The following is a 144,179-nucleotide window of genomic DNA, read 5'->3' on the forward strand; positions in this document are numbered from 1 at the left end:
GTGAGGCCCCAGTGATTCTACAGGCCCTAGGCCTTGTCCCCTTGCAAGTCGACATTCCTCAGCCTCTTTTTTAGTATATGGTCTGGTACGCCCCTAGGGCCCCAGCCATATTTGTGCTTAACTTATTGTGAAACGTTGATATTTGCATATGTTCCTGACTTCTAGAGATTAGTAGAGTGTGTCTAATAATAAATACATATATATTTGATAGATATACCTGTGTGGTGTCCTTTCATTTGGTAATTCAAGAGATTATAAGGTAAAACAAGCTGCTTTACATTCCTCTGAGACTTAGCCTGAAGGCTGCTCTCCACAGCTACCACTAGGATAGCTTTCTTTAAGAGGTTGTCCTAAACCCATCTACCATAAGAGTCGAATTGGACTGGTGCAAGGTGGCTACTATAACTAGTGACTAGCATAAGCCAGGCCAACTTCTCACACTGACCAAAATTGCCATTTTTACAGATTTTTTCCTCCTATTCAGAAGCTTCTATTTCGACCAATTCCTGGCAGGAAAATGACTCTAAACACACTTATTTAAGATCCAATCGTGCTAATTCACATGCAATAGTCATTTACAGTCAAAAGATTTAACATTAAAAAACTTACCATTTATGACCATCTTGAGAAAGTTCGAAAGGACCGGGGTCATCATTTTTCATCAGAAAATTGATTTTTGGACTGTCGAAAAAATTATTAAAAAGTGGTTATTCAACAATGAGGCACAATCCAATTGACATTTTCAAAGCTTTACAATGATCAAAATTGCCATTTTTACAGACTTTTCCTCCTACACAGAAGCTTCTATTTCAACCAATTTCAGGCATTAAAATGCCTCTAAACACACTTATTTTAGTTCAAAAAATGATAATTCACATGCAATAGTCATTTACTGTCAAAAAATTAAACATTAAAAAATTACCATTTCTGACCATCTGGAGAAAGTTCGACAGGTCATCGATTTTCATCAGAAAATAGATTTTTTGGACTGTAGAACAAATGATTGAAAATGTCAATTGGATTGTGCCTCATTGTTCAATAAACACTTTTTAAAGCCTCACAGTGACCAAAATCGGCATTTTAACACAATTTTCCTCCTACTCAGAAGCTTCTATTTTGAGCAATTTCAGGTATTAAAATGACTCTAAACACACTTATTTTAGTTCCAAAAGTGATAATTCACATACAATAGTCATCTACAGTCAAAAGATTAAACATTAAAAAATGACCATTTCTAACCATCTGGAGAAAGTTCGATAGGTCCGGGGTCATCGTTTATCATCAGAAAATTGATTTTTGCACTAGTGGTGATGTACAATCAAATTTACATTTTCAAACATTTTTTCTGCAGTCCAGAAAATTAATTTTCTGATGAAAAACGATGACCCCGGACCTGTCGAACATTCTCCAGATGGTCAAAAATGGTCATTTTTTAATATTTAATCTTTTGACTGTAAATAACTATTGCATGGGAATTATCACTTTTGGAACTAAAATAAGTGTGTTTAGAGTCATTCTAATGCCAGAAATTGGTCGAAATAGAAGCTTCTGAGTAGGAGAAAAAGTCTGTAAAAATGGCAATTTTGGTCACATTGAGGCTTTACAAAGTAGTTATTCAACATGAGGCACAATCCAAATGACAATTTGAATCAATTTATCTACAGTCCAAAAAATCAATTTTCTGATGAAAAACGATGACTCCTGACCTGTGGAACTTTCTCCAGATGGTCAGAAATGGTAAGTTTTTTTATGTTTAATTTTTTGACTGTAAATGACTATTGCATGTGAATTATCACTTTTGGAACTAAAATAAGTGTGTTTAGAGTCATTCTAATGCTTGAAATTGGTCGAAATAGAAGTTTCTGAGTAGGAGAAAAAGCCTGTAAAAATGGCAATTTTGGTCACATTGAGGCTTTACAATGTAGTTATTGAACATGAGGCACAATCCAAATGATATTTTGAATCAATTTTTCTACAGTCCAAAAAATCAAAACAAAAATTGTTGTTTTTTTTTTACATTGTTTTTCCTTTGAAGGAATCAGCCGAGAAACTTTAATACGTCCAAAGTTACATTTTCTGTAGAAAAACAAAAATTAAATTAAAAAACATATCATACCTTGGTGGTACAAGGAATCTGTGAACCATGAGTAGATAAGCTACTGAGGTAGTGGATTGAGTTGTGTTGTAGTAGAGGAAAGCAGAAGCGGATGAGGTGGAAGAAGTTGAGAGCAAAAGAAAACATGAATTACAAAAGGATTGTTGAATGCCCTGAAATCACAAATCACAGACTGAATAGAGCATGTGATGTGAGAAATACACTGAAGCAATCATCTCTCTAGTTAATGGGGAGATGAAGAAAGGAGTGGGCAGAGATGTTAGCAGCACTCTGGACAGCCAGTTGGACAAAGCAAGTATGGAGCTCAAACCCTAGCCATGAGTCCCATTTACCAGCCATGGAGATTACAGATTAATCAGCTTCGGGTTTGTGGGCCCTGAAACCTAGGCATATATTTGCTTTCTGAGAAAGGAGATTCTCTGGAAACAGATTGGGCAATCTAAAATTGGAGGAGGGCAGAAGAAATATTACACGATTAGGTCATACATACATCCAGTTTCTAAATAATAAAGCAGAGGTTTTCTACAGCCCGCTCACCAGCCCCCAGCAGTTAAACAGTCTCCACAGATGCAAACATCTCTCCTGTGTTGAAACAATGAGAGCGAGATGATCTTCCCTCCATGGAGTTCAAGTTTGGTCCCAAAAGCTTCAATCCAGAATCGCTGCTCATCCGCACCACTTCTAGCAACTCATGCAGATCTGCTGGTGGGTCTAATTTCTGCAGGTTCATGCAAAGAAGAGCAAGTAGACTTCCACTTTTATCTGCCAGAGGAAGGAAAGAGATGTGAAGATAGCATTCAGAAGCATCCATGGCGCGGTTCTTCGAGAAAGAGATAGTCTGCGTATCCGATTGTTGGGGCGGTGCAGGTCCTGGGGACGAGGTCCCCCTCCTCCCTTAGGAGAGGAGCGAGGCTCAGAACGCCCCCTCCTATGAACAGCATGGCCGTACAGCTGGCGACGAAGATTACTGGATATGGGCTTCAGGTGCACGAAATTACAAAACCCTCCATGGGTGCACTCCCCCATTTCATACTGCCGGCAACAGGATTCCCTGAAGTCCGTGACAGGCGATAGCTCTGCATGGATGCCCTGGCCGTTAAACCAGCGGTTGTAAAAGTCAGCCAGTGCTCGGTCTGCATCCTCCTATCGCCGGAACTTGACATAAACATTCTTGATGAGGGGGTCTACCAGGTTATCACAGATGTTCATTTCTTCTATTTCACCATACTTTGCATGAACCTCAGTAAAAACTTCCTTAAAGAAGCTATCATAGTGCTCCTGCACCTTCATGTCACTCACATGACCTAAGTGGGAACCATCAGCTGTTTGGGCTGTATTCTGAGGGTTACGATACATGTTCAGCAGTACAATCGTCTGACTGACTGTTGGTTTGTTGTGAAGCCGATAACATCTGTCCCCGTGGTGGCAGGCACCGATCTTAAAGTAGAGGTAACAGTTAACCTTGTCCTTCTCGGTACCGAAGATTGATGCAAGATACTCCGCCATGTTCTGTTGCTGCTCCGCACCGCCGTCGCCCCCTCCAAAAATGCAACAACTCAATCGAAATCAATTTTCTGATGAAAAACAATGACCCGTGACCTGTCAAACTTTCCCCAGATGGTCAGAAATGGTAATTTTTTAATGTTGAATTTTTTTACTGTAAATGACTATTGCATGTGAATTAGAACTCTTGGAACTAAAATAAGTGTGTTTAGAGTCATTCTAATGCCTGAAATTAGTCGAAATAGAAGCTTTTGAATAGGAGAAAAAATCTATAAAAATGGCAATTTTGGTCACATTGAGGCTTTAACCCCTTGCGTGCGGGTTTATTTCTCCCCCTGTGCGGGAGAATTAAACGGCGTTCGGGAACACGACGTCTCCCGGCCATCGTGCGCCCACGCCCACCGTAATGCACGACGGCCGGGAGACGTCGTGCGCACGCAAGGGGTTAAAAAGTAGTTATTCAACATGAGGCACAATCCAAATGACATTTTGAATCAATTTTTCTACAGTCCAAAAAATGAAATTTCTGATGAAAAACCATGATCCGTGACCTTTCGAACTTTTTCCAGATGGTCAGAAATGGTAATTTTTTAATGTTTAATTTTTTTAATGTAAATGACTATTGCATGTGAATTATCACTTTTGGAACTAAAATAAGTGTATTTAGAGTCATTTTAATGCCTGAAATTGGTCGAAATAGAAGTTATTAAGTAGGAGAAAAAGTCTGTAAAAATGGCAAATTGGGTAACATTAAGGCTTTAAAAAGTAGTTTTTCAACAAGAGGCACAATCCTGTCGAACTTTCTCCAGATGGTCAGAAATAGTAATTTTTTAATGTTTAATTTTTTGACTGTAAATGGCTATTGCATGTGAATTATCACTTTTGGAACTAAAATAAGTGTGTTTAGAATCATTTTAATGTGACATGTGACATGGATGAGGAAGATGACTTGCTTATTGCATTCTTGCTTGAAGGTGACGAGTCAAATGGTATGTCAATTATCACTTTTGGAACTAAAATAAGTGTATTTAGAGTCATTCTAATGCCTGAAATTGGTCAAAATAGAAGCTACTGAGTAGGAGAAAAAGTACGTAAAGATGGTAATTTCGGTCACATTGAGGCTTTACAAAGTAGTTATTCAACATGAGGCACAATCCAAATGACATTTTGAATCAATTTTTCTACAGTCCAAAAAATCAATTTTCTGATGAAAAGCAATTACCCGTGACCTGTCGAACTCTCTCTAGATGGTCAGAAATGGAATTTTTTTAATGTTTAATTTTTTGACTGTCAATCAATATTACATGTGAATTATCACTTTTGGAACTAAAATAAGTGTGTTTAGAGTCATTCTAATGCCTGAAATTGGTTGAAATAGAAGCTTGTAAGTAGGAGAAAAAGTCTGTAAAAATTGCAATTTTGGTCACATTGAGGCTTTAAAAAGTAGTTTTTGTTGGTTTTTTTTACATTGTTTTTCCTTTGAAGGAATCAGCAGAGAAACTTTAATACGTCTAAAGTTACATTTTCTGTAGAAAAACAAAAATAAAATTAAAAAACATATCAAACCTTGGTGGTACAAGGAAGCTGTGAACAATGAGTAGATACGCTACTGAGGAAGTGGATTGAGTTGTCTTGTTGTAGAGGAAATCAGAAGAGGATGAGGTGGAAGAAGTTGAGAGCAAAAGAAAACATGAATTACAAAAGGATTGTTGGATGCCCTGTAATCACAAATCACAGACTGAATAGGGCATGTGATGTGAGAAATACACTGAAGCAATCATCTCTCTAGTTAATGGGGAGATGAAGAAAGGAGTGGGCAGAGATGTTAGCAGCACTCTGGACAGCCAGTTGGACAAAGCAAGTATGGAGCTCAAACCCTAGCCATGAGTCCCATTTACCAGCCATGGAGATTACAGCTTAATCAGCTTCGAGTTTGTGGGCCCTGAAACCTAGGCATATATTTGCTTTCTGAGAAAGGAGATTCTCTGGAAACAGATTGGGCAATCTAAAATTGGAGGAGGGCAGAAGAAATATTACACGATTAGGTCATACATACATCCAGTTTCTAAATAATAAAGCAGAGGTTTTCTACAGCCCGCTCACCAGCCCCCAGCAGTTAAACAGTCTCCACAGATGCAAACATCTCTCCTGTGTTGAAACAATGAGAGCGAGATGATCTTCCCTCCATGGAGTTCAAGTTTGGTCCCAAAAGCTTCAATCCAGAATCGCTGCTCATCCGCACCACTTCTAGCAACTCATGCAGATCTGCTGGTGGGTCTAATTTCTGCAGGTTCATGGAAAGAAGAGCAAGTAGACTTCCACTTCTATCTGCCAGAGGAAGGAAAGATGTGTGAAGATTGCATTCAGAAGCGTCCATGGTGCGGTCCTGGAGAACGAGATAGTCTGCGGATCCTATCATTGGGGTGGTGCCAGTCCTGGGGACGAGGTCCCCCTCCTCCCTAAGGCTCAAATCGCCCCCTCCTACGACGATGAGCACGAAGATTACTGGATATGGGCTTCAGGTGCATGAAATTACAAAACCCTCCACGGGTGCACTCCCCCATTTCATACTGCCGGCAACAGGATTCCCTGAAGTCCGTGACAGGCGATAGCTCTGCATGGATGGCCTGGCCATTAAACCAGCGGTTGTTAAGGTCAGCCAGTGCTCGGTTTGCATCCTCCTATCGCCGGAACTTGACATAAACATTCCTGACGAGGTGGTCTCCCAGGTTATCACAGATGTTCATTTCTTCTATTTCACCATACTTTGCATGAACCTCAGTAAAAACTTCCTTAAAGAAGCTATCATAGTGCTCCTGCACCTCCATGTCACTCACATGACCTAAGTGGGAACCATCAGCTGTTTGGGCTGTATTCTGAGGGTTACGATACAGGTTCAGCAATACAATCGTCTGACTGACTGTTGGTTTGTTGTGAAGTCGATAACATCTGTCCCCGTGGTGGCAGGCACCGATCTTAAAGTAGAAGGAACAGTTAACCTTGTCCTTCTCATTACTGAAGATTGATGCAAGATACTCCGCCATGTTCTGTTGCTGCTCCGCACCGCCGCCGCCCCCGCCGAAAATGCAACGACTCAATCTACATCAATTTTCGGATGAAAAACAATGACCCGTGACCTGTCGAACTTTCTCCAGGTGGTCAGAAATGGTGATTCTTTAATGTTTAATTTTTTGACTGTAAATGACTATTGCATGTGAATTATTTATTTATTTATTATTATTTATTTATTATATAAGTTTATAAAGCGCGACAGCTACCCAAAAAGGGTTTCCCGGCGCTAAAGATATGGACCACTTGAGGGAACTAGAAACTTAGAGGAGAGGTTGGAGCAGATTACTGGCAAAAGAGCCAGGTTTTGATGGCTTTGCGAAAGCGCGTATAGTTGGTTTCCAAACGTAAGTGCTGAGGAAGGGAATTCCAAAGCTTAGGACCCAATAGGGAAAAAGATCTGCCCCCCATCCTTGCTAAGCGGACTTTAGGTACACAGAAAAGACCTTGGTTTGATGATCTCAGACAGCGAGCCGGAATGTAGGTTCGCACAAGGTTTTGCAGATAACTAGGGGCATTGCCCCATTTGATTCTGTGCAGAAGGCTGAGTGTTTTAAATTTGACCCTTTTTCCGATCGGTAGCCAGTGGAGTGCCTTAAGATGTCCGGACATATGTTCCCTTCTGTTGCATTTGCAGAGCAACCTTGCCGCAGCATTCTGCGCCAATTGTAGGCGGCGCATGGTTCCCTGTGAGGACCCCAGGTAGAGAACATTTCCGTAGTCTAAACGGGAGGTGATTAGTGCATTGGCCACAGACTTTTGGGTGTCGTCCGGTAGCATCCAGATGATTTTCCTGAGCCACCTCAGGATGGTAAAACAGGTGGATGTTAGGTTAATAACCTGGGGCTCCATGGTTAGGCCGTTGTCAATGATAATGCCTAGATTGCGAATTTTTTGTGAAGGAATGGGTAGGGAACCCATTTCGGATGGCCAGTGTCTTGGGTTCCAAAGGGTTTGATTTGGGCCCACGATTACAACCTCCGTTTTGCTACCGTTGAGTTTGAGCATATTTTTGCTCATCCAGGTGGAGATGTTCCTAAGACCAGACTTCAAAAGGGAGGGGGAGTCATGGTCACCATTGGAGAGTGAGAAAATAATCTGTGAATCATCGGCATAGGTAAACATGTTTAGACCTGCTGCTTCAGCGATCTGAGCAAGCGGAGTGACAAATAGGTTGAAGAGCAGAGGGCTTAATACCGAACCTTGGGGGACACCGTGAGGGGATAGGTGGACATTCGAGGTCGCATTACTGGAGGTGATTTGAAAAGTCCTAAGAGTTAGGAAAGATGATATCCAGTCCAATGCTGTGCCCCTGATACCTATAGTGGAAAGTGAGTTTAACAGAGTGTCATGGGAGATAGTATCGAACGCTGCACTGAGGTCGAGTAGGATCAGTGAGGCGGTCTCACCTCTGTCAACTAGGAGGCGAAGATTTTCCGTCACACCCAGCAGTGTGGTCTCTGTTGAAAAACCAGGGCGAAAGCCCGATTGGGAGGGATGAAGTATGTTATTTGCCTCTGAGAAACTAGCGAGATGTCCATGAACATGTTTCTCCATAACTTTGGAGAAAGCAGGTAAGAGAGATATTGGGCGGAAATTTGCCAGGATTTTTGGATCTGCCGATGGTTTCTTAAGAAGAGGTGAGACCATGGCATGTTTCCACATGGCTGGAACCTTAGCTGTGGTGAGAGATAAATTTAAGGCTTGGCAGATGATAGAAAGATGTGGGATGTCGAGAAGTCTAAGTACAGAGATTGGGAGGGGGTCATTGGGAGAGCCAGATTTAACTTTCCCTAAAATGTCTTGGAGACCCTGAAGATTTATCTCGGGCCATACTGTAAGTGGCTCGTAGGACAGATATGATGCAGGGGAGAAGGTGATCATCTTCGGGACGAGGTCCCGATCTGTCGCTGTTTGTGTCTGGTGTTGCTTTACTATGTCCTGGTGAATTATGTCGATCTTATCTGTGAAGAAGCGCGCCAGTTCTTCGCATTGAACATAATTCAGTGGAAGAGGTTTGGCTGCAGTGTTTGAGCCTGCTAAATCTTTTACAAGATTAAACAAAATTTTGGATTTATTTGTGGCATCTGAAATTGATTTCGCCACGTAATTAGCTCTGGCCATGGAACATGCTTTGTGATAGAGCTTAAGTTCTTTTCGGTAAGTCAGGCAGGCTGCAGGGGAGTAGTCCGTCCTCCAAAGACGTTCCAAGCGTTTACACTTGGATTTGGCTGCCTTCAATTCCTCGTTGTACCAGGGCGCAGGAGCATTGTGGGATGCAAATTTATTACGTGCCAACGGGAGACAGATGTTTAGAGCTCCTAATAGCCAATTGTTTATATTAGAGGCAACAATCTCAATATCTTCGGTGTTAAAGAATTCATCTAGAGGGGCAGAGTTTAATACAGACATGAAGTAAGTTATGTCCAGTCTCTTCCAGTTTCTTTTGCCGGACTGCCCTGTCAAGCCGGAGGATCTGAAAGTCAGATGGTCACACACACTAAAGTAAATGAGAAAGTGGTCTGACCACTGTAAGGGCGTGGCTGGATGGCTAAGTGACAGGGGAAAACTGGAAAAAATTGGATCCAGTAAATGGCCGCCTTTGTGCGTAGCTCCCGAATTCCACAAAGTAAGATTCATGGCAGCCAGATCATGAATTAGATTTGTGCCAAGTTTGTTCTTATGGTCATCTAAGTGTATGTTCAGGTCACCAATAATAGATAGGTTGCTATAATTTAACTTGACCGAGGCAATCCAGTCCACCAGTTGCGTGACCCAAGAATTCAACGGGCCAGGTGGTCGGTAAATCAAGAGACCCATGAAAGAGAATTTCGGATGGAGTAAAAGTTTAAAGAGGGCTATCTCACAGGCATTTAAAGAGACATGTTCCAAGGTACAATGCAGTGATTTTTTGAAAATGACTGCTATGCCGCCCCCTACTCCAGTGGTACGATCTTGTCTGACAATCGCATAGTTTGGCGGAAGAGCTTCAGCTATATCTGGGCCTGAGCTGGCGTGAAGCCACGTCTCAGTGAGGAATAAGGCATCCAGTAAATTGTCGGATAGTAGATCGTATATATTTCTTTTATGTTTACCAAGGGATCTACAGTTTAGGCTTCCAAGGCGCCAAGAATGTGTCGGCTTGTGACCTTGGGAGGTGGGCCTACAAAGCTTGGGGACATCGAGTTGGAAATTGCAGTTAGAACATGAGATGGTGTCATACCTGTCATTTGGTAGGGTCTTGCAGTGTTGCTTAACAGGCGGTCGCATGGACATTAGTAGATGAGACGAGTACACCCTTTGTCCACAAACGTGGGCTCCTGGGGAGGAGGGCCCTAGGCCCGAACTGGCGCGGACGGGCGCAGACGGGCTTCCCTTTGGCGCGCCTTCGGCGCGCATACGCCGCGCCCGCTGCGCACGTCCGCTGCGCCTCCGGGGAAGGCACATTGATGTAGGGGGAGGAGAGGCGTGGCCTCAGGAAGTGGGCGTGGCCCCGAGGTTTGGCGCGCGATGGCGTCGATGTTGTCACCTTCCCGTCACAGCGCTAGGATCCGCTGTGCAGGGGCGATTCAGCAGCTTTCAAGGGGTGAAGTGCTCACAGGTAAGAGTACAGTGCAAATTAAAAGCAGTAACAATTGCAAGGCTAAAACAAGACGAAATGTGCAACAAACTCTCCCGGCTTCCGCCTCAGGAGTGGTAATACTATCTTTAGCGCGCTCGCGGTTCTGCGCGATTAAGAAGGATTTGAAATTGGAGTGGGCGTGGCCTCAGGAAGTGGGCGTGGCCCCGAGGTTTGGCACGCGATGGCGTCGATGTTGTCACCTTCCCGTCACAGCGCTAGGATCCGCTGTGCAGGGGCGATTCAGCAGCTTTCAAGGGGTGAAGTGCTCACAGGTAAGAGTACAGTGCAAATTAAAAGCAGTAACAATTGCAAGGCTAAAAACAAGACGAAATGTGCAACAAACTCTCCCGGCTTCCGCCTCAGGAGTGGTAATACTATCTTTAGCGCGCTCGCGGTTCTGCGCGATTAAGAAGGATTTGAAATTGGAGTGGGCGTGGCCTCGGGAAGTGGGCGTGGCCCCGAGGTTTGGCGCGCGATGGCGTCGATGTTGTCACCTTCCCGTCACAGCGCTAGGATCCGCTGTGCAGGGGCGATTCAGCAGCTTTCAAGGGGTGAAGTGCTCACAGGTAAGAGTACAGTGCAAATTAAAAGCAGTAACAATTGCAAGGCTAAAACAAGACGAAATGTGCAACAATCTCTCCCGGCTTCCGCCTCAGGAGTGGTAATACTATCTTTATATCACTTTTGGAACTAAAATAAGTGTGTTTAGAGTCATCATAATGCCTGAAATTGGTCGAAATAGAAACTTCTGAGTAGGAGAAAAAGTCTGTAAAAATGGCAATTTTGGTCACATTGATGCGTTAAAAAGTAGTTATTCAACATGAGGCAGAATCCAAATTACATTTTGAATCAATTTTTCTACAGTCCAAAAAATCCTTTTTCTGATGAAAAACCATGACCCCGAACCTGTCGAACTTTCTCCAGATGGTCAGAAATGGTCATTTTTTTATGTTTAAGTTTTTTGACTGTAAATGACTTTTGCATGTGAATTAGAACTCTTGGAGCTAAAATAAGTGTGTTTTCAGAGTCATTTTAATGCCTGAAATTAGTCGAAATAGAACCTTCTGAGTAGGAGAAAAAGTCTGTAAAAATGGCAATTTTGGTCACATTGAGGCTTTAAAAAGTAGTTATTCAACATGAGGCACTATCCAAATGACATTTTGAATAAATTTTTCTACAGTCCAAAAAATCAATTTTCTGATGAAAAACGAATACCCGTGACCTGTCGAACTTTCTCCAGATGGTCAGAAATGGTAATTTTTTAATATTTAATTTTTTGACTGTAAATGACTATTGCATGTGAATTATCACTTTTGGAACTAAAATAAGTGTGTTTAGAATCATTTTAATGTGACATGTGACATGGATGAGTAAGATTACTTGCTTATTGCATTCTTGCTTGAAGGTGACGAGTCAAATGGTACCATTTCAAAGTCAGAATGGTTAGAGGCGATTAAGAAAGACACTTTGTTTGATGGCATTAAAAAAATGTGGTTAAAGGTTGGTCACATGAAAGGGTATTAGACGAGGCACTCAGACCATACTGGAAAATTAAGGAAGACATCAGTGTTGTCGAAGATATCAGTCTGCGGGGTGAAACTTTGATAGCACCAATGTCCATGAGGAGTAGGTTGTTAGCATAATCCCATGAAAGACATGTAGGGATGGGAGGCACCAAACAGAGGTTGAGGGAGAGATGCTGGTGGCCCTCTATGGATCGTGAAATTGATGTATTTGTCACTCATTGTTCAGTTTGCACTAAGTCAGACAAAACAATGACGACGCACCATTGCCCCATGACCTCTGTGGAACTACCCGAGGGTCCATGGATCAAAGTCGGCATCGACTTCGTTGTACCAATGAATGCATTGAGCTTAAAGATGCGCTATGCCATAGTAACAATTGATTACTTCAGCAAATGGGTGGAAGTAAAATTTGTGTCACAACCCACCATGCGTGAGGTAGTGAACTTTTTGAAAAGAATTGTTTTGCAGAGAGAGTTTCCCACGTCAGCTCATCACTGACAATGGTGTGCAGTTTGTATCCTCCGAGCTGGTCCTTGTAATGGCATAGAACATGTGAGCTACTCTTTATACCACCCACAAAGCAATGGCCAGGTAGAACAGGCCAATCATTTGATAAAAAAACATTCCAAATGGCTTTAAAATCCCACATTTCTATTGAGGCAGCACTATGTACCAGGTTGTGGTCATACCGCACCACCCCACACAACACTGGTAGAACCCCCTGTGAACTAATCAGGGGTAGAGCAGAAGTCACACAATTGCAGCCACATTGGTCCTTGGCTTTGAAAAAATGCGAGAACGAGAACTACAAAGAGAAGGAGAGCAGGATGAGAAGTCTAGTGGACAAACGCCAGAAGTGCATGCACATTAAGTACAATTACATTAATCACAATGCAAGGAATGTGGTGAAAGAGATGTCTGTGAAAGCAGGTGATGTTGTGAGAGAGAAGTATCCTAGGAAAAGAACAAACATGAGCAAGTACAGTGAGCCTCGGCATGTGGTCAAAACCAAGGGCACGGCTGTACTCCTCGATAATGGTCAGTGGTGGAATGGTTCAAATATTGCTAGTAGCAGGATCCCCGAGCCTGTGAGTAGGCATTATAAGTTGCAGAATGATGCATTAGCATCCTCAGCGAAGGCAAGTGAAGGAGAAGTGTGCGATGCTAGCAACGATTCTGCAACTGTTGGTGAACTCCCCAAGGTGTCTTCCCCAGGGCTTACTACTAATCCTGTTGATACTGTTCAGGACAAGAGAAAAATTGCTCCCCCTTAAGAATTAAAGACCATGTAATGTACTAGTCCACTTTTAAGAAAAACTGTAAGAGAAGTTTTTTCCTCTGCCTAATTTAAAAACTGTGTAACTTATCAGTTTGCCTTAAAAAATGGTAGAAGATGTAATATGCTGTCTTACATTTGTCTGCACACTCTCTGCTTCGGTCCCGTCCCTGCTCCCGTACCACCTATTGTTTCTGTGCGCATGGGTCCCGGCGCACGGTTTGAATGTTCATGTGGGAGTAGGAGGGAGCCATTGGTTAACAGCATTCGGAGGTTGACTTAAAAAAGTTGGTCGCACTTACTGCCTGTCTCCTCGTCTCTACACACTGTAAGAGTGGGAGCATCCCCCACACACATTGTACAGCTTGAACTGTAGCACAACTGAGGGCAAGTAATCATGGGGCTTAGCCAGCATATGAAGACAGATACCGAGGTGTTGCTGAAGACATTTTAACCAAGGATTGAAAAACAAAAATGAGCGAAATTGCTCCTGATTTTCCTGGGCTCAACTGTCTGGTAGTTGTGGCACATAGCAGACAGGTTTAACTTAGACGCAATCCATAAAGTACTCAAACAGTTATACTGTCAAAACTCAACAGAAGAAAAATTCCCATACCAATGTATACAATTATTACATTTTAACATATAAAATAACACCAAAATGACAAAAATCTGATAAGTAGTACTAGATTTATACATTTTTTAAATGAATGCTTCAAAATAGGGCCAAAACGTGTTAAGCACCAACTGTGGTACTCTGATTGTGCTTGCCCGGGCCAAGGTTAAGGTTTAAGGTTGACCGAGATGAAGCATAGGTAGGATACAGGAAACATGTTCATCCCAGTCAAAGAGTTACATTCGCACTTAGAAACCTTTCTGGAGCTAAAAGTCTGTGGAGGGGCAGGGCAGCAGGCTGTGGCCGAATTTGGGTTTTTCGACGATGGGGAGCTAAAGTGCGAGGTCTCAGTGAAGCCATTAGCAAAGCCAAAGGCTGTAAAGCTCCGAGCTGAAAAAGTGTAGGTTTAGAGTTCAAACAGCCCTCAACATCAATTGCGTACAGGCAGCAGCTTGGTATAGTAAAGCTGTCTACATTCAGACTTAAAAACTTTCTGAAGTTTGGATTTTCTCAAAGGGGCAAGGTTGCAGACTGTGACTGAAGAGGGCTCGATTTAGTTGGATACAGGATGACGGTGTCCCGCTGCACCAGATTTGCTACCCTGGAGAAGAACATAACAGGAGCTGCCGCAAACTCAATTCCAGTGGCTATGTAACCTCTGTGGATTGGCTTTGCAGCTTGGTCTCAGTCCCATGTTGGCTCTCAAAGGAAAAAGTTGTCAAATAGATTAGAAGCTACAGCTTTCATGGAACTTTAGGAGTTTGTACACTTTCATACCAGCCAAGGGTCCAGGACTTTGTGGGCAACACTTGAGGTCAAGACTCATTCCAGCAGAGGCCAGCAGTAGGGACCAGAGCTGGTCCAGTTAGAATTGGTCTACTGGAAATGTAGGAAAAGGCCTATTAAGGCTTTCCCTATAGCCAAAACAGGAGGTCAGTCATAAGAGTTTTAGAGTCCACTTCTTTGTACCAGATAGAAGAGGGAGAGCAGGTCAGTTCTTCAGGGATTTTCTAAGCTCACAGAGAGCAGGTCCAATCCTCTTCTGTTCATCCACAGGCCCCTAATTGATCTGAGGAGGGAATTGTGGGTGCCACATTTATGACCGGTGCCAGCTTGTGGGTGGGGAATACTATTGACCATGCCCTAATCAATGTGGTAAACTTTCCCCGGCGTGACCCTGTACCTACTTTTGGAGCATGTCTTGTGTGTTTTACTTCAAACAATCTCACAGGGCCCCTCTTTTCAAAATAAAAATGGCAAAACCTTTCTTCCCATGTGCAAAGTGCTTGTGTTCACCCTTATAATCGCAATATTCAATTTAATATTGTATCCTATTGCTTTCCTATGAAACAGCCCACCCTAGTACACTGAAAATTACAATTTGGGATTTTTCAATGCAAGGACATGCTTAACATTAAGCTTTTGCATACCCTACTTTTAAATACCATTCGACCTATCTTAATAGGCAGTGAGACCTACTTTGGGAGACTTATTAATATTTAAAATGATGGTTTAGACCTGTGAAAACCGGTTGATTTTGACAAAATCAAATTGAAGTTGAAACTGTCACCCCTGTGCTACAAAGGGCATGGTCTGCAGTCATGTTTTCCCTGTCAATGCAGTGGGTCCAACAAGGAGTACTGCACCCCCCTGTATGTACCATATGCTGGGAACTTACAGGTAAGTTAAATATGTCAGTTAGAGGTATGTCAATTTCATCATGTCGACAGGAACTTTACGGCTGGTAAGCAGGGGTAAAGTGCACAGAGTTTAACAACCAGCAAAACAATCAAGGCAAAATGATAGGGGGGGTTCACTTTACAAAAGATGGTAATTTCTAACAACTATGGTTGAAATAAAGTATCTTATGCCCATAGCGTTTGTGTTGGAAGCTAGTAATGTGTCTGCCCTCAAGTTTATTGGTGCTTACAGAACTGTGGTTGAGAAGAAGCACCTGGAGGCCGAATAGATTATACTTTCTGTAAATGACACAGGTTTGGTAACCTGTGGGAATGATAAAGAGTACTTGTGTGCCCGAGTTGTTGTAGAAATGAATGGCAAGTTGGCGAGAGAGAGGCAAGGTCCCAGATGTCTCTTTGAATGCCCCTGGTTTAATATCATGACCAGAAGCCTACATGGCATGCACCAGCTGTGATGACCAGAACACAAGCTGCAAGCCAGTCACAAGAAGAGCCACACTGGGACCATCCTGAAATTACAAGGACCAGTGGAACAGAGGAGACTCTGAGAAGACACAGGCCAGGGCATCTGCTGTCCCAGTTGCAGAGGGAGAAGATGAGACACCCAAAGTGCTTGGTCACTGCTAGAGCTGCAGATGCTTTCAGCTACTGTAGGGCTTACCTAGAAGGAATTCAACCTGACACAAAATCAGTACCTTACATTTGTGGGACTGCAGATTGAGGCCTAACAACACGTCTGCATCAGACATTATATTGGCTTTGAGGATGGACTGCCTTACAGTGAGCCCTCGAATCCAGAGCCAAGATGTAGCAAGGGACTAGTTGTTTTCTTAATACACAGGTATGGCCTGCTGTCTCTGGCAATTAAAGTTCCCTTAGCAGGATGCTTAGGAACAAAAAAGACTCAGAATTGCTATTGGTGTATGCTTTGCTGAACTGGCTAGGGATGCATAGAGACATAGAGAGGTTCTGTACAATGTGTCTTATTTGCCAATTGAGCAGCTAGTCAACAGGTAAGATTAAGGCAATATTATTACCATTGAACTAGCACCTGTGCAGCAAAGAGAATGTAGAGATGTGCTGGCATGATCGTCTCATATATTTTTGCTGACTCAAATTTGACACTATCTGTGTGCATGATGAAAATACAAGAGAAAGCTTGCATGTGAAGAACAAGGTATACAGAATGTCTGGTCAAGTCCACGAGTCCATCAAAACAGAGGTTGCCAAGCTGTTGGACTGGAAGATGATTGAGCTGTATTCAAGACAAATGCACAATAGATTATCAGACCTGATGAAATAGTGGACCCACTGGGTGCTGCTTACTACTCGAGTACCTTTCATCTAGCCAGTATCTGTTATTAAAACACACTAGACTCCATTCTCTACACCAGAAGGGTTATGACCCTTCTGGCTCAAAAAAGCTACTGCCACTTTTCAGCACCCAGTGAACAATGTTTTCTCAGGGTTGAAAGAGTTCTGCATGGTCTTCCTTGATAATATACCCATCTTTAGCAATTTGTGAGAGAACTATCTGAGAATTGTAGCAAATGTGTTGGTCAGTATGCAGAGAGTAAAATTGATCACTGAGGCAAGCAACAAACAGGTGAAGCAGTCCACGATAGACTACCTTGAGCACCAGGTAGCCAACTGGAAGATATGCTAATTGAATGACAAAATCCAGTCTTTGCTGGATTAGCAAGTTCCCACCACCCAGTGGCCGCTACAGTAACTTTGTGGTCAGTTATGAGACAATAGGTGCACCCTTGACAGCTCTGCCATCCAAGAAGCAGCCTAAGAAAGTGCTTTGGACTATGGAGTGCCAGGAGACCTTTGCTGCCTTATTTTGCACAAATGATGTGTCTGGAGAGCAGTCTGGAAATGCCAATTGAAAGAGAACCACCCCAAAGTGATTCTGAAGCCTGAGGCTGTGGATCCATGTACCCTGAAAATGGGTAAAAAGTGGGATCCAAATACCCCACTTTGATGGAATATCAAGTTCGTATTGACCTAAAAAGGAACTGCTCAGCTGAGTAGCTGATGTGCTGCTGTGTAACCTGGACTGGTGTCTGCCTGGCAGTTTCCTAAAGGTGGGGGGACATCACCTGAAGTCTGAAATTGGTGCTAGAAGACCTGTGTATCTACCTAAAGAGCCCAGAAGGCTGTCTGCCTGCTGAGAGAGGGACGTAGTGTGCTGGTTCTGCAAGAGAAGATTGTTTCTAGGAGGAGAGGCCAACATAGTCACAATGTCTGTGTCATCCAGACACATAACAATAATAAACAAAGAGAGTGAACCAGGTGTGACATGTGCTACAAAGGGCATGCCCCTGGCCTCTTTGCACAATTCCAGAGTGAGCTGTATCATGATTACACAAACGTGAATATTCTTGTCTTGCCCTACACCCCGACACAGGTTTGAAATAATGGTACTGCTGTTTCTAGCAGAGAAAACAAAAGCCACATCACTGCTGTAATAAGAAGCAAGGATTTGCCTAGAGGCAGCAACTAACACAGATATATTATTGTGAATAAACTCAATCAGGAGGCAGCATCTGCTACATCTGATTAATGGTCTGCTGCCAGACATGACGGCCACCAATATTGAAGATTGGTGTGACCAGACAGACCTGCCTACCGAGTCCAATTTGTGACCTAAGACCCCAAAGAAAACTGCTGTTGAAGGAAGATCCAGTGCCATAATGGTGGGAGTGTTTCCGAACCCCTGTACAAACCTGAACTGCTACACAACCAAGAGAGTGTATATGCATGGCTTAGCATACTTAGGATAACAGACATTGATGTGCATTGGCAAAACTACCACACCACTGCTTAAATCTTTTTAACCAGGAGTTGAAAAAGACAGTGAATCAAGTTGGTCTGCCAGTGAGGGAGAATGCTTTGAATTATCTGCATCTCTAAACCTGCTCCATATGACATTTGGAACTGTAAAGAAAGAAACTCAACTGTAGTGAGAAGGAGAGGGTCACGGGAGATAACGGGGTTGTAGTTCTTCACTGCCAGATGCCACTCCTTAGAAACTTGTATTTCACCCTCATAGTCTTATGTAATATTTAGTATTGTTGTGTGATTAAAGTACTTTATTTACCATAAAAACTAAGCACTGGGGTTGACATTACGTATCCTGTCTGTTGGTTGGCTGTTGTTCTGAGCTTTTAGCCCAAAACACTAACTCCCTGTGAAACCTGTCACTGCTGGTTACCCTGAGAGCCAGGTGTAGAAAGCATTGTACCTCTCCCAACTTGCACACCAATGGTAAGACAGATCCCAGGGCACCAATGGCAAATTGCCATAACCACCACAGTTTGGACCCAGTAGCCTCTATTTGTGATGTGCAACCCCCCTCAGTGTAATAGAGCCTGAACAACCCATTTCAAGGTGTCCAGTGATGCGCCATATACATGCGTATGCTCCAGGACTCATGATGACCATTTTTAATGTACGATTCTAACATATTGGATGCCATGATATCAGGACAAATTAAATGTTTAAAAAACACATGAAGCACAACAAAGGAGTCTAGCAGCGCTCTGCAGCTGTTACCCTTCACCCATCCATGCAAAAAATATATATATTCACTGAAAAAAACAAAGGCTAAAGGGACATTATAGTTAGGCAGACATTTCACTCGTACAAAACCAGTGAAGTTCAGCAGTTATAGTTAGATGAGCTAACTATAACTTGCACCCCTGCAATGTACTGCTTATGACCTCATATACTACATCACTCATGACATGGTCAGTGACATCATTCATGACATCTCAAATGACATGACTGATGACATCATCCAGTGACTGCAAGTGTTTTTAAAATGTTTATGAGAGTTAAATATATAAACCAAGGTATATTGGTGAATTAGTGGGTGTATGAGTGCCTGTATGGGTGAATGAGTGGGTGTATAAGTTAGTGATTAGGTGTCTCAGTGAATGTATGGGTGAGTGACTGTTTGTGTGAATGTCTGTATCAGTCTGTCAGTTGGTGTCTAAGTGGCTGCATGGGTGTGTGAGTGAGTACATGACTGGCTGTATGGGTGAGTGATTGGTTGTCTAATTACCTGTATGGTTGTCTGAGTGTCTGTATGGGTGGGTGAGGGTATGCATGACTGCCTGTATGGGTGAGTGAGTGCTTGTGTCAGTAACTGTAGAGGTAAGTGAGTATATGTTAGTATCTGTACGAGTAAGTGAGTGAGTGTGTATGTGTATCTGTATGGGTGAGTAAGTGGCTCCGTGATTGACTGTATGGGTGAATGACTAGGTATGTGGGTGACTGTATTAGTGAGTGGGTGTATGAGTGGCTGTATGAGTCAGTGAGTAGATGTGTGTTTAGATCTATGAATCACTGAGTGGTTGTGTAAGTACTGGTATAAGTTTGTGAAAGGTTTTTGGGGGTGTAGGGTGGTGCGTCAGTGATTGTGTTGATGATATCATCAGTGATGTCAGCAGTGATGTCTTATGAGATGTCATGAGTGATGTCATGAGTGATGATACTGACCATGCCATTAGTGCTTTAATATGCAAGGTTATAAACAGTGCATTGCGGGGCGTGAAATATAGTTAGCTCAGCTAACTATAACCACTGAATTTCACTGGTTTTGTGACACTTGAGCCTAACTATAACGTCCCTGTAACCTTTGTTTTTTTCAGTAAATGTCAGCATTTTTTTAAATTCCATTTCGTTACTATAACTTCCCTGTAACCTTTGGTTTATTCAGTGAATTTTTATGTTTTTTTTAACTGGTAGTTGCACGTGCAGAGTGGTGGAGAAAGCGGCGGGCTCCTACCAGCTCTTAGGAATCCCGCTGTCTGGGACTTACTGGAGGTAACAGAAGAGGTTCCTGGCTTACAAGGACCCTTAGCATCCAAGGAGACTTCATCCCCCAACCAGTAGTGCACAAGGAGGTGCGCTTGCAGAGTGGTGGAGAAAGGGGGCATAGCCTCCTACAACCTTTCAGAAATCCCACTCTGTGGGACTTACTGGATATAACAGTAGGGGTAGTTTGCCCACAAGTACCCTCAGCAGCCAAGGTGACTTCATTCCCCAACCAGCAGTGTGCTCGGAGGTGCATTTGCAGAGTGGTGGAGAAAGGGTGTGTGGCCTCAAAAGTCCTCTCACCACTCCCACTGTTTGGGAATTACTAGAGGTGACAGGAGGAGTTTCTGGCTCCCAAGGACCCACAGGAGGCAAGGGGACTTCATCCCCCAACAAGTAGTGAACCAGGAGGCATGTTTGCAGAGTGGTGGAGGAAGGGGAAGTGCCTCCAAAGACCTCTCAGCAATCCCACTGTGTGGGACTTACTGGAGGTAACGAGAGGTCTTGTTGGACCACAAGGACCCTCAGCTGCCATGGAGACTTCATCCCCCAACCAGCAGTGGGCCAGGACGTTCATTTGGACAGTAGTGAAGAATGCGGGTGGCGGCCTCCAGTGACTTGCTAGTCTTTCATTCTTTTTAACATTTTATGTACTTGGGAGGGGGGCTGCATTCCCCCTGTCCCTGGGCCACTTTTGGCCCTGGGGACCCCATGCCCTGGGGCCAAGCCTATTTTGAATAGGGAAGGGGGTCCTGTGGCCCCCATCACAGGCCGATTTGACCCCGGGGTATCCCATCCCATGGAGCCTGGCCTCTTTTTTCTTAATAATTAAATGAAAAATGTGAGGGGGTCGCACAGACCCCTCCCGGGCCAATTTCAGCCCTGAATACCCCATCCCCCAGGGCCCGGCTTCTCTGTTGTGTATGTTCTGGCCCCACCCAGGGCATCCACTTTCTAATGTTGGGGACTGCGGGAGGAGCTTCAAGGCACCTGCTGTCCCTGCCGGCTCCCTGCCTCCTGTGAGAGCTGGCTTTGCTTTGACACAGAGGGAGCTGCTAACATGCAGCTCCCTCTGTGTCAAAGCAATTATGCTCCGATTTGAGTAATGCTTTAACTTGCTAAAAGCGGAGCACAGTTTGCTATGGCTTGGCAGGAGTGGTAAAGCTCCAACCAAGCCATGGCAAACAGCTATGTCCCCTGAGTTAACACCCTGGGACCTAGCAGGAGCTGGCCCTGGGGTAGGCAGTCCCCAGAGCCATTTAGAGCTCCAGGAGGGAGGCCGCATGGTCACCCTCTATTGCAGTATACCCTCATTTTTTCACTGTAGCTCCGGGGAGGTGATGGTTCCCAGGCCTGCAGGGGGGGGGTGCCTGCTCCTGCATTCATTTCATATTTAGCCCCGGGAGGTGGTGGTTCCTTGGGCTGCTGGGGGACAGGGGCCCCACCCCAGCATCAATTTTACATTTAGACCAGACAGACCTGCCTACCGAGTCCAATTTGTGACCTAAGACCCCAAGGAAAACTGCTGTTGAAGGAAGATCCAGTACCATAATGGTGGGAGTGTTTCCGAACCCCTGAACAAACCTGAACTGCTACACAACCAAGAGAGTGTATATGCATGGCTTAGCATACTTCGGATAACAGACATTGATGTGCATTGGCAAAACTACCACACCACTGCTTAAATCTTTTTAACCAGGAGTTGAAAAAGACAGTGGATCAAGTTGGTCTGCCAGTGAGGGAGAATGCTTTGAATTATCTGCATCTCTAAACCTGCTCCATATGACATTTGGAACTGTAAAGAAAGAAACTCAACTGTAGTGAGAAGAAGAGGGTCACGGGAGATAACGGGGTTGTAGTTCTTCACTGCCAGATGCCACTCCTTAGAAACTTGTATTTCACCCTCATAGTCTTATGTAATATTTAGTATTGTTGTGTGATTAAAGTACTTTATTTACCATAAAAACTAAGCACTGGGGTTGACATTACGTATTGTGTCTGTTGGTTGGCTGTTGTTCTGAGCTCTTAGCCCAAAACACTAACTCCCTGTGAAACCTGTCACTGCTGGTTACCCTGAGAGCCAGGTGTAGAAAGCATTGTACCTCTCCCAACTTGCACACCAATGGTAAGACAGATCCCAGGGCACCAATGGCAAATTGCCATAACCACCACAGTTTGGACCCAGTAGCCTCTATTTGTGATGTGCAACCCCCCTCAGTGTAATAGAGCCTGAACAACCCATTTCAAGGTGTCCAGTGATGCGCCATATACATGCGTATGCTCCAGGACTCATGATGACCATTTTTAATGTACGATTCTAACATATTGGATGCCATGATATCAGGACAAATTAAAATGTTTAAAAAACACATGAAGCACAACAAAGGAGTCTAGCAGCGCTCTGCAGCTGTTACCCTTCACCCATCCATGCAAAAAATATATATATTCACTGAAAAAAACAAAGGCTAAAGGGACATTATAGTTAGGCTGACATTTCACTCGTACAAAACCAGTGAAATTCAGCAGTTATAGTTAGATGAGCTAACTATAACTTGCACCCCTGCAATGTACTGCTTATGACCTCATTTACTACATCACTCATGACATGATCAGTGACATCATTCATGACATCTCAAATGACATGACTGATGACATCATCCAGTGACTGCAAGTGTTTTTAAAATGTTTATGAGAGTTAAATATATAAACCAAGGTATATTGGTGAATTAGTGGGTGTATGAGTGCCTGTATGGGTGAATGAGTGGGTGTATAAGTTAGTGATTAGGTGTCTCAGTGAATGTATGGGTGAGTGACTGTTTGTGTGAATGTCTGTATCAGTCTGTCAGTTGGTGTCTAAGTGGCTGCATGGGTGTGTGAGTGAGTACATGACTGGCTGTATGGGTGAGTGATTGGTTGTCTAATTACCTGTATGGTTGTCTGAGTGTCTGTATGGGTGGGTGAGGGTATGCATGACTGCCTGTATGGGTGAGTGAGTGCTTGTGTCAGTAACTGTAGAGGTAAGTGAGTACATGTTAGTATCTGTACGAGTAAGTGAGTGAGTGTGTATGTGTATCTGTATGGGTGAGTAAGTGGCTCCGTGATTGACTGTATGGGTGAATGACTAGGTATGTGGGTGACTGTATTAGTGAGTGGGTGTATGAGTGGCTGTATGAGTCAGTGAGTAGATGTGTGTTTAGATCTATGAATCACTGAGTGGTTGTGTAAGTACTGGTATAAGTTTGTGAAAGGTTTTTGGGGGTGTAGGGTGGTGCGTCAGTGATTGTGTTGATGATATCATCAGTGATGTCAGCAGTGATGTCTTATGAGATGTCATGAGTGATGTCATGAGTGATGATACTGACCATGCCATTAGTGCTTTAATATGCAAGGTTATAAACAGTGCATTGCGGGGCGTGAAATATAGTTAGCTCAGCTAACTATAACCACTGAATTTCACTGGTTTTGTGACACTTGAGCCTAACTATAACGTCCCTGTAACCTTTGTTTTTTTCAGTAAATGTCAGCATTTTTTTAAATTCCATTTCGTTACTATAACTTCCCTGTAACCTTTGGTTTATTCAGTGAATTTTTATGTTTTTTTTAACTGGTAGTTGCACGTGCAGAGTGGTGGAGAAAGCGGCGGGCTCCTACCAGCTCTTAGGAATCCCGCTGTCTGGGACTTACTGGAGGTAACAGAAGAGGTTCCTGGCTTACAAGGACCCTTAGCATCCAAGGAGACTTCATCCCCCAACCAGTAGTGCACAAGGAGGTGCGCTTGCAGAGTGGTGGAGAAAGGGGGCATAGCCTCCTACAACCTTTCAGAAATCCCACTCTGTGGGACTTACTGGATATAACAGTAGGGGTAGTTTGCCCACAAGTACCCTCAGCAGCCAAGGTGACTTCATTCCCCAACCAGCAGTGTGCTCGGAGGTGCATTTGCAGAGTGGTGGAGAAAGGGTGTGTGGCCTCAAAAGTCCTCTCACCACTCCCACTGTTTGGGAATTACTAGAGGTGACAGGAGGAGTTTCTGGCTCCCAAGGACCCACAGGAGGCAAGGGGACTTCATCCCCCAACAAGTAGTGAACCAGGAGGCATGTTTGCAGAGTGGTGGAGGAAGGGGAAGTGCCTCCAAAGACCTCTCAGCAATCCCACTGTGTGGGACTTACTGGAGGTAACGAGAGGTCTTGTTGGACCACAAGGACCCTCAGCTGCCAAGGAGACTTCATCCCCCGACCAGCAGTGGGCCAGGACGTTCATTTGGACAGTAGTGAAGAATGGGGGTGGCGGCCTCCAGTGACTTGCTAGTCTTTCATTCTTTTTAACATTTTATGTACTTGGGAGGGGGGCTGCATTTCCCCTGTCCCTGGGCCACTTTTGGCCCTGGGGACCCCATGCCCTGGGGCCAAGCCTATTTTGAATAGGGAAGGGGGTCCTGTGGCCCCCATCACAGGCCGATTTGACCCCGGGGTATCCCATCCCATGGAGCCTGGCCTCTTTTTTCTTAATAATTAAATGAAAAATGTGAGGGGGTCGCACAGCCCCCTCCCGGGCCAATTTCAGCCCTGAATACCCCATCCCCCAGGGCCCGGCTTCTCTGTTGTGTATGTTCTGGCCCCACCCAGGGCATCCACTTTCTAATGTTGGGGACTGCGCGAGGAGATTCAAGGCACCTGCTGTCCCTGCCGGCTCCCTGCCTCCTGTGAGAGCTTGCTTTGCTTTGACACAGAGGGAGCTGCTAACATGCAGCTCCCTCTGTGTCAAAGCAATTATGCTCCGATTTGAGTAATGCTTTCACTTGCTAAAAGCGGAGCACAGTTTGCTATGGCTTGGCAGGAGTGTTAAAGCTCCAACCAAGCCATGGCAAACAGCTATGTCCCCTGGGTTAACACCCTGGGACCTAGCAGGAGCTGGCCCTGGGGTAGGCAGTCCCCAGAGCCATTTAGAGCTCCAGGAGGGAGGCCGCATGGTCACCCTCTATTGCAGTATACCCTCATTTTTTCACTGTAGCTCCGGGGAGGTGATGGTTCCCAGGCCTGCAGGGGGGGGGTGCCTGCTCCTGCATTCATTTCATATTTAGCCCCGGGAGGTGGTGGTTCCTTGGGCTGCTGGGGGAGAGGGGCCCCACCCCAGCATCAATTTTACATTTAGACCAGACAGACCTGCCTACCGAGTCCAATTTGTGACCTAAGACCCCAAGGAAAACTGCTGTTGAAGGAAGATCCAGTACCATAATGGTGGGAGTGTTTCCGAACCCCTGAACAAACCTGAACTGCTACACAACCAAGAGAGTGTATATGCATGGCTTAGCATACTTCGGATAACAGACATTGATGTGCATTGGCAAAACTACCACACCACTGCTTAAATCTTTTTAACCAGGAGTTGAAAAAGACAGTGGATCAAGTTGGTCTGCCAGTGAGGGAGAATGCTTTGAATTATCTGCATCTCTAAACCTGCTCCATATGACATTTGGAACTGTAAAGAAAGAAACTCAACTGTAGTGAGAAGAAGAGGGTCACGGGAGATAACGGGGTTGTAGTTCTTCACTGCCAGATGCCACTCCTTAGAAACTTGTATTTCACCCTCATAGTCTTATGTAATATTTAGTATTGTTGTGTGATTAAAGTACTTTATTTACCATAAAAACTAAGCACTGGGGTTGACATTACGTATTGTGTCTGTTGGTTGGCTGTTGTTCTGAGCTCTTAGCCCAAAACACTAACTCCCTGTGAAACCTGTCACTGCTGGTTACCCTGAGAGCCAGGTGTAGAAAGCATTGTACCTCTCCCAACTTGCACACCAATGGTAAGACAGATCCCAGGGCACCAATGGCAAATTGCCATAACCACCACAGTTTGGACCCAGTAGCCTCTATTTGTGATGTGCAACCCCCCTCAGTGTAATAGAGCCTGAACAACCCATTTCAAGGTGTCCAGTGATGCGCCATATACATGCGTATGCTCCAGGACTCATGATGACCATTTTTAATGTACGATTCTAACATATTGGATGCCATGATATCAGGACAAATTAAAATGTTTAAAAAACACATGAAGCACAACAAAGGAGTCTAGCAGCGCTCTGCAGCTGTTACCCTTCACCCATCCATGCAAAAAATATATATATTCACTGAAAAAAACAAAGGCTAAAGGGACATTATAGTTAGGCTGACATTTCACTCGTACAAAACCAGTGAAATTCAGCAGTTATAGTTAGATGAGCTAACTATAACTTGCACCCCTGCAATGTACTGCTTATGACCTCATTTACTACATCACTCATGACATGATCAGTGACATCATTCATGACATCTCAAATGACATGACTGATGACATCATCCAGTGACTGCAAGTGTTTTTAAAATGTTTATGAGAGTTAAATATATAAACCAAGGTATATTGGTGAATTAGTGGGTGTATGAGTGCCTGTATGGGTGAATGAGTGGGTGTATAAGTTAGTGATTAGGTGTCTCAGTGAATGTATGGGTGAGTGACTGTTTGTGTGAATGTCTGTATCAGTCTGTCAGTTGGTGTCTAAGTGGCTGCATGGGTGTGTGAGTGAGTACATGACTGGCTGTATGGGTGAGTGATTGGTTGTCTAATTACCTGTATGGTTGTCTGAGTGTCTGTATGGGTGGGTGAGGGTATGCATGACTGCCTGTATGGGTGAGTGAGTGCTTGTGTCAGTAACTGTAGAGGTAAGTGAGTACATGTTAGTATCTGTACGAGTAAGTGAGTGAGTGTGTATGTGTATCTGTATGGGTGAGTAAGTGGCTCCGTGATTGACTGTATGGGTGAATGACTAGGTATGTGGGTGACTGTATTAGTGAGTGGGTGTATGAGTGGCTGTATGAGTCAGTGAGTAGATGTGTGTTTAGATCTATGAATCACTGAGTGGTTGTGTAAGTACTGGTATAAGTTTGTGAAAGGTTTTTGGGGGTGTAGGGTGGTGCGTCAGTGATTGTGTTGATGATATCATCAGTGATGTCAGCAGTGATGTCTTATGAGATGTCATGAGTGATGTCATGAGTGATGATACTGACCATGCCATTAGTGCTTTAATATGCAAGGTTATAAACAGTGCATTGCGGGGCGTGAAATATAGTTAGCTCAGCTAACTATAACCACTGAATTTCACTGGTTTTGTGACACTTGAGCCTAACTATAACGTCCCTGTAACCTTTGTTTTTTTCAGTAAATGTCAGCATTTTTTTAAATTCCATTTCGTTACTATAACTTCCCTGTAACCTTTGGTTTATTCAGTGAATTTTTATGTTTTTTTTAACTGGTAGTTGCACGTGCAGAGTGGTGGAGAAAGCGGCGGGCTCCTACCAGCTCTTAGGAATCCCGCTGTCTGGGACTTACTGGAGGTAACAGAAGAGGTTCCTGGCTTACAAGGACCCTTAGCATCCAAGGAGACTTCATCCCCCAACCAGTAGTGCACAAGGAGGTGCGCTTGCAGAGTGGTGGAGAAAGGGGGCATAGCCTCCTACAACCTTTCAGAAATCCCACTCTGTGGGACTTACTGGATATAACAGTAGGGGTAGTTTGCCCACAAGTACCCTCAGCAGCCAAGGTGACTTCATTCCCCAACCAGCAGTGTGCTCGGAGGTGCATTTGCAGAGTGGTGGAGAAAGGGTGTGTGGCCTCAAAAGTCCTCTCACCACTCCCACTGTTTGGGAATTACTAGAGGTGACAGGAGGAGTTTCTGGCTCCCAAGGACCCACAGGAGGCAAGGGGACTTCATCCCCCAACAAGTAGTGAACCAGGAGGCATGTTTGCAGAGTGGTGGAGGAAGGGGAAGTGCCTCCAAAGACCTCTCAGCAATCCCACTGTGTGGGACTTACTGGAGGTAACGAGAGGTCTTGTTGGACCACAAGGACCCTCAGCTGCCAAGGAGACTTCATCCCCCGACCAGCAGTGGGCCAGGACGTTCATTTGGACAGTAGTGAAGAATGGGGGTGGCGGCCTCCAGTGACTTGCTAGTCTTTCATTCTTTTTAACATTTTATGTACTTGGGAGGGGGGCTGCATTTCCCCTGTCCCTGGGCCACTTTTGGCCCTGGGGACCCCATGCCCTGGGGCCAAGCCTATTTTGAATAGGGAAGGGGGTCCTGTGGCCCCCATCACAGGCCGATTTGACCCCGGGGTATCCCATCCCATGGAGCCTGGCCTCTTTTTTCTTAATAATTAAATGAAAAATGTGAGGGGGTCGCACAGCCCCCTCCCGGGCCAATTTCAGCCCTGAATACCCCATCCCCCAGGGCCCGGCTTCTCTGTTGTGTATGTTCTGGCCCCACCCAGGGCATCCACTTTCTAATGTTGGGGACTGCGCGAGGAGCTTCAAGGCACCTGCTGTCCCTGCCGGCTCCCTGCCTCCTGTGAGAGCTTGCTTTGCTTTGACACAGAGGGAGCTGCTAACATGCAGCTCCCTCTGTGTCAAAGCAATTATGCTCCGATTTGAGTAATGCTTTCACTTGCTAAAAGCGGAGCACAGTTTGCTATGGCTTGGCAGGAGTGTTAAAGCTCCAACCAAGCCATGGCAAACAGCTATGTCCCCTGGGTTAACACCCTGGGACCTAGCAGGAGCTGGCCCTGGGGTAGGCAGTCCCCAGAGCCATTTAGAGCTCCAGGAGGGAGGCCGCATGGTCACCCTCTATTACAGTATACCCTCATTTTTTCACTGTAGCTCCGGGGAGGTGATGGTTCCCAGGCCTGCAGGGGGGGGGGGGGGTGCCTGCTCCTGCATTCATTTCATATTTAGCCCCGGGAGGTGGTGGTTCCTTGGGCTGCTGGGGGACAGGGGCCCCACCCCAGCATCAATTTTACATTTAGCCCCAGGGAGCTGGCGGTCCCTGGGGCTGTGGGGGGGGCTTTCTGCCCCACCCCCACATGAATACATTTGCCGTGGGGAGCTTCACTGTACTCTGGGCACGGGGTTGCCCAGGGAAAAACCCCTAATAAATCGTAATGAATGCACCGGGGAGGAGGTTGCCACTGGGACAGCTGAGTCCCAAGATTGCTGCTAACATTTCATGGTTGAAGTGTTGGCAGCCAATCAAATTTTAGTAGGATCCACAAGTCCACTGTAGAGACTCGCGTTCCCAGATATCCATTTTTAAAAAAAAACTTTAATATCTCTGAAACTACTGAATGGATTCACACCAAATCACAAAAAACATGCTTTCTGGACCAATATCTAGCTTTCTGCCATATTTGGTGTAACTCCATTCAGCGGTTCGGGCTGTAGTCATGTTTAAAAAATGAAAAATCCCCTTCGACATAACATAGGGAAAAGGGTTGTTGGGGTCCCCTTTTTTGTCAGCACCTGTTAGACAGATCACCCCGAAACTTTCAACACAGCAGCAGAACCAAAAAGGGGACGTTTTGTGAAAATGTCTTGAAGAATCGTCAAGCAGCACCAGAGTTATTGGCAAAACAAAAAAAACCTTTTCCTGTGAAAACTTTGGTCCTAACTATATTTGGAGCAGGCGGGCAGCAGGTGGGAATGAGTGAAGGGAAAAAAAGAGCACATGTATGGGTAAGGTGGGGGAGAGTAAAGAGGAAAAAGGAGAATAGAGCAAGTTCCACAGAAATACATGCACTCCCACTGAGTGCTTAACACCCAACAATAAATCAGCCCTAGGATACACCATGGAAGTGTACAACTAATTCAGCCACAAAGATGTGAGACTGAAGCGCTCCTGGGTGGGACAAACACACACATATGGAGGAAAGCCATTGAATCTAGAGGAAGCAAACTCAGATAGTCAATAAAGACATCTACTCATGAGGGAGGGACTCACCCAAAGCCCACTCCGTGTATTTGTTAGATATTGGAAACAAACTGTCTTCCTAAAGACAGCTAACATTGTGTGTAGCTAAAACCTCAAAATCAGAGTTGTTGGGTGTCATGTTGTCATTGGTGAACACTAGGGTCTCTTAGTGAGAAAACTATCTTAGGCTTCTCACTTCATGAGGATTCTCAATTATTGAAGCACGTTTGCTTCTTGCTGAATCTGATCTTGTAAGATTGGTTTGCCCAGGGACATTACTAATATGTCATCCAGGTCTACAATATCTGAGTATTTTGGATAGATTACTGCTGCTCCTGGATTGAGTGGAAAACAGACCAAACAGGGACATAGTATTTCACAAATGTCCTTCCATGAAGGTAATTGTGCAAATTGCATGGAAAAATAAGATGTGAAAAGTATGTTTTGTTAGGCTGTAGCACTGATGTAGAATACCTCTCATTTCAGAACTTGTCTACAGAATCCAGGCTTTGAATGGGCTACAATGTATTCATGGATGTAACCTTTTTTTTTCTTTACCACTCAAAAATGTGCTTTGTAAGCCTTACATGCTTAAGGATGTGTAAACCATATGCCACTATATTGAGAACCTGATGACCTACTGAGCTTGAGCTTTGCAGGAAAATAGAGTGGGTTTTGAACAACAGATCGTATCAGCAGACCCGACAACTCATGATGTAAAACCTGCTGCGGCACAATCCGGTTACAACGAACCTATAATTTGAGGCAAGGAAAAGAAGAAACATACCAGCTTGCATCTTGAAGCTTTCTCCATCTCTAAATATGTGAGGTATTAGAACTAAGCAAAGCCTACTAAACTCATGATTTTCTCTCACAATGTATCAAAATTAATACAAATACAAAAAGACAGATTTAGGACCCATTGCCATCAGAGCTGTATCTGCAGGTTTAGGGATATATTTTAATTCAAAGCTTTTCTCGCCTTCCAGCAAGCATCGTCATGTAAATAAATTAAATTAACTAGTACCTCAGAGTCTTTTGCCATTTTAGATGCTTTAGATCCTCCACTCTCTTAAAGACTGACCTGGTGACCCTCACCAGTTTGTATTGCTATGCTCTCAACGGTTTCTTTAGGTTTTTCATGTGGCTTTTTTTTAAGTGGGCAATATTCTTGGTTCTATCTTGGGGTCAATGTGAGGCCCTAGCTGCTATTTCTCCATTTCTTCTCTGTCAAAGGACTTCTGGATTCTAGATTTTCTGCATGCACTGGGCAACAAGTACTAATTCTTAGTGGGAAAAGAGAGCATAATCTAACTCTTATGGGATGAGCATTGCCAGGCTTTCCACGCTCATGATAGATCTTGCTAAGAGCTTGTGTCTGGTATTGCCATGCCCTGCTTTTTTCACGGTCCTTTTGTCTAAAGAGTATGTGGATCATGTGATGGACGGTGGTGAATGGTGTCTGTGTACTCTATGGTCTCATCTTGGAATAAAAAGGTTCAATAGCTAAATCGTTATGATCAGATTCCAGATCAAACAGCTCAAGGCCACAGGGCATATTGCATGGCTGGACACCATGTCCATGGACTGGCATAGAGTGCATCATTGAAGTGTAGCTATCGAAGAGGGCATCTGTCACCTGATTGCTTATGCAGCTGTGCCTTAGATATGTGAGCCATTAAGATGTAACTGATTCACCACATGTTTTGGGCAAAGAAAGTATGGTTGTTGAATCCGCCATTTCCACTGAGTTCTTCACGGAAAATGTCCTGAACAATTTTAAGTTCAAAAAGGGTTTCCGAAGCATGTTCCTCTGGCTGCTGGGAAATTGTCAGAATATTTTTTTATCACGAAAGTAGACTGTGGAAGCTTATTTTGAAACAAAAATTCTAAATATGAATGTCATGCCATTTCCCATGCAGCTGCTTCGCCTCTCATCTTTATCCCATTTCAAAGTTGACTGATCTCTTTGTGTTTAGTTGGTTTGTAGATTGGCAGGCTGATTGCACTTGACATGCACACTAAAAACATGAATCAATGGGTGCTGGTTGTGTAGTGAACATTAAAACGGATGTGTCATAAAAATGTCTTCCCATGTCTACTATCACAAATAATTAGGTATTTGAGTTTGCTGACATAATCCCTAGGACATTTTTTGATTTTCAGGTACAGCTGAAATGCACATCATCACATGCCTTCTCTTTCATTATTATTCATGCTGCATCACAACCATCTGATGGTTTAGTTATGCAGAAAATGGAATGCAAAATATGTTTTACCATAGATAGAGTTGATGTATGGGTTATGTTTTTGTGAATGGTGTTAGGAGTTCTGAAATCTGAAGTTCACTTCTCCACTTCAACACACGAACAGGGAAGTGTATCTCCATGTGCCTTCATGTAGAAAGGTTAAGGTGGGCGGCAATGCGGAAAATTGGAATATACCCTCTCTCCGCCTATGTCTCAATTTTCCCACCTCACGAGATGGGTTACCTCTGAGTTTCTAAAGGTCCGTTTTAGCCGGCGTAAAAGCCAGCCTGGCACACAATCTATGACTGAGCGGCCATCTCTCTTGCCAAAAGGTTCAACCTGCTAAAACCTGCTAAAACAAGGTTTTTTCACTGTGAGAGCCATTGTGCCCTATTCACAAAAAATGTATGCCCCTGTAGATATTTACATCTTAGTTTTGAATGTACATTTACCTTTTTTGTTGCAATTCACAAACATTCCCAGAAGGACTTGTGGAAGCAAGTTTCCAAACATTCCTCTGGGAATATTGTAAAGAGGGTACAATTACATTCTGGTGAAATGCAGCCCAATATGCAAATGCACATTTTTCTTTTTTCCTATTTTATTTCACCACAGTGATTTTTCCCCAAGAAGAAGCCACTGTTCCTGCATCCCCTACAAGTGGGGAGTTGATATGTTCTGCTTTCTACTATGGAAAGGGAGTTACACTAGCCGTCTCATTGTGGGAAATTGCTCATAGTTTGAGATATAAAGTTCAAAAACTTATAAAACAAACCATGCATTGTTCTGCCTACTTCTGTGAAGAAGATATGGGAAGTAGTAAAGCCATTTACACTGGCCAGGAAGGAATCCTTCTGTGAATTTCAGACAGGCATAAATGAAACCATTTTCAGCTGTGAGCATAAGTTTACGGCAAAAAAGGCTTTTGGGTAACTGACCCTAAGTGTTTTCAGCCTGGTGCCCCTAAAAGGCCACTAAGAGTGACAATCTTGGCCCCCAGAAACCCACACAAGCATCTCAACAAATATTCTGGTTAGTGATTGCACATAGTCCTCCTTCAGGAAGGACCTGGCCATGGCCACACGCAATATCCTGAATTGCTTGCCCTGGTGCTCCACCCTGAGCCTGGCTGAAAACCTCTTCAATGATGATTTCCAGCAATGTCTTCTTCTGTGTCAGCATGTCAGTGTTCAGATCAAGACAAAAACGCAGTCCACCAGTACTCAATGCTATAATTTACTGCCTTATTACTGCCTTATATTTTCTTTTTAAATGTCCTTGCAATTTTCCTTGTTGGATATTCAGGGCCCGATTCACAAAAATAAAGTTAGACAAAAGATTAACTTTACGACTTTCGGTAGTCACAAAGGGCATTTACTACTCGTAAATGCCCTTTGTGTATACCGAAAGTCATAAAGTTTGACTTTCGCCTAACTTTACCTTTCTGAATCGGACCCACAGTGTTCAGTGTTTTATCAAGTGGCAGCCTAGACCATCTGTTATATGTACTTGATAGGGACAATTATATTAATTTTATTTTTGAACGATGTAAAAAGGGTCATTTCTAGATTTCAGAAGTTTATTTAGTATAAATATAATTTATTCTGGATGATAATGTATTTTTGGGATAATGTATTGACTTTAATTCAGCAGACATGAAAAATGTACTTCAATACCATATCTTAGTGTGGTAGGCATTGAAGTTTGAACATAAAATTGGTCAGGCCCCAGCCAATATATGCTCTGTATAAAAAGGTTTTACATTCGCTCCTAGTGCAGCCGCTATATTTTTATGACTGTTTGGACTTTGTGAATTGTCACCAGGCTGACATTGAAGGGTGTCAAATAATAAAAAGTAACAGAACATAAGCAACTACTTTCCAAATATCCAGTATCTCTCATCAAGAAAATATTTACTTGGTCTTTATCTAAATAGGTTTCATGGCTGCTTCTGGGTTCATATTTAGAGATTACAAATAATTCTCCCTGAATTGTTAAAATCTTAAAATATAATTACATTATTTAAATTATAGTCATGCTCGTTATAGCACCATGACTCAACCCCTTAATCTTCAGAGAGAGAGCCTAAAAGCTGAACCATTAAGCCACAATTGACTATTTAATTGTGTCCATCAAAACATAACATTGTCATACGTCCAAAAAGTAAAAGTCAATAAAATGCCATTGGTGAGTGTACACTGACAACTACATCACCTACAGAATGGGGTGAAGGAGGGGGAGAGAGAGAATTTGTTATCTTTTTTGTCAGGATATACTTAAAAAGCTTATTTCAACACAAAGAGAAAAAGACAAATATTTGCCTATTAATAAGGAGGAAATCATCTTTCACTACACTCTTTGTACACTTCAACTGCTTTTGATTGACCTAATAATGGAGACTCATGACCATTGAGAAACCGCGATTCAACCTCCTAATCTCCAGCATAAGGATCTGATTCACAAAGGGCCTCCTCGCTCATGGCGGAGACCCTGCAGTCATGGGGGAGGCTCTGCACTTGGAGCAGAATCGCAGAAATGAGAATTCTCATTGTAGAGACTCCACCCTGAGTGGGGAGACTCACCCCATGACTGTGGGGCCTCTGTCACTAGTATGGTGGCCCTTTGTAAAAACAGGCCCTAGAAGTCAAAGACCTTAATGATTAAGCCACAAGTGACTGTATACTGCACTGGATAAATCATAGCCATGACATTCGACCCAAACATTCAAGTCAACGTGAGCCCATAGGTGAGAGTACACTTACATATACATCATTTATAGAATGGATGGAATGAGGATGAGCTGGAGAGAGAAAAATTTGGTTTTTAGGTTTGGGATTTGTTAAACGTAAAAAGAAGTATTTTCAGACAAAGTAAAAGAAAGATTGTCAATCTATTTGAAAGAAATCATCCTGCACTATATTCATTGAACATCTCAACTTTGACCTTTTGTTTTTGGCCATAAGTGTACCTTTACAGTGCTGCACCAATACATAGCTATGACATTCAGCCCAAAAATACAAGTCAATGTGGTGCCATAGGTGAATGTACACTCACAGCTACATTAGTTATGGAAGTGGATGGAAAAGAGAGAGAGAGATAAAAGTTATTTTTGGGTTTGAGTGTGATATATTAAAAAAGAGGACTTTTCAGGGAAAGTAAAAAGAAAATAAATATTTGCTAATCGCATAGAAATAAATAATGTTTCACTATATTTGCTGAACATTTAAACTCTTTGTAATTGAGCTGTCCTTAAAGCGGGCACTTGATCATTAATACTGTAGGATTTAAATGTGTAAATTTCTAAGGACTGGACTAAGACCTTTTCATTAGGCCACAAGTGAAACTTCAATGGGATACATCAACACAAAACGATGTCACTCAACACAAAAACACAAGTCATTGTGGTTCCTATAGGTGAGTGTTGCCTGGCGCCTACATCATTTACAGGATGGGCTGAAAGGAGGAGGAGCGAAAGAGAAGTTGTTTTAACTTTAGGGGATTACATGCCACATTTGAACTAATTTATAGACCAGTAAGACTTTATTGTTCAGTTAATTAAAAATAACAATACAACATATAATCATAATAACACATAAAATCCATCATCAATCAAATAGGTTACCCAAGTTTTGCTTCATTAAAACTCAGCCTAAGTAATATGGAAAAATAACTGAACCTGGGTGGTAAGTCACATAGTAATGATCAATATTTTTGTATCACCAACTATGGTATATAATTCTACTAGCTTTGCCCAATAAAGGATGGAAAAAGAGTGTATTAATATCCAAAAATTACAGAGTCTAGACCTTATTGTTCCAATTTGATAAAATTACATTTAAAATATCCCAACGACAATGTTGTAACCATAATTATCTAATTTGTGCAAAAATAGTCCAAACAAAGTGCAACATACGTTTTCCTAAAATACTTGCTTCTTATTACAATTATTATGATAGCAGCTCTACAAGTGAAAACTTCCTAGTTTGGCATGTTCAATTGTACTAAACCAGTGCAATACATACTTGATTAGGTCACCAATTCATGTCATTTTTTTAAACATAATATAAAATAAATGGGCACCTGCACGCTGCACGTACCAGGACATTTAGCATCATAATTCAAACTTTGCTACTTTTGTCTCAGCAATAGACATGAACAGGAATTTCCCACAAAATATCAAATACTCCCCTTAGAGCGAGACTGTAATTGCTTGCTGACATGTACATATAGTGTTTCTAATAAAAAACGATCTCACCAGACCTCTACGCTCCGCCTTTAGGGCTGGGCAGCTACAAAGAATGTGTCAAAAGTCTTGCTTAAAATAATTACAAATGCTACATGAGGACTCTTCAGTCAATCTCTTCCAGATCTGTGAATTGAAACAAGTTTGTAAATCACCAAGTCAGTAAAGCAGCGGCTTTAATTTTGACTTTCGACCATTTGACCACCCTAAGTATGACTGCAATTTAGAGAGCCATACATTCCAATTGCCATCCACTCATGGGCCCTTTTTTGACAGCACAGCTTTATCCATTAGGGAAGAAATATTTCACGTGATCCATTTATTACTTCATTTAATGCAGTTTGAGAAAGGGGAAAGGCTCAGAGCTCATCTGCCTTATAGGTGGTTAGGGCCAAGTTAAGATAATTATGCACTGCTGTATTTCTTCGGTCACTTACCACTTATCTAGTTAATAAACCAGACATTTGGCCATTGTGTCACCAGTGCTCCAACCCTTAATATTCAGAGTGAGTTTCTAACACCTTCACCATTAGGCCATTGAAAACTCGTCATTGTGCTGCATCAAAATATAACTATGACATTCAACCAAAAAATACAAGTCAAGACATAGCTGAAGGTACAGAGACAGCTACATCATGTAGTGAATGTGATGGATAAAGGAGAAGCTAGAAAGACTTGTTTTCAGCTTAGCAGCATGATATACTTTAAAAGAGAGATTTTTAGAGAAAGAAAATCAAAAATATTTGACAGTGAATAAGAAATAGATCATCTTTCCCTTTCAATGTGAACATTTGAACTCTTTGTAACTGATCAAATCTTAGAGCAGACTCATGACCATTGAAACAATGGGACTCAAACTTTCAGTTTTGGAGTGATAGTCTAAACCCTCAACAATTTAGCCACAAATGGCTCTCTATTGTGATGGGTGAAAATATAACTATGGCCTCACACATAAATACAAGGAAATGTTGTTCCATAGGTGCACGCTGACAGCTACATCATTTACAAAATGGGACCGATGGAGAGGGAAAGCGAGAGAAGATGTTTTTAGCTTTGGGACCTTATAGTTAAAAAGGTATATTTTAACAAATAAATAAAGAATGAATATTTGCCAATTAGTAAGAATAAAATCATCTTTTAGGACATTTTGAGAAGAAGACCAAAAAGAAGACTCTTAAATACTCTTAGGGCCTTAATATGATGTCAGACGCACTTGTGTATGCCCGACACGGTATTGGTATGGGAACTGGCTGACCATGGGTCGGTGGTTCCTCATACCTTATTACGATACGACCACACATGGTGCAGTCGCATACCCCCATTTCCCTATGGGAGCTTGTGCTGTGGCCGTAAACTGGCCGTAGCACAAGCTTCCATAAAGAACTTGGAGAATCTGTTCATCCCTGTACCACTTGGCAGGCTCTTCTAGGTGCCTGCCACATTGTGCAGGGATTAACAGGGGGGAATGGGTCCCCACTGGAGGCCGCAGGGTGAAGGGGGCCATGCTAGGGACCCCAATGTCGCTTTCCAACAGGCTTTCCATGTCAAAAAGCCTGACGTGGAAAGCCTGTTGGAAACCGACACCATAATCTATATGGCGGAAATGCCGTACCTAGGGATTACATGCCAGTATTTGAGGCCTGATTTACCAGCCAGTTTCAGTTTCGAACACCTGAATTGTAATGCGGCAGTTGAAACTGAGGTCAGAGGCTTTCCGACCCTCATCGTAATCGGGCCAGAATGTTCAAAGTGAGAGTAGTGGGAAAGGGTTTTTTTTAGCTTAAGCGCATAATATACTGAAAAAATGGCATTTTTTAGACAAAGTGTAAAGCAAAAAAAATATTTGACATTTATTAAGAAATAAATCATCTTTCACTTTATTCATTCATTAGTTTAACTCTTCTTAATTCACTAGAACCATGACCATTGAGACACTAGGACTTCAAACTTTTATATTCAGAGTGAGCATCTAAGATTTTACCCATTAGACCACAGGTACATGAGATTATTCACTTTAGTACTCTTCACACGAACCTTGTTAGTTTACCTCTTACAACATCTTCTCTGTCTCCTCCTTACATCCCATTCTGTAAGGGTTATAGCTGCCTGTGGACACATCTATGCACCACATTCACTTTTAATTTTTTAGTTGAATGGCATAGTTGTGATTTGATCCAAGAGAAAATAGTCATTTGAGACCTACTAGTTAAGGTGATGGACTTTCACTCTGAAATAAGGGTTTGAGTCCCGGTGTCTCAATGTTGATGCATCTACTCTAATGTCTAGTCAAATATTTGTGTTCCATGATTATAGTGAAAGATGATTTCATCGTTATTTTTATATTTTGTCTCTCTCTTTTCAAGTATATCATGCCCAAATCTAAAAAGAACTTCTCTCTCTCTCCCCTCTTCCATCCGATTCTGCAAATTATGTTGCTGTCAGTGTAGGCTCACCTATACCATCCATTGACTTGTAGTCTTTGGTCGAATGTCATTCATTGTTACATTTTGATTCAATACAGTAAAGAGAACCTTGCCGCTTGAATAAGGACTTTGGCGTTCACTCTGAAAATGATCTGTTAGTAATTTTTAAATTGAGAGTGTAGTTTCTTTTACATTCATGTTGTTCCTTATGTATGTAATGTGTTTGAAGTGAACTACTTTTCCTACTCTTGTTTAGACTGCAGTAGGGACAGTAAAATTAACCTCTTTGCAGTTTGACACTTTCCCTACTGTTGTGCCCATTTTAAGTGGGAATTGTACATTTGACCCCTCCAATGTCCAACACTATCCCTACTGTTGTTCTGCTTGGAGCGGGAATAGTCATTTTCACACCTCCAAAATCCAACGCTTTCTCTAAAATTGCACGGATTGGAGTGGGAATAGTAAATTATTACTCCTCCAAAGTTCAACACTTTCCCTATCTTTGCATAGACCAGAGTGGGAATATTATGGTTAATATTATTAGAATCCAATAATTTTATTGATATTGGTTAAATAGAGTATTTAGCATTAATTGTGATATGTTGTTATATTAGTCAGCATTTGTATTGATTTCAGAATTTTTGATGTTTATAGTATTTTTTGTAAATATTTTCGTAAAACGGTTTTTCTCAATGTGTAATATTTTATTTGCATACATTAATATATTAATTAATCTGTTTTATCCTATTTTCATATTTTGTATAATTTTATTGTGTGTATATATATGTATATTTTTTCACTGAAAAAACATAGGTTTCAGGGACGTTATAGTTAGAAATTAGCATTTTAAAACCTTAGAAATTCACTGAAAAAACCATAGGTTTCATTGACGTTATAGTTAGTTGGACATTTCACTCGTACAAAACCAGAGAAATTCGGCTGTTACAGTTAGTAGAGCTAACTATAACTCGCGCCCCCGCAATGCACTGCTGATGACGTCACATATTACATCAATCATGACATGGTCAGTGACATCACTGATGACATCACTGATTACATCTCAAATGACATCACTGATGACATCACCCAGTGAATGTGTGCTTCTGTAAAGTTTAAATATGTTTTATATATGCTAATGCCAAGGTGTATTGAAGAATGAGTTGGTGTATAAGTGTCTGGGTGGGGGATTTAATAGGTGTGTGACTGACTGTATAAATGAATGATTAATTGTGTCTTACTGAATGCATGGGTTGGTGACTAAACTGTGTAAATGTCTGTTTCAGTCTGTCTGTTGTTGTGTAAGCTGCTGCATGGGTTGGTGAGTAGCTACATGAGTGTCTTTATGGGTTATTTTTTGTTTGCATCAGTATCTGTATGGGTGCCTCAGTGTTTTTGTGGGTGGGTGGGGGTGTTTGACTTTGTGCATAGATGTGTGAGTGAGTGATTCACTGGGTGTATCGGTTCAAGAGTGCATCTGCGAATAGCTGTATAGGTGGGTGAGTATGTGTATGGGTGTGTTTGTGAGTGTTTAGATGTCTCAGTGGTACATGTGTGAGTAACTACATGAAAGGCAGTATATGTGAGTGTTGAAGTATATAAATGACTATATGTGAGTGAGTGATTGTGAGAGTGCCTGTATGAGTGTGTGCTTGAGTCAGTGATTGTATAAGAGTCGAGAGTAAGTATGTGTTAGTATCTGTATAAATGAGTGAGGTGGTGTGTGTATAACTGTATAGGTGAGTAAATGGCAGTGTTATTGATTTTTTACATGACTAGCTAGGTGCGTCAATAACTCTATGGATGAGTGGCAGTGTGTGAGTCTGTATAGGTGTATGAGTGAATATGATAGTGCTGTATTGATGAGTGAATGCATGTATGACTGACTTTATGGGTGAATGAATGGATGTGTGTGTATACCTAGGAATTAGTCAGTGGGTGTGTAGTAATAGGTTATTGGTTTGTCTATGGTTCTAAAAATGGTAGTCTGTATTTTAGAGTGGGTGTATCAAAGGTTATATTAGGGTGTGAGGAGGTGCATAAAATTATCACATGGATGATGTCATCAGTGATGTCATTCGAGATGTCATCGGTGATGCCATCAGAGATGTCACTGACCATGTCATGAGTGATGTAATATGTGACATCATCAGCAGTGCATTGCATGGGCGCAAGTTATAGTTAGCTCTACTAACTATAACGGATGGATTTCTCTGGTTTGGTATGAGTGAAATGTCCAACTAACTATAACATCAATGAAACCTATGGTATTTTCAGTGAATTTCTAAGGTTTTTTAAATGCTAATTTCTAACTATAACGTCCCTGAAACCTATGTTTTTTTCTGTGAATTTCAAAGGTTTTAAAGGTTTTTTAAATGCTAATTTCTAACTATAACATCCCTGAAACCTATGTTTTTTTCCGTGAACTTCAAAGGTTTTTTAAATGCTAATTTCTAACTATAACGTCCCTGAAATCTATGGTTTTTTCAGTGAATTTCTAAGGTGTTTTAAATGCTAATTTCTAATTATAATGTTAATTAAACCTATGTTTTTTTCAGTGATTTTAAATTATCATCCCACTGTCAACCTGGTGAAAACAGCCGATATCGCCAGCTATCCAGCGATAGCTTCTGCAAAAAAAATCACCACAAATGAGAGCGACAACTAACACTAATGATATGCAGAGTAGGCGTTCCCGTGCAAAAATAACATGAAAACACCACTTCCCGATATTGTCAACGACCAGCAAAATCTGTGATGCGATCTAAAAACAGGCGATAAGCCACGTTAGCAGTAGGAATTTAACATCTGCCCTTTACTGGTGTAAAGCAGGACCACTACCTACAGTGTAAAAGGGAGCCCAGCCCAGAACCACATCTGAAGACCAACACATGTCATAGAGCTACTGATCATGCAGCTCCAACACCCAAGAAGGCCACAACACACACCACTACCACCGAGGCAGTGCAGAACAGAATAGCGAACCTTCCCAAAACAGCCTGGCCCCTCAGCCACACAATAGCTCAATGTTGGTAGACGTGGGAACAAAGTATGTGTGAAGGATGCAAGTCACCCATCAATAACCATGCACACAATGCCAAGTGTAGCGGTAATGTGCTGGACAGACCTCACTATGCAGAGCACAGACCTCTTCATGTGTACATATACTGCTGGTGCTTGTACTTTTGTTGACAGTGGACACAACCATGTTACCTCAGGCAGTGGGGAAGATCTTGGTCATGTAGGTGTGTCCCCCCTGTAAACAGAACCGGAAGCAGAGTGGGCTGCTCCAACGTACGCCACTATAGCGTAGAAGTGTGAATAAATAGGCCAGGACTCTGGGCATGGTTCACTTCTGGGAAGGCCAACGTGTCTGCCAGAGCGGCGGCCCTCACCCTGCCATGAGGCCACCACCATGACCACCGGCCCACTCAACACAGGCCCCCTGCGAACCCAGCGGCACAGCAGCGCAGACTTATATCTGTAAAGACTAATGCCTTTGATATACACTGCGGACAGCAGGGTTCACAATTCAGATCAATTCGCGATTGCAGATGACGCAGTCCAGTAGGTAAGAGACATTGCTCACAGTGCGGCCCACCCGGACTATGCACCATTGCAGGCTTTGTACACACTGAGTGCTTCAGGTACCACTAACTCTGTGCACCATAAGTCGTCACCACATAGCCTTATTAAGGCAGAATTAATTAGACAAAAGACATTGTTACCAGTGCTGCCTGCCTGGACCACGCATCATCGCAGGCTGCGCACACGCTGAATTCTTCCTGTGCCACTAACTATGCAGCTCAACTCTATGCCATGTGCCTGTGGGCCCTTGCTGACCGCTGCCTCTGGCCTACACAGCGGTGAGCGGTGCTCACAACTCAAGTTCAGTCTTGATTCATTAATTTCAGAGTCCAGTAGGCAATTAACTATAATGTCGCTGAAACCTACACATATCGACAATGTCTTCCATACATATTTCATCTTTTGTTACCTACACTGCGGTCAGCAGAGCTCACAACTTACATTGAGACATGATTTATTAATTGCAGAGAGAATTGCACTATATGTCCTCGGATTTTGTCAAGAGTAAGTGACAAAAAGCATTCCTCGATGTCTGTGCTGACTACTGCCTTCCATCTACACTGCGAACAGCAGGGCTCACAATTCAGATCGACTCGCGATTGCACATGACGCAGTCCAGTAGGCAAGAAACATTGCTCCCAGTGCGGCCCGCCCGGACCAGACTTCATCGCAGGCTGCGCACATGCTGAATTCTTCCTGTGCCACTAACTTTGCAGCTCAACTCTATGCCACGTGCCTGTGGGCCTGTGCTGACCGCTGCCTCCGGCTTACACTGCGGTGAGCGGTGCTCACAACTCAAATTCAGTCTTGATTCATTAATCTCAGAGTCCAGTCGGCAATTAACTATAACATCCCCAAAACCTACACATTTCGACAAGGTATTCCACACATATTTCATCTTGTGTTACCTACACTGCGGCCAGCAGAGCTCACAATTTACATTTAGACATGATTTAGAAATTGCAGAGAGAATTGTACTCTATGTCCTCGGATTTTGTCAAGAGGAAGTGACAAAAAGCATTCCTCGATGTCTCCGCTGACTACTGCCTTCCATCTACACTGGGAGCAGCAGGGCTCACAATTCAGATTGACTTGCGATTGCAGCTGACGCAGTCCAGTAGGCAAGAGACATTGCTGCCAGTGCGGCCCACCAGGACCACGCATCATCGCAGGTTGCGCACACGCTGAATGCTTCTGGTGCCACTAACTGTGCCGTTCAACTCTAAGCCACGTGGCTGTGGGCCCTTGCTGACCGCTGCCTCTGGCCTACACTGTGGTCATCAGGGCTCTCAATTAAAATTGAGTCTTGATTCATTAATTGCAGAGTCCAGTACACAACTAACTATAACTTCCCTAAAACCTACATAATATCCTTTTAGTATCCTTGCTTCAAGAACTTGTTTTTTATCAGTTATAGCTTTAGTACAATGACCACATTGATCTTACAAGTCCAAAGAAACACTGTGCCATGCTCTCCAAATCCGTGTCCTCAGAGCTGTGTCGATGCTCTATGGGGGCCCACCTCTGAATCGACCCAAGTCTGGCGCATGTATATATACACAGACTTTTGGGGCAATTGAGTGGGGGAAGGAAAGGATGGGGACAGCGGGGAGGGAGACCTGTGGGTAGAAACAAAGAAACAATGTGAAAACCTAACATCTGGGTTTCTTCTCTTCCTCTGTAAAGAAAAAGAAGGTGGCTCTGAGCATATCCAAGGATAAATGAAGGTAGCGCCTTAGGAGGCAAGCCAAGTGTAACCAGTGTCCAATCACCAGGTATCGCTACAGCGCTTCTTCCTCCTGTATACTTTTCTTTGTTCCTGGTTTGAGGCAGAAAAGAAACAAAAAAAACTACAGCAGTACAGAACACTTTCCACTATAGGGTAAATGGCTGGGAACCCTCATTCAAATATTCTGCCACAACAAGAGCTTTGTACTTGGGAGCGCTCTCAATCGCAGTCAAAAGCCAACTATAGTAATAACAGCGTGTTACTTCTCACACACCCATTCCGATAGCCCCTTCTCACTGGTTTAGTATATAATTCGTGATGCGTGCTTTCTGATTTCGAAAGTCACAGCACACACCCACACTTCATACACTAGCTGCAAATCACGGGCACAATACCCTCTCTGCATAAAAACCGAGCCTGGTTTTTTCCAACAGAGAGAATGCTGCCCAAGCGCCTCTATGGGCGACAACTCTCCTCTGCATGAGACTGCCTCGAAGGCGCGTCTCTGCCAACAGAGGAGATAGCGTGACCCGGGTATGTCCGTCACTGGTCCAAGTCAGGAATATGGCGGTTCCAGGAGATTTATCCAGAACCCTCTTACCGCCTCTAGGAGTAGCCGGGGTTTCAATCTGCGCGGGAACAGACCTCAGGTAAGAATAATCGGCAGCACCGCCCGGGGCTCGAGGAGCATTAGTTCCTGTTTCCTGCTCCGCCTCCTCGGCACGCACGCCGTGCCCCGCTCAGCTTTCTGGGAAATGTAATTCCGGGCCAGAAATACACTACAGCAGCTAGCGTCACAACCAGCCACGGACTTCTTGACACACTGAATGGCAGTCTACACTGCGGACTGCAGAGCTCACAGTTTGAATTCAGTTTTGATTTATTAATTGCAGAGTGAACTGGACTCTATGTCCTCGAATTTTGTCAAGAAGAAGTGACAAAAAGCATTCCTCGATGTCTGTGCTGACTACTGACTTCGATCTACACTGCGGACAGCAGCACTCACAATTCAGATCGAGCCGCGATTTCAGATGACGCAGTCCAGTAGGTAACAAACATTGCTCTCAGTACGGCCCGCCCGGACCACGCATCTTCGTTGGCTGCGCACACGCCGAGTGCTTCAGGTGCCACTAACTGTGAAGCTCAAGTGAACGTCACGTGACTCTTGGCCCTTGCTCACCACTGCCTCCAGCCTACACTGCGGTCAGCAGGGCTGACAGTTCAGATAGAGTGGCGATTGCAGATGAAGCAGTCCAGTAGGGAACAAACATTTCTACCAGTGCAGCCCACCCGGACCATGAATCATCACTGTCGGTGCACACGCTGAGTGCTTCAGGTACCAGTAACTCTGTGTAGCTCAAGTCAATGCCACGTGGCTGTGGGCCCTTCCTGACCGCTGCCTCCGGCCTACACTGTGGTCAGCAGGGCTCACAATTCAAGATTAGTACCGATGCAAATTGTGTAAGAGCCTATAATCGGTTAAGAAGACCAAATTCTCCCAATCTGTGCAGCTCAAGACAATACCACGTGGCTGTGGGCCTTTGCTTACCACTGCGTCTGGCCTACACTGTGGACAGCAGGGCTCACATTTCAAATTCAGTCTTGATTAATTAATTTCAGAGTCCAGTAGGCAACTAACTATAACGTCCCTAAAACCTAGATATTTTGACAATGTAGTCTATACATATTTCATCTTTTGTTCCATACGCCTACACTTGGGTCAGCAGAGCTCACAATTTAAATTCAGCCTTGATTTATTAATTGCAGACAGTCAAGAGGAAGTGACAAAAAGCATTCTTCGATGTCTGTGCTGACTACTGCCTTCGATCTACACTGCGGACAGCAGGGCTCACAATTTAGATCGAGTTGCGATTGCCGATGACGCAGTCCAGTAGGCAACAGACATTGCTACCAGTGCGGCCCTCCCGGACCACACATCATCGCTGGCTTTGCACAACCTGAATGCTTCTGATGCCCTTATCTCAGTGCACCACAACTCATGGACCCTTTATGATAGAATCTTTTGTGTAAAATTTCAGATCTGCTGCCCCACCTCAGTGCACCACAAGTCATAGACCTTTACAATAGAATCTTTTGTGTATTATTTCACATCTGGTGCCCCTACCTTAGTACAGCACATCATAGACCCTTTATGATTGAATCTCTGTGTGGGATCTGATAATTACTGTTGTACTTGTTGCCAGCACTAATCATTCCCTGAGGGCTGGCTTACACTCACCCCACACACATCCTGCACAAACGTCACTGGACATGTGACCCTGGTAATAAAAAGGAGCTGAGCACACATGCCTGTACCTAGTTCCACTATCTATCTAACTGTGTCCGTGTATTCATTACGTATGCATGATTCTGCCCCTGGGCCCTACCACATTACATTCTGCTGTGGACAGCGCACACAACCATGTTACCTCTGGCAGTGGGGAAAACTTTGGTTATGTAACTGTCTCGGTCATTGTATAAGTACATAGGTAGAGACTGAATCATTAGAGTACTGCAAAGAGAGTGTATTGTGAATTTATAAGTGCTTGGGGATTGGCGGAGTGATTGGATAAGTACATATGTTGGCAGAGCCTAACCCCTGAGTACAAGCTTGGCCCTGTATTGCTACAGTTGCAAAACTCCACTTTCAGCCCTCATCAGCCAGGATAGCCTGATTCCAGTGGCATGGAGAGCAAGGGACTCACGTCTGAGCATACCCTTCCCACTCGGGGTGACAAATGCAAAAACAACAATTGATGGACAGAATGCAGAACAATGTCATACATTCACCCCAGTACAGAGATCTGGGCCTAAATCCATCGTTTTTTTGCTCACCATGCCATTCCAGTTTGAACCCAGCCATATGCAAATCAGTCTTGACCCTGTGCCCCATGGGAACAGTCCAGCCCGAACTGCCAAGCCAGGTTCTCCCTGGACTGGAAACAAGCATCCTAGGACCGGTTTCGGGCTTTCAGCCCTCATCAGCCATGCTTGATTCCGGTCCAGGGAAGACATGGCTTGGCAGTTCGGGCTGGACTGTTCCCATGAGGCACAGGGTCAAGACTGATTTGCATATGACCATGTCTGAACTGGGGTGGCGTAGTGGGCAAAAGAACGATGGATTTAACCCAGATCTCTTGACTGGGGGAGAATGTCTGCATTGTCAACATTCCGTCCATCATTTGTTTGTTGTAACGCTTTTCGCCCTAAGTGGGATGGGTATTCCCAGACGTGGGACCCGTGCTCACTACGCCACTGGAGTCAAGCTATCCTGGCTGATGACGGCTGATAGCCAGAAACCGGTCCTAGGATGCTTGATTCCGGTCCAGGGAAGACATGGCTTGGCAGTTCGGGCTGGACTGTTCCCATGAGGCACAGGGTCAAGACTGATTTGCATATGGCCATGTCTGAACTGGGGTGGCGTAGTGGGCAAAAGAACGATGGATTTAACCCAGATCTCTTGACTGGGGGAGAATGTCTGCATTGTCAACATTCCGTCCATCATTTGTTTGTTGTAACGCTTTTCGCCCTAAGTGGGATGGGTATTCCCAGACGTGGGACCCGTGCTCACTACGCCACTGGAGTCAAGCTATCCTGGCTGATGACGGCTGATAGCCAGAAACCGGTCCTAGGATGCTTGATTCCGGTCCAGGGAAGACATGGCTTGGCAGTTCGGGCTGGACTGTTCCCATGAGGCACAGGGTCAAGAATGATTTGCATATGGCCATGTCTGAACTGGGGTGGCGTAGTGGGCAAAAGAACGATGGATTTAACCCAGATCTCTTGACTGGGGGAGAATGTCTGCATTGTCAACATTCCGTCCATCATTTGTTTGTTGTAACGCTTTTCGCCCTAAGTGGGATGGGTATTCCCAGACGTGGGACCCGTGCTCACTACGCCACTGGAGTCAAGCTATCCTGGCTGATGACGGCTGATAGCCAGAAACCGGTCCTAGGATGCTTGATTCCGGTCCAGGGAAGACATGGCTTGGCAGTTCGGGCTGGACTGTTCCCATGAGGCACAGGGTCAAGACTGATTTGCATATGGCCATGTCTGAACTGGGGTGGCGTAGTGGGCAAAAGAACGATGGATTTAACCCAGATCTCTTGACTGGGGGAGAATGTCTGCATTGTCAACATTCCGTCCATCATTTGTTTGTTGTAACGCTTTTCGCCCTAAGTGGGATGGGTATTCCCAGACGTGGGACCCGTGCTCACTACGCCACTGGAGTCAAGCTATCCTGGCTGATGACGGCTGATAGCCAGAAACCGGTCCTAGGATGCTTGATTCCGGTCCAGGGAAGACATGGCTTGGCAGTTCGGGCTGGACTGTTCCCATGAGGCACAGGGTCAAGACTGATTTGCATATGGCCATGTCTGAACTGGGGTGGCGTAGTGGGCAAAAGAACGATGGATTTAACCCAGATCTCTTGACTGGGGGAGAATGTCTTCATTCTCAACATTCCGTCCATCATTTGTTTGTTGTAACGCTTTTCGCCCTAAGTGGGATGGGTATTCCCAGACGTGGGACCCGTGCTCACTACGCCACTGGAGTCAAGCTATCCTGGCTGATGACGGCTGATAGCCAGAAACCGGTCCTAGGATGCTTGATTCCGGTCCAGGGAAGACATGGCTTGGCAGTTCGGGCTGGACTGTTCCCATGAGGCACAGGGTCAAGACTGATTTGCATATGGCCATGTCTGAACTGGGGTGGCGTAGTGGGCAAAAGAACGATGGATTTAACCCAGATCTCTTGACTGGGGGAGAATGTCTGCATTGTCAACATTCCGTCCATCATTTGTTTGTTGTAACGCTTTTCGCCCTAAGTGGGATGGGTATTCCCAGACGTGGGACCCGTGCTCACTACGCCACTGGAGTCAAGCTATCCTGGATGATGACGGCTGATAGCCAGAAACCGGTCCTAGGATGCTTGATTCCGGTCCAGGGAAGACATGGCTTGGCAGTTCGGGCTGGACTGTTCCCATGAGGCACAGGGTCAAGACTGATTTGCATATGGCCATGTCTGAACTGGGGTGGCGTAGTGGGCAAAAGAACGATGGATTTAACCCAGATCTCTTGACTGGGGGAGAATGTCTGCATTGTCAACATTCCGTCCATCATTTGTTTGTTGTAACGCTAGTTCTCAGTATGCCACAGCCACTCCCTCACGGCTGGTTTACACCCACACCACACCCATCAAGAACAGGTGTCACTGGACACGTGACCCTGCCAATAAAAAGGGCCGGGCACACGTGCTGGAGGCCATTTCCATTCTCTCCCATGACTTGAAGTACACAGAGGCACTTTTCCCAACACAGGCCTCCCTCCACGTGGCGATAACTTGAGTTCCACTGAGTTTGTGCCACCAGAGATGAGCGGGTGTGCAGCCTGCGATGATGTGTGGCCTGGATACACCATCCTGGCAATCAAGACCCGATTTGAATTGTGAGCTCGGCAGCTGGCTGTACAGACATGACTCCTTGGCGTGGTGCAGCCGCATGCGCTGGGTGCCCGTGCTGCGGAATCCAGCGACAGCTGAGGAGGTTGCTTCGGCACGTGGTGGGCCCTCTTACACCTACGCCGGTGGCAGAATGTGAGCAGAGAGGCTTGTTTGCGTGCCGACGGGCAGTTACCTCTGGGCGGTGGGAGTGGATGGTGTGCAGCAGCCTGGGTGCGCAGGGGAAGGCAGACACCTTTGGTCGGTGGGATTGGATGGTGTGCACTAGCCTGGGCGTGCAGGGGTGGTCAGACACCTCTGGGTGGCAAGAGTGGATGGGGTGTAGCAGCCTGGGTGTGCAGGGGCTGGACAGTGATGAAGGCATGTGCAGTAGTATATATTCTGCCATTACTGATTCTACACTATTTTTCAGATAAGTGAGCTTGAGGGCTGCAGTATGTCCCGGCACGTGGTTGGAGACACAACGGTGGTGGAAAGGTGAGCTGTGAGGGTTTTGTCTGGAGTGTCGGCACTCCCTCTCCCTCTCCATCTCTTCCTTTCTCTCTCTCACACTCTCTCACACTCTTTCTCTTTTTCTTCCTTTCTTTCCCACTCTTTCTCTCTCTCTTCTTCTCTCTCACATTCGTTCTCTCTTTTTCTCTCTTTTTCTCTCTCTTCCTCTCACTCTTTCTCTCTTTCTCTCTGTCTTTCTCTCTCACTCATTCTTTCTTTCTTTCTCTCTCTCTCTTCATCTCTCTCACTCTTTCTCTCTCTCTCTCCTTTGATGGGCGCATGACACACACTCTTATCTTGCTTTTTGTTTTTTCCAGCTGTGATTCACAGATTGTCAACCCCCCCGACACGAGCCTCCCGCCATGTGGTGATGACTTGAGTTCCACTGAGTTAGTGCCATCAGAGCTGAGCGGGTGTTCAGCCTGCGATGATGCGTGGCCTCGATACACCATCCTGGCAATCAAGACATGTGCAGTTGTACATCTTCTGCCATTACTGATTCTATACTATGTTTCAGATGAGCTTGAGGGCTAGAGTATGTCCTGGCACATGGTTAGAGACACACCGGTGGCGGAAAGGTGAGCTGTGAGGATTTTGTCCGCAGTGTCGGCACTCACTCTCCCTCTCCATCTCTTCCTTTATCTCGCTCACACTCTTTCTCTCTTTCTCTTTTTTGTCCTTACTCTCTCACTCTTTCTCTCTTTCTCTCTCTCTTCCTCTCTCTTCACACTTTCTCTCTTTCTCAGTTTCTCTCTCTCACACTCTTTCTCTCTCTCTTCCTCTCGCTCACTCTTTATCTCTTTGGGTCTCTCTTCCTCTCTCTCACTCTTTCTCTCTTTCTCTCTCTCTTTCTGTCTCTCTAACTCTTTCTCTCTTTCTCTCTCTCTTTTGATGGGCGCATAACACACAATCTTCTTACTTTTTGGCTTGCAGGCTGTGATTCACAGATTGTCAAGGGATGACACGCCATGGCTGTACCTACTTTTATTTTGTTTTTGTTTAAATAAAATATTTTATATGTAAATCCTTAGATGACTGATTCTCATTTGTCCAACCTCATGCTTCCAGTGCGGCCCGCTCAGAGCACGCATCATCGCAAGCTGCGGACATGTTCACTGTTTCACGTGCCAATAACTCAGTGCACCATAAGTCATCACCATGTAGCCTTATTAAGGGCGAATTTATTAGACAATAGACATTGCTACCAGTGCAGCCCGCCCAGACCACGCATCATCGCAGGCTGCGCACACGCTAAGTGCTTCAGGTAACACTAACTGTGCAGTTCAAGTCACCGCCACATGGCTGTGGGCTGTTCCTGACTGCTGCCTCCGGCCTACAATGCGGTCAGCAGGGCTCACCATTAAAATTCAATCTTGCTTCATTAACTTCACAGTCCAGTAGGCAACTAACTATAACGTTATCCATGTACAAAAGAGAAGGTGCACCAAAATAAAATTCAATGTCCTCCAAGTGTATCCAAATAATATCCTTTTACTATCCTTGCTTCAAGAACTGGTTTTATATCAGTTATAGCTTCAGTGCAATGACTAAATTCATCTTGCAAGTCCAAAGGAACACTGAATGGCAGTCTACACTGCGGACACCAGAGCTCACAGGTCGAATTCAGTTTTGATTTATTAAGTGCAGCGTGAACTGTACTCTATGTCCTCAGATTTTGTCAAGAGGAAGTGACATAAAGCATTCCTCAATGTCTCCACTGACTACTGCCTTCCATCTACACTGCGGACAGCAGGGCTCACAATTCAGATCGAGTCACGATTGCAGATGACGCAGTCCAGTTGGCAAGACACATTGCTACCAGTGCGGCCCGCCCGCACCACACATCATCGCTGCCTGTGCACACACTGAATGCTTCTGATGTTCCTACCTCAGTGCATCACAATTCATAGACCCTTTATGATAGAATCTTTTGTGTGTGATTTAAGATCTGCTGCCCCTACCTCAGTGTACCACAAGTCAAAGACCCTTTGCGATAGTATCTTTTGTGTGTTATTTCAGATCTGGTGCCCCTACCTCAGTGCGTTACCTAGAAGGGTAAACCCAAATAACATCACTGGGACCTGCGTATAGAACAGTACATTGGAACAGTGGTCCCAGTAAACAATTTTTTGAACACATCACAAAAAACAATAATTACAAAAATTAGATGAAAGAACCGAGGTATGCTTAAAGTACAATGTTATTTAATCACACTGAACAGACAATAGTTCATAACATTTGTTTCCACAATTTAAAACAAATACAGTGCCCTAGGAGGAGAAGAGGGGGAGGGTATTGTGGTTGAAGTGAGGATGAGGGGATGAATGAAACAAAGTGTGAATCACAAAATCTGTTGTTTAAAGAGCAAGAGGGCTCGTATTTAAAGCCAAATTATTCACAATGTATCCAAACGTTATATAGCTATGGTTTAAAACAGTAGCACAGTGATTATTCGCTGTTGGTCGAACTGGCTAGTATAATAGATGTCGAAGATTTGACCCCTAGAGAGTGGTAGGTTGTTGTGTCCCTTATGCCGGAGTCTTCCTCAGGACAGGAGTGTTGGAGAAGGGGGGTGGGGGGTTGGTTACCATGAAGAGCCCATAAATGAGGCCTGAAGGGGAAAGTATGGGCGCGTAGGCTCCAGAATGGTGAGCGAGAACAGTCACTTGAGAGTATAACAATCCATGAAGGAAGGAAGAAAGGCAATGTCAGATTAATCAGCTGGGTATTGAAATTCATTCAATTCTCATATAACCGCAGAGTCGGGCAAATTGGCTCAGTTAGCAAGCATCTCGCTGCTCAGGAAACGTCCCCATCCAGGACGGAGATGCTTCATGAGCAGCGAGACGCTTTCTAACAGAGCCAATTTGCCCGACACTGGACCTGTGACCCTGGTAATAAAAAGGGGGCAGGCGTGCCCGTACCCAGTTCCACTATCTATTTAACTGTGTCTGTGTGTTCATTATATATGCATGATGCCCCTGGACTCTACCACGTTACATTGTGCTGTGGACAGCACACACAACCATGTTACCTCTTGCAGTGGGGAAAACTTTGGTTATGTAACTTTGTCTCAGTCATTGTATATGTACATGTGTATAGACTGGATCATTAGAGTACTGAAAGGAGAGTATATAGTGAATTTATAAGTGCTTGGGGATTTGCGGAGTAATTGGATAATTACATATGTTGGCGGAGCCTAACCCCCGAGTACGAGCTTGGCTCTAATTGGCTGCCCTTCATGTGCCAAAAACTGAAATTTGGGCTTTGCATGGCCCTGTATTGCTACAGCTGCAACACTCCACTGAATGTGCAATAAACATTCATATCCATACAGATGTGTCATGTCCACGATCTTTATGTGTGGAAGTGTGGATAAATGTGGGGTCAGTGACTCCCCTACCTTCCATGTTGGCCATGTTGTGGAACTTGGATCACAGGGTGACACATTGGCGCTTGCGGCCCGGGTGGTGGAAGCACTACAACAGGGACACCTGCATCAGTTGATTCCTCATACAGCCCATGACAGAACCGCGCCCTTGGCTCCGGAGTCATTGTTCACAGCCTTACGCAGGACTGGCATAGGCCAGTGTAACCCACTCCGCTTACGCTCACAAGGAGGGACAATAACGCTATATGGCCCAGGTTTCCATTGCAGTAATCTGCTGGTCACAGGTCTAGTTGTCAGTATGCCACAGCCACTCCCTCAAGGCTGGTTTACACCCACACCACACCCGTCAAGCACAGGCGTTACAGGACATGTGACCCTGCCAATAAAAAGGACCGGGCGCATGTGCTCCACGCCATTTCCATTTCAGACTTGCTGGCACCGGTTGCACTGCGGCCGGCACAGGCACATCGCCACGGGACGGTGACTTACGGTGCACTGAGGTGGGGGCGCCGTAAGTGCTGAGCGGGTGTGCAGCTTGCTATGATGCCCCGTGCCAGCGGTCCGGACAGGTCAGGTTTTGTGTGTCCTGCTGGACCGCAGTGTAGGCCTGAGCCATCGAACAGCGGGGGCCTACTGCCACGTGGCGTGGCCTCGCTTGTCACAGAGTTAGTGGCACCACAAGAGCTGAGCGGGTGTGCAACCTGCGATGATGACGGGTGCACTGGTATGTCCTCTGCCATGGTAAAATCAAGACGCAGCACCAAATGTGAGACCGGATGGCCTGCGGAGCGGGACTGCATGATGTGGAGGGTGCCTTGTCCGCGGACCCCGGGCTTGGGGCTTGCAGCAGCATGTGGTGGGCCCTCTTTTCTACATGCAGGTGGCAAAAGGTGAGCAGTGAAGCCTGGTTGAGCAGGGATGGGCAGACACCTCTGGGCGGTGGGAGTGGATGGTGTGCAGGAGCCTGGGTGGGCAGGGGCGGGACAGCGATGAAGGCGTGTGCAGTTGTCTGTACTCTGCCATTACTGATTCTATACTATGTTTCAGATGAGTGAGCTTGAGGGCTGCAGTATGTCCCGCCATGTGGTTGGAGACACACCGGTGGTGGAAAGGTGAGCAGTGAGGCCTGGATGCACAGGGACGGGCAGACACCTCTGGGCGGCAGGAGTGGATGGGGTGCAGCAGCCTGGGTGTGCAGGGGCTAGACAGCGATGAAGGCATGTGCAGTTGTATGTACTCTACCATTACTGATTCTATACTATGTTTCAGATGAGTGAGCTTGAGGGCTGCAGTATGTCCCGGCACGTGGTTGGAGACACACCGGTGGCGGAAAGGTGAGCTGTGAGGGTTTTGTCCGGAGTGCCAGCACTCACTCTCCCTCTCCATCTCTTCCATTCTCTCTCTCTCTCACACTCTTTCTCTTTCTCTTCCTTTCTCTCTCATTCTTTCTCTCTCTCTTCCTCTATCTCACACTGTTTCTCTCTTTCTCTCTCTCTTCCTCTCTCACTCTTTCTCTCTTTTTTCTCTCTTCTTCTCTCTCTCACTCTTTCTCTCTCTCTCTCTTTTGATGGGCGCCTGACGCACAATCTTATCCTGCTTTTTGTCTTGCAGGCTGGGATTCACAGATTGTCGACCCCCCCCCCCGACACGGGCCTCCCGCCATGTGGCGATGACTTGAGTTCCACTGAGTTACTGCCACCAGAGCTGAGTGGGTGTGCAGCCTGCGTTGATGCGTTTTGTATAAATACAATGTTTTATATGTACATCCATAGATGACTATGATTCGTATTTGTCCAACCTCACATGCATCTTGATTTTTATAATTGTGCGACATCATCCGATTTGTTACGTTCCAGATTTCGGAAGGTTGCTATCACATTTATTTGTGGGGGGTGAACGGGAGGGGTCGTGACTCCAAACTTTTTTTTTTTTTTAAACGTTCCTTTTCATTAATTTTTATTTAAACAAATTTAAAGGGGAAGAGGGCTGCGTAACCCCCCTCCCTGGCCACTTCTGGCCCCAGGGACCCCATCCCCCAGGGCCTGGCCTCTCTGTTGGGGACCGTGGGGGGAGCGCCTATGTCCCCAAGGTCCCACCTGCCCCCCGACTCCTGCGGAAGCTGGCATTGCTTTTAGGGAACATGAGCAGCTAACATGCAGCTTCCCTTGCCAAAAAGCAATTCTCCATCCTTTATTGAAGAGAGACAAGGTTTTCCTCCTCTCACTTCAACGAAGCGAACCACGGTTTGCTATCACAGGGTGGAAACAATGCTCCCGACCTGTCATAGAAAATGTCAATGTCCTGGGGGTGCACACCCCAACACATTGCAGGAGCCGGCCCTGGGGGGTGGCTGTCCACAGGGCCATCAAGCGCTCCAGGAGGGGGACCGCATGGCCCCCCTCCCTCTATTTTCAAAGCCCCGGGGAGGAGGTGGTCCCCGGGGCTTCAGGGGGCCCATGAGGCCCACCCTGCTTAATTAATTAAAGCCCCGGAGGGTTGCGATCCCCGGGGCTTGTGGTGGCCTCAGAGGCCCCGAACAATTACAAAACAAGCCCCGGGGAGGTGACGATACCCAGCACGTAATTTACATGGGAGGTGGCGGTCCCCGGAGCTGCAAAGGCCCCGCAGGCCCCCACATTATAATTATAGGATTGCCCCAGAAACCTGGCACAGCCAGGGGCTCATTTAAATGAAGTGGGGGAGCCCCCGCTTCATTTTATTTTTTATTTTTTTCCGTCCTGATTCACGCACCCAGCGCGCATTCTGACGTTTTTTAAATAAACATTTTTTTTAAATGTAGGCCTGGGGGTCCTCATGCACACACTTAAAAACCCTCTGAGACACTCATGCACCCTATCACAGGCCTACTCCTACACCCACTGAGAGACTCAGGCATCCACCTACCCACTCTTGCAGCCACTTGCAGACCCATTCAGATGCTAATGTGCCCACTCACACACCCAGTGAGACACATACAACTCCCCAGAACCACTCAGACACCCACACATATACTCAAACATCCTTAGAGACACACATTGAGACACTCACACACTCAGTCACACACCTACTGAGACGCTCGTACTCACACACTCATTTAAAAAGGTTTACAGGTTAAGGTTAGGAAATTAAAAATGGAAAGGTTACAGGGGTGTTATAGTTAGGAAATAGTCATTAAAATACCTTAGAAATTGACTGAAAAAAACTGAAAGGTTACAAAACTAGAGAAAGTCAGCAGTTATAGTTACCTGCGCTAGATATAACTTATGCCCCCTCAATGCACTGCTTATGACCTCACATATTGCATCACTTATGACATGGTCAGTGATTAAATATTTCTTACTGATTGGAAGAAATAACTCATACTCCAAAACTAACTACAGCTTCCCTCTGTCTCCCTTCCTTCCATTCCCTTTCTCTAAATCATGTAGGTGTCAGTGTACACTCACCTATGGCACCACATTGACTTGTAGATTTTGAGTCAAATGTCATTGTTATGTTTTGATCCTGGCTAGTAAAGAGTCATAGGTGGCCTGATGTATAAGGTCATGGACTTTAATTCTGAGGTTTAAGGATATAATTATTGGTGTCTCCATGGACATGTGACTGTGCTAAGGGTTGTTAAATTATAAAGATATGTATTAAATGTTTTTTTGGACATTAAACCTAATGGAGTTCATCTGTTAGATTCTCTAACTAAACCATTCAAAGCATTGTTGTCCCCCACGTTGGTCAGATGGGTGATGAAGGAACCAGGTACAGATACTTCCTATTTTGGTGAGCAGCCTATCAGAAGTGCAATATCTTCAAAAGGTCTTCAGCTGGGTGCTAAACTACAGTATATGTTGAAATAGGCAGACTGGTTTTCGGATTCCACCTTCAAAACTTTTTACTTTAAACCTATGTTAGATATGGCTACATTGGGGGTGAGTAAGTTTTAAATATGCATAATCTGAGTCTCAGGTCCTGGCATAGAATTAAAAATGTCTGAGCCAGTGTGAAAGAAAGATTCAGCTCTATGAAGGAAATGCAATAATGTGTGTTGTTTTTTAAATATGTTGCTTAGATATTGGAAGATTTCAGTTTGTTTATCTATGTCTGCTTCATGATAATTATCAATAACTTGTTCAAAATAGAGGATTACTGCTTCTGTTTGCATTTCATTTAATCAGGGGGAATTCACATTAAATTTATTTCTCATTTTCACAATATCCAAAGAGAAACAGCAAACTACTACTTGGACAACGCATTTCTAAAAGAGTATAGAAGACATCCGGAATGCTTGGCTTCTTGTTCAAAAGCAAAGAAAGAGGAAGGGAGTCTATTGCAGGGGTGTTTAAAGGGACCATCTTTATTCTGACTTGCCATTTAAATGACATGTGTTGTGTAGTGTATAACACATGCCTGTTAGGCAATGCTGTTTTTATTTGTTTTGCCCAGAGTTTACAGTAATGAAAGTAAAGCACAATCTCAGCCTCCGGTTCTGACATAGAATTAATAATTTCCTAGCTAGCTTGTAAGAAATGTTCAATTCTATTATTCTATTAAAAATTCTCCTTGCCAAGGTGGGTCCCAACTCCCAAGGATGTTTTAGCTAAAAGATATGATTTCGGACCTGGCTTGGCAGTTCAGGCTGGAGTGTTCCCATGAGGCACAGGGTCAAGACTGATTTGCATGTGGCTTGGTCTGCACTGGGGTAGCCAAGTGAGCTAAAGAATGATGATGGATTCAACCCAGATCTGTGACTGGGGGTGAGTGTCGGAAAAGTTTGAACTCTCCTTCCATCATCTCCTTGTGTTTGCTTTGTTTGCCCTAAGTTGGCAGGGAATGCCCAGACGTGGGCCCCTTGCTCACTTTGCCACTGAATTCAAGCTAGCCTGACTGATGAGGGGGTGTTACCCCGAAACCCATCACAGGATGCTTGTTTCCGTTCCAGGGAAGACCTGGCTTGGCAGTTCGGGCTGGGCTGGTTCCACGAAGCACATGGTCAAGACTGATTTGCATATGGCTAAGTCTGAACTGGGGTGGCAAAGGGAGCTAAAGAACGATGATGGATTCAACCCAGATCTGTGACTGGGGGTGAGTGTCTGAAAAGTTTCAGCTCACAGTCCATCATTTCTTTTTGTATGATTTCAGTCTGGTCAACTAACCACACATTATCTGAAAGATGAAAAAGAAGACATTACTAGAACACTGTATATACTTTAATACTAAAGTAAGTTGCTGCATGATAGACAATTGATTTTTGCGCTCCCAGGCACTGCAGTATTACAGAAGGGGCTGCACAAGCATCTGCTGCTCCTTATGTAACACTGATAGTGCTGGTACACATATAGCGATGGCACTGTCTTAAGAGGACATTCCCTCATTTGTATGTTGGAGTGCCTCTTGATGAAGGGGTACACACTTTGCCTCTATATCTGTGCTGTATTATGGATGTAGGTGCAGAGGCAAAGAGGCCAACAAGATTAACTGTGTGGCACACAAATTTGGCTTGCAGTTAGGGTGCCCCCACAATGCAGCCATCTGGAGGGGAATTCTTGTCCTATGGACCTGCAAGGAGACGTATCTTTGCATGTGGGTGAAGTCACTCGCAGTACCCCCCCCTGCAGAGGTATCTCTGTCCTCCCTATGAAGTGCAGAGTAAAAGGTGAAGTGGCTCCTCCAACCCCCCACACCGTATTTCACTAATGCACTACCCTGTAGTGCTTGCCCTGAGGGTGGGTATTGATGCTAATAGGATGCACTGCCAAGTTTGCGCCTGGCACACCAATCAGAAGATACTCTGAGAGACAAAGCAATCAATGAGAACTACTTGTTATTCAGTCCCAGGTGCAAAATATGCAAACGCTTTTCCTTCAACAGGGAGTGGCCCAGTGCTATGAATAAAACGTAAAGTCGCCTATTGGCTATATCTCTTTCTCGCCTTAGTCTCAGAGATGTTCTGATTGTGAAACAACATGTGTTACTTTACTGCAAGTCTCTAAATGATGAGTCCGCCAAACGAATGTATATTGATGACCCGTCCACACTGTATTAGGTTACATCATGTCTGGAACATTACTTTGCATTGTTCTGTGAAGTGCAAACCCACATATAGCAGCACAGTGGATTGTACATGTATTACATGCCTTAATAACAAATGCCAAAACAACCAGTACGAGACAATAAGACATATGATGTGAAGTCATGTTCCTAAAAAAAATAGCAAATCTTAAGATGACAGACCACCATGCTCTTTTTTTCGTTTTAAAAAACAAAAAAGCTCATTTGAGTTGTCCCTTTTGCTGAAGTCGACCCTCTTTTACTGCTCCTTTATTGCAACCTACCACTACTTTTTGTGAAGAATGGTTCCCTTTCAAATGATATTTTAATATTAGAAAGCTTCCAGGTTAAATTAAGCTCTCTAACAGCACTGAGTAAATTAGTTCTGACAGATTCAAAAGGTCTGGTTAGCACATGCAAACATAGGCATGCTCAAATGTGCTTAGACGCTTTGTGTCGCTTCTTGTATCTCCTACTCTGTTGCCCATTTTGTATTTCCCAAGCTTACGGTACTGCTGGAACAAGCAACGAAAGCTCAGGGAACAAAAAAACAGCAGCATCGCAATCTTGGGAAACAAAAAGCAGTGCAGACATGGCAGGCACCAAGATAGATAGGTTGCAAAGAGACTTGGCACAAACAGTGACTGTTTTTGAATGTGTTAGCTAATGCTTGCTTTCAGTGTTTGAGGTCCAGACATTTTACTATTTCCATATTTTGTTGGCCTGGGAAATATATATTAAGGTCGGGATTTTTTTAAAGTGTAAAGTCAAGGTTTGAACAATTCAGTTTGAAAAGGTTGGAGATTTGTGTGTGGTGTCTATTTTTTTAAATCAGCTCCAATGTGGAGACATTATTATGGGCAACACTCTTGTCTGACAAGAAGGATTTGAGAAGAGGCATGTGGGTGTCTTTGTATTTTCCCCATTGGAAATTGATGTCTCCTAGGAAAATCTAATCACGCAAGAAGGCGAGCTGATTAGTGTTTAATCAAGGAAATGCTTTTCCTTGATTAAACACTGATCAGCTCACCTTCTTGCTTGACACCACACACAAATCTTTAACCTTAAAAAAAAATGGAGGTATGTCAGGGGAGGCTGCAATAAAGGAGCAGTAAAAGAGGGTATTTGTGTTCTTTGAACATCAGAAACAAATGAGTGATGTATCTGCCAAAGAGGGCGTGTCCTTAGTAAAATATTAAAGAGTAAGCGAGTTCTAATGCAGTCCAGTCTGAGACTATGGTATTTGTCGTCAATGATAAATGTTCTTGCTGTGCTCAGAGTTAGTGGGATTTGACCACAGTTTTTGATAAAACCTAGGGGAATAGAAGATCTGTTACATGCATCCTGGCGTCAGATCTAACATCAATTTATTGTTGGTTTAGTTTTGGAGGCCACAAAGATATTAAACAAGAACATATAGTTCAGCATGAGCTCACATTTGGTTGACAGCTAAATCAAGGCTGCTGTAAAGTAAGCTCGATTGTGGTATCACATGTAGAAGCAAAATCAAATGCATCAGAAAAGCAAATGACATCGCATCTAGACAAAAATAAAGAATTGAAGAGCAAAATCACTAACCGTGCAATATAGCATGCACGTGTAAAACATATTGGAGCAAAACATATTGGAGCAAAAATCATGTGGCTGTGCAATAACACATCGATGCCCAAAATCACTTATCAGGACAAAATCACATTTTGGTGCAAAATCACCCTTGTTGCAAAGAAATGCAGATTCTATTGTCGCACTTGGGAGCAGAATCACATTTAGGTGCAAAGTCACCTATAGCACATTAGCTGGTGTACGGTGCCACTACAAGAAGCACAAATCAAATGTAGGCACAAAATCATGTATCCTTGCAAAGATACTATTGGTGGAGCATCAAATAGAGTGTGAGTGGATGCTTCAATTTACTCTCCCAGCACTGCAATGGGAAGCACTTTTAGGCAGGCTAATAGGCCTAGTATCTAAAAGCTAATGGTTAGACTGAAATAGTCCTCTAGCCTCATCCAAAATGAGAATGACACTTTCTTCAAGCAGTGGGTATAGGGGACTGACCCAAAGTAACTAATGTCTGACGTCTTCTATGTATATACTCTTTAAAGTATTGATGATATGAGAACTCCCAGACTGCTGTCGCGAGGCATAAAAAAGGCAAGCATGAAGTAAGGTCTAGGAAGGAAAAGAAGGAGACGGCAGCAGGAATTGAGAATACAACACAAACATCCGTCCTACACGTTTTTTATAATTAATGGCAAAGAGATGGGGACCCCTGACAATGTATATGTAAGTCATCCGTGATGAGGCACCTGATTGTTGCCCAACTGTCTGTTCTTTTTAATCTGTAAAGCACGAACCAGTAGTGTCTATGGAGCACTGCCCTACCTGAACCCCCAACCAGTGGACTATCTGACTAGTAAACCATAATGAAGCCGCCAGTGCTGTCCTGGGCAGAGGGGCAGTCCTTCACAGGCCCCCGCCGACCGTGCGCTCCATGTCTCCTCTCCCCCAAAACCCTTTGGGGGTCCTTCATCAATCGAACGTCTAGGAAAGTCTTTTAGTCAAGGGTGTCGCTGGAGCCCCTGATGCACTTTTTGTATGCACATTGCAGTGCAGGAAGTTATGCGATTGTGCTGTGGCAGCATGTGCATCTGTTTCACTTCCTCTCTACCATACTATGTGGTTTTTAATGGTCAGTGGCCAGGTTCTGGTTTGAAAGTGTAAGTTCTGATGGAATTATATCGCTTTTTTGAGTTTACTTAAAGTATTGTGTAGCACCATCGAAATGTTCAGTTTAAAGAGAGTTCTAGCCAAGGGAATTGTTATTGGAGCATAACTTCCGGTTATCAGTGTGAATATGAATACACTTGGTGGATAGATGGATCTTTAAGTCTAGGAAGACAATGTTCTCTGGTTCATCCACAGTGACTTTCGCTTAATATTGGAATTACAGATACTCGAGCTTTACCATAAGCTCTTCATCACTGTATTGAAAATGTGGGTAAGCTTATTATACTACTCATGGGTCTCTTATTGTGAGAAGACTCCTTTTATTAGTTTGATATGGAAAGTGACTCCTGTCATGGAATCGCAGATGTTGACTTTCAAGTTTAAAGTACAACTAGGGACATGAATGGGGAGAATAAGACACTCACATGAGAGAATACACTTTACTATTGTTGACATTCCCTTAAAGACGTTTTTAGGTGAGTTCAATACATTGAGTGCCGTACATGGAAATAATAACCCTTCAACTTAAGTACACCTTAGGAAGCTATTATCACTGTTCTTACCTCATAACACCAGACTCTTGGACACATTTCACTCTCTTTTACCAGGTCTCTATTGTTTACCATCTTCTTCTCACATTCCTTTTTTACTTCTCTCCTTATTCTTTCACTGATTCAACACTATCTGATGTTCTCCCTTACTATATCTTGACTTTGAGTACTACTGTGTCTCTAAAACTTGAATGGCAGGTTTATATAGATCGTTTCTGTGTTATTAAGGTATTACAGCAGCCTCATAGTTTTTTTTGCTGTAGATTGAAGAAACTTCGCTTGTCTACTTCCGAGATGTGTCTATATTTTGCATCCTATTTATTTATTGCAACTATTGCTGTATTGGTTTCGTCCATAAAAAAGTGGACAGTCCGCGAAACACATGTTGTCAACTTCAGCATCTATATGACTTTAAGGGTCATGTATTATTTTAGATGTGTGATGTAACTATTAACTGTCTGTTTACTCTTATGAAGATACAATTTTTTGTGATATAAAAATAGACTTTGTTGAATTGTTCCTTTTCTTTGCATATTTCCTGACTCCCCATGATTCCTTGCTTGCTGGACTTTCCTACTAGTAAGCTGTAATGAAGCCAGTGCTCTCCTTGGCAGAGGGGTAGTCCTTCAATTGTTTCACATAGATGTGTGTATTCGAGCAGTGACGTAATAAAGGCCCCTGCCTAACACAGGCTCCTTCCGACTGGGTGCTCAAGGTCTCCCCTCCCCTAATGCTCATCAGGGGGTCTCCCAGCAGTTGAAAGCCTATGAATGTCTGTCAGTCTCTGGATTCTCTAGAGACCCTAACGCAATTTTGCCAGCAGGCTTCATCATCAGGGCCGTCACTAGGCATGGGCAGTGTGGGCAGCTGCCCAGGGCCTCGTTCTCAGCACACCAGCATGGGGCCCCGCACCAGTGCAACACACCACCAAACCTCTTGTGCCCCTGCCGATCCATGCCATCTGTTTGCAATTGGGCTTACAGGAGAGGGGCCCCTCCCTGGGCCTCTCAGAGATGGTGTGGGGGGCCTAGGGGAGGAGGGGAACACTTCATCTTGTGCCAGTTACAATGAGAAGCATCTTGCAGGTGTGTCCTGCAATTAGACCTCCAGCCTGGCTGGCCAATCAGAGACACTGCGGGACACCCATTATCAGCACTTAACAGTCTGCACAGTTTTAAATTCTCAGCCAGCCTCCAAGCAATTCTCCCACCTTCAGCCCGATTTGAGCTGTGAAAGAGGTGCTTGTAGGTGGCAGGGAGGGGACGGCCCAGGAGGAGTCTGCACAAAGCAGCTTCTGGAGCCCTGAAGGTGTCACTCATGTAAATTAGAGGGCCCTCCCCTTCACCCGGCCCCCAAAATCCTAGAACCGGACTTGTTCATCATCTTGAGATACGTCACCGCGTTCGAGTCCACGCAGGTAGAAAGCCAAAGCTTTGTGCGTGGTAAGCCCAGTTACACAAGCCAGTTTCTTTGGCGGGTGAACAAAAGAAGAATGCGTGCCGCCATTAAACAGGGGAGATGCATCAAACCATGCTGCGCACTAGAAACGAGTACCTTGTAATTGTTCTAAAACGTTTTTACTATGCAACTTAAATCTCAGCTATCCTCAATATGCTCAGCTAGGAGGCAGACATGAAAAAAATGCTTCTGGCTTGAGAAAGAAATGAGCGCGAGCAGGCAGGAATCACCCTGACGGAAACACAGCGCCTCCAACATATCTAAAAGCTCACTGAGGCGCCTAAATGAACACTATTCTCTGTTCAGACAGGAATAGGTTAGAAGCGGCGGGAAGAAGAGGAGTGAAACAGAATTGGATTACCAGTTCTGTCCCGGTCAAATATTTCGATGGTTGAGGGAAGAGTCTGTACCCTATCATATTTACAGCCTGTCCCTTCATGTCTACTTCATGAGTAATGGCATTCACATGACTGGTACTTCAGCTGCTTTAATGCCGGCTACGTGTCTGTAAATAGCCCTTGGGTGGCTTGAGTGGCAAGGTGCCCATCTCGAGACCCAGCCATTCACTTGTGAGCACTATTTTATAGGGAGACTCTTCTGTTGAACAGAACCTACTCAGTGGAGATTATGTATGCCATACATTACCACAGCAGAGGGTTGTATTGCATCCCTGTTAACAGAGTATAGCTAGAAATTCACAGCAGATATTACACAGTGCACATGGAAAATTCATCAGATGGCTCAGCAGAGCATCACCAGATATGATATAGGGTCAAAAAACATTATAAATGTTAAAGGTCAGTGTTGTTTACAGGCAGTGCCCACACGTTCATTTTTTTCCAATCATGAGTGTGTTAAATTTTCTTTAAACTGTCACTCATTTTCTTCTTGTCGAAGCATGCCGGCTTAATGAACTTTTAAAGTATGACCATTGCAGGAACTAGACCATGTGCTTGATTGTGTAGCCTGTGGTCGAAGACAGGAGCAATGAAGGAGAGACAAGAATGTGGAAAGAAGAGAGGCAGACCAAGAGGAGTTGAAATTAAATAGTTCTACGTTTTGGACATTTGCACAGAAAAGTCACAAATGGGCCTAATGGCTGAAATAGTGGTAAATTGTGCATTGACATTTTGTGACCAGTCTTTAAATTTGCGATGTGAGCTATGAACTGATAAAGCGCATTGCAAAATCTCCAGCATCGATAGAATATTAATTAGTCAATTTGAAATTTGCAACACCCTGTCAGTGACTATAAACACAGGGAGAGTGGCCTGAAAAGAATAGCACACTAACATCCGGATGTTTGCATCACCGAATGGGAAACTTTTTTTTAAAGTAGCCATGTTCCTTAAAAAAGACCAGTGCTTCTTTAAAAATGTTTTATTGAAAGTCATCCATATGACTACTGCTGCCTTCTCTCCCAGCCCCTGAGGTTACCTGAGACGATTCACCATTGACAAGTTATCACATAGGCACTCCTCCCTTTTTAGCTCTCACCTGTGTCAGAGATATAAGAAGTGTCTTAGAGCCATCAATTGTTTCCTATTCTTTGGCTTAATTTTCACTCTTATATGCTGCCTACTAATTGGCCAATGCATGCCGGGCTTGTCTTCCTCTTCTTCTGTGTGGAGAATGGACCAAGTACTGATTGCTTCATCTTGATTAGTGTCCTTCCGCCGCACAGCTATCAATGAGGTACTATTTTTTTTTCTTCCTCCCTATCCTGGTTTGTGTTGCTTTTTTATTCCTAACCCTATCCCTAGTTTCTTCCTCTTCCACTCCCCTTGTCTGTGATTCTTCTTCCCTCCCACCCCCTGTTGTCAGTGTTGTTTCTTCCCTCTCACTCCCTACCTTCCCGCTGTTTGTGTTGCTTCAAAACCCTTGCATTGTTTCTGTTGCCTCCCCATCCCCCAAGAAAAAATAAGTGCTGTGAAGTAGCCAGTGCTGACTGTATCATAGGCATTATTTTGACCCTCTTATTGCCTGTTACCTGTTGTCTGTGTTTCCCCTTCCCCCCGATCTTCCATCTGGTTGACATGTTGCCCACGCCCACCTGCCCTAAGAAAAAAAAGCACTTTTAAGCAACAAGCGCTGGACTCCCCATGCTGCTTTTTTTTTTAACTTTTAGCCATACTGCTCAGCACACCACTGCTAAAAGATATTGGCAAAGCCCATTGCTCTTGCATAGGACAGACCTATTGGCTTTGCCAATGCTTGTTATGAATCAGTTCCCATCTCCTTTAAGAGGTCGGTAGCTAATCAAATGTTTTCAACTACAAGTGTGGTCGCAATCCATTTACACATACTATTCCAGCTCAAAATTTGGAAGGGAGGCCTCTTTCATGTCCCCTTTTAATTGCAATTCACAATGGATCATAACCCCATTTTGTGAGCTGGAAAACATTTCTGACTTGTAAAAGGTAATATCACAATTGGTGGCACACATTTTGGTAATATACAGCAATGATTCTTTGATTGTATGCCTTATTATACGCTTGTTTACATGCCCTCCCATTTGGTTAATGTTGATGACCATGTTATATTTTTTTTATCAGTTGTACATTTTACACAGTTGTTTTTAAGCAAGGTAGTGGAAAACCATGTTCTACACTTATTCTTTTTATTAAAAGTTATCCTGATTGTAAAAATTCATAATTTTACAGATTTGGAAAGCACTACTTTACATTGCTGCAAAAGGGCATTGTGCAATATTCCCAGTTAGAAACATCTTCGTGAAATGTGAAATATTTGAAACAGAAATGTGATGTCTGAGCTTTCCACAACAAAAAGCACCACACACACACACACACACACACACACACACACACACACACAAACACACACACACACACGCACACACACACGCACACACACACTAAGGGCCTGATTCTGATGTAGTTAGGAAAGCATTCCCAACCAGGGCCTGATTCTGATGTGGATAGGAAGGCTTCCTAATGGCATTTGCTCCTTCCAAATCAGATCGGGAACGTGTTTTCCCGACCGAGGGCCCAATTATGATGCGGTTAGGAACATATGCTCCCATTGAAGTCAATGGGAGTCCAACCAAATCGTATCTGGAAGCATCCGGATGCATCGTACTCCGCCGGTTGGACTCTCCCGATCCGAGTGGGTCGGAAACTATTTCCCAACAGATTCGGTCGGGAAGCTTTTCCAACCCGCATCAGAATCGGGCCCTATATATATTTTTTTTTTAAAAGAAATATTTTAACGTAGTAAAGTATAATATAAGGGTGGTTAACCATAAACAGAACCAGAATCATAGTGTAGGCTTTGGTTATGTTTTTTTAAAATTTATGTAGAGTACCTGAGTGCAGACCTACATTAGGTAGGCTTGACATTCTCCTTTGTGCCGCATATATACATACTGGAGGCTATTAGATTCTCTCCTGTAAATATGACTTACGTCTGATTTAGGATTGACTCACAGCTTTGTGAGAATCAAACCTATATTTTGGAACATACATTTACATATTTTACTTCCCATTTGTTAACACGTGTTCTTTTTATACGCATAATGTCACTGAGAACTGAGGGCATTATTTGTTAAGCAATGAGAGAACATGAAACAGTAGAGACAGGTGGCAAGTGCTGCTTCAGTTTGGCATTTCCATTAATCCCTGTGAGGAAGACGGTTGCAGGCATGGAATGTAAGCAAATGAAGATCATGTTACAATAAAATGACTAAGTTTGTAAGCAATGTCCTTGTAATAAAAAAAACCTTATTTAATTGGGCCTGATTTGCAAAATGACTATCAGTTTACTGTATGGTTATGTCCATGAGCATTTAACTCTTTACTACAGGCTTTCTGGGTAACAGGACGGCTCCACAGGTGGAATATGATGGCAAAACACTCATGATATTAGCTTGGGTCCTATATGATGCAACCCTTTAGTCGACCTAAGTATGCTAATAATAGGGCGTTTAAATAAATGCAATGATTTAGATAAATAAACGTGTAGAAATTAACGAGAACATAAACAAAAGATAATACTTAAAGAGAAAATGTGCACAGCTGTGACACTAACACATTCTAGGCCTTAAGCTGCTTTAATGCAATGTTAAAAGTCGTTCATTTAGAAAAGTTAAAGAAACAGATTTCGTTTTTGAAAATTAGCTTATGTGCAGTGAAGATATAACAAAGGTGTTTCCGCTGTACTGCTGCAGCAGTGATCCCGAGAAGATAACCACGGCGCTGGTCTCCAACCTCATGTATTCCGATGTTACTGATGTGCCGGCAGCAGTGTTTCTGATAGCGGTGAATGTTTTTTCATTTGTGTTGATGCTGATGTGTACATTTTGACTACACAAGTGTTCAATGTACAAATATTTCTGATACATGTGAAAAAATACTAAAATACCAATTGCTGGAGTCTGGACTTTGTGTGCCCAGTCCAGTCAATGGGTAATTAGTACAAAACAGACGTACCTGGACTTTAGTGCCAACAGGGTCGTGTTCTTCAGGGTCAAGATGCTGCTGTGAAGGGGGACCTGGAGGAAGGGATTCACTGAAGAGAGGAAAAGGAAATTGTTGTGTATGTACCCCAATTCCTTCAATTCTGCCGACTCAAAGCAGGTCGTCTTCCCACCACAGTCGACTTGTCGCAAAGCCAACTTGTAATTGGTACCGTGGTGCACTTCTCTGTACCACCCTCTGACAGCTGCTTTCCTCCTACTGATGCTGTGGAGATCTACAAATGGCTGATGGTGTCGTCAGTGCTCTGGCTGTCTTCTGTTCTGCAAACCAAGACCATCGTAATACAACGGGTGGACCGCCTAGTTGGTGGCCAGTGAATCCAATGCTACTGCAGTCCCAAGACTGCCAAATTCATAATCAAGCCCTTAGGGGAAATAGCCATAACAACGCATGCCTTACATCGCATGCCTTTACAACACGGTCATTACAACTCAAAACCATTACATCGCAAGTCGTTTCAACGACTTGCTGTAGGGGGCGCACACGTGTTGGATTTGGAATCCAACACCTTCCCTGCTGTTGCACAAACTGGAGTAGGAATAGTAAATTATACTATTCCTAAGTCCAGCGCGACCCCTACCAGCTGCCAATTTGCATTTGAAGTTAAGCAAATTATTTCCTTACAAAGAAGTGGTGTTCTATGAGCCAGAATGAAGAGCACCAGTGACAGAACCATCAGAAGCTATAGCCACTCATGAATTAAGACAACAGGAAGACAAGAGGAGTGAAGAACAACAAGCAGTCACACCAAACCATGTACCTGTAATAGCATGAAGTGGCGTTCAAGTCATTGAAGAAGAAGAGACACCAGTCCTGACTGAAGAGGCTGTCGCGATAGTACCGGAAAAGCAAGAATATTCAGGTGAAGGAACAAGAAGAGACACATGAATTGCTGAGGGGCCAAGGACTCATGGTCACAGAAGATTAAGGTTATCTGTGTCAGTTGACCACATACAATCACTGAAGAGACAAAGTCAAACAGTTTAAGTGACACTGAGGAAGAGCAACACATACTGAGAAGATCAAAGAGAGCTAGAGTGCCTTGTTGAAGGAATTCTGCACCTGAGTGGACTTACTACACACATCAAATGTTAACAACGCCCATATTTTAGACTTGGGAGACCTGTGTACAGAACTGTATGAACCTCCATGATATCATAAACAAGAGAAAGTTGGGAACATTTGTTTGAAAAGATTTCTCTGAAAAGAAACAAGAAATGTCCTATCAAAGAATGAAATATAATTTTTTTATTTTAAAGAAGCTTTCCCTACTTCGAAGGCTGCAGAAGAAGAGTAGGGATAACATTTTGAAGAAGATGGCAAAGGGTTAAGGTTGAATATATGATGACTGCTGTGAAAAATAAAAACTCACAAAATTGTCAAAGACTGTAGAGAAAATGTTACAAGTAGGAAGTTCTCAAAAAAAATCTGGATTAAGTTGCTGGATTTATTGACGCTTTGCCTAAACAGTCAGACTACAGACAAATGTGTTCCTTAAATAGAAACAGATGCAAGATTATTATGGGTATTACAGTTTCAAAAACAGTATTAGTAATAATAATAATAGTAATAATAATAGTAATAGTAGGTTATTATTTCACATCAGATCAAGAGATCAGATCAACATCTGCTTCTGAGACAGCTACACACACAATAGAGGAGTTGAAATTGGAAGCTTTGTTCATAAATTACAAGGCGGAAGATTATTCTACTAATGTTTATTATAGGTTAGTTCTTAAATACACACATGGAATGGACACAAAGGATTGTTAAGTTTGTGCTCATTTACCTTCATCAGCTGCAGAAGAGGTGACTTGTCACCATCTTCCATTGTCATACGTAATAGTCATGTAGTATTTTGCATACTGTAATGTATAGGCGAGGAAAATATTGAATATTTGTATTCTAACTATGAGTTAGGGCCTGATTACGAGTTTGGCAGATGGGATACTCCGTCACAAACGTGATGGATATCCCCTTCGCTGTATTACAAGTATAGAATGAAAATTATAATTTGTCAGATGGGATATCTGGCACGTTTGTGATGGAGTAACCCTGTCAGGAAAACTCGTTATCAGCCCCTTAGTTCTTTCAAGAGTGCTGTTTCAGAAAAGCATGCATTTTCAATCAGTAGCATAAGAGATGACTTAAGCCTGGCATTTGAATGGGCCTTATTATTCAATAGATAGTGTTAAGGCTCATGAAAACAATTGGACCTGCTAAGTGAGACCTGAAGAAAAGATATTCATCATGACACTGGAAGAAAGAAGCCAAAATATTACGCACTGTAAGAATAGACAGGAAGATGTTTTGAGAAATGTTTGGAAGAAGACTTCAAAACAAAAATGATTCATCCCAAACTAAAATTAGACAATAGTAAAAAAAGGAAAAGCTATTTGTTTAAAAAGAGAACCCAAAGTAGAATACAACATGTGGGAATTAGTAGTTGTGAACACACATTTGAATTTATGGGAGGGAAATAGCAAATTTTACAAAAAAACTGCTGATTATTCCTGGAGTTTGTTTAATTTGTGGGCTGGATGCATACTTTGAGTTGCCTGCAGATTGGAAGGGTATTTGTTATTTAGCTATCTTGGTCCTGAAAATTTACCATATGTACATTATAGATGTTTTAACAATGACACCAGCGCCCAGAAACACTTGTAGTACAAAGAACGCAATCCAATCAGTTGGAGACATATTTGGAGCAATAATTCCACCAGTAGGAGTTATAGTGATTGATGAGAAAACTGTTGTAGAAAAGCTGACAATGAGCACATCTGGAGCTTTGCCAGTGGTAAACACAGAATTAGTGGCAACTAAATCGATGGTTTTGCAAAACAGATTAGCATTAGACATCTTGCTTGCAGAGAAAGGCAGAGTTTGCCAGATGTTGAAATCCCAGCATTGTTGTCCTTACATACCAGATGAGACTATAAAAATTGAAGAAATTGCAAAGAATATTTCTGACTTGAAGCCTGAATTAAAACCATTGGAGACGCCAAGTGTTTTAGAGAATTTTGGAAAGGGAATCTTGACAATTTCCAATTGGTTCACAGCTGCTGGAGGAGGAATCCTGACAGCCACATTTATACCCCTACTAATAGTAGGGTGTTCCTATTACTTCTGTTCGCTTTGTATATAGGCTGTAGATATTGTCTAAACAAATGAAAAAACAAAGCAAAGAATAAAAGGATGGATAGAGAATTAGAAATACATGAACAAATAAATCAAGATTACAAAAAGGCAAAATAATACAAGAATTTGAAAAAACAAAGGAAAGACTCAACTCAAGACGAAAGCTGTCCCTGAAAACCCAGCTCATGTGTGTAAGAAATTATAATGGTGGACACCATTAGAGGCAAAATTAATAGGGCGTTTAAATAAATGCAATAATCTTGGTAACTAAACATGTAGAAATTAACAAGAGCATAAACAAAGGAAAATGCTTAAAAGAAAAAATGTATACATCTGTCACACTTACACATGCTAGGCTTTAAGCTCTTTTATAGCAATGTTAAAAGTCGTTCATTTAGAAATGTTAAAGAAACAAATTTCTTTTTTGAAAATAAAATCCTGTACAATGAAGATATAACAAATATGTGTACTTTTGACCCTCACTAAAAGATGCTTTTCATTAAAAAATTAGCATTTTATAACTTGATTCACATATTTCGTAGAAAGTTTGCTGTTGTGTTAAAAGCTCATTGGTAGAATTGATAAAAATGTAGCTTCATAATGGAAACTATGCAACCTTATATGAGGAATCAGAAGACAATCCTCCATGCTGACTCCTTGAGCTAAACTTGTTTTTCCTTTCCAGGTTATGTCATTGCAAAATGTTTATAGTTTTCCTAGAAAATGTTTCAATTTCTACATAACTTACTTTAGTTTGAGGAATAGTCTAGTATAGGTATTTGTGGGAAAACTCAGCCGCAAGCAGAGCTGAACCTTGTCCAATATTAGTTGCAACACTTCTAGTTAATAAAATTATTAGTTCATTGTTTCTTGAAGACACAGAGAGGAGTAATCCGGTTCCCAGGGAAATCTCCGATGGTGATTGGATGGAAGAAGTCAGAAGATGTAACAGCTGCTGATACTAGTAAAAATGTGTTGTTTATATAAGTGTGCTTTCCTAGATTAAATCAACACACAAAAAGAAGGGGTAAGAGGTACTACTCCTTTTCCATCCTCCCTATGATCTTCATACTATAACCACATATTAGGAAAAGGAGGGAGAGATAGGTGGTCAAAAGGTATCACCTGTCTCTTTTTGGATCTTGGGAAAAAGCGAGGTTTTAAAAGACTAACCTCACCCACTAGATAGTGGCATCCTTCATTATAGGACTGCTACAACATCTCTTTGCAGAACAATGCCCGGGATGGAGCAAAGGGAGGGGAGGACATAACCAACATAAATGTGTTTGGATCCATGCAGTCAACAAAAAGACAGTGAAAAGTATTAAACCGAACTCATAGATACCCCATCTCAACTCCTTTTTCCTGAGTTCCCTAGATAGGGTAAAAAAAAAGAATTTGGAGATGGGCTAGGGGCAGTTAGGGCCCCCTTCCTCTCCTATACTGCTTCTATATCAACATGTTTCGGCCTTTACCTTCGCCCATAAAGGGTCGTTTTGACCTTCCTCAGGACTAGTGATCCCATATCTATAAGATAACCCTTTCCTGGTAAATCACCAACGATTCAAGCGAATATGTTTTGTCGTGGTACGTGTTACTCCATATAATGACCTGACTTGTCAATTTCTGTATAGACACCCTCATATGGTACTGAAAAAGACAGAAAACCACAGAAATATATAAAAAAAAATACAAGACCACAGGTTTTCAGACTATCATTAACAAACGTGTATATAGATGTATATACAGATATTGCCTGATTAAGGTTCGTAGGAAAGACCGCCCCTATGAGTCATACCTTAATCCCCTGTATTTCTGTAAACAATCATGAAAGTCACCTGACTTCCTTCGGCCATGATTCCAGTCACACATCACTCAAGCTTCTCTTCCAGTTAAGAGTGGGAAAATGGTGGGATTGGTAAATTAGTCAGAGTACGAGAAAGGTTAGATGGTTTCTTACCAACTTACATCCATATAGGTGCTCCAAATAGAGTGCAAGCGGAAGTATCCCCCTGTAGTCACACACTGTACAAATAATAAAAAAGCACAAATCATCAAGCATATTCTCCTCTTCACATTAAGACTAGATAAAAGTGTGTCCTCTCTCTGTCGAGATCTTCCGATCTGTAACACTCCATAGAGCATGAGTACAATCGCTCTGCTCCACATCAGACAACCACTGTTGTATGCCATTGTCTCGTGGTGCGGGTGAAGGCTGGCTGCACTATAGTACACGACAGTGGTTGTCTGATGTGGAGTAGAGCAATCGCACTCATGCTCTCTAGGGGCTGGGGTCGCTTGCCCACTCGAGATGGCAGGTAAGAGCGGGGGAGGTCGCCGCCCCAAAACTCATGCTGTCCGGGGCGGACTGCTCCTCCACCCCGCTGCGCCACTGCTTATAATCTTAAGTAAAATCTCTGCCTGGATCGAAAGGAAGTGATTAAAGTCAGCGCAAAAAGCAATAGAAATAAAAATAAGAAGTGAAACCACTTTAGTAAAAGTAGAACAGTAGAAATCGCTTGTTTCTTCCATTTAGACATGAACTACTTCATAGGTTGGCTGGAATGATCCTACTGCAGAAGGTCGGATTTGCATATGGCTGGTCTCTGTCTGGAGCTGCACAGTCGACAAAAAAACACAATGAACCAGCTTGAGGACAGAGTAATGACCAGTTGTTGAGCATTCCACACATCACTTTTTTTGCTTTTATAATGGAACAACTCACATAAGGGAAAATACCGATTTTCTGCTTCATTTATGTGCTCAGTATAATAGGCAGATTTTCCTTTTGGTTTTGACAAGGCATTGTCATCATTTCACCTGAGTTTGATCAGGCGTTGTTGCTCACATTTGTTCTACTAGTTTCCTACACTGGACTTTGATTTTGTGTAAGACCGGAACATATAGATTTTGACACACTTTTTTGTAGTTCTCAAGACACACTAAGATGACACCGGTCAGTAAATGCGACAATACAGTGCGCGTTTAGGGTATGTTTAATGTCAGTAGGGACGTTTATTATAATTTTTCGAAATCATTGTTTTCCTGATTATTTTGATTTTTTGGGTTGATCAGAAGGTTTTAGTAAACACATTCTGATGTTTTCCCCAGCATCAGCTAGGAGTTTTGCAAGAAAGTAAACTGAATGAAGTAACTGAACAAGAAAACGTAAAATTCGGTGTGAAAGTAGCTTGAGTCAACAAGGTGAAATCGGTAATAAGTTCAACATCCGTGTGCAACAGCCTGGCATTACTAACAAGAGTGAAGATTACAACAGTGGATTTCTGCCCTTTAATAAAGCCTGCGGTGCATCTCACATTTCAAACGTTGGCAGAATGATAGGGAAACTAAAATAAGTCATGAAGTGGCAATTTGTCATTGCTAAGTGGCTCGAGGCTCTGGGTTTAAAGTCGGAATGGCTCCAGAAGGTACGTCTTCTGTGTTCCAGTGTAGATAATAAAGCCTGGTTAATGTCACACTGTAGCTTTATGATTTCAAAGAGCTGTGTGATTAGCAATTCCCAGAACAAGATCTTTTAATTTAACATTAAAGCAGATTTAGCGACAGGGCTCACATTGCAAACGTTTTTTCCAACATGAATGTGTGAAATAAGTGCATAAATTGTATAAAACTCAATCTGCCATGCCCAACTTCAAAGGGTGATTTTTATACGTATACCATATCTCCTAAAATGGTCCGGTCAGATGTTCATTCAATGTGCAAAGCTCTCAATTCCCAAAGAGGTGCATGGGCTCAGTTGACTAGATACTAGTTATTGACAATGCTCTGGGTACACTTTTTCTCTACTCACAATGACTGATCTAGGGAAAAACACCAGCCTGCCTCCTCCATCATTTCAAGGCGATTCTAAATCAACTTTAATTTTCTCATCTCATTACCCCTGTCTCTTGTCATCAAACCACTGCACACTTTCAGATGGGCGATATTATCTTTGGAGTATTACTTCGGTACTTATGCTTACATGGTTCTTGATATGCGTTCAGTTCTGTCTATTTTCGACTTTTAATTGGGTCCTTTCTTTGTCTTTTCCCAAGTTGGACCTGAATTCCGCCCGCCAGCACGTTCCAGGAATGGAAAAGCACAGGTAAGGTCTACGTCCTTGGTTAGATCATTTTGTGACTATCGTCTAGAGTTTATCTTCCTCTTTATATCTACGCTATTCTGCCTTTTTATGGTTACTGGTCTTCCCCTTTTATAGTGGGGTCTCTTCCTGTTTTCCTAATAATAACGTAAAGTTGAATGAGAAATAAAACAAATGAAAAACCCATTCCTTTAAGGCCAAAATAATAATTAAACCAAAAGAAAGACTCTTCCGGCTCAGATAGCTGACGAGCAAAAATACTTGTAGGTAGAGCAGGTTTTTTCCTGTATTATGCTCCTACTACAGCAGGCTCCTAAAATACTGTAATCGCTTAGAGGCGGCTTCTCCATTAGGGTGGAGGGGCACCGCCCCCCCGGCACTATACTCAAATAAAACGATAATAAAACGGGTTTTAAACCCGTTTTATTATCGTTTTACTTTAATCCCCTTGACCCACCCCCAGGACTCTGAAGAGTCTTGGGGTCGGGTCCAGGGCAAGGTACAGCTGGTGGGGGAGTGGTAGTACACTTCCTTCTCTGCGAATGACAGTTTGACTGGCCGGCCTCATGCGCAGTGATCTCTCTCCAACACCAGTCTGTTGCTGGGGCTGGAGAGAGCAGGCACAGGCTCCCAGTCTGCCTGGGAGTGCAAGTTTTCAGCGCTCAGCTCAATCCCGACGCTGCTTTCATGCAGCGTCAGGATTGGCTGCAGTGTAGCCCGGGAGCCTGTGCCCAGAAGCAGGAAAAACAAAATGCAGTGGGAGACAGCAGCATTGTGGTGAGTGTTTTTATTTTCAATTTTTGTATGTTTGGCCAGCCATCTTAGGCCCATGCGCAAGACGATTTCAATTAGATGTTGGACTATTACCTTAGTAGTGTTAGTTCTCAAGGGGACAGCCTTGGGGTATCGTGTGGCGTAATCAACCATAACCAGGACATATTCATACTCCATTGATGACTTGGGTAGGGGCCCAATAATGTCCATCCATACTCTTATGAAATGATTCCCTATTATAGGCATAGATTGCAATGGAACTTTGTGAGGATGATAGGGGTTTTTATGCTGCCAGATTTCACATTCTTGGCAGTATTTTTTCTGGGCCAATAAAAATATTGTAATATTGCATGTGTGGACTACTCACAACCTCCAAGAAGATGAGGATGGGCAAAGAAGAGTATTTTTTCTCTAATCTCTTGAGGTACCAGTAACTGTAGAGTTCATTTATACCACCTAGCTGATGTAGAAAGCCTCTTTCTGATCAAAAATAGAGGATAGGTGGAGTGTAATTTCCCTTAGTTTTGTTGGGCACTCTGCCAGGCATGTTGTAATGGGTAATCGTTTATTTTAGTTACCCACAAATTCCGATCCAAGACCTATGGTTAATAAGGCATTCTGGGGTTCTTGAGGAGCCTCACGTTCTCGGGTTCTCTCTGCCAATGGATCTCTCTTCTTTTACCCCTATGGAAGTTAGAAGCATAGGTAGGAATTGAGGATTATCCGTCCCTAAGATTATGCCTTCAGGTAGATTCCCAAGTACCTGCATTTCTACCTTGGCTTGCTTTCCCCCAACAATATCCACAACAGCCTGAGAAAGCGGGTAGGTTTTTGCATTCCCATCGATAAATCTGATCCCCATATGCCTATTCGGGATAATCTGACAAGGAAGTACAAGGCCATCTCTTACTACTGATTGCCTACATCCCAAATCAAAAAGGGCATTTACCCTTCTCTGATTTATTTAGATACTTACATAATAACTGGGTCTTATCTACTGAGTAAAAAATATAGAATGGGGAATATAGTGCACTTCCATTGATTCTTCTCCTGATTTCTTATTTGTACAAAACCTTACAATATGTCCCCACTCTCCACTTTCAAAGCACTCTAGCCCATTGGTGGGTGGAACATCCATCTTTATGGGTCTGGTTTTTGATACATCATTCAAACTTTTGTGATTCTTCTTATTACTCTGACTAGGAAAAATAATTTTTGGGGTTTTGAGCCCTTTTTCATTTTCCCCTGGGTGGAATCTCGGCTGTGCCATTAAAAAGGTAGTCGCCATCTTGACTTCCTGCTCCAAGGTTATTCCGGAATGTTGGCCGAGCCACTTCTGGGTATCAACAGGGAGAGCATCTAAATATTGTTCCAGATATATCTTATTCACAATCTCTTTACTGGATTTTTGGGTTTAGGCCATTTGTCAGCCACACTATTTAATTTAAAGAACAAAGTCTTTGGAGTGTCATCATGTGCTTCCCTTTCTTTCCAAAACGGTATCCTATAGGTTTCTTAATTCACTCCTAATCCGTCAAGAATGACTTTCTTTAATTTGGCATATAGGGTTTCTCCCCTGATGTTAGTTGTCTGATACACAGCTTGAGCCTCACCATTTAATAAAGGAGCTAAATAGAAGGGCCATCTCTCTATGGCCAAGCACTCACACGTGCTGCTCTCTCGAAGTTTAGTAGGAAAGAATCTGGATCCTTCCCAGGAAGTAGCTTATGTAGGGATATGGTAGGTCGTAGTGGGTTAGTTCCTGTACCATGGGCTATTCCAGATGTTAACTGCAGTTGATTCTCTGAAACTTTGATTAAATTCTTTTAAGGCATCATGAAAGACCTCAGTATCAGATTCTGCCGCCTAGTTTATTTATTTACTTGAGTTTTATAAAGCGCTGACTAGACCCGGAGGTATCTGAGCGCTTTACATGAGGTGAGTTACATAGGTTACAAATTACATATTGTTACAGAAGGTACAACAGTTGCAAGTTACATTCTTAGGTTAATGGCGTGTAGAGGGGTAAGGGGGTAATGTAAAAGGGTGAGGGGAGAGAGAATTAAGCGGAGCATAGGCATAAGGATAGACAAAGCAGGCAAGTGGAGAGGAATTCAGGGGAGAGAGGAAGGGAAAAGGGGAGTTAGCCAAAGAATGAAGGAGGGAAGCGGAGGTGGAGGGGGTGGGGGACACAGCATGGAGATGGGTAAGTAACTGTGTCTGACATCTGGCTGGGTGGGACAGGGATCATTCTCAGTCTTCATTTTTGTGTGATTCCCATTTTCACGGTGGACTCTCTCAGCGGGGTTGCTGAGACTCCAGGGCATAAGATGCCGGAATTCCACCCGCCAGCACGTTCCAGGAATGGAAAAGCACAGGTAAGTTCTAGGTAGGATCCTTCTCTGACTATCGTCTACAGTTAATGCTCTTTTTTCTATCTATACTATTCTGCCTTTTTGTGCATTACTGTTCTTCCCCTTATCAAGGGATCGCTTCCTATCTTCTCAATAACAAAGTAAAGTTAAAGGAGGAATAAAGAAATAGTACTTACCTATGAGGCCAAATTAATTATTAAATCAAAAGAAAGCCTCTTTCGGCTCGTATGGAAGATTAGGAAACCTTTTGCAGGGAGAGCGGGTTCAAGACTCCAGCAATACTCTCTATGCAGGGATTGCAGCACACCTCTTCTGATGATTACAGACCAAACAGAATGCCACAGCCAGACTTGTCCTGGATCTCCCTAGATGAACCCACATCACCCCCTACCTCAGGGAAATCCACTGGCTTCCTGTACAGCAAAAATGCCAGTTCAAGCTTCTGATACATGTATACAAGGCTCTACAAACCTGCAGACCGGCCTACTTTAACCACTACCTGAACCTTCATCAGCCCACAAGACACCTCCACTCCCCGTCCCTTTCTCTACCCCACACCCCCCACATCTAACTTTGCAGATGCGGAGCTCACTCCTTCTCCTACCTTGCAGCGAAGACATAGAACGAGCAACCCTTTCATCTACGAACCTCCCTATCTCTTCCAGAGTTCTGAGAGTCACTGAAGACCTGGCCATTTGGCTAATCAACTGCATCATGCCAGCACCTGGATACCCTCACGAGAGACAAGTAGCACTCTACAAATCTACTGATTGATTGATTGATACAATGCTTAGCGACCATCATTAATTGAAATTGCATCTTTCCCAATAATGCCATGTTTAAAACAATATTAGAACTTCTCAATGTAGTGCAATGCAATGTATCCAAAATAAAACTAATTTTGGGAATTAGTCTTTTTTACACAAGCTTCGAGTTCATGTACATACAAACATTTAAGTGTTCAAAGTGAATTTCCAATCTAGCTAATTCTTCTATCAAGGTATGTTTAAAAAAAATGTTTTTTATCTGAAATTAATTTGACTTTTAAAACCACCTCAAGGGGCCAGTTGTAGAGTGCAAGAGATTACACCCCATCGCACTACGGCAGCGCAGAACAAAACATAGACACTTATGATCCCAAATTCTAGCTGCAGGGCTTGAACTGGTATGCTAGGTGCAACATTAAAACAAGCATTTGCAATGCAATAGGTCTCGCATTTGCGAGTGTTTGAGCTACTGGCATTCTAAATTACAATGCTTTTTATTTATGTTGGTTTTTAAAACAGATAAATAAAAGGCATGGTCATTTCCAATGGCAATTGCTTAAAATGTCGCAAATGCAAGACCTATTGCATTTCAAATGCTTGTGTTCATAGTAACCAAACACGAAGGTACCCAGCTCGATAATGAACTGTGTGGCTAATGAGGGGAAATCAGTTCATTCAAACAGACCTGTGTTTGTCTTTCATACGAGGCTACGACTGCGCTGAAGATCTCTGGAACTGGGGTCCAAGTGAATTAATGCTGCACATTTGATGGCATATTTATTGTGCGCCGAATCGGACATGATACCTATGATGTAGTTTTCTTTTTTCTCATGGATCATCCTGAATTATATCTTTATTTCATGGTTGGTTGAGGTATATGTAATACCAATAGCGATTGTGAAAACGCACATTGTTAACTGGAGGAGAGCAGGCTAAACTTCGATGTGAGCTATAGTCGAGCTCTCACAAAGCAAAACTGTTTAGTGGAAAAATAAATATTAGTTGTCTGGCGAATCTTGAGCTTACATTTAGTAGCTGTGTTTACCTATCGGACTACATCTCTCGTTGTCTTGCCAACACAATGATATTGTGATCACGAAATCTATCTTTCTGTGCGGAAATCATTATTTACCAACTGTATCACTGTCCCACCAAAAGGTAAGGGTGGGGTGGGGGTTAAAAAGGGTGTGGTCTGTATAATTAAGGGCGTGGCTTGAACATGTGAACTACACTTTCCAAAGAGTGCCACCTTACCCACAAGTTTGCAGAGAATAACAAGTGCAACTGGCATTGCTTTGGGCACTCTACAGAGAGGCCATGAATCGGATGTCCATGTGTTCTGAACACCTTTTTGTCCGACTGTCTGGCATTGAGAGAAACTCGCACTGGCTCACCTCAGTGGTGGCCGCTGTAATCACCTGGATGAAGGTCCAGCCCTTGCTGGGAAAGCGCCCTGGGCAGAAAGATATGTGGCGCCCTTGCTGCAGCTGGGGCAGTAATGTGCCCCTTTCATGTTCGCAGCTCAGTCCCTGTCTTAATACAGCAGTGACTGGTTTCTGAACCCCCTAACCCCCCTCCCAACTCACCTGAAGCCATGTTGTTTGCTGGGGGTGGGGGGTTGGTGTGTGGCAGCAGCAGGTGAAAGGGAGATGGATTGGAAGGGGAACGAAGTGGGCTGCTTTGACAGAGTGTCAAAGCAGCGCATGCAACATGTTGAAAACTATTAAAAGTGGTTCACGCTGAATCACTGGCACCGAACATTTCTGTGTTACATCACACGCCGGGTTCTGTAGTGAGCAGCAGGTGGGGATTCACCGTTCACGCCCCCTGTGCACCTCCCCAGGACACACTGGCTCTTACCGTCACTCGCTTCAGCCCAGGGTCCCAGACAGGGCGGGGAGGAGGCCGGACACTGCCACCAGGGAGGCCATTACACAGGTGATTTTCACGACAGCAGCTCACTTCGGTCGGTGTTCGAATGTGCTCTAAGCCAGCTTCAGAGCAGGTGCAGCAAACTTGAGAAATGCACCAGATTGATAACTATTCTGGAGGGCCACGGCGAGCAGTGAGCCCCGCAGCCTCAGCTCTGCGATCCGCGAGTGCAGGGCTATGTGCGAGGTGGGGGCGTGCCAGGCTTCCTTCTGCTGGGGGTGGGCGGTGGGTTTGGCCTTAGCAGGGAGCGTGTTTGCACAGGCTTTTTTGTACCTGCCTACCTGTTGCTAGAAGAGAGAGCTGGGGGGCTCGGGGTGGGCCTGTGCGGGAGGTAGAGGATTCCGCTGCGTTTACATAACCTTGTTTGCCTCAATAAAATCACCACGCCATCAACGTATGATCAATATACGAAAAATGAGACCAGTATCTCTTCCATGTGCAACAAACCTCGCCTGCCTCCTTTCAGAGAAAACTAAGTCGCTCACATTCACCCAGCAAATGAAAACAAGCCGATCCTCAGGCAGAGATAGCTTGTCGGCAACAGCTTTTCAACACTGCTGCCCCCGAGCGTCGCATTGTATGTTAACTGAGACGATAAAAACAAGCATTGGAAATGCATTCGGTGTGGTCCTGCTGCCGTACATGCGCGCTCCAAGGCTGGGGAAGGGGTGGTGAGGGCGGCTGGAGCAAGGGTGAGCTGAAGCCAGGAGAGGCAACTTAAACAAGTGGCTGTGTTTTCAGGCGATCCTCGGGAGAAACAAAAGAAAGAGGTATACGGGGAGCAAAGGGCAAGTGACGCGGCCGTGAAAGTGATCGTGATTACGATCGCTACGGAGGAACGACACATGGCGCTGCGCGCGTGCACGTTCACGTGCACTGTAGCTTTAGGCCACGGCAGCACTTTGAAAAGCCTGTATACAAAATGTCTCGGCCAGATCAGCGCAAGCGCTGGATCAGGCGAGACCTAGTGAAAGTGATCGTGATTACGATCGCAACGGAGGAAAGACACATGGCGCTGCGCGCGTGCACGTTCACGTGCACTGTAGCTTTAGGCCACGGCAGCACTTTGAAAAGCCTGTATACAAAATGTCTCGGCCGGATCAGCGCAAGCGCTGGATCAGGCGAGACCTAAAAAGAGTGAATCATTTTTACCTCTTGATTTTGCACTAGTGGTGTATTCTCTCCCAAAGGACAGAGTTCACACAATGTTGGGCATATAAATCTTTATCAAATGTTTGAAATGCCTTTTCAAACTGATTTATACAATGTGGTAATTGATCTGCTATGAATTAGGTCTTTCAAGCCACTGTGAACAATAAGTGTTTTTCTATCTAAAATCTGTGAGAAATTTCTGCCAAGATAAGGATAAAGTTTGTTGTGAATCAAACAGGTTTTTGAAACCAGTAATTCAGCTTTTTTGCATGTTAAATTTGAAATATTTTATATATATATATATATTCACTGAAAAAACCAAAGGTTTCAGGGGCTTTATAGTTAGGAATTGGCATTTAAAAAACCTTAGAAATTCACTGAAAAAACCATAGGTTTCAGGGGCGTTATAGTTAGCTGGACATTTCCCTCGTACAAAACCCTAGAAATTCCCCCGCTATAGTTAGTTCAGCTAACTATAACTCGCGCCCCCGCAATGCACTGCTGATGACGTTACATATTACATCACTCATGACATGGTCAGTGACATCACTGGGGGCTAATTGTAAACGAAGCGCGGAAGCCCGCGCTTCGTTATTTTTTTCCTTAGCGGGATGCGCGGACCCTACGCGCATCCCACGATTTAAAAAAAACAACAAATTGGGCCTTGGGGGTCCTTGTGGGACCCCCTGAGCAGGCCTAGGGGGTCAGGGTCTTTCTACCCTGCCCCCTTTTTGCGTTTTGCGATGTTTTTTTTGGGGCTTCTTGTGCCTCGGTTCTACCGAGGCACAAGATGGCTGCCAACACTTCCTGATCTGGAGTGTTGACAGCCAATTAGCATTCAGCTCATGCTCGGCAGGGTGCGCGCTGGGTGCGGGGAGGGTCCGCGGATCCTCCTCGGCCATAGATATCACTAACTTTTAACTCTAATTTTCTCAGGAACTACTGAACGGATTTACACCATGTAAGCAAAAGGCACGAGTCTGAGATGAGGACTACCTCTTTGCCAAATTTGGTGTAATTCCGTTCAGCAGTTCGGGCTGTAGCTGCAACAACAGGTCCTATGGGAAATTGCATGGGGAAAACATGTTTTGGGACCCCCCTTTTTTCTCGGCCCCCGCTTGACGAATCACCGTGAAATTTTCAGGGAAGGACTGGAGCGGAGCTGACCAAAAGTTTGGAAAATTTCGCGAAGATTCGTCAATCGGCGCCAGACTTATTGGGAATAGAATGTTGCGGATTTCCTATGGAAAATAGGTCCTAACTATAACTATCTACTGGCGACCGCCAGTAGATAATATATATAAATTCACTGAAAAAAACATAGGTTTCAGAGACGTTATAGTTAGAAATTAGCATTTAAAAAAGCTTTGAAATTCACTGAAAAAACCATAGGTTTCAGAGACATTATAGTTAGAAATTAGCATTTAAAAAACTTTAGAAATTCACAGAAAAAAACCATAGGTTTCAGGGGTGTTATAGTTGGCTGGCCATTTCACTCGTACAAAACCATAGAAATTCCTCTGTTATAGTTAGTTCTTCTAACTATAACTTGCGCGCCCGCAATGCACTGCTGATGATGTCACATATTGCATCATTCATGACAGGGTCAGTGACATCACTGATGACATCACTGATGACATCTCAAATGACATCACTGATGACATCATACAGTGAATGTGGTTTAGTTTGCAATTTAAATATGTATTATATATATATTCCAATCTGTATTGAAGATTGAGTGTATATTTAACTGTCTGGATGGAGGATTTAGTAACTGTCTGTTTAAGTGAGTGAAAAAAAGTGCCTCACTTGATACATGGATTAGTAACTAAACTATGTGAATGTGTGCATCACTGTCTCTGTTGTTGTAACATGCTGCATCGGTTGATCACTAACTACATGAGTGTGTATATTAGTTATTGATTAGTTGGGTGAGTATTTGTATGGGACACTGAGTTTGTGTGTGGTTGGATGGTGTGTGTGTAACTCTATGCATAGATGTGTGAATGGTTGATTGACTAAGTGTATAGGTTTAAGAGTGCATGTAGAAACAGTTGTTTGGGTGAATGAGTGTATTTATTTGTGTGTTGGTGAGCGAAAATATGTTTTAGTTGTACATCTTCAACAAAGTAAAAAAATTAAAGGCATTGTATGTGATAGTTGGTGTATAGAAATAAGTATGTGTAAGAGTGAGTGATTGTGAGAGTAACTATATGAATGAGTGTATAATTGTAATGGTGATTTATTAACATATTAACTATGAGTTACTATGTGTATGAATAAATGAGATGTTGTTGGATAATTGTGTAAGTGAGTAAATGTAAGTGTGATTAATTTTTTTCATGAGTGAGTAGGATGACTGCATAACCGACTAAGATGACTGCTGATGTGTCAATGTCTATATATGTGTATAAGTGCATTTGATTGTGTTCTATTAATTAGTGACTGCATGTATAAATAATTCTGTTGTTGAATGGGCAGTTGTGTGTGTAGACTTAGGAATCAGTGAGTCGGTATGTAGTAACTGGTATTGGTGTGTCAATGGTTTCAAATATGGCACAATGTATTTTACAGTGAGCGATGAAAGGTTATACTAGTGTACGATGAGGTGTATCACATTGTCATGTGGATGATTTCATCAGTGATGTCATTTGAGATGTCATCAGAGATGTCATCAGTGATGTCACTGACCATGTCATGAATGATGCAATATGTGACATCATCAGCAGTGCATTGCGGGCGCGCGAGTTATAGTTAGCAGAACTAACTATAACGGAGGAATTTCTATGGTTTTGTACAAATGTGAAATGGCCAGCTAACTATAACACCCCTGAAACCTATGGTTTTTTCTGTGAATTTCTAAGGTTTTTTAAATGCTAATTTCTAACTATAACGTCTCTGAAACCTGTGGTTTTTTCAGTGAATTTCAAAGCTTTTTTAAATGCTAATTTCTAACTATAACGTCTCTGAAACCTATGTTTTTTTCAGTGAATGTCAAAGGTTTTTTAAATGCTAATTTTTAAGTGTGATAGTAGTTATACCTATTTTTTGTTCTGATTTTCTACAGTTTTTTAAACGTTTATTTAGAAATGTTTTATTCATTAAATAACATATATTTTTCTGAAAATTGCAAAAAAAATGTTTTTAAATTCAAACTGAAATATTGATTAATTTTCTTGTTTTCGTTTTTTATTTTAATATATTTATATTATTTTCTTTAAAAAAATCAATTTTTTTTCGGAGTCGCGCACTGAAAGCGTACACATCATGGTGAGTGCACGCATTCTAGCCGACCTTTTAGAAAAGTCGTGAAGGATCCGAGTACGGTGTGCGACGGCTACGTGTTTTTCAGTTACATCATATACATTTAATATTACGTGATGTGCGCGATTGGAATGCGACTAGTCCGCGACTCCTGCTCCTGCGCATTCGCGACACATGCGCATTACGGTACGAGATGTTTGTGCGGTTGCGGGTCCCGCGTGAGGTCCTATACGTGCTGGGGCACGCTGGGTGCGCGACTCCCGCAAAAAAAATGTATGTTCCAAAATGATAAATATGTGTCTTTAATATACATATTAGGGCATGATATTATCTAAGACATTCATAAAAATAATATATTTGTACTTATAATAAACGTATATTATTTTTAAATATATTTTTGCGAAGTCGATGCGTGCATCGTGAGTGCAGAGAACCAGGTCAGCAGAGCTGCTGAAGAGCCAGAGAAACCAGGTCAGCAGAGCCGTTGTAGAGCCAGAGACCCAGGTCAGCAGAGCTGCTCTAGAGCCTAAGAAGCAGGTCAGCAGAGCTGCTCTAGAACCAGAGACCCAGGTCAACAGAGCTGCTCTAGAGGCCGAGAACCTGGTCAGCAGAGCTGCTGTAGAGCCAGAGAAACAAGGTCAGCAGAGCTGCTTTAGAGGGAGAGAATCAGGTCAGCAGAACTGCTTTACAGCCAGAGAACCAGTTCAGCAGAGCTGCTCTAGAGCCAGAGAACCAGGTCAGCAGAGCTGCTTTAGAGCCATAGAACCAGGTCAACAGAGCTGCTCTAGAGGCAGAGAACCAGGTCAGCAGAACTGCTTTAGAGCCAGAGAACCAGGTCAGCAGAGCTCTTTAGAGGGAGAGAACCAGGTCAGCAGAGCTGCTTTATAGTCAGAGAACCAGGTCAGCAGAGCTGCTCTAGAGCCAGAGAACCAGGTCAGCAGAGCTGCTTTAGAGCCAGAGAGCCAGGTCAGCAGAGCTTCTTTAGAGCCATAGAACCAGGTCAGCAGAGCTGCTTTAGAGCCAGAGGACCAGGTCAGCAGAGCTGCTCTAGAGGCAGAGAACCAGGTCAGCAGAACTGCTTTAGAGGGAGAGAACCAGGTCAGCAGAGCTGCTTTAGAGCCAGAGAACCGGGTCAGTAGAGCTGATTTAGAGGGAGAGAACCAGGTCAGCAGAGCTGCTTTAGAGCCGGAGAACCATGTCAGCAGAGCTGCTCTAGAGGCAGAGAACCGGGTCAGTAGAGCTGATTTAGAGGGAGAGAACCAGGTCAGCAGAGCTGCTTTAGAGCCAGAGAACCAGGTCAGCAGAGCTGCTCTAGAGCCAGAGAACCAAGTCAGCAGAGCTCCTTTAGAGCCATAGAACCAGGTCAGCAGAGCTGCTTTAGAGCCAGAGAACCAGGTTAGCAGAGCTGCTCTAGAGCCTAAGAACCGGGACAGCAGAGCTGCTCTAGAGCCAGAGAACCAAGTCAGCAGAGCTCCTTTAGAGCCATAGAACCAGGTCAGCAGAGCTGCTTTAGAGCCAGAGAACCAGGTTAGCAGAGCTGCTCTAGAGCCTAAGAACTGGGACAGCAGAGCTGCTCTAGAGCCAGAGAACCAGGTCAGCAGAGCTGCTGTAGAGCCAGAGAACCAGGTCAGCAGAGCTGCTCTACAGCCAGAGAACCAGGTCAGCAGAGCTGGTTTAGAGCCATAGAACTTGGTCAGCAGAGCTACTCTGGATCCAGAGAAGAAGGTCAGCAGAGCTGCTCTGGAGCCAGAGAACGAGGTCAGCAGAGCTGCTTTAGAGCCAGAGAACTAGGTCAGCAGAGCTGCTCTAGAGCCTAAGAACCGGGTCAGCAGAGCTGCTCTAGATCCAGAGAACCAGGTCAGCAGAGCTGCTGTATAGCCACATAAACCAGGTCAGTAGAGCTGCTTTAGAGTGAGAGAACCAGGTCAGCAGAGCTGCTTTAGAGGGAGAGAACCAGGTCAGCAGAGCTGCATTAGAGCCAAGGGACTAGGTCAGCAGAGCTGCTCTAGAGCCATAGAACCAGGTCATCAGTTCGCTTTAGAGCCATAGAACCGGGTCAGCAGAGCTGCTTTAGAGCCAGAGAACCAGGTCAGCAGAACTGCTCTAGAGCCTAGGAACCAGGTCAGCAGAGCTGCTCTAGAGCCAGAGAACCAGGTCAGCAGAGCTGCTGTAGAGCCAGAGAAACCAGGTCAGTAGAGCTGCTTTAGAGGGAGAGAACTAGGTCAGCAGAGCTGTTATAGAGGGATAGAACCAGGTCAGCAGAGCTGCTCTAGAGCCAGAGAACCATGTCAGCAGAACTGCTTTAGAGCCATAGAACCGGGTCAGCAGAGCTGCTTTAGAGCCAGATAACCAGGTCAGCGGAGCTGTTGTAGAGCCAGAGACCCAGATCAGCAGTGTTGCTCTGTAGCCTAAGAACTAGGTTAGCAGAGCTGCTCTAGAGCCAGAGAACCAGGTTAGCAGAACTGCTCTAGAGCCTAAGAACCGGGACAGCAGAGCTGCTCTAGAGCCAGAGAACCAGGTCAGCAGAGCTGCTGTAGAGCCAGAGAAACCAGGTCAGTAGAGCTGCTTTAGAGCGAGAGAACAAGGTCAGCAGAGCTGCTTTAGAGGGAGAGAACCAGGTCTGCAGAGCTGCTTTAGAGCCAAGGGACCAGGTCAGCAGACCTGCTCTAGAGCCAGAGAACCAGGTCAGCAGAACTGCTTTAGAGCCATAGAACCGGGTCAGCAGAGCTGCTTTAGAGCCAGAGAACCAGGTAAGCAGAGCTGTTGTAGAGCCAGAGAACCAGGTCAGCAGAGCTGCTCTAGAGCCTAAGAACTAGGTCAGCAGAGCTGCTCTAGAGCCAGAGAACCAGATCAGCAGAGCTGCTGTAGAGCCAGAGAAACCAGGTCAGCAGAGCTGCTTTAGAGGGAGAGAACTGGGTCAGCAGAGCTGCTCTAGAGCCATAGAACCAGGTCATCAGTTCGCTTTAGAGCCATAGAACCGGGTCAGCAGAGCTGCTTTAGAGCCAGAGAACCAGGTCAGCAGAACTGCTCTAGAGCCTAGGAACCAGGTCAGCAGAGCTGCTCTAGAGCCAGAGAACCAGGTCAGCAGAGCTGCTGTAGAGCCAGAGAAACCAGGTCAGTAGAGCTGCTTTAGAGGGAGAGAACTAGGTCAGCAGAGCTGTTATAGAGGGATAGAACCAGGTCAGCAGAGCTGCTCTAGAGCCAGAGAACCATGTCAGCAGAACTGCTTTAGAGCCATAGAACCGGGTCAGCAGAGCTGCTTTAGAGCCAGATAACCAGGTCAGCGGAGCTGTTGTAGAGCCAGAGACCCAGATCAGCAGTGTTGCTCTGTAGCCTAAGAACTAGGTTAGCAGAGCTGCTCTAGAGCCAGAGAACCAGGTTAGCAGAGCTGCTCTAGAGCCTAAGAACCGGGACAGCAGAGCTGCTCTAGAGCCAGAGAACCAGTTCAGCAGAGCTGCTGTAGAGCCAGAGAAACCAGGTCAGTAGAGCTGCTTTAGAGCGAGAGAACAAGGTCAGCAGAGCTGCTTTAGAGGGAGAGAACCAGGTCTGCAGAGCTGCTTTAGAGCCAAGGGACCAGGTCAGCAGACCTGCTCTAGAGCCAGAGAACCAGGTCAGCAGAACTGCTTTAGAGCCATAGAACCGGGTCAGCAGAGCTGCTTTAGAGCCAGAGAACCAGGTAAGCAGAGCTGTTGTAGAGCCAGAGAACCAGGTCAGCAGAGCTGCTCTAGAGCCTAAGAACTAGGTCAGCAGAGCTGCTCTAGAGCCAGAGAACCAGATCAGCAGAGCTGCTGTAGAGCCAGAGAAACCAGGTCAGCAGAGTTGCTTTAGAGGGAGAGACCTGGGTCAGCAGAGCTGCTTTAGAGCCAGAGAACCAGGTCAGCAGAGCTGCTTTAGAGCCAGAGAACCAGGTACGCAGAACTGCTCTAGAGCCTAGGAACCAGGTCAGCAGAGCTGCTCTAGAGCCAGAGAACCAGGTCAGCAGAGCTGCTGTAGAGCCAGAGAAACCAGGTCAGTAGAGCTGCTTTAGAGGGAGAGAACTAGGTCAGCAGAGCTGTTATAGAGGGATAGAACCAGGTCAGCAGAGCTGCTCTAGAGCCAGAGAACCATGTCAGCAGAACTGCTTTAGAGCCATAGAACCGGGTCAGCAGAGCTGCTTTAGAGCCAGATAACCAGGTAAGCAGAGCTGTTGTAGAGCCAGAGACCCAGATCAGCAGTGTTGCTCTGTAGCCTAAGAACTAGGTTAGCAGAGCTGCTCTAGAGCCAGAGAACCAGGTCAGCAGACTTGCTGTAGAGCCAGAGAAACCAGGTCAGGAGAGCTGCTTTAGAGGGAGAGAACCAGATCAGCAGAGCTGCTTTAGAGCCAAAGAACCAGGTCAGCAGAGCTGCTCTAGCTGACACTGACTGACTGACACTGACTGAATGACACTGACTGACACTGATTGACTGACACTGACTGAAACTGACACTGACTGACACTGACACTGATTGACTGAAACTGACTGACTGACACTGACTGACACTGACTGATACTGACTGACTACTCTCTACTACTCTACTACTCACTCTCTACTACTCTCTACTGCTCTCTCTCTACTACTCACTCTCTACTACTCACTCTACTGCTCACTCTCTACTACTCTCAACTACTCACTCTCTACTACTCTCTACTACTCACTCTACTACTCTCTACTACTCTCTACCACTCACTCTCTACTACTCTACTACTCACTCTCTACTACTCTCTACTACTCTCTCTCTACTACTCACTCTCTGCTACTAACTCTCTACTACTCACTCTACTACTCTCTACTACTCACTCTCTACTACTAACTCTCTGCTACTCACTCTACTACTCTCTACTACTCACTCTCTGCTACTCTCTCTACTACTCACTCTACTATTCACTCTACTACTCACTCTCTACTACTCACTCTCTACTACTCACTCTCTACTACTCTCTACTATTCACTGTCCACTACTCACTCTCTACTACTCGCTCTCAAACTACTCTCTACCACTCACTCTCTATTACTTACTCTCGACTACTCTACTACTCTCTACTACTCTTTCTACTACTCACTCTCTACTACTCACTCTCTACTACTCTGCTACTGTCTACTACTCTCTCTACTACTCACTCTCTACTATTCTCTACTACTCACTCTACTACTCTCTACCACTCACTCTCTACTACTCTACTACTCACTCTCTACTACTCTCTCTCTACTACTCACTCTCTACTACTAACTGTCTACTACTCACTCTACTACTCACTCTCAACTACTCTCTACTACGCACTCTATTACTCACTCTCTACTACTCTCTCTTACTCTCTACTTCTCACTCTCTACTACTCTGTCTACTACTCACTCTCTACTACTCTCTACTACTCACTCTCTTCTACACACTCTCTACTACTTGCGCTCTACTACTCGCTCTCTACTACTCTCTAGTACTCACTCTACTACTCACTCTCTGCTACTCTCTACTACTCTCTACTACTTACTCTACTACTCACTCTCTACTACTCACTCTCTACTACTCCACTACTCTCTAGTACTCACTCTCTACTACTCACTCTCTACTACTCTTCTACTCTCTACTACTCTCTCTCTACTACTCACTCTCTACTACTCACTCTCTACTACTCTCTACTACTCACTCTCTACTACTCTCTACTACTCTCTCTACTACTCACTCTCTACTACTCACTCTCTGCTACTCACTCTACTACTCTCCACTACTCACTCTCTACTACTCGCTCTCTACTACTCTCTACTACTCACTCTCTACTACTTACTCTCTACTACTCTACTACTCTCTACTACTCTTTCTACTACTCACTCTCTACTACTCACTCTCTACAACTCTGCTACTGTCTACTACTCTCTCTACTACTCACTCTCTACTATTCTCTACTACTCACTCTACTACTCTCTACCACTCACTCTCTACTACTCTACTACTCACTCTCTACTACTCTCTCTCTACTACTCACTCTCTACTACTCACTTTACTACTCGCTCTCAACTACTCTCTACTATGCACTCTATTACTCACTCTCTACTACTCTCTCTTACTCTCTACTTCCCACTCTCTACTACTCTCTCTACTACTCACTCTCTACTACTCTCTACTACTCACTCTCTACTACACACTCTCTACTACTTGCTCTCTACTACTCGCTCTCTACTACTCTCTAGTACTCACTCTACTACTCACTCTCTGCTACTCTCTACTACTCTCTACTACTCTCTACTACTTACTCTACTACTCACTCTCTACTACTCACTCTCTACTACTCCACTACTCTCTAGTACTCACTCTCTACTACTCACTCTCTACTACTCTTCTACTCTCTACTACTCTCTCTCTACTACTCACTCTCTACTACTCACTCTCTACTACTCTCTACTACTCACTCTCTACTACTCTCTACTACTCTCTCTACTACTCACTGTCTACTACTCACTCTACTACTCTCCACTACTCACTCTCTACTACTCGCTCTCTACTACTCTCTACTACTCACTCTCTACTACTTACTCTCTACTACTCTACTACTCTCTACTACTCTTTCTACTACTCACTCTCTACTACTCACTCTCTACAACTCTGCTACTGTCTACTACTCTCTCTACTACTCACTCTCTACTATTCTCTACTACTCACTCTACTACTCTCTACCACTCACTCTCTACTACTCTACTACTCAATCTCTAATACTCTCTCTCTACTACTCACTCTCTACTACTCACTTTACTACTCGCTCTCAACTACTCTCTACTATGCACTCTATTACTCACTCTCTACTACTCTCTCTTACTCTCTACTTCTCACTCTCTACTACTCTCTCTACTACTCACTCTCTACTACTCTCTACTACTCACTCTCTACTACACACTCTCTACTACTTGCTCTCTACTACTCGCTCTCTACTACTCTCTAGTACTCACTCTACTACTCACTCTCTGCTACTCTCTACTACTCTCTACTACTTACTCTACTACTCACTCTCTACTACTCACTCTCTACTACTCCACTACTCTCTAGTACTCACTTTCTACTACTCATTCTCTACTACTCTTCTACTCTCTCTCTACTACTCTCTACTACTCTCTCTACTACTCTCTACTACTCACTCTCTACTACTCTCTCTATACTACTCTCTACTCACTCTCTACTACTCAATCTCTACTACTCACTCTACTACTCACTGTCTACTACTCTCTACTACTCACTCTCTACTACTCTCTCTCTCTCTACTACTCTCTCTGATACTCTCTACTACTCACTCTACTACTCACTCACTACTAATCTCTAATACTCTCTCTGCTACTCACTCTCTACTACTCTCTACTACTCACTCTCTACTACTCACTCCCTACTAATCTCTAATACTCTCTCTGCTACTCACTCTCTACTACTCACTCTCTAATACTCACTCTCTAATACTCACTCTCTAATACTCACTCTCTAATACTCTCTACTACTCACTCTCTACTACTCACTCTACTACTCTCTACTACTCACTCTCTGCTACTCTCTCTACTCCTCTCTACTACCCTCTACTACTCACTCTCTACTCTCTATTACTCACTCTCTACTCTCTACCTCTCTCTACCTCTCTCTCTACTACTCTCTACCTCTCTACCTCTACCTCTACCTCTCTACCTCTCTACCTCTACCTCTCTACCTCTACACCTCTACCTCTACACCTCTACCTCTACACCTCTACCTCTCTCTACCTCTCTCTACATGTACACATATGCACATATATATATGCATATATATGCATATGAATTTATATATATATATGTGTATATATGTATACATACATATATCAACATATATATAATCTGCATATCTATATAAATACAAATATAAATGCATGCATACATATACATATACATATATGCATAGATATGCATGTTATGTACATGAAAGTTTGAAAAACACTAATACAAGCACAGCTAAAAAGCCACCTAATTGCAAACAGAATTGCTTTAACTTAAGCGAGGGTGAGACCTATTTCATTTTCAATGCTTGTTTACTTTGGTTCCATCAAGAAGTCATTCAGATGTGTCACACATTTGCCATCAATTCTGAATGGTAGCACTCTAGTTGCTCATTAGATCACTGTAGTAAAAGCTATTGCTTACCAGGGAAGTCTGCTGCTGGTATTCAAAGTGCATGTTTCAGTCTGCATGTCAGAATTTGTTTATGAAATAGAAGAGGATTTGAGAAGTCAAAATGTTCCCTAATTTTTCTTTCTGCAGCACTAATCATAATTTCTATGGCAAAATGAACCCCCTCATTTTGTTCCTTTGCAAATTAAATGTTTTAAGTGTTGCCACTTTACTCCAATCAAGATGGCTTCAGGTGTGCCATACTTTTGTCATAAGTAAGACTGTTAGCGCTCTAGCTGTTCTTTTGAACACTCTGGGACATTCTGTCATTGGGCTATACTTGGGCTACATTAGGTGATATTTGTGCTACATTTGGGCTCTTTTGTCTCTGGTGGCCATCTTGGGATACTTATTTGTTATGAAGTTTCCTAATTTCCTCATTTACTACAGTCTCCTTAGTAGGAATACTTTCAGTTTTTTAAATTGACTCCATCAAGAAGGCATTCAGATGTGTCACACATTTGCCATTAATTCAGACTGTTAGCACTCTAGTTGCTCATTAGATCACTGTAGTAAAGCTACTGCTCACCAGGGAAGCCTGCTGCTGGTATTGAAAGTGCGTGTTTCAGTCTGCATGTCAGAATTGTTTAATGAAATAGAAGAGGATTTGAGAAGTCACTTAAAATGTGCCCTAATTTTTCCTTCTGCAGCCCTAATCATACTTTCTATGGCAAAATGAACCCCCTCATTTTGTTCCTTTTGAAATTAAATGTTTTAAGAGTTACCACTTTATTCCAATCAAGATGGCTTCAGGTGTGCCATACGTTTATCATAAATAGGACTGTTAGCGCTCTAGTTGTTCTTTGGAACACTCTGGGAAGCTGCAGTAGAACACAAAGGAATCAAATGACAGTCTCTGCCCTTGTTGGATGTACATGTTTTACTGAGAATGTCAGACTTCATTCTCACATGACTGAGAAAGATAATGTGAATTTACAGAAAATATGCTCTCAAACATCTTCCTGTTATATTTCAACAGGAGCAGTCTGTCAGTTGATGCCTTGATTGGAATAAACTGGTAACACTTAAAACATTTAATTTAAAAAGGAACAAAATGAGGGGGTTCATTTTGGCATAGAAAATATGGTTAGTGCTGTAGAAAGAAAAATTAGGACATGTTTCAAGTGTGATCTCAAATATCTTCCTTTTATATTTCAATAGGAGCAGCCTGTCAGTTGATGCCTTTGTGTTCTCCTGCAGCTTCCCAGAGTGTTCTAAGGAACAACTAGAGCGCTAACAGTGTTACTTATGATAAAATTATGGCACACCTGAAGCCATCTTGATTGGAATAAACTGGTAACTCTTAAAACATTTATTTTAAAAAGGAACAAAATGAGGGGGTTCATTTTGTCAATAAAAGTATGGTTAGTTCTGTTGAAAGAAAAATTAGGACATGTTTTAAGTGAGATCTCAAATATCTTCCTGTTATATTTCAACAGGAGCAGCCTGTCAGTTGATGTCTTTGTGTTCTACTGCAGCTTCCCAGAGTGTTCTAAACAACAACTAGAGAACTAACAGTCTTACATATGACAAAAGTATGGCACACATGAAGCCATCTTGATTGGAATAGACTGGTAACACTTAAAACATTTAATTTAAAAAGGAACAACATTGGGAGTTCATTTTGCCATAGAAATTATGGTTAGTGCTGCAGAAAGAAAATGTAGGGCATCTTTTAAGTGAGATCTCAAATCCTCTTCTATTTCATTAGAAAATTCTGACATGCAGACTGAAAGAATCACTTTCAATACCAGACTTCCAGTTAACTCCCTGGTGAGCAGTAGCTTTACTACAGTGATCTAATGAACAACTATTGTGCTAGCATTCTGAATTTATGGCAAATGTGTGACACATCTGAATGCCTTCTTGATGGAATCAAAGTAAAAAACTGAAAGTATTTCCTATGGAGGAGACTGCAGTAAATGAGGACATTAGGAAACTTAATAACAAATAAGTCTCCCAAGATGGCCACCAGAGAAAAAAGAGCCCAAATGTAGCACAAATATCACCCAGATGTAGCCCACATATAGCCAAATGACAGAAGTGTGCAAAACACGTTTTATTCTTAGTTTTTCTGCAGTTTTATATAGTGCAGACTGTTCAGGTATTGGAGCGTTACAACTTAGTTGGACCCCTTATTGCGTATTTTGGACGAAGTACATGAGATTGATCTTGCGAAACATTGAACTTTACGATTCTGTTAACCTGAAGTTGCTCAGGACCGGGCTTTGTAACACCCGTTTTAACCTACTGGTTTTAATTAATTCTCACTGTATTGTATTAGGAAAGAGGATTTACTGTTTTTATGTACACTTTTATGATCTATGTTTCTAAATCAGATCGAATAAAGTTTAATGAATTCTATGGCAGGACGGAGGCGAGGATTATGAATGTCTTTCATCACTTTACTTGCATAGCAGTTCAAAGAAAACGTAACACAACAATCATTAAACAAAAGACTACACATCCCATGAACCATTATGTGGGTAGTCTCCAAGGCAACTATAGTCCAATCATATCACAGTCTATCGTATTTAATATCGTGACGTCCCTTCCGCTTCCTCTTTCCTCACTGCTCGTCAGTTAAGTGCATTCCTTACTTTCTTGGCTTAATCTGACGTTGTTGCTGTTTGTATAGCGGTTTCTTGCGCACGTTATTAGCCTTATTGCCTTGGTATTGTTTCATATTCCCTGCACAGCAGGCTCTTGCCCGAGAGCGTTCTCCCCCTCGCAGTTTCTCCCGCTGTGCGCTCTGCACGCGGTGAGATCCTGTCAGGCGCGTCTGGTCCGAGCGAGGCAGCTCCATCGAGCGCTCCCGCTGGTCTTTACACGCGTTTGGGAATCCGGTATCTCCTTTAGTGTCCGCATGATTCCCAACCAACCCTCACCTAATTTTGACACTGCTACGCAGTGATTTCCCCACACGGCCACATCACTGACCAGCACCACCTGGTGGTGGTAATTGGTATTGCGCCTCAGTCTATTCTTATAACAGCTTCGGGGAAAGTCCAGCTGTTGGAGCACCGGCGAGGGGGCTGCCTTAAGGATTTTAAGTGCATTTGTTCTGTGCTCACACCCTCTGCTATCATGTCTTCTCCAGAAGACCATTTTTACTCCTCCTACCAGGAAGTGGAGGAGGAATGGCCCCCCAACGTCTCCCTCCAGCAGTGGGCCAAGCCCTCTCTCTGGCTATTTCTAGGGCGCTGGCTCCTCATAGGGATCAGGTTGATAAGCTGGTGAAAAGCATCCCTAGGGTGTTCAGTGACCCAGATCTGGTGGTGGCGGGTCCTAGTACTTCCCAGATGGGGAATAAAAGGGCCGTTAAGCATAACGCGGGGCACTTGGAAGGATTTGATAAACTTACAGGGACCTTCCTCAAGAGTGCGCGAACACTAAAACATGCACCCTGCCGGGAGGAGGAGGAGTCCGGGGAAAATTGCGACGCTGTCACCACTATTGTAGACCCCGACGGCGGGTTTGCCTTAGAGGGAGAGGGTGTATCGGAGGACGATTGTTCCTCCGATGAGGATAAGGACTCGGGGCGTCCCTGGTATCCAGAGTCCCACTCCTCTCAGTCCCGGGTTGGGGACGGGGTCCACTCGGACATGTTCGAGTCTACCAAAATTTACCATCCTAGGTCGGCGGAGTGGACCCCTGACACCAAAGTGGCAGAGTATGTGGTGGGGAAAATCCATCCACCCCTTGAAAGGTAGGTCAGGAATAGGATGAGGGGAGAATGGCCCAGGCACTCACTGAAGGGGAAGGTGGCAAACACGCCTGAAATTGATGAGAAACTATGTACCTTTTTCTCCAAGTATATGAGGGATCCCAAGAAAGAAATTAATAGGTCTTGGACATGGTAGGGCCCTTCACTCAAATTATTCAATTGGCAGAGCGTTCAAAAGAGTCAGGATCCACTTTGTCCATGGATATTGTGGCTGGTTGGGCGCACTAGCCTAAACCCTAAAACACTACCCCCTCCACTACCCAAACACCACTGCACAACCCTAAACCCTAAATCTACCCCCAGCACAACCTCCTACACTACACAAACACCACTGTACTACCCTAAACCCTAAAACACTACCCCCAGCATGACCCCCTTCACTACACAAACACCACTGCACTGCCTTAAACCCTAAAACACTACCCCAGCACGACCCCATACACTATACAAACACCACTGCACTACCCTAAACACTAAATCTACCCCCAGCATGACCCCCTACACTACCTAAACACAACTGCACTACCCTAAACCCTAAAACACTACCCCCACATGACCCCCTTCACTACCCAAACATTACTGCATGACCCTAGACCCTAAAACATGACCCCCTATACTACACAAACACCACTGCACTACCCTAGACCCTAAAACACTAGACTCCAGCACGACCCCCTACAGTACACAAACACCACTGCACTACCCTAAACCCTAAAACACTACCACCAGCACGACCCCCTACACTACACAAACACCACTGTAGTACTCGATACCCTAAAACACTACATGCAGCACGACCCCCTACACTACACATCACGGTGGGTGCGCGCATTCTAGCTGCCATTTTAGAAAAGTCATGAAAGATCCGCATGTTTTTCAGTTACATCATATACATTTAATATTACGTGATGTGCGCGATTGGTGTGCGACCAGTCCGCGACTCCTGCTCCCACGCATTGGTGACACATGCGCATTACGGTACGAGATGACGTCATATATGTGCTGGGGTACGCTGGGTGCGCGACTCCCGCAAAAAAACAATTGTGTTCCAAAATGATATGTATGTCTTTAATATACATATTAGGGCAAGAGATTATCTAAGATATTCATAAAAATAATATATTTGTACTTATAATAAACTTATAATATTTTTAAATATATTTTCACGAAGTCGGGTGTGTGTATCATGAGTGCAGAGAACGAGGTCAGCAGAGCTGTTGTGAGCCAGAGAAACCAGGTCAGCAGAGCTGTTGTGAGCCTGAGAAACCAGGTCAGCAGAGTCGTTGTAGAGCCAGAGAAACCAGGTCAGCAGAGCCGTTGTAGAGCCAGAGAACCAGGTCAGCAGAGCTGCTCTAGAGACTAAGAAGGAGGTCAGCAGAGCTGCTCCTGAACCAGAGACCCAGGTCAGCAGAGCTGCTCTAGAGGCCGAGAACCAGGTCAACAGAGCTGCTGTAGAGCCAGAGAAACCAGGTCAGCAGAGCTACTTTAGAGGGAGAGAACCAAGTCAGCAGAACTGCTTTAGAGCCAGAGAACCAGGTCAGCAGAGCTGCTCTAGAGCCAGAGAACCAGGTCAGCAGAGCTGCTTTAGAGCCAGAGAACCAGGTCAGCAGAGCTGCTCTAGAGCCAGAGAACCAGGTCAGCAGAGCTGCTTTAGAGCCATAGAACCAGGTCAGCAGAGCTGCTCTAGAGGCAGAGAACCAGGTCAGCAGAACTGCTTTAGAGCCAGAGAACCAGGTCAGCAGAGCTCTTTAGAGGGAGAGAACCACCAGGTCAGCAGAGCTGCTTTAGAGCCAGAGAACCAGGTCAGCAGAGCTGCTCTTGAGCCAGAGAAACCAGGTCAGCAGAGCTGCTTTAGAGGCAGAGAACCAGGTCAGCAGAGCTGCTTTAGAGGGAGAGAACCAGGTCAGCAGAGCTGCTTTAGAGCCAGAGAACAAGGTCAGCAGAGCTGCTCTAGAGCCAGAGAAACCAGGTCAGCAGCGCTGCTTTAGAGGGAAAGAACCAGGTCAGCAGAGCTGCTTTAAGCCAGAGAACCTGGTCAGCAGAGCTGCTCTAGAGGCAGAGAACCAGATCAGCAGAGCTGCTTTAGAGCCAGAGAACCAGGTCAGCAGAGCTGCTCTAGAGCCAGAAACCCAGGTCAGCAGGACTGCTCTAGAGCCAGAAACCCAGGTCAGCAGAGCTGCATTAGAGCCATAGAACCAGGTCAGCAGAGCTACTTCAGAGCCAGAGAACCAGAGAACCAGGTCAGCAGAGCTGCTTTAGAGCCTAAGAACCGGGTCAGCAGAGCTGCTCTAGAGCGAGAGAACCAGGTCAGCAGAGCTGCTTTAGAGCCAAGGGACCTGGTCAGCAGTGCTGCTCTAGAGCCAGAGAACCAGGTCAGCAGAACTGCTTTAGAGCCATAGAACCGGGTCAACAGAGCTGCTTTAGAGCCAGAGAACCAGGTCAGCAGAGCTGTTGTAGAGCCAGATAACCAGGTCAGCAGAGCTGCTGTAGAGCAAGGGAACCAGGTCAGCAGAGCTCCTTTAGAACCAGAGAACCAGGTCAGCAGAGCTGCGCTAGAGCCAGAGAACCAAGTCAACAGAGCTGCTTTAGAGCCATAGAACCAGGTCAGCAGAGCTGCTTTAGAACCAGAGAACCAGGTCAGCAGTGCTGCTCTAGAGCCTAAGACCAGGTCAGCAGAGCTGCTCTAGAGCCAGAGAACTAGGTCAGCAGAGCTGCTGTAGAGCCAGAAAACCAGGTCAGCAGAGCTGCTTTAGAGCCAAAGAACCAGGTCAGCAGAGCTGCTTCAGAGCCAGAGAACCAGGTCAGCAGAGCTGCTTTAGAGCCTAAGGACTGGGTCAGCAGAGCTGCTCTAGAGCCAGAGAACCAGGTCAGCAGAGCTGCTGTAGAGCCAGAGAAACCAGGTCAGTAGAGTGTTGTAGAGCCATAGAACCAGGTCAGCAGAGCTGCTGTAGAGCCAGAGAACCAGGTCAGCAGAGCTGCTGTAGAGCCAGAGAACCAGGCCAGCAGAGCTGCTCTAGAGCCAGAGAACCAAATCAGCAGAGCTGCTTTAGAGCCATAGAACCAGGTCAGGAGAGCTGCTTTAGAGCCAGAGAACCAGGTCAGCAGAGCTGCTCTAGAGCCTAAGAACAAAGTCAGCAGAGCTGCTCTAGAGCCAGAGAACTAGGTCAGCAGAGCTGCTGTAGAGACAGAGAAACCAGGTCAGTAGAGCTGCTTTAGAGGGAGAGAACCAGGTCAGCAGAGCTGTTGTAGAGCCAGAGAACCAGATCAGCAGAGCTGCTCTGTAGCCTAAGAACTAGGTCAGCAGAGCTGCTCTAGAGCCAGAGAACCAGGTCAGCAGACCTGCTGTAGAGCCAGAGAAACCAGGCCAGTAGAGCTGCTTTAGAGAGAGAGAACCAGGTCAGCAGAGCTGCTTTAGAGCAAGAGAACCAGGTCAGCATAGCTGCTCTAGCTGACACTGACTGACTGACACTGACACTGACTGATTGACAGTGACTGGCACTGATTGACTGACACTGACACTGACTGACACTGACTGACACGTATTGACTGACTGACAATGACTGACACTGATTGACTGACACTGACTGACTGACACTGACTGACTGACTGACACTGACTGACACTGATTGACTGACACTGACTGACTGACACTGATTGACTGACACTGACTGACTGACACTGATTGACTGACACTGACTGACTGACTGACACTGATTGACTGACACTGACTGACTGACACTGACTCACACTGACTGACTACTCTCTACTACTCGACTACTCACTCTCTACTAATCTCTAATACTCTCTCTGCTACTCACTCTCTACTACTCACTCTCTAATACTCACTCTCTAATACTCACTCTCTACTACTCTCTACTACTCACTCTCTACTACTCACTCTACTACTCTCTACTACTCACTCTCTGCTACTCTCTCTACTCCTCTCTACTACTCTCTACTACTCACTCTCTACTACTCACTCTACTACTCTCTACTACCCACTCTCTGCTACTCTCTCTACTCCTCTCTACTACTCTCTACTACTCACTCTCTACTCTCTATTACTCACTCTCTACTCTCTACCTCTCTCTACCTCTCTCTCTACTACTCTCTACCTCTCTACCTCTACCTCTACCTCTCTACCTCTCTACCTCTACCTCTCTACCTCTACACCTCTACCTCTACACCTCTACCTCTACACCTCTACCTCTCTCTACCTCTCTCTACATGTACACATATGCACATATATATATGCATATATATGCATATGCATTTATATATATGTATGTGTATATATGTATACATACATATATATAATTCGCTAACTCTGTCCCTCACCTTTTATTGGATGTTTGTCTGGAAGCGCCGGGATGCCCAAGGGTAGCTGCGCGCTATATAAGATTTTAAATAATAATAATAATAATATATCAACATATATATAATCTACTACTCTCTACTACTCTCTACCACTCACTCTCTACTACTCTACTACTCACTCTCTACTACTCTCTACTACACTCTCTCTACTACTTACTCTACTACTCTACTAATCTCTACTACTCACTCTCTATTACTCACTCTCTACTACTCTCTACTACTCACTCTGTACTACTCTCTACTACTCACTCTCTACTACTCACTCTCTACTACTCTCTTCTACTCACTCTCTACTACTCTATCTCAACTACTCACTCTCTACTGCTCTCTACTACTCACTCTCTACTACTCACTCTCTACTACTCGCTACTACTCACTCTACTACTCTCTACTACTCACTCTCTACTACTCTACTACTCTCTACTACTCACTCTCTACTACTCACTCTCTACTACTCTCTACTACTCACTCTCTACTACTCACTCGCTATTACTCTCTACTACTCACTCTCTACTACTCACTCTCTACTACTCTCTACTACCCTCTCTCTACCACTCTCTACTACTCTCTACTATTCACTCTCTACTACTCACTCTCTAGTGCTCTCTACTACTCTCTTCCACTCACTCTCTACTACTCTACTACTCACTCTCTACTACTCTCTACTACTCTCTCTCTACTACTCACTCTCTACTACTCTCTCTCTACTACTCACTCTCTATTATTCACTGTCTACTACTCACTCTCTACTACTCACTCTACTACTAGCTCTCTACTACTCTCTACTACTCAGTCTTCACTACTCACTCTCTACTACTCGCTCTCTACTACCCTCTACTAGTAACTCTCTGCTACTCACTCTCTACTACTCTACTACTCTCTACTACTCTCTCTACTACTCACTCTCCACTACTCACTCTCTACTACTCTACTACTCTCTACTACTCTCTCTATTACTCACTATCTACTATTCTCTACTACGCACTCTACTACTCTCTACTGCTCTCTACCACTCACTCTCTAATACTCTACTACTCACTCTCTGCTACTCTCTCTACTACTCACTCTCTACTTCTCACTGTACTACTCTCTACTACTCACTCTCTACCATTCTCTCTCTACTATTCTCTCTACTACTCACTCTCTACTACTCTCTGCTACTCACTCTCTACTACTCACTCTCTACTACTCTCTACTGCTCACTCTCCACTACTCACTCTCCACTACTCCCTCTCAACTACTCTCTACTACTCACTCTACTACACACTCTCTACTACTCTACTACTCTCTCTTACTCTCTCTACTTCTCACTCTCTACTACTCTCTCTACTACTCACTCTCTACTACTCTCTACTACTCACTCTCTTCTACACACTCTCTACTACCTGCTCTCTACTACTCGCTCTCTACTACTCTCTAGTACTCACTCTACTACTCACTCTCTACTACTCTCTACTACTGACTCTACTACTCCACTACTCTCTACTACTGACTCTCTACTACTCACTCTCTACTACTCTACTACTCCCTACTCCTCTCTCTCTACTACTCACTCTCTACTACTCACTCTCTACTATGCTCTACTACTCACTCTCTACTACTCTCTACTACTCACTCTCTTCTACTCACTCTCTATTACTCTCTACTACTCACTATCTACTACTCTCTACTACTCACTCTCTACTACTCTCTACTACTCACTCTCTACTACTCACTCTACTACTCACTCTACTACTCACTCTCTACTACTCACTCTCTGCTAGTCTCTACTACTCACTCTCTGCTACTCTCTCTCTACTACTCTCTAGTAATCACTCCACTACTCAATCTCTACTACTCTCTACTACTCTCTCTCTGCTACTCATTCTCTATTTCTCTCTACTATTCACTCTCTACTACTCCCTACTACTCTCTACTACTCACTCTACTACTCACTCTCTACTACTCCCTACTACTCTCTACTACTCACTCTCTACTACTCACTCTCTAATACTCACTCTCTACTACTCTCTACTACTCACTCTCTACAACTCACTCTCTACTACTCACTCTACTACTCTCTACTACTCACTCTCTGCTACTCTCTCTACTACTCTCTCCTACTCTCTACTACTCTCTACTACTCACTCTCTACTCTCTATTACTCACTCTCTACTCTCTACCTCTCTACCTCTCTCTACCTCTCACTGTACTACTCTCTACATCTCTACCTCTCTACCTCTACCTCTCTACCTCTACCTCTCTACCTCTACACTTCTACCTCTCTACCTCTCTCTACCTCTCTCTACAAGCACACATATGCACATATATATATGCATATATATGCATATGCATATATATATTCACTGAAAAAACCATAGGTTTCACACACGTTATAGGTAGGAATTAGCATTTAAAAAACCTTGCAAATTCACTGAAAAAACCATAGGTTTCACACATGTTATAGTTAGCTGGACATTTTACTGATAAAAAACCAATGAAATTCCCCCGTTATAGTTACTGTAGGCAACTATAACTCACGCGACCGCAATCCTCTGCTGATGGTAATACTGTATTTAGACACTTATTTGCCCATGTCTTCTTCCATTAAATTTTAGCTATACATATATTACAAATATTTTTTTTTCATAAAGACACATATGTCATCAGCAGAGGATTACGGTCGCGTGAGTTATAGTTGCCTACAGTAACTATAACGGGGGAATTTCATTGGTTTTTTATCAGTAAAATGTCCAGCTAACTATAACATGTGTGAAACCTATGGTTTTTTCAGTGAATTTGCAAGGTTTTTTAAATGCTAATTCCTACCTATAACGTGTGTGAAACCTATGGTTTTTTCAGTGAATTTGTACGGTTTTTTAAATGCTAAGTTACTTTACGCCATTTGTGGCGTGCGCGCCCACTTAACGCAGTTCGTTCCGTGCGCGCACGGTGCGCTTCGCGCACCGCGTGCCCACGTTACGCTAGATGGGCCATGAACGCACGATGCGCTTCGCGCACCGTGCGCACATGGAGGTCATATGATGAGCATCGTTGTGACAGGTAAAATATATGTTTTGTTTATCTCTGATGAGCCATGCACAAAAGGTGCCATTCAGGCACCTTTTGCACACGGGGTGGGAAGAATGTGGATATTTTTTTTTTTATTATTATTTCTTACCGTACGCGAACGGTAAGCGTAATCGGCGAAATTTTCGAAAAAATTAAAATTGCCTTTTTTCACTTGGGGGATCGTTGGGGACTCCCTCGACATGGCTAGGTGCTTGGGAGCTGTGTAAACAGCCCCTTTACATGATTTGCACTTTGTTTTTCAACCCCCTGTCAGAGTGCGAGTGAGAAAATGGCGGCCGCCGCTTCCTGGTTTCGACCGATTCGAATGTTTACTAAGATCTAAGGGCCAATCAGAATCACGCTCGCGCACGCCACCGTACGCGTACGGTAAGCGCACCGTAAGCGCACCGTAAGCTGGCTCAGATATATATATTGATTTAAAGGCTATTTTCTCAGAATCTACTGAACAGATTTACACCAAACCTACAAAAGGCACTTCCTTGACCTGAGGACTACCTCTCTGCCAAATTTCAAGTAATTCTGTTCAGCCGTTCGGGCTGTAGCTGTGTCTAAAGGTCCTATGGAAAAATGCATGGGAAAAACGCGTTTTGGGACCCCCCTTTTATCTCAGCCCCCGCTTGACGAATCCCCCCGAGACTTTCAGGGTAGGAGCGGAGCATAGCGCCCCACCTATTTTGAATAATTCTCAAGGATTCGTCAACCGGCGCCAAAGTTATTCAAAATAGAATGTTGCGGATTTCCTATGGAAACGTGGTCCTAACTATAACTACCTACTGGCGACCGCCAGTAGGTAATATGTATGTGTGTATATATATATATTCATACATATATATAATCTGCATATCTATATATATACAAATATAAATGCATGCATACATATTCATATACATATATGCATGCATATGCATGTTATGTACATGAAAGTTTGAAAAACACTAATTCAAGCAAAGCTAAAAAGCCACCTAATTACAAACAGAATTGCTTTAATTTAAACGAGTGTGAGACCTATTGCATTTTCAATGCTTGTTTACTTTGGTTCCATCAAGAAGTCATTCAGATGTGTCACACATGTGCCATAAATTCTGAATGGTAGCACTCTAGTTGCTCATTAGATCACTGTAGTAAAGCTACTGCTCACCAGGGAAATCTGCTGCTGGTATTCAAAGTGCATGTTTCAGTCTGCATGTCAGAATTGTTTAATGAAATAGAAGAGGATTTGAGAAGTCACTCAAAATGTGCCCTAATTTTTCTTTCTGCAGCACTAATCGTACTTCCTATGGCAAAATGAACTCCCTCATTTTGTTCCTTTTTAAATTAAATGTTTTAAGACTTACCACTTTATTCCAATCAAGATGGCTTCAGGTGTGCCATACGTTTATCATAAATAGGACTGTTAGCGCTCTAGTTGTTCTTTGGAACACTCTGGGAAGCTGCAGTAGAACACAAAGGAATCAAATGACAGTCTCTGCCCTTGTTGGATGTACATGTTTTACTGAGAATGTCAGACTTCATTCTCACATGACTGAGAAAGATAATGTTAATTTACAGAAAATATGCTCTCAAATATCTTCCTGTTATATTTCAACAGGAGCAGTCTGTCAGTTGATGCCTTGTTTGGAATTAACTGGTAACACTTAAAACATTTAATTTAAAAAGGAACAAAATGAGTGGGTTCATTTTGTCATAGAAAGTATGGTTAGTGCTGTAGAAAGAAAAATGAGGACATGTTTTAAGTGTGATCTCAAATATATTCCTGTTATATTTAAACAGGAGCAGCCTGTCAGTTGATGCCTTTGTGTTCTACTGCAGCTTCCCAGAGTGTTCTAAAGAACAACTAGAGCGCTAAAAGTTTTACTTATGATAAAATTATGGCACACCTGAAGCCATCTTGATTGGAATTGGTTGGTAACACTTAAAACATTTAATTTAAAAAGGAACAACATTAGGGGGTTCATTTTGCCAAAGAAATTATTGTTAGTGCTGCAGAAAGAAAATTTAGGGCATAGCTTAAATTAGCTATATACAAGAAAAATGTGTCATCTGTATTTTACATGATGTGCTTTGCCAGAAAAAATATTAACTCTCCATGCCAATTTGATTCAAAATTGGGGCTAAACAGAACACAGATATCGTCAGCAAATGCTTTAACCTCCATAGTTAGTTTACCAGTATTATTATTCTCTGAGATTTACTGGGCACACAAAGATCTCTGCAGTAGGTGCCTTAACCCCATAAGATATTTTAAAATGCAGACTTAGTAACCAATTAAGCAGAACAGATTTACTGCCACATTTCTCTTTGCTACAATTTCTTTGTGGCAGAGTTAGAAAAAAGAAATGTATAAATTTAGGCCCATATTATGTGTTCATAAAATAAAAGCCTGCCATCTGCTATTTTGATTCAAAATTTGGACTAGACAAAACACTGGTCTCTCCAGCAAATGTGTTAACCTCCAGAGTTATCTTACCTTATTATTATTATTCTGTGAGATTTACTGAGTACTTAAAGATCTCTGCAACAGGTGCCTTAACCCAATAGGATATATTAAAAGGCTAATTTTGCAATCAATTAAGCAGAACAGATTTACTGCCACATTTCTCTTTGCTATCAAAGTCTTTGTGGCAGTGTTAAAAAAAATGTATAAATTGAGGCCCATATTTTGTGTTGGGGTTGCATCACTTTTTTGTTGCATAACCCTGACACAAAATCTCACTTGTTAAATCTCGTAATGCGCTCATATATACTTATGATAGAATGGCCAATCATATGTCTAAGGTGTTAAGATTTGATGTCACTTCTTGAGAAGGCACTTCATGTAAGGTTATGGGTTATGATGCCACTTCCTGTGATGTCACTTTCTGTGATATACTGTGAGAAGTTACATGCGATGATGTCATGGGCATGAAGTCACTTGCATACTGCCTAAGTTGGCTAGTCTGCCACTACTTTTTTTAGGACTCGTGCCCTAGAGTGGGCCATATTGCGTTATCCTGGGCTACAGACTGTTGGACTCTTAGTATATCTGTTGAATATCATGAGGTATTTTAAACATGCTTACTTTTACTATGTAATGTTATGGTTCAATTACTGTATTGCATAACTGTATTGTTCTACTTTGTACTGTTATAGCTCACTTATTATATTGCATGATTATATTGTTTTATTGCTCAGGGTAATTTACTCTATTTCAAGACTGTATTATCTTTATCTTGTGGTTATCTTGCAGTAGCTTTTACATGCTTTGCATATGCATTTATATATATGTATGTGTCTTTTATTTTTTTACTTTGTTGAAGATGTACAACTAAAACATATATTCGCTCACCAACACACAAACAAATATACTCAGTCACCCAAACAACTGTTTCCACATGCACTCTTAAACCTATACACCTAGTCAACCAACCATTCACACATCTATGCATAGAGTTACACATACCCCATCCAACCACACACAAACTTAGTGTCCCATACAAATACTCACCCAACTAATCAATAACTAATATACACACTCATGTAGTTAGTGACCAACTGATGCAACATGTTATACAACAACAGAGACAGTGCTGCACAGATTTACATAGTTTAGTTACTAATCCATGTATTAAGTGAGATACTTTTAATTACTCACTTAAACAGACAGTCAGACAGCTACTAAATCCTCCAGCCAGACGGTTATATATCCACTCAATCTTCAATACAGATTGGTATGTATATAATACATATTTAAATTTCAAACTAAACCACATTCACTGGATGATGTCATCAGTGATGTCATCAGTGATGTCGTTTGAGATGTCATCAGTGAAGTCATCAGTGAAGTCACTGACCATGTCATGAATGACATCATCAGCAGTGCATTGCGGGCGCGCGAGTTATAGTTAGCAGAACTAACTATAACAGAGGAATTTCTATGGTTTTGTACGAGTGAAATTGCTAGCTAACTATAACACCCCTGAAACCTATGTTTTTTTCTGTGAATTTCTAAGGTTTTTTAAATGCTAATTTCTAACTATAACGTCTCTGAAACCTATGTTTTTTTCTGTGAATATATATATGTGTATATATACATATATATATTACCTACTGGCGGTTGCCAGTAGGTAGTTATAGTTAGAACCTAGTTCCTAATGGCGGTCGCCAGTCGGTAGTCATTATTAGAACCTAGTTTCCATAGGAAAAGCATTTTTTGATTTGCTAATAACTAGGTCAGCAGAGCTGCTGTAGAGCCGGAAAACCAGGTCAGCAGAGCTGCTTTAGAGCCAAAGAACCAGGTCAGCAGAGCTGCTTCAGAGCCAGAGAACCAGGTCAGCAGAGCTGCTTTAGAGCCTAAGGACTGGGTCAGCAGAGCTGCTCTAGAGCCAGAGAACCAGGTCAGCAGAGTTGCTGTAGAGCCAGAGAAACCAGGTCAGTAGAGTGTTGTAGAGCCATAGAACCAGGTCAGCAGAGCTGCTGTAGAGCCAGAGAACCAGGTCAGCAGAGCTGCTGTAGAGCCAGAGAACCAGGCCAGCAGAGCTGCTCTAGAGCCAGAGAACCAAATCAGCAGAGCTGCTTTAGAGCCATAGAACCAGGTCAGGAGAGCTGCTTTAGAGCCAGAGAACCAGGTCAGCAGAGCTGCTCTAGAGCCTAAGAACCAAGTCAGCAGAGCTGCTCTAGAGCCAGAGAACTAGGTCAGCAGAGCTGCTGTAGAGACAGAGAAACCAGGTCAGTAGAGCTGCTTTAGAGGGAGAGAACCAGGTCAGCAGAGCTGTTGTAGAGCCAGAGAACCAGATCAGCAGAGCTGCTCTGTAGCCTAAGAACTAGGTCAGCAGAGCTGCTCTAGAGCCAGAGAACCAGGTCAGCAGACCTGCTGAAGAGCCAGAGAAACCAGGCCAGTAGAGCTGCTTTAGAGAGAGAGAACCAGGTCAACAGAGCTGCTTTAGAGCAAGAGAACCAGGTCAGCATAGCTGCTCTAGCTGATACTGACTGACTGACACTGACTGATTGACAGTGACTGGCACTGATTGACTGACACTGACTGACACTGACTGACACGTATTGACTGACTGACAATGACTGACACTGATTGACTGACACTGACTGACTGACACTGACTGACTGACTGACACTGACTGACACTGATTGACTGACACTGACTGACTGACACTGATTGACTGACACTGACTGACTGACTGACACTGATTGACTGACACTGACTGACTGACACTGACTCACACTGACTGACTACTCTCTACTACTCGACTACTCACTCTCTACTACTCTCTCCACTATTCACTCTCTACTACTCACTACTACTCTCTACTACTCACTCTCTACTAATCTCTAATACTCTCTCTGCTACTCACTCTCTACTACTCACTCTCTACTACTCACTCTCTAATACTCACTCTCTACTACTCTCTACTACTCACTCTCTACTACTCACTCTACTACTCTCTACTACTCACTCTCTGCTACTCTCTCTACTCCTCTCTACTACTCTCTACTACTCACTCTCTACTCTCTATTACTCACTCTCTACTCTCTACCTCTCTCTCTACTACTCTCTACCTCTCTACCTCTACCTCTACCTCTCTACCTCTCTACCTCTACCTCTCCACCTCTACACCTCTACCTCTACACCTCTACCTCTACACCTCTACCTCTCTCTACCTCTCTCTACATGTACACATATGCACATATATATATGCATATATATGCATATGCATTTATATATATGTATGTGTATATATGTATACATACATATATCAACATATATATAATCTACTACTCTCTACTACTCTCTACCACTCACTCTCTACTACTCTACTACTCACTCTCTACTACTCTCTACTACACTCTCTCTACTACTTACTCTACTACTCTACTAATCCCTACTACTCACTCTCTATTACTCACTCTCTACTACTCTCTACTACTCACTCTGTACTACTCTCTACTACTCACTCTCTACTACTCGCTCTCTACTACTCTCTTCTACTCACTCTCTACTACTCTCTCTCAACTACTCACTCTCTACTGCTCTCTACTACTCACTCTCTACTACTCACTCTCTACTACTTGCTACTACTCACTCTACTACTCTCTACTACTCACTCTCTACTACTCTACTACTCTCTACTACTCACTCTCTACTACTCACTCTCTACTACTCTCTACTACTCACTCTCTACTACTCACTCGCTATTACTCTCTACTACTCACTCTCTACCACTCACTCTCTACTACTCTCTACTACCCTCTCTCTACCACTCTCTACTACTCTCTACTATTCATTCTCTACTACTCACTCTCTAGTGCTCTCTACTACTCTCTTCCACTCACTCTCTACTACTCTACTACTCACTCTCTACTACTCTCTACTACTCTCTCTCTACTACTCACTCTCTACTACTCTCTCTCTACTACTCACTCTCTATTATTCACTGTCTACTACTCACTCTCTACTACTCACTCTACTACTAGCTCTCTACTACTCTCTACTACTCAGTCTTCACTACTCACTCTCTACTACTCGCTCTCTACTACCCTCTACTAGTAACTCTCTGCTACTCACTCTCTACTACTCTACTACTCTCTACTACTCTCTCTACTACTCACTCTCCACTACTCACTCTCTACTACTCTACTACTCTCTACTACTCTCTCTACTACTCACTATCTACTATTCTCTACTACGCACTCTACTACGCTCTACTGCTCTCTACCACTCACTCTCTAATACTCTACTACTCACTCTCTGCTACTCTATCTACTACTCACTCTCTACTTCTCACTGTACTACTCTCTACTACTCACTCTCTACCATTCTCTCTCTACTATTCTCTCTACTACTCACTCTCTACTACTCTCTGCTACTCACTCTCTACTACTCACTCTCTACTACTCTCTACTGCACACTCTCCACTACTCACTCTCCACTACTCCCTCTCAACTACTCTCTACTACTCACTCTACTACACACTCTCTACTACTCCACTACTCTCTCTTACTCTCTCTACTTCTCACTCTCTACTACTCTCTCTACTACTCACTCTCTACTACTCTCTACTACTCACTCTCTTCTACACACTCTCTACTACCTGCTCTCTACTACTCGCTCTCTACTACTCTCTAGTACTCACTCTACTACTCACTCTCTACTACTCTCTACTACTGACTCTACTACTCCACTACTCTCTACTACTGACTCTCTACTACTCACTCTCTACTACTCTACTACTCTCTACTCCTCTCTCTCTACTACTCACTCTCTACTACTCACTCTCTACTATGCTCTACTACTCACTCTCTACTACTCTCTACTACTCACTCTCTTCTACTCACTCTCTATTACTCTCTACTACTCACTATCTACTACTCTCTACTACTCACTCTCTACTACTCTCTACTACTCACTCTCTACTACTCACTCTACTACTCACTCTACTACTCACTCTCTACTACTCACTCTCTGCTAGTCTCTACTGCTCACTCTCTGCTACTCTCTCTCTACTACTCTCTAGTAATCACTCCACTACTCAATCTCTACTACTCTCTACTACTCTCTCTCTGCTACTCATTCTCTATTTCTCTCTACTATTCACTCTCTACTACTCCCTACTACTCTCTACTACTCACTCTACTACTCACTCTCTACTACTCCCTACTACTCTCTACTACTCACTCTCTACTACTCACTCTCTAATACTCACTCTCTACTACTCTCTACTACTCACTCTCTACAACTCACTCTCTACTACTCACTCTACTACTCTCTACTACTCACTCTCTGCTACTCTCTCTACTACTCTCTCCTACTCTCTACTACTCTCTACTACTCACTCTCTACTCTCTATTACTCACTCTCTACTCTCTACTCTCTACCTCTCTCTACCTCTCTCTGTACTACTCTCTACATCTCTACCTCTCTACCTCTACCTCTCTACCTCTACCTCTCTACCTCTACACTTCTACCTCTCTACCTCTCTCTACCTCTCTCTACAAGCACACATATGCACATATATATATGCATATATATGCATAGGCATATATATATATGTATGTGTGTATATATATATATCCATACATATATATAATCTGCATATCTATATAAATACAAATATAAATGCATGCATACATATTCATATACATATATGCATGCATATGCATGTTATGTACATGAAAGTTTGAAAAACACTAATTCAAGCAAAGCTAAAAAGCCACCTAATTACAAACAGAATTGCTTTAACTTAAACGAGTGTGAGACCTATTGTATTTTCAATGCTTGTTTACTTTGGTTCCATCAAGAAGTCATTCAGATGTGTCACACATGTGCCATAAATTCTGAATGGTAGCACTCTAGTTGCTCATTAGATCACTGTAGTAAAGCTACTGCTCACCAGGGAAATCTGCTGCTGGTATTCAAAGTGCATGTTTCAGTCTGCATGTCAGAATTGTTTAATGAAATAGAAGAGGATTTGAGAAGTCACTCAAAATGTGCCCTAATTTTTCTTTCTGCAGCACTAATCGTACTTCCTATGGCAAAATGAACCCCCTCATTTTGTTCCTTTTTAAATTAAATGTTTTAAGACTTACCACTTTATTCCAATCAAGATGGCTTCAGGTGTGCCATACGTTTATCATAAATAGGACTGTTAGCGCTCTAGTTGTTCTTTGGAACACTCTGGGAAGCTGCAGTAGAACACAAAGGAATCAAATGACAGTCTCTGCCCTTGTTGGATGTACATGTTTTACTGAGAATGTCAGACTTCATTCTCACATGACTGAGAAAGATAATGTTAATTTACAGAAAATATGCTCTCAAATATCTTCCTTTTTTATTTCAACAGGAGCAGTCTGTCAGTTGATGCCTTGATTGGAATAAACTGGTAACACTTAAAACATTTAATTTAAAAAGGAACAAAATGAGTGGGTTCATTTTGTCATAGAAAGTATGGTTAGTGCTGTAGAAAGAAAAATGAGGACATGTTTTAAGTGTGATCTCAAATATATTCCTGTTATATTTAAACAGGAGCAGCCTGTCAGTTGATGCCTTTGTGTTCTACTGCAGCTTCCCAGAGTGTTCTAAAGAACAACTAGAGCGCTAAAAGTTTTACTTATGATAAAATTATGGCACACCTGAAGCCATCTTGATTGGAATAGGTTGGTAACACTTAAAACATTTAATTTAAAAAGGAACAACATTAGGGGGTTCATTTTGCCAAAGAAATTATCGTTAGTGCTGCAGAAAGAAAATTTAGGGCATAGCTTAAATTAGCTATATAAAAGAAAAATGTGTCATCTGTATTTTACATGATGTGCTTTGCCAGAAAAAATATTAACTCTCCATGCCAATTTGATTCAAAATTGGGGCTAAACAGAACACAGATATCATCAGCAAATGCTTTAACCTCCATAGTTAGTTTACCAGTATTATTATTCTCTGAGATTTACTGGGCACACAAAGATCTCTGCAGTAGGTGCCTTAACCCCATAAGATATTTTAAAATGCAGACTTAGTAACCAATTAAGCAGAACAGATTTACTGCCACATTTCTCTTTGCTACAATTTCTTTGTGGCAGAGTTAGAAAAAAGAAATGTATAAATTTAGGCCCATATTATGTGTTCATAAAATGAAAGCCTGCCATCTGCTATTTTGATTCAAAATTTGGACTAGACAAAACACAGGTCTCTCCAGCAAATGTGTTAACCTCCAGAGTTATCTTACCTTATTATTATTATTCTGTGAGATTTACTGAGTACTTAAAGATCTCTTCAACAGGTGCCTTAACCCAATAGGATATATTAAAAGGCTAATTTTGCAATCAATTAAGCAGAACAGATTTACTGCCATATTTCTCTTTGCTATCAAAGTCTTTGTGGCAGTGTTAAAAAAATGTATAAATTGAGGCCCATATTTTGTGTTGGGGTTGCATCACTTTTTTGTTGCATAACCCTGACACAAAATCTCACTTGTTAAATCTCGTAATGCGCTCATATATACTTATGATAGAATGGCCAATCATATGTCTAAGGTGTTAAGATTTGATGTCACTTCTTGAGAAGGCACTTCATGTAAGGTTATGGGTTATGATGCCACTTCCTGTGATGTCACTTTCTGTGATATACTGTGAGAAGTTACATGCGATGATGTCATGGGCCATGAAGTCACTTGCATACTGCCTAAGTTGGCTAGTCTGCCACTACTTTTTTTAGGACTCGTGCCCTGGAGTGGGCCATATTGCGTTATCCTGGGCTACAGACTGTTGGACTCTTAGTATATCTGTTGAATATCATGAGGTATTTTAAACATGCTTACTTTTACTATGTAATGTTATGGTTCAATTACTGTATTGCATAACTGTATTGTTCTACTTTGTACTGTTATAGCTCACTTATTATATTGCATGATTATATTGTTTTATTGCTCAGGGTAATTTAGTCTATTTCAAGACTGTATTATCTTTATCTTGTGGTTATCTTGCAGTAGCTTTTACATGCTTTGCATATGCATTTATATATATGTATGTGTCTTTTATTTTTTTACTTTGTTGAAGATGTACAACTAAAACATATATTCGCTCACCAACACACAAACAAATATACTCAGTCACCCAAACAACTGTTTCCACATGCACTCTTAAACCTATACACCTAGTCAACCAACCATTCACACATCTATGCATAGAGTTGCACATACCCCATCCAACCACACACAAACTTAGTGTCCCATACAAATACTCACCCAACTAATCAATAACTAATATACACACTCATGTAGTTAGTGACCAACTGATGCAACATGTTATACAACAACAGAGACAGTGCTGCACAGATTTACATAGTTTAGTTACTAATCCATGTATTAAGTGAGATACTTTTAATTACTCACTTAAACAGACAGTCAGACAGCTACTAAATCCTCCAGCCAGACGGTTATATATCCACTCAATCTTCAATACAGATTGGTATGTATATAATACATATTTAAATTTCAAACTAAACCACATTCACTGGATGATGTCATCAGTGATGTCATCAGTGATGTCATTTGAGATGTCATCAGTGAAGTCATCAGTGAAGTCACTGACCATGTCATGAATGACATCATCAGCAGTGCATTGCGGGCGCGCGAGTTATAGTTAGCAGAACTAACTATAACAGAGGAATTTCTATGGTTTTGTACGAGTGAAATTGCTAGCTAACTATAACACCCCTGAAACCTATGTTTTTTTCTGTGAATTTCTAAGGTTTTTTAAATGCTAATTTCTAACTATAACGTCTCTGAAACCTATGTTTTTTTCTGTGAATATATATATGTGTATATATTTTTTTTTTTATTTTTTTTTTTAGCGATTTCTAGAGCGCCTGGTGACCCAAGGGCATCCCCGCGCTATGTGACTTGAAGTCCTGTAGAGGGGAAGGAGAGGGAGGGGAGAGCAACAGAAGGAATTTATTTAGGAAATAGATAAGTCTTTAGTTTCTTGCGGAAGACCAGATAGTTGGGTTCTAGTCTAAGGGAGCGGGGGAGTGCGTTCCAGCCCTTCGCCGCTTGAACGGAGAATTGTCGACCTCCTGTACGGGTTCTTTTGAATCTAGGGGTGCTGGCAAGGTTCTCATTCTGCGATCGTAGGGATCTGGTTGTTATGTAGGGAGTGATCATTTTACTAAGGATCGCTGGACCAGATCCGTTAAACAGCTTGTGTGTTGTACACATCGCTTTGAATTGCACCCTCTGGCGCACCGGGAGCCAGTGAAGGGCTTTGAGGGCCGGCTTGGCGGACGTTCTGGAGGGGGTGTTAGTGAGCATGCGTGCCGCCGCGTTCTGTGTCCGCTGGAGTTTCGTGATGGTGGACTCGGGGGCTCCCAGATAAACCAGGTTGCTGTAGTCCAGGCGGGACAGCACTAGTCCCTGGATGAGTAGCTTCCTGGAAGTAGGTGGCAGTAAGGGCAGGATTTTGCGGGTCGTGCGCATGAGCCCGAAGCAGGTGCCAGAGATTTTAGTGGCTTGAGTTTTCATCGTGAGCTGTGGTTCGAGCCACACCCCGAGTGTCTTGATTTCACGTTTTGGGGGGGGGGATTTCTCCGAACACATCGGGCCAGAGTGTTGGAGGGATGGTCGTCCATTGCTTTCCTAGCAGCATCACTTCCGTCTTTGTCCCGTTCAGTTTTAGTGAAGAGTTATTCATCCAGTTATGAATTCCTATGAGGCAGTTAGTCAGATTTTCTGGATGGTCAGTCAACTGGGACAAGGAGACGACTAGTTGGGTATCGTCAGCGTAGCTCACCATTTTTATATTAAATGGTGTTACCACGTCCTCGAGTGGGGCCATATAGACGTTAAAAAGCGTCGGGCTAAGGGAGGAGCCCTGGGGGACGCCGCTTGTGAGTGGGAGGGTAGATGAATGATGATTGTTATCCCACACTTGGAAAGTGCGCCCTGAAAGGAAGGATTCAACCCATTTGATTGCTGTCTCGGTAAGTCCTGCAACGGCCAGTCTATGCAGAAGGATACGGTGGTTGACCATATCAAAGGCTGCGCTCAGGTCCAGGAGGATCACTGCCACTGATCCTCCTGAATCCAGTATGCCCCTTGCCTCCTCGATGACTGCGAGGAGTGCAGTGTCGGTTCCATGGCCCGGGCGAAATCCGGTTTGGGATTGTCGAAGCAGGTGGTTGGTTTCAAGGAACTGGGATAGTTGGGTGTTTACCAGTTTCTCAGTGACTTTGCTGATACCAGGGAGTAGAGATATTGGTCTGTAGTTAGACAGGTCCGATGGGTCTAGCTGAGGTTTTTTTAAGAGAGCTTTAACCACAGCACTCTTCCAGCTGTCGGGGACGGTTCCGTGGGCGAACGAGCTGTTGATGAGATCCGTAACAGTGGGTACGATTACTGAGGCAATGGTCTTGAGGAACCTTATTGGTGCTGGGTCCAAGGGAGACCCACTTTTCATTTTCATGAGGGTTTGCTCAACCTCTAGGGGAGTGACTGGTCGGAATGTTGGTAGAGTGGGGCGTAAGTTACTTTCAGCCTGGTTGAAAAGTGTATGGCTTTCCGTATGACAGAGGGGTCCGGGGGGTGGGAGGGAGACCAGGATGCGGGTGACTTTATCGTTGAAGAAGTTCGCTAGCTCATTGCTTCTATCAACTTTAGGGGTGTTCGAGGGGGAGGTGATGGGGACCTTGGTCAGCTCCTTTACGATTAAAAAGGATTCTCGGGCTGAGTTAGATGCTTCTTGTATCCTCGTATCAAAGTATGAAGCTTTAGCTAGTTTGATGGCCTTTTTATAGAGTTTGACCGTAGACTGGTAGGCCTCTTTGTTGGCGTGTTGCCAGTTTTTTCTCCATAGGCGTTCGGCTATTTTACAATTTTTACGGTGTATTCTGAGATCCGCTGTATACCATGGAGCTGAGCCAGGTTTACCGTTTTTGTCTTCCCTGGTTCTAAGTGGGAGTACTAAGTAATATATATATATACATATATATATTACCTACTGGCGGTTGCCAGTAGGTAGTTATAGTTAGAACCTAGTTCCTACTGGCGGTCGCCAGTCGGTAGTCATTATTAGAACCTAGTTTCCATAGGAAAAGCATTTTTTGATTTGCTAATAACTTTGGCCTCGTTTGACGAATGTTCATGAAATTCCCCCCCCCCCAAAAAGGTCTATCCAGGTCAGCTCCTATCCTGAAAGTTTGGGGGTGATTCGTCAAGCGGGGGCTGAGAAAAAAGGGGGTCCCAAAAAGTGTTTTCTCCATGTTAATTTGCATAGGAAATTTTATTACAGGCTACAGCCCGAACTGCTGAACGGAATTACACCAAATTAGGCAAAAAGGTAGAGCTTGGTTCAGAAAGCGACCTTTTTTTAAAATGGTGTAAATCCGTTGAGTAGTTGCTGAGAAATTCAAAAAATAAAAGTCAAAAAATCTATTTCCCATAGGAAATTTTAGCCAAGGCTACAGCCCGAACTGCTTAACGGAATTATAACAAATTCGGTAAAAAGGTAGTGCTTGATTCAGAAGGTGACTTTTTTTTAAAAGGGTGTAAACCCATTCAGTAGTTGCTGAGAAATTCAAAAAATAAAAGTTTTGATATCTGGGGCAGCAGTGGGTTCGCACACCCTCCTGACCACGCGCTTCACTGTGATTGGCTGCCACGACCACAAGCTTCACTGTGATTTTCTGCCAACACTCCAAACCTGGAAGTGTTGGCAGCCATCTTGTGATTCGGTAGAACCAAGTCACAAGAAAACAGTCGAAAAAAGATTAAACAAAAAGAAAAGGGGGTAGGGTAGAAACAACCTGACCCCCTAAACCTGCTCAGGGGGTCCCACAAGGACCCCCAGGCACAATTTCTTTTTTTTTTAAAAATGTCCAAATGCGCGCTGGGTGTGCGAATCCAGACATTTTTTTTTTTTTTTTTTAAATGAGGCAGGGGCTTCCCCACTTCATTTAAATGAGCCCCCGGGTGGGCCTGGTTCTGGGGACAATCCGATAATTATATTGCGAGATTGCTTTTGGGCAAGGGGAGCTGTATGTTAGCAGCTCCTCTTGCCCAAAACCAATGCCGGCTCCCGCAGGTGGCGGGGAGCCGGCTGGGAGCGTGGGTGCATTGGGGCTCCCCCCACGGTCCCCAATGAAGAGGCCAGGCCCCGGGGGATGGGGTCCCCGGGGCCAGAAGTGGACAATGGAAGGGGGACCACGTGGCCTAATGATTAATAAATACATTCAAGAATTGGGCATGCCCCGGGGGATGGGGTCCTCAGGGCGAATATAAATTAATGTAAGTGGACTGTTTTTTTTTTTAGAAAAGTTTGGAGTGGCGATCCTAACACGGCCCTCAGCATGGCCCCTAGTGTGAACGCGCTGGGTGCGCCGCTCTAAGCATGATCCCCTAGTGTGAACACGCTGGGTGCGCGGCTCTCAGAGGGGCCTCGAAGTGTGAACGCACTGAGTGCGTGGCTCTCAGCACGGCACCCGAGTCATTCACAGGTCTTTAAAAGACCGTTTACCTGTAAATTAAACTTTGTGGTGATTTCACCTCTTCTGAGAGCCCCTGCATCTCCACTCTGCCTATGACTGGAAGAATTAGCCCCCCCCAAAAAATTTTTTATCAGCCTCCCCTGAAATTTGGCTCTAGTTGCACCTCTGACTGGCGGATGCCGGCTCTGCCCACTCCGCTTGCGCGTATAGAATTCCGTAGATTCTATCCACCATATGTCAATGATCCAGCTGTGGGGCTGGGAATATCTTGTCGACAGGATTCTGGGCCTTTCTCGAGGCTTGGTTTGCAATACTGATGCTCTGACGGGGTTGCCACTGGTTGGCAGCCAATTAGAGCCAAGCTTGGACTCGGGGTTAGGCTAGGCCAACATATGTACTTATCCAATCACTCCGCCAATCCCCAAGCACTTATAAATTCACTATACACTCTCCTTGCAGTACTCTAATCATCCAGTCTCTACCCATGTACTCATAGAATGACCCAGACAAAGTTACATAACCAAGGTCTTCCCCACTGCCAGAGGTAACATGATTGCATGTGCAGTCAACAGCAGAATGTAATGTGGTAGGGACCAGAGCCATCATGCATACATAATGAACACACTGACATAGTTAGATAGATAGTGGAACTGGCTACGGGCACGTGTGCTCAGCCCCTTTTTATTACCAGGCTCACATGTCCAGTGATGTCTGTGCTAGATGCGTGTGGGGTGAGTGTAAGCCAGCCCTCAGGGAATGGTTGGTGCTGGCAACAACTACAACAGTGATAATCGGATCACACACAGAGATTCAATCATAAAGGGTCCATGACTTGTGGTGCACTAAGGTAGGGGTACCAGATCTTAAATCACACAGAAAAGATTGTATCGTAAAGGATCCATGACTTGTTGTGCACTGGGGTAGGGGCACCAGAGATGAGCGTGCTGATGGGAAGAAATTGTTAATGTCCCTTTGGGATATTCCTGCTGCATGAGGTAACATTGTTGCGTCCGGTGTCTACAGCACGAAGGTCAATCATAAAGGGTTCTTGAGTTGTGATGCACAGAGTTAGTGGCACCTGAAGAGCTCAGTGTGTGCGCAGCCTGTGATGATAGCGTATCGTTGCAGGACAGGATTGGATTGGATATGTGTGAGACCTGTTGACCACAGTGTAGACTGGAGGCAGCGGTCATCAAGGGCCTACAACCACGTGGTGTTGACTTGTGGTGTACTGAGTTAGTGGCAACAGTGGTGGTCAGCGTGTGCGCAGCCAGCGATGATACGTAGTTCGGGCGGGCCGCACTGGGAGCAATGTCTTTTGCCTAATGAATTCTGTGTCAATAAGGCCACGTGGCAGTGACTTGTGGTGCACTGAGTTAGTGGCATCAGAAGGATTCAGCGTGTGCGCAGCCAGCGATGATGCATGGTGCGGGCATGCCGCACTGGGAGCAATGTCTGTTGCCTACTGCACTGTGTTATCTGCAATCCCAACTCGATCTGAATTGTGAGCCCTGCTGTCTGCAGTGTAGATGGAAGGCAGTAGTCAGCACAGACATCGAGGAATGCTTTTTGTCACTTCCTCTTGACAAAATCCGAGGACATAGAGTACAATTCTCACTGCAATTAATAAATCAAGACTGAATTCAAATTGTGAGCCCTGCTGACTGCAGTGTCGGCGTATGGAACATAAGATGAAATATGTATGGAATACATTGTCGAAATGTGTAGGTTAGGTTTCAGGAACGTTGTAGTTAGTTGCCTACTGGACTCTGAAATGAATGAATCAAGACTGAATTTGAATTGTGAGCCCTGCTGACTGCAGTGTAGGCCGGAGGCACAGGTCAGCAAGGGCCCACAGGCATGTGGCATAGAGTTGAGCTGCACAGTTAGTGGCACATGAAGCACTCAGCGTGTGCACAGCCAGTGATAATGCGTGGTCTGGCCGGGCCACACTCGGAGCAATGTCTGTTGCCTACTGGACACTGCAATTAATGAATCAAGACTCAATTTTAATTGTGAGCCCTGCTGACTGCAGTGTAGGCCGGAGGCAGCGGTCAGCAAAGGCCCACAGCCACATGACGTTGACTTGAGCTGCACGGATTGGGAGCATTCGGTCTTCTTAACCAATTATACTCACTTACACAATTTGCATTGGCATTAATCTTGAATTGTGAGCCCTGCTGAGCGCAGTGTACGCCGGAGGCAGCGGTCAGCAAGGGCCCACAGCCACATGGCGTTGACTTGAGCTACACAGAGTTAATGGTACCTGAAGCACTCAGCGTATGCGCAGCCAGTGATGATGCGTGGTCCAGGAGGGCCGCACTGGATGCAATGTCTGTTGCCTACTGGACTGCGTCATCTGCAATCGTGACTCGTTCTGAATTGTCAGCCCTGCTAACCGCAGTGCAGGCCAGAGGCAGCGGTCAGCAAGGGCCAACAGCCATGTGGTGTTCACTTGAGTTAGTGGTACCTGAAGCATTCAGCGTGTGCGCAGCCTGCGATGATGCGGGTCCGGGCAGGCCGCAGTGGTAGCAATGTCTTTTGCCTAATGAATTTTGCCTTAATAAGGCTACGTGGCGAGGACTTGTGGTGCAGTGAGATAGTGGCACCTGAAGCACTCAGCGTGTGCCCAGCCAGCGATGATGCGTATTCCGGGCGGGCCGCACTGGTAGCAATGTCTTTTGTCTAATGAATTCTGCCTTAATAAGGGTACGTGGCGATGACTTGTGGTGCACTGAGTTAATGGTACCTGAAGCACTCAGCGTATGCACAGCCAGCGATGATGCGTGGTCCAGGTGGGCCGCACTGGATGCAATGTCTATTGCCTACTGAACTGCGTCATCTGCAATCGCGACTCTATCTGAATTGTCAGCCATGCTAACCGAAGTGTAGGCCGGAGGCAGTGGTCAGCAAGGGCCAACAGCCACGTGGCGTTCTCTTGAGCTGCACAGAGTTAGTGGTACCTGAAGCACTTAGCGTGTGCGCAGCCAGCGATGATGTGTGTTCCGGGTGGGCCACACTGGTAGCAATGTCTTTTGCCTAAAGAATCCTGCCTTAATAATGCTAAGTGGGGATGACTTATGGTGCACTGAGTTAGTGGCACCTGAAGCATTCAGCATGTACGCAGCCTGCGATGATGCGTGGTCCGGGTGGGCCGCACTGGTAGCAATGTTTTTTGTCTAATGAATTCTGACTTAATAAGGCTACGTGGCAATGACTTGTGGTGCACTGAGTTAGTGGCACCTGAAGCACTCAGTGTGTGTGCAGCCTGCGATGATGCGTGGTCCTGGCGGGCCGCACTGGGAGCAATGTCTCTTGCCTACTGGACTGCATCATCTGCAATCGCGACTCGATCTGAATTGTGAGCCCTGCTGTCCACAGTGTACATCGAAGGCAGTAGTCTGTACAGATGTAACTCTGCGGTGCTGTGCCGCTGGGTTTGCAGGGGGCCTGTGTCGAGCAGGACGGTGGTCATGGCGGCGGCCTCGTGGCAGGTGAGGGCCGCCGCTCTGGCAGATGCGTTGGTCTTCCCAGAAGTGAACCACGCCCAGAGCCCCGGCCTATTTATTCACACTTCTACGCTGGAGTGGCATATGTTGGACCAGCCCACTTCGCTTCCGGTTCCGCTTACAGGGGGTACGACACAGCTACATGACCGAGATCTTTCCCACTGCCTGAGGTAACATGGTTGCGTCCACTGTCCACAACAGTACAAGCACCAGCAGTATATTTATACATGGAGAGGTCTGTGCTCTGCATAGTGAGGTCTGTCCAGCACATTACCACTACACTTGGCATTGTGTGCATTGTTATTGATGGGTGACTTGCCTCCTTCACACATACTTGGTTCCCACGTCTCCCAACATTCAGCAATTGTGTGGTTGAGGGGCCATGCCATTTTGGGATGGTCCGCTGTTCTGTTCTGCGCTCCCTCGGTGGTAGTAGGAGGGGGGTGATCCGAGGGGGAAGTCCTGGGGGTGGTGGCAGTGGGTGTTGTGGCCTTCTTGGGTGTCGGAGGTGCATGGTCAGTAGCTTTATGACGTGCTGGTCTTCAGATGTGGTTCTGGGCTGGGCTCCCTTTCATACTGTAGGTGGTTGTCCTGCTTTACACCAGTAAAAGGCATATGTTAAATTCCTACTGCTAATGCGGCTTATCGCCTGTTTTTGGATCGCATTGCAGATTTTGCTGGTTGTTGAAAATATCGGGAAGTTGTGTTTTCATGGTTTTTTTGCACGGGAATGCCTATTCTGCATATCATTAGCGTTAGTTGTTGCTCTCATTTGTGGCGATGTTTTTTTGAGGAAGCTATTGCTGGAAAACTGGCGACATCCGCAGTTTTCACCAGGTTGAGAATGGGATGATAATTATTTTGCTGTGGTAAAGTGCCGATAACTCAGCAATAAGTTCTTGAGAATAAACCCTATTGTTTTTTTTTTATTTCTTCATACGGATTCGGGCACCCAGCTGCTTTTTAAAAAAAAATAGTAAGAATTTTTGGGCCCTGGGGCTTTTTGTGGGATCCCCTGAACAGACCTAGGGGGTCAGGGTGTTTGTACCCTGCCCACTTTTCTTTTTTTTTGTGATTCGCATGTAACTACAACAAAGTCCTGATAAACACAAGGGCTCGTTTTAGAGTCACCCTATAACCCAACAGTCGGGACTTATCGCCGAGTTATCAGCAGTTTAGCACAGCAAAAGTGGTGAAAGAATTATCGCCCCATTCTCAAGTTGGTGCACATTGCCACATTGCCCACAGGCTGACGGTACCAACACAGCAGACAATCAACATCGTTACATAGACAAAGCTGCTGGCTGTGCTGCACCTGTTGGCCTCTGGTATCTTCCAACTAACAACTGCGAGAGTCGGAGGAGTCTCACAGCCAGCCCTATTAAACTTCCTCACACGTCTTGGATGCATGTCTACAAAAGCAAATTAGGGCCCCTGCATCCACATGACCTGCTTGTCCCAATTCGTAGTATTCCTGCACAACCAACCCCAGCCATTGCTTGACGCCTCTGTGCTCCAGATCCAAGATTGTAGTCACTGAAATGGGGCTGCGCCAGGGCCTGAAGTCTAGTAGTCAACAGTAGTGGAAAAACAGTACTTTATTAGAAAAACATAAATTAACAACACAAAAACATCAAACAACGAGTGACATTGCCAACGGGGAACATCAACTTGTAGATCGAAATAACTGTAGATCGTCCTGGAAATCCCAAAAGTCCGTATTCAGAAACCTGTTGGATAAATGAAGATAACGGTAAGGGTTAGTATTGTCACAACTGTAATATGGTACAATGTATTGCACTTGGACTAACCGGAATGCTTACAGGTATGACCAATCCTTCAAAAAATGACTGTAACAGAAGCTTGTGTGGTCGTAACCTTCGTAGGAAAGAAAAGGAATGTTACAACCACACGAACTTCTGTTACGGTCTCATTATGCAGGATTTATCACACCTGTAAGCATCAGGGTTTGTTTCAGCTTGGTGCACATGAATGTTCACTACACCTAAACTGCGCAGAAACAACTTGAGACCAAGCAAGGGAACCACGCCATAGCAGCCTTCCTGCACGTGTTGGGGGCAACTGACTGCACACATCTACTATTTGTGCCCCCTGCCAACACTGCACCCAATCACCGCAACAGAATATACATGTGTTCCAACAATGTGCAGGCAAAACTGGACCACCGGGGCCTGTACACTAATGTTGTCGCAAACTTCTCAGGCAGTGTGCATGATTCTTATATCTTTCACAAGCATCCCAGCCCTGGTCCCCAGACCATTCCACCACCCAGCGATGACTGCCCGAACCTACTCACCCAGACCTCAATGGTCACCTGCCGCCACCGGCGTGTCTCCAAGAGGGTCCACCACGTGCCGGAGCAACCTCCTCAGCCGTGGCTGGATTCCGCAGCACAGGCCCCCAGCGCCTCCTGCTGCACTGCGCCGAGGAGTCATGTCTGTACAGCCAGCTGCCTTTGACATACATGCAATCCAGCCGAGCTCACAATTCAAATCAGGTCTTGATTGCCAAGATAGTGTATCGAGGCCACGCATCATCGCAGGTTGCACACCCGCTCAGCTCTGGTGGCACTAACTCAGTGCAGTTCAAGTCATCGCCAGTGATGTCACTGACCATGTCATGAATATATGTGACGTCATCAGCAGTGCATTGCGGGGGCGTGAGTTATAGTTAGCTGAACTAACTATTAACAGGGGAATTTCTCTGGTTTTGTACGAGTGAAATGTTTAACTAACTATAACGTCCCTGAAACCTATGGTTTTTTCAGTGAATATATGTACATATATACATACAGCATTTTTATATTTCTTTGTGAACTAATCTGAGTCAAATGAAATATAATCAAATCATCTGCATGAAAAGGTGAGCTGCACTTAGAATTTCCCAGCTTAGGTGGAAGTTGCTAATGGATCAGAAATAAATTGATAGGTTTTTTGAAAAGCATGTAATAATGCCATATTTTATTGTCACACTTCTTTGACTGACTAGTCTATGGAGTGGGGGTATAAAATAAGAGGAAAATGCAAGATATTGTTGAGCTGAGGGACTAATGTGATGTGAATCCATTGAAGCTTGTGAGTAGGGTTTTCAGTTGTTTATATTGTAAGGGAGCAGCCCAGGGCGCAAGCTGGGGGTACACGCAGGTGGACGACATCCACCCACTATGTTTACAGAGTGGATGCAGTACATACTGTCAAGAAGTTGGGCCCCACTAAAAAAATGGTGAATATGTCGCATGGTTTAGGTTTAAAAAATCTGGACAATTTCTGGACAATTTCAGCAGCGCCTGCACATTGTCTGCTTTTCTTCTGAGCAGCAATGTGCAAGTGGGGAAGGGGATTGCTTACGTTAAACTCCTGCTGGTCGAAAACAAAGGCCAAATTTAAGGGACCATGAGGCCTCCTTTGTTCGAATGTCCTGGCTGCGAGCTATGTGGAGGCTCATACCTAAATACAATGGAGGAGAAGTAAAGGCTCACAGCTTATTACTTCACAGGTACTTAAGAGAGGCATGTTTTTGACTTTTTTAGTCCCTCTATATAAGAGTTATGCATGCACTCTATGAATGTCAGATGTGTTGGTTTGTCCCAGTATTTACACAAAAAACAATTTTATAACCCCTAGTTTGTTTTATTGCTTTTACAGCGCTACTCATGCAGGGTGTCAGAGCGCTTTATATCAAACATAAACATTATCCATTGACAATAAATCATATATGTGTAAATCAATGTACAGGATGGTTTCCATAAGAACAGTGAGGGTTACAACTGCAACTAACGAACGGATCTTGTGTTAATAACAGTAACCCACTTACATAGCTTAAATTAGCTATATAAGAGAAAAATCTGTCATCTGTATTTTACATGATGTGCTTTGCCGGAAAAAATATTAACTCTCCATGCTAATTTGATTCGAAATTGGGACTAAACAGAACACAGATATCGTCAGCAAATGCTTTAACCTCCATAGTTAGTTTACCATTATTATTATTCTCTGAGATTTACTGGGCACACAAAGATCTCTGCAGTAGGTGCCTTAACCCCATAAGATATTTTAAAATGCAGACTTAGTAACCAATTAAGCAGAACAGATTTACTGGCACGTTTCTCTTTGCTATAATTTCTTTGTGGCAGAGTTAGAAAAAAGAAATGTATAAATTGAGGCCCATATTATGTGTGTTCATAAAATAAAAACCTGCCATCTGCATTTTACATGATGTACTTTTGCAGGAGACTTATCAACCCTCGATGCTATTTTGATTCCAAATTGGGACTAGACAAAACACAGGTCGCTCCAGCAAATGTGTTAACCTCCAGAGCTTTCTTATATTATTATTATTTTCTGAGATTTACTGAGTACTTAAAGATCTCTGCAACAGGTGCCTTAACCCAATAGGATATATTAAAAGGCTAATTTTGCAATCAATTAAGCAGAACAGATTTACTGCCACATTTCTCTTTGCTATCAAAGTCTTTGTGGCAGTGTTAAAAAAATGTATAAATTGAGGCCCAGATTTTGTGTTAGGGTTGCATCACTTTTTTGTTGCATAACCCTGACACAAAATCTCACTTGTTAAATCTCATAATGCGCTCATATATACTTATGATAGAATGGCCAATCATATGTCTAAGGTGTTAAGATTTGATGTCACTTCTTGAGAAGGCACTTCATGTGAGGTTATGGGTTATGATGCCACTTCCTGTGATGTCACTTTCTGTGATATACTGTGAGAAGTTACATGCGATGATGTCATGGGCCATGAAGTCACTTGCATACTACCTAAGTTGGCTAGTCTGCCACTACTTTTTTTAGCACTCATGCCCTGGAGTGGGTCATATTGCGTTATCCTGGGCTACAGACTGGTGGACTCTTAGTATATCTGTTGAATATCATGAGGTATTTTAAACATGCTTACTTTTACTTTGTAATGTTATAGTTCAATTACTGTATTGCATAACTGTATTGTTCTACTTAGTACTGTTATAGCTCACTTATTGTATTGCATGATTATATTGTTTTATTGCTCAGGGTAATTTACTGTATTTCAAGACTGTATTATCTTATCTTGTGGTTATCTTGCAGTAGCTTTTACATGCTTTGCATTCAGTTGCACATGGTGGTAGAATGTTGGTAGAATATGAACAAAGGGCCTGACTTAGAGTTCAGCGGATGGGTTACTCCTTCACCAATGTGACAGATACCTCGTCTGCTGTATTACAAGTGCCATAGGATATAATGCTCTTGTAATACAGCGACCGGGATATCTGTCACATTTGTGACAGAGTAGCCTGTCTGCCAAAAGTCCAGAGTTTGCTGTGGACAATTGAACATGGCTGCTGAGGAAGGAACTACTGCCAGCACAGGCTCTTGCTACTTTTGGATCAAAAGTAAATGATGAAACTCACCATGGTGCCCGTGCGTTCCTGTCGTTGGGTCACACCACATATTGTCACTGTTCTTTGTAATTGATCCGAACCTCAATAATCTGTACCTCAGTATTTTATCACCCTGAAATGTTACCTAAGAAATTCATCTCCAGCATTGATCTAGCAGTTAGAGACTACTCTCCTTAACATGATAGCACAATTTAGCAGAGTTAAACAGAAGTAAATATTGGAAGCATAAAGAATTGAGTTCGAGGCCAAAAATAAAGCAAAAAGTGGATTTTAAATACAGAAAAAGTTAAAGGCGGTACAGAGATAATATGCATGAAATGCCATAAAGGTTCGAAATTCTGAATTACAATATAAATGCAAAATAGTAGGAGGCATTATTCACTAATTAACAGAAATCAAGTACGTATTCTAAGCGTCAAACTCATAAAAGTATACACACATCGCACAGAGAGCATAAGTCAAATGGACAAAATAATAAAGTCTCCAGGCACGGTAATCCTAATATCAGCTGTAAAATCCAATAGAATCCCAAAAGAAGTAGCCTAATGGAGTGAAGACTAAACTCAAACTCAACCCCAAGTAAATTTGAACAGATAATGTCCAAGAACTTTTATATACAAATCATACGTTCTAAAAAGACATTCTGCAAATTCAGCATACCATGATCATTGTTTGGGCCACATTGGCAAATCAGAAACATCGATGTAGTTAAAATTACATTAACACCAACCCATGTATTAAGATAAGAGAAATCTTACATTTTCTTTCTCAGCAACCACCCTCCGGAGATGATCAACACAAAATGAAATATCCTTCTAACAATGGCTGATAGGATCTGCATGTCTACACCAACACTTCCATCAAACATCCTTGTAATTGATACTTTGGGTGCACAGTGGAAGCTTCATACACAATACAGTCTTTCTAATAATGTTGTTCATCACTATTAGATTTATGTCATTCACTTAGTCTTCCACAGAAACAAGAGGAGAAATGGCTTTGCTGTAGAACACTGATCGGTAGGGGAAATGATCTGGAGCAGGTTAAACTGAACATCAGAAGATACATCTATATTAGAAATAATGGCGTCTTACACGAAAAAGTGGCTTAACTTTTTAACACATTATCTACTCTTCTAAATGACGTAAGTAACTAATTTTATTTGCAACATCATTAGTTCGTTGATTACAAACCTTTATATTATTAAAAAACACAAATTATGCTAAACGATTTTCACATGAAATGTGCATATTTTTCATATTTTAAAAAACGCTATTACAAACTGATGAATAAGTCAGCACAATTAAATTACCTCTTTTAATAAGTTTTAATAGTGCACTCCAAATGCACGGGAATGCAACTGAATGGAATGAAAAGTACAATCAAATGAGTATAAATGGGCATTTAAAATCGCTGTCCAATTTTTTCATGAAATAATGTTGAGGCTTAGACCAGACAGAGTCTCTCTCAAGTTGAACCACAACAAGTGACTCTCCCTCTAGGCTGATCTGTCATGGGTGCTACTGTAAGGCCCATTTAGTTCAATAAACGTATCTGCAAAATTCATGCAGCGGCTTTTAAACAAAGTCTCTGTGCTTCTCCTTGGAGGCAGAGAATGTCACTTCACATACATCAATAGCCGGAAGTTCAGCCATTTTGCGATATGTGTGACCACTGCAGTCACATTAGATGAAGCTGCAGGGTTCAGTCAAGTGAAACAAGTCTATTAGGCCCCAGGCAGTCTTTCTATTTTGGTCACGTTTTAAAAATAACTGAATCCTCTTACACGTTTTTAAACGAATCTCTGAGCTCAATATAATCCATCATGCAACTGGCTGAATTACTATCATAATGTAATGACTTAGGGGTACATGAGCAGATAAAGAACAGCTGCAGTTTGCATGTGATTTGTTGTGCATTTATTATAGTGCAAAATATTTTGGTATAGGTGCATAGCAGAAAAGGCACCAAGTTCTTGCTCAGCTGATGCTGAAGTGTTTTCAACATTAATAAATAATAGCTGATCTCAATGGTTAGTGCTAATAGTCCAAAATATCCCTAAATAAAATTGTAGAACCAGCCAGGTAGACGAATAAGCACATTCAATGCTTGCTGCTGTCAGGTGCAGTGACAAGCTTATGTTCAGTCTGCTTAGCAAGTGAAAGCTTCCCCTCCCCCCACCGCCAGCCTTGTGTCAGTCTGCCCATCTTAACGATCTGCCTGGCAGAGGTGAGACCTGGGGAGTGTGTAATTTGCAAATATATTTAATAAAATATGCACAACTTTGGCAAAGGTTCTGGAAATGTGTGCATTTTTCACATGAAAACTCCATGAAGTATACAAAATTCACGTGAAATACCAGAAGGAGACTGCTCTGTGGGGAAAATATCTTGTTTTGCCCGAAAATGTATTTTACTACTAAATGTTATGTCAATATTTCTTTTCTTATTTGAATGTATTTTTTTATTTAAAGTTGTTAATGCTAATATTGCCAAATGATATTTTTTAATATTCCTATAAATGTTTGTTTCCATAATTTAGTAAACTTTTCTTTTAATCAAAGAGTTTAGATTGTATTATTTTTGCATTGTTTCTCAGTAGTGTGTTTTTGAGTGTGTAGTAGACTAGGGTGGGTAATATTTTAAAATTAAATGTTTTTCGTTTAATACAGTTTCACTTTAATTGGCTAATTAACTGGATACCTACTTTTTGAATTAAATATAACATTTATGGGATTTTCATTTTTTTGTTAATTATTTAGTTGATCCTAAGAGTACAATGGTGTCTAGAATAGCATGCAAGCGTCCATACAGTGCTCAGACATAGATCTTACTGACACACATGCTTTTTATGCCGCTCATGCTTCGTGACTCACAATATTATCTAACAAGTTTGACAACACGCCTTAATAGTCTGTTCAGTGGCATAGCGGGGACTCTATGATCCATATTTAAAGCAAGGAACATGAGACCCTGTACCCAAGGTGGGCAGCAGAAGACAGCTATAATCGGGGTGCACAGGGACCTTGCGTCCCTGTGGACTAATCTCACCCACTGACGCCTAGTCTGTGATTTTTTTAAAATACAAATGAATTGGAAAGTACGCATGAGTAGATAAAGACTTTTTCAAGGCATTCAATCTAACGCCTCTAAAAAGATGCAAAAATCATCTCCAATATGTTGTTCCACACTCTTTTGTATTTGTGACAGTGCGTCAGAGCACGTGCACACATTTGACTTGAGGCCTAATGGTCTCCGGTGCATGGCGGTATGAAGTCAGATTCAGTATATAATAGGAGAGCAGGGAGAGAGCCCTGGTGTGCCCCTGAGTGTTGGAGAGTCAAGCACAGCTACTTGTACTGCCAGGAAGGGTAGCAAAGCAGAACTATTGGACTAGAGTAGCAGGGCCAGCACTAGGCACGGGCAGTCTGGGCAGCTGCCCAGGGCCTCGCTCTCAGCCCACCAGCATTGGGCCCCACACCAGTGCAACACACCACCAAACCTCTTGTGCCCCTGCCAATCCCATTGAAGAAAGGTGTCTGTTTGCAATTGGGCTTACAGGAGAGAGCCCCCTCCCTTGACCTCTCAGGGATGGTGTGGGGTGGCCTAGGGGAGGGGGACACTTCATCTTGTGGCAGTTACAATGAGACGCATTTTGCAGGTGTGTCCTGCAATTAGGCCTCCAGCTTGGCTGGTTATTTAGAGACACTGCGGCACACCCATTGTCAGCACTTAACAGTCTGCACTGTTTTAAATTCTTAGCCAGCCCCCAAGCAATTCTCCCACATTCAGCCCGATATGAGCTGTGAAAGAGGTGCTTGTAGGTGGCAGGAGGCGACATCCCAGGAGGAGTCTGCACAAAGCAGCTTCCTAGGCCCTGAAGGTGTCACGTATGTAAATTAGAGGGGCCTCACACATTCCCCTTTGCCCGGGGCCCCCAAAATCCTAGAACCAGCCCTGTAGAGGAGGATAAGCCACTGCAAGCTCTAGCTAGAGGGGTTTGGGGGGGCGAAGCTCGAGGTCTGCAGTGCTGGGACTATCGAACCAAAAGCGAGATGGACTGAGAAGCCACCGCTTATGCTTCCCGTGCATCGCTCGCGTGCGCTATCGCATCATTCTCCAAGACCCCATGGATTCCACAATGAAAGCATATAAAGTCTGTGTCGCTGGCCTGTCCCAGCTCAGCAGGCTTAGAGAATGTGGGCTGTCCGGGGTCCACGAAGGGGACCCTCCTAAGAGGGCGGCCGTCCCAAGTGCCACATGAGGGCACACGATACAGGCTAGTTTTTTGGACCCCTCCTTAGGGGTCCAAGCGCAGCGTCACTTCCGGTAGGGGGTGAGCGGGGATGAGGTATAAGACCTCTTCACACTCACCTGGCGGCCTCTTTGCCACTGCCCTCTATGCCGTTTGGACGTGTGCCAAGACCACCAGGAGCTGTTTGCGCGGTGAGTCAACCCCCCCTCCACCCCCATTATTGGGGCTTTACCCCAGGCGGGTTGGTCTAGCCCAGCCATCGCCGAGGCTTCTGTCCGCCTGAGGGCGAGGTGGGGGTTTGGGCAGCTCCCAGTATGCACAGGCCAGGATTCATGGCCTAGGCCACTAGATTATGTTGTGCGGCCCTGGGCAGGATCAGGATTCGTGCTGGCCCAGGGTGCGCCAGGGAGAGAGGACCAGGAGTCCAGCCAGGCTCCCGCATCAGAGTGGCGTGGGGGCAGGAGTGCTAATGGCGGGGTGAGGGGTGGAGCATAGTGGGCGCTGAGTGCTCCCTCACCTCCAGTCCTCGCCAGCAGGGCCCTTGCTGCCTGCTCCCACGGGTCCCCGGTCCACTAGCCAGAGAGTGGTGCTTGCCTCCCCCCGCCCTGCATTGTCATGCCAGCCAGGACTGACAGCCCGTGTAGGCTTGCTTGCTGCGTGGGGGGGAGGGCATCCGCATTGTTTCTTCTGTTGCACCAAGTAGGCTGGGGGGCGCCAGGGCTGCGGCCCACACGGGCATGCTGCCGGGAGCCCGAGCATGGCGGGGGTGCTGGATCAGGTTTGCAGTCTCTCTGGAGGCGGGGCTGCCGGTTCTGCTACGGTCTAGCATGCCGCTGTGTTCCCTGGTCATTTGACTCCGTGTTAGGTGGAGGCATGTCTCTCCACTCCCCTCCTCCCCCTTTGGTTTTGGCTCTGGTCCCGCTACCGGGGAGCCTGGTTCAGGTGAAATGGAGCAGGAGGGTGCGGTCAGGGGCTGGGCCCCCAGCGTGGCGCTTTTGCCCATGCTCTCAGGGTGGTGGCCCGCTTATTAGCGAGGAGGTTTTCTGCAATGGTATTATGTTTCACCACAGAGGTTGCGATCCCCGCCGCTGCAAAAATGTTTCCGAGCTGGACGCGGGGGAGATTGTGTGTGTGGGGTAACATTCTACTGGCAGCGGCAACGACGTTTTGCAGGGATCATGCCGCCGGGGGCTGTTTAGGGTGCCAGTGAGGAGGGGCATGGGTGCGGCGCCTCGGCCTGGGTGCAGGGCTGATTTTGGGCAATTGCTACAATCCGGACGCTCTGGGGCCAGCATGCGAGTCCCGGGTGCGGGGCGGACAGTGAAGGAAGGGGGCATGGCCAAAGGGCTAGGTCAGTCTCCCCGGAGGCATGGGGTTCACAAAGTTTTATATTTACCGGCGAGTCTGCCAGTTTCATTAGCCTTGGCATGTTTAGGCGGTCGGCTGTGAAGACTCCCACCGTCTTGGCTCCAAGCCCCACGATCATTGTTGTGGGGCAGCTCAGTGCAGCGGCAGCATAGCGTGGCCCTGATCCCCCTATGCATCCCCCCCAGGTAGAGGCCATGCTTGTTATCCCGCTGGGGAGCGCCTTTGGGGTGTTGCACGCTCTCCAACGAGACCTCTCCTGCTGGTGTTGCATGCTCATCCCCCCGGCACTGCTGCAACAATTCATCTAGTGGGGGATTGTCACGGAAGGTACGATGAGCTCCTTAGTGCGGAGTGTGGGTCGATGAGGGCCTGCATGTTGAACCTTGGGCGCACGCACCCAGAGAGCGGTGTGAGGCACCCGTGAGTGTGTCAGTAGGTGGGCGTACACCATATCACGAGGCAAGTAGTAAGGGTGCAGGAGCTGGTCGCTAGGACGCCCGCAGCGCTCATAGGTTCAGCAATTGGTACAGCGCTCGCCCAGGGCAAATGCGTATCAGAACAATGCATCTCACTGTTGTACGCCGCCTGATGGAGTCATGCCCATTGTATAATTTATATTGACGGCCTTGTTTATGTTTCTGGGACGTTGCAGGGGGAATCGGTAAGTGGGCCGCTACGGTCACTGAGGCTCAGGTAACAATTTGAGGTACAGGATGCAACATGGGCTGCCGTGCACAAGGTCTACGGCGGGCCGGTCAAGGGCAGCATTATTCCGGCAATGCAAGGGACAGTGGAAATGTTTTGATCGGGTAATTACGGCGGTGATGTTTGGCCTAATTCATCTTGCTGCCCAGCTGAACAGTTGCCTGGGTGTGCGTTTCAGTAAGGTGCAGGGGCTATAGTGGGGAATTGACCACTGGTTTCTCTGTGCACCACAGCGAATGTGAGGGCCGGTGCTATCCCAATAAGGATGGGAGAGGTTTAAGTGGTGCTTGTAATCGGTATGGGTTACCCAGCAACATTAAATGGCCACTGGGTCCCAGGGTGCAATACTCATCAATGTTTTGTGTTCCCAGTTTACAGCAAAATGATTAAACATCCACCACCAGCTCCGCAAGTCGACGCGCTGCGCAAACCCGCGACAGGTATTGGTCAGGTTTGTCTTACACCTATAATTTTTCTCCCCCAGATTCTGCCAGTGGCCGTGGGCGCGAAGAGCGGCATGGATAGCCAGGCCCCCCCCCCTATTCTCGCAGAGGTCCCAGGTGGAGGAAACTCAACCAGGCACTTCCCAGGATGTGTAATTAACAGCCTTTATCCAGATGGCTAAGACCAAGAGATTGGCATGGGCCACAGAACTCTTGAAGGCTAACAATCCTGAGGACTCCGGTATCGCCAGCGAGGTCTCTACCCAGTGCAGAGGCAGGCCCCACTAGGTCCAAGCGAGTGTGCAGACCCACCATTAAGGACTTCCCGGCAGATCTGCTGCCTCCCAGGAGTAGGGCTGTGGCCACGCCTCGAGTGGCCGGTCCCCCTTTGACCTCCCCCCTGGCACCTGGGCTGGCAGCCCCACTGGACAGCAATGCAGCCCCTGGGAACTATGCCACAAGGGAGGACTTGGGTAAGCTCATGGACACAATGAACACCTTTATGGCTGAATTCAGAGCAGATGTGCCAGGGAAGAGCTCCCCGCACCGGGTCATCATCACAAACATGGGGGAGGGAGGGACATTGGTGGCTGCTAGCGTGTGGGCACACTAGGGTAACAAGCCACAGGGTCAACGGATGGCACCCACTGCGGTAGCTCCCGAAGTATCCAGGGTGGGTGCAGGTACACCGGGAACCAGTAAGTCAGCAGGTGCGTCAGGGGGAGAAAACAGTGCAGCAGGGCTCACAAGCCCTCCCACCAACATAACCAGCACGGAATCAGCAGTAAGCACGGGGGCATGACAGCCGAAATGGGAGGGGCGTCCCTCGCCACTGGTGCTGTTACCGCCAGTCCCCTGGCCGTTCTGGGGGTCCCCCCGACAGTTCTGCCTCCACCTACAGCAACGCAGCTGCCCCTAATTGTTCCCCCCGCAGCCAAACACGCTACCAGCACCCCCTCATCCTGTGACCAACGCCTGCTGCTGTCAGAATGCTGCTCCCTGGCTTGGGAGGTGCCGCAGGCAGTCAAAGAAGTAATCTGGAGGCACAGATTCTTAGACATTTTTTCCCTGCTTATGCTAGGCTAGGAGGGCCTGGACGCCAGAAGGGTTGGGGGAAAAGACGATGACAAGAAAGTCAAGTATCACTCATGGCCAGAAAAGACCATTGATAACTGGCTCAATGCTTTCTCTATCTTACCCTCTGTAATTATGGAAAAATTCCCAGAGTTAGGTCAAGGTTTGGTGCAATACTCCAGGTTCATCCACAACGAAACCCTGAAGTGGGGGGGAGTGGGTTGGTTGCACTACGACAGGGACTTCCGGAAGAAAATGTCCAGGTGCCCTGAGATGGGGTGGGACCAGAAAGAGGTGCAGCTATGGATGGCCCATATGGGATCCCGCACACTGCAGGGCGTAGTTCCACAGCCCAAAGCACAGGTGGGGCCCTACACAGGCAAGAGTTCCTTTCAGTCAGGCACACGCGGTTTGAAGCCGCCCTTTCGGGGAGCACGCAGGGGGTACCAGAGGGGGGGGCTTCAGGAGATCACCCCCGGGACTTGTCTCCTTTTCAACACCGGTTCATGTACCTGGGGGAAACATGCAAGTTCTTGCATGCCTGCAGCAAATGTGGTGGGCCACACCCTGTTGCGTCTTGCCACTCAAAGCAGGAGCGTTGGCCCGCCAGCACCGGCAGGCAAGACAGCTGAGGTATCCAGGGATGAAGAAAAAGCTCAAGCCTCCCCCTCCGTGACCACCATGCACAGTGTGAGACGGTGGCCTGATATATGCTGTCCACTAGTTCTAGTGGGCACCTTGTATCAGTCCAAACAACCCCTTATGGTGATAGGTTAAAGACAACCTTTATTGAAAGCTATCCTAGTGGTAGCTATGGAGAGCAGCCTTCAGGCTAAGTCTTGAAGGAATGTAAAGCAGCTTGTTTTACCAGTCTATAATCTCTTGAATGCTCAAATGAAAAGACAACCACACCAGGTATATATTTAAAATATATGTATTTAGTATAAAACACACCCCTCTAGTCTCTTTATGAGACTGGAGTTCGAAGTACTTAGTTTACAAGTCAGCAATTATCAGTAATAGCACAAATACACGTTTGGGCCCTAGGGGCGTACCAAACCATATACCAAAAAAGTGGTATAAGAACCACGACTGGAGTAGACACTAGGCCTATAGCCTCTAGAATCGCTGGGACCCCAAGGAACCACCCATGGTAGTGACACAGGGGACCAGGAAGATAGTGTTGCTGCAAGAGTTCACAGTGTCCAGGGGTCACGGTTCCACGTCACCCACGATAGCCATGGGCCTCAGCTTTGCTGTGGACTCAGGGTAGCCTCGGGGAAGTCTGGAAATCCATCTCTGGTGATGCAAAGACTTTGGCGTCCGGCGGGAGCTTCAGCTATGCAGACCGGTCAGTTGCTTCTTTGGTGCCTGCCAAGCAGGGGAGTCACTCCTTGACACCAAGGGAGATTTCTTCAGTCTTCTAGTTGAAGTAGAGCGTCAAAGGTCCAGGATATATGTAGCAGAGTTTTGTCCAGGGTAATCTAAAGTCCTAGGGACTGGATTCCTATACTTATGGTAAGTTTAGGGGATGGACTAACTGTAAGGCCCCACCTATGGGTGGGCCTGGAAAGAGGGGTGGTTACACCCAGTTCCTTTCTCCAGTTTCACGCCAGAGCAGGGGCAGGTAGCTCCTGCAACCGGTTTGAACTGGGCTATGCACAGGGACAGCAAATGTGCCCCCAGTGCAGGACTTCAAAGCACCAGAGAGTGCTCCCACCCAGCCCCAATACACATCTGCCTGTCTGGAGAGGTGGTCACACCTCCCTTCGACAGGAAACCTACTGTCCAGGCCTCCCCTGCCGGAGTTTCGGTCAGCAGCAGGAGGCCTGACCCGTGTCTGTGGCAGAGGCATCCATTTTGTGATGCCAGGGCTCAGGAAAGTCCTACCGGGTTTAGCCAGTGTGAACATGTCTATTCCTCTAGAAGGGTGGAATGCTACCCCTGCTGCCAGAACTGGCTGGGGGGGGGGGGGGGGTAGTATTCCAAAGTGTTTGACACCAAACACGACATGTTTTGATGCAGCCATCCCAAAGTTAGCATTTACTGTGAGGTAAAATGCTCTTAAGAGTATATGGTATGGCTTTATCACAGAACAGCCATAAGGAAGTATTTCTGAAAGCTGCAGGGGGGCTTAGCTCATGCTTGGGCACCCTCTCACATAAAACCAAGCACTCTGCCTTCAGGATTGTCAAGGCCTGCCATAGGAGTGGCTTATAGGTTTATATGTGTCTGTATATATGTGTGGATATAGGTAGCCTATACCACTGTAAGGGGTGCAAGCACACCTTTACCCAGGCTGCAGTAGCAGACCTGTGGTGCCATTTTGGAGTGCTTCCCAGGGGTGGCATAATATATGCTGCAGCCCCTGGTAGGACTCTGGAGTACCTATGCCCTAGGTACATAGTATACCATATACTAGGGGCGTATAAGGCACTCCAGAATCCAATTAGATATGTACCTAATGTACATGCAAACCATTTTAAAGAGAAAGCAGATAGACTGAGGTCTGAATAGCAGGATCCCAGTCCAACTAAGTCATAAACCAGCAAAACACCAGGAAAAAAGTGGGGGCAACCATATAGTCAGATTCCACCTTCCTACACACAGCGTGTCCCCTGGCTTTGTGACCACACCAGTCAGGACCATCAGTCCCCCCCATTGCTCCAAGTCTCTGCTTCCATGCGCGCAGTCAAGGGCCCGTCTCCAGTGATCCTCACCAACATCGAGCCCCTCCTCAGGTGGGAACCCAACAAAGAGGACAGTTTGTTGCTACTGGTTGGCTTTAGTGAAGGTTTCAAGATCCCTTATGTGGGCCCCCTGGTAAGCAGGGAGGTCGACAACCTCAAATCTGCAAGGGAACAACCGGGAGTGGTTCAAGCCAAGGTAGCTAATGAGTTGGCATTAGGGAGAGTGGGGGGCCCTTTTCTGACCCCCTTTTGACAATTTCATAGTGTCACCCCTCAGGGTGGTGCTCAAGAAGGAACCAGGGGCTTTTAGGCTGAATCATTGCCTGTCCTACCCTGAAGTGAAATCGGTTAACCATGGGTTGAAGGAGGGTTCATGCTCAGTGGCGTATTGTACTCTGGACGTGGCATTGGACTTAGTCCCTGCGCCCGGCTGCAGAAGGATATCTTCTCATACACGCAGATGGAACGCCAGTCACAAAGTTCCAGGTAGAGCACATAATGCAGATTTGCTTGAAGTTGTCAGGCAACATAGGTCTGGACAAGAGGTTCTACAGCCAATCGTTTTGGATAGGGGCTGCGACGACAGTCTTCGGGGCAGGCATGTCCGCAGAATGAATTGTGAAGGTGGGGTGGTGGGAGTCTCAATGCTTTAAGAGATACATACGGCCTTGAGCTCAACAAGGAAGGGGCCTGAGGACATGAGCAGTCTTGTAAATACAGTCAATTGTTAAATGTAACTGGGTGAACCCATTGTGGCACCATATGACGTTGTGACGTGCAGTGATGTGTGTACTGATGTGCAATGTAGCTTTTAGTGTTTGGTGTGCTCCGACGCAATAAAAAGTTTTGCAACCCCACATTTCTTAATTTACCAGGAACAAAAGTCTGGGTGATTGGCCATTCAGGCGTTTGGAGAGTGGCACAGTGGGCAGAGAGCAGGAAATGGAGACATGGCTTTTCCACCACAGAGATAATTTGGCTGAGATACCCGGGTATGCGCTGGAACTGTTTACTGAGGAAGCTGCAGCAGAGACTGGGGGGGGGAGTAGCTCTCCGCCCAACGTCCTGGCTGTACTCTTGGGAGGGAATGATTTAACCCTTCTGTGGAGGAAGGCACTCCTGTAAGAAATGAAGGACACTATGTGTAAGCTAAGCAATCAGTTGGGGTCATGTGAACTGTGGTGGTCTGAAATAACGCCTCGCTTAGTGTGGCAAGGAGCTTGGTCAGGGGAGGCCGCAGAGGTCTCGTGCAGGAGGGTTAACAGCGCTATGCGTAAATTCACTGAGAAAAGGGGTTTCGGCTTTATCAGACATGGGCTACTGCACGCCAAGTCCACAGGATGTTTTGAGGAAGATGGGGGTACACCTGTCCAGACTGGGCATGGACTTATTCTTGCTGGACCTGAGGACGGCCCTGAAAGCAGCAGGATGTAAGTAGGAATGCCGGCCATTGTGAGGGGCCCTGGTTGTGTTGGTGGCCACACCCAAAGCTGTGGCGGAGTTACAGGGTGATCCAGAGACTGTAATGTACAGAGGGGTACCCTCTGCAGGAGCACAACAGGGTGCAAAGGCCAAATATCCCCACGGACGTCCTTGCGGTACCCTGGAGAAGTGACGGCGCCCCGTTAGTCCTACAGGCGGTTGTGGACCTGAGCAAACGGGGGTTGCCTGGAACGCTCCACCCCCTTCTGGGGTGGAGTAAGGGGGTGGACTGGCGGTCCACCAGTGGGAGGGCTTAGGCCCTCCCCCAAAATTGGTAAGCACCGATTGGCAACGGCAGAGGGTTTGGCTGCCCTTGGATCAGCTGTAAGATAACCCACTATGTTGGCATATTTGTTATGCAAATAAACCTGCAGCAATTTTCTCCACAAACAAGGTGTCGTGTGGTTTATTTCCACAAATATTGCCGTATGCGGGATGGGGAGAGTTGCTGATATTGGCAGTATGAAGTGATAGTCCGTAAGAGGGTTGCAGGGGAGACAGAAAAGGACAATGACCTCATGTCGCTTGAGGTTGCAGACTGAGGCATTCCCACGGAACCAGAGAGAACAGGGTGGAAAAACAAAAAGAGAGAAGAACACTTCGTAGAGGTAGTAGACATGTATGGGAACATAAGGGTTAAGGAACAAAAACGAAAGAAAGTGAGAGAAGTTTGAAAATAAAGAAATATAAACACAGAGATGGAGGCAGGAGATAAAGGAGCACAGAGAGAAAAGTTGGTGTCAGTGAGAGAGAGAGGAGAGAGTGAGAGAGATAGGACGAGAGAGAGGGAGAGAGAAACAGACAGCGGGAGAAAGTGAAACGAGAGGCAGAGAGCGACAAGAAAGAAAATGACAGAAAGAGAGACTGTTCAGTTTATTTTTTCACCGAATTGGCCTTGTGTTTGGTGTCTTAGAGTGAGACGAGCTGGGCCCCTCCCTCGACTCTGGCCACCCACCTCTGCCTCAGCTGTGAGAGGCATGGCCCCAAGGTTTCTAATACTTTCCCAATTCCTTTCAGTTGATCTCATTGCTAATTTTCTGCCCTGTAGGAATCTTTATTCCTTTGCCTTGCAAGGTCTTAGAATGTATTTACTCACATTTTTTCCTGAGTCAGAGGTCTGACTCACACAGCACGTCACAGGACACACTTCTGCCAAGGTAAAAAGAGGAGGGAAACGTGATGGTAGGCTGCAAAGTAAATTAGTTAGACTGTAAAGACATTTTGTAAAATCTAAATTGTTTATAATACCAAATTTAATGCGTATCGCTAGCACTGGAGAACTGCTTGAGTACACCGACCACTTTCAGGCTTGTATAAACAGGATGGAAAACGCCGCCTTAAAAGCGGCTGTTGAGGAAAAAAAACCATTTTCAATTGTGTCCTTTTTTGGCAAAATGTACAGTATTCAGAGTTTGGCTCAGCACAGTCAACAGCGACTTTAAAACGATATAATTTACTGCCCTGTTTCCGGCAAGTGTTCTCGTGTCTCCATGGTGCAACACCGTGACCTTCTGAGACATGAAATACAAGCTGAGAAAGTAAACTATGAAACAGTTAGCTTTTCGAAGAGCCTACATTATTTATTTATAACACGTGATCGCGTATCTTTCTTTTTGATTGTAAACTCTTGTAGCCAAGCTGGTTTATACTTGCGCCGAAAATGCAATTTACTATTGGTATTCGTGTTTTGGGAATTTATGTCTTGCTCCTATTCAGCTCGCTTTTTAAAGAAGTTATTCTTCATTTTATGCACCGCACCTTTTGTGATTTTCAAAACAAATAATCAATTTAATTGCTTTAAATTACCGCAGGGGAGTAGCCCAGTTTGTTAACCTAAGACACATTGAAAGAGGGATCAAATAGTAGTAATATGGATCTGTGGGACCAGCTGGCTTGATGTATAGTAGAATGTACCTATGTTCTTCATGGCCTGTAGTTATACAAAAGCTGGAACATGAAAAATATCCTTTTGCATCACTACAAGGTGAGACACAAAATCAATACCGTCTGCTGATTGCACTTCAGGAGATTGGAGGTGGGTAGCCTCGATTCTAGCACAGAAACACATTGTCAGCTGCAACTCAAATATAGGTTTGAGAGACAACAAGACCATTATAATGAGCCACTGTTTTATGTGTTGTTTACAAAAAGCGTGGTAACTCAGATTCCTCAGTCTGCCAGGCTATATGGATTTGTTTGTGTTGGCAACTGAGAAAAGTAAACAGAACAGACCCTTGACTGGTTTCTCAATGTAGGTTTCTTCAGCCTTCAATATCAAAGCAGTGTCACATTAAACACATTCTTTATACTTTCAGGCCCATGAGCTGTAACAACGGGAAAGGGCAAATTCATTCCTTGGTTGTTGGAAATTGACATAATTTTGAATATAGATTACATAAATAGATTGCAATTACATAATAGTATATTGACAGAGATTTCACATTTTAAATTGAATCCTGGTGACCCCAACATGATGATGCTTGGAGATTTTTTGTGCAATTATATGTGAATAGTTAAGTAGCTTTAGACTAG

At 44.2% G+C, this 144,179-nt stretch overlaps 2 pseudogenes; both read right to left on the bottom strand.

Annotated features, from left to right (window-relative positions):
- Positions 1 to 2,518: 2,518 nt before the first annotated feature.
- On the bottom strand, positions 2,519 to 3,641 carry LOC146867441 (splicing factor U2AF 26 kDa subunit pseudogene; annotated as a pseudogene).
- Positions 3,642 to 5,967: 2,326 nt separating this feature from the next.
- LOC146867442 (splicing factor U2AF 26 kDa subunit pseudogene) lies at positions 5,968 to 6,687 on the bottom strand (annotated as a pseudogene).
- Between the last annotated feature and the right edge of the window lie 137,492 nt (positions 6,688 to 144,179).

The sequence above is a fragment of the Triturus cristatus genome, chromosome 1_2 (genome assembly GCF_964204655.1).
Source record: "Triturus cristatus chromosome 1_2, aTriCri1.1, whole genome shotgun sequence".
Lineage (NCBI taxonomy): Eukaryota > Metazoa > Chordata > Amphibia > Caudata > Salamandridae > Triturus > Triturus cristatus.